At 35.8% G+C, this 144,179-nt stretch overlaps 2 protein-coding genes and 2 long non-coding RNA genes across 4 annotated transcripts in view; 2 read left to right on the plus strand and 2 right to left on the minus strand.

Annotated features, from left to right (window-relative positions):
- The first annotated feature begins 4,887 nt into the window (after nt 1-4,887).
- Nucleotides 4,888-9,488, plus strand: LOC141394420 (uncharacterized). Its single transcript, XM_073968711.1, has 3 exons — nt 4,888-5,249; nt 8,600-8,770; nt 8,846-9,488. The coding sequence occupies exons 1-3, from the start codon at nt 5,046-5,048 to the stop codon at nt 9,062-9,064; spliced, it is 594 nt and encodes a 197-aa protein (XP_073824812.1). The 5' UTR covers nt 4,888-5,045; the 3' UTR covers nt 9,065-9,488.
- Nucleotides 9,489-13,508: 4,020 nt separating this feature from the next.
- Nup154 (nuclear pore complex protein Nup154) lies at nt 13,509-98,469 on the plus strand. Its single transcript, XM_073968713.1, has 16 exons — nt 13,509-13,794; nt 13,849-14,008; nt 14,068-14,144; nt 14,623-14,779; nt 55,079-55,383; nt 55,439-55,611; nt 63,404-64,106; nt 64,165-64,504; nt 64,563-64,811; nt 64,871-65,026; nt 65,130-65,530; nt 65,601-65,746; nt 65,820-66,327; nt 75,370-75,839; nt 98,082-98,204; nt 98,269-98,469. Exons 1-16 carry the CDS (start codon nt 13,699-13,701, stop codon nt 98,399-98,401), a joined length of 4,197 nt encoding a protein of 1,398 aa, XP_073824814.1. The 5' UTR covers nt 13,509-13,698; the 3' UTR covers nt 98,402-98,469.
- A 37,363-nt stretch (nt 98,470-135,832) lies between these two features.
- Nucleotides 135,833-136,826, minus strand: LOC141393007 (uncharacterized). Its single transcript, XR_012409958.1, has 3 exons — nt 136,546-136,826; nt 136,296-136,468; nt 135,833-136,204 (listed from the first exon to the last, which is right to left on the minus strand). It is a non-coding gene; the product is annotated as an uncharacterized lncRNA (long non-coding RNA).
- Nucleotides 136,827-140,516: 3,690 nt separating this feature from the next.
- LOC141394423 (uncharacterized) overlaps nt 140,517-144,179 on the minus strand; it is a 6,278-nt gene continuing 2,615 nt past the window's right edge. The window contains exons 2-4 of the long non-coding RNA XR_012410408.1: nt 141,230-141,382; nt 140,980-141,152; nt 140,517-140,888 (exon numbers count right to left, since the gene is read on the minus strand). This is a non-coding gene — a long non-coding RNA (uncharacterized lncRNA). The remainder of the gene's footprint in view (nt 140,889-140,979; nt 141,153-141,229; nt 141,383-144,179) is intronic.

The raw sequence follows: 144,179 nt of genomic DNA on the forward strand, positions 1-144,179 counted from the left end.
GCTATTTTTCTTTAAAGCATGGTCGCCCTAGAATTTCCATCAATGTTTTAGTATGTGTGAAGAAAACAACAACCACATGATATATATCGTGTGTTTTAATTCACGTACACTGTAAGTGAGAGAGAAGCAAATGCAAAAACAACTCAGTGGGCGCCCTCACTATACTTCTTTGCAAAGAAGCTCTTCTCTGCTTTAAAGAGAGTGCAAGTCTTGCTAGATTTCGAAGTACGGGAACGCATTTTTAGCACTAAACGGGAAAACTACTGCAAGTACTAATATTGTGCAGGTTCTGAGCACAACTTTTATCTATCAACATTTATTATTATGATGACTCAACGATAAAGCTATTTTTTATTTTTTCATTTGTTAGTACTATACACAATTAATACGATATATAGATAATTTTAAGATTATTTTCCAAATAAGGTTGTAAAGTTCTATATTGTCGTATATTTTTGATGATTAATTTAATTTACAACAACTTGTTTTGAAAATTCATGTTCGATCAGCTGCGCATATGCATCTACCTTGATCATTGTGATATGTTCGAAATCAACAAAAAATAAGTGTAAACACCGGGGTGTATTTCAGGATTTCGTGAAATCCAGTGGATTTTAGAGCGCAAGTGTAAACTTGGCATAGGACTCTCAAAAAGTAAATAGTATGAATCAGCAATACGAACACATCAGGAGATACCTTAATACCCCGGTTACACTATTGAAGGTTAACCCACTGGGTTTAATAGATCCAGTGGGTTAATCTTTGCTGGTTACACTTAGCTTTTCGAGGATATAAACTGTCAGCTGATGTTTGTTTACGTATACATACAAAATAACTAATAAAGTCGTGTGTTACACTTTTACAATTTCTCGTGTGAGATATCGTCCCCTCTTTGCTCATAATGGTATATTTTACACCTAGGGATACATTTTTGTTTCGTGGTATCAATCGTACTTTTTGTTAAAAAAGTGTCTAATGAAAAAAAATTAATAATTTTATGATTTCCAAATAACTTAGTTTTATTAACTCCATAAAATCTCATGCGACCAATCATAAACGTGTAAAACACGACAAACTCTGTTGCAAAAACAGTATCAACTTTTGGTAATTTTGAGAAGAGTTGGATTTTTTTTAAAAAATACCGAATACAACACTGTATTTTTGATGGATTTGTGCCGGATTTAAAATAAACCCAGCCGTGAGAGGATTTAATTTTTGTATGGCAAATCTGGTCAGATTTGACCAGATTAAGCAATAAATCCTCATGAAGTGGGTTAACCCGGCAAAAAGCTGTGGTGTAACTGTAACATAACATATAAAAAGAAAAAAATTCAAACCTATTCAGATGATCGCTAGTGTATATTAGGGATATAACTTTTTGCACTTTTTTGCAAATATCAAAAATACCACCACATAGCCGTGTAGAGCATGGAAAACTATTATGAAATACGGTGTAAATTTTTCTCTATCGCAAAAAAAGTTTCCGCATCAAATGCATTGAAATTCAGTAATGCATTTTTTTAATTTTAGCTTTTATGACAACATATAGCTTTTAATTAAAATTTTTATTTTTTTGTAATCTAATTTAAAATCATTATCAAAGCGTTCTGGACCAATTTGTTCTCAAATCGCGCCATTTCGGAGCATTTTAGGAATTTTTCACACTATTGCAATTTTTGTTTTTTCTTTATAAACTCGTGAATTTTATGTTTATATTTATTGTACCTATTGGACAAGAGAATATGGTGTCATTTGCAACAAATTCGCGAAAGTTACAGACCGTTTTTAATGACTTTGCCTGTGAGAATTGTATTTTTTCTATGAATATTTATTCAAACAAAGCAAATTTAAAATTATAAGTAGAAAAAATATCAAAAGGGTTTTAGTAATTACAATCGGCGCGGAAACTTTTTTCACCGAATCGATCTTATAGTGCGGTTACACTACAGTTTTTTGCCGGGTTAACCCACTTCATGAGGATTTATTGCTTAATCTGGTCAAATCTGACCAGATTTGCCATACAAAAATTAAATCCTCTCATGACTGGGTTTATTTTAAATCCGGCACAAATCCACCAAAAATACAGTGTTGTATTCGGTATTTGTGCAAAAAAATACAACTCTACTCAAAAAGTACCAAAAGTTGCAACTGTTTTTGCAACAGAGTTTGTCGTGTTTTACACGTTTACGATTGGTCGCATAAGATTTTATGGAGTTAATAAATCTAAAGTTATTTGGAAATCATCAAATTATTTATTTTTTTCATTAGACACTTTTTTAACAAAAAGTAAGATTGATACCATGATACAAAAATGTATCCCTGTGTGTAAAATATACCAATATGAGCAAAGAGGGAGAAATTGTAAAAGTGTAACACACGACTTTATTATGCTTGGTTTACATTTGGCGTCGTTTCGTGATTTCGAAGGCGTTTCGTGATTTCGCGCGGAATCAAGCAAAATTTATCATGATTTCGCATACAAAAATGAAATCATCTCATTTCGTGATTTCAGCGAAATCAACATCGAAATCACAGTACACATGATATACAACCTTGCTTTTGCCTAAAAAAGTACCAAAAGTTGCAACACTTTTCACGTATCACAATAAACAAGGTAGATGTGCGAATTGCTGGAACAAAAAATGTTAATATCGAAATTTGTAAACAATGTGAAAAAATATTAAATTACATTGTTACAATGCTATTTTTCATTGTGCTCCCGTACTTTTTTAATGGTAATGTTAGAAAATAGACCGAATTGTCAAAAATTGCTTACCCCTACAAATTTCGTAAAAAATACGGGGACGGAAAAATGACGGAAATTGCAAAAACTCCAGCAGAAATGTCAAAATCAACGTATCAGCTATAATATTAGATACTATTGAACATATGAACATGCTTGCTGCTAGTTTCTACAAGGCCAAAATTTTATGGCAGAAAACAGGAGAAGAGGGTGTTAAGGCCTGCGTACATAAGCTGCTCTGCCTGATTGCCTTGCTTTCCTGCTTCATTTTTGACATAATAAAAATAAAAGAATAAAAAGGCCTAGGAAATTTCGAACTGCGTTGCCCTTTCCTTTTTTATTCTTTTATCAGAAGTAAGCAAGGTAAGCAGGCAAGGCAGCTTATGTACGCAGGCCTTTATTCGGCGTTATTTTTGTTTAAGGAGAAGTGCAAGTCTTGCTAGATTTCGGAGTACGGGAACGCATTTTTAGCACTAAATGGAAAAACTACTGCAAGTACTAATATTTTGCAGGTTCTGAGCAAAACTTTTATCTATCAAAATTTATTATTATGATGTCTCAACGATAAACATTTTTTTTATTTTATCATTTGTTAGTACTATACACAATTAATAGGATATATAGATAATTTTACGATAATTTTCCAAATAAAGTTGTAAAGTTCTATATTGTCGTATATTTTTAACGATTAAATCAATTTACAATAAATTGTTTTTGAAAATTCATGTTCGATCAGCTGTGCATATGCATCTACCTTTATCATTGTGATATGTTTGAAATCAACAAAAAATAAGTGTAAACACCGGGGTGTATTTCAGGATTTCGTGAAATCCAGTGGATTTTGGAGCGCAAGTGTAAACTTGGCATTAGTTATTTTGTATGTATACGTAAACAAACATCAGCTGACAGTTTATACCCTCGAAAAGCTAAGTGTAACCAGCAAAGATTAACCCACTGGATCTATTAAACCCAGTGGGTTAACCTTCAATAGTGTAACCGGGGTATTAGAAACGCGTTTTCATTATTAGGACAAAATTCTCCACGTGGTACTGGTGTTGTATTTTTGTAAAAAACATGTACGATTCTAACAGGCAAAGTCATTAAAAACTGTCTGTAACTTTCGCGAATTTGTTGCAAATGACACCATATTCTCTTGTCCAATAGGTACAATAAATATAAACATAAAATCCACGAGTTTATAAAGAAAAAACAAAAATTGCAATAGTGTGAAAAATTCCTAAAATGCTCCGAAATGGCGCGATTTGAGAACAAATTGGTCCAGAACGCTTTGATAATGATTTTAAATTAGATTACAAAAAAATAAAAAATTTTAATTAAAAGCTATATGTTGTCATAAAAGCTAAAATTAAAAAAATGCATTACTGAATTTCAATGCATTTGGTGCGGAAACTGTTTTCGCGATAGAGAAAAATTGACACCGTGTTTCATAATAGTTTTCCGTGCTCTACACGGCTATGTGGTGGTATTTTTTTGGTTATAGCCCTAGTGTATATATCATTTTATACCATATATAGCTTTATTCCATGTATCACATAAATTGAAAGTGCTTTGTGCGGGACCTTTTTCAATATTTAAATGGAATAAAAATTATTTTAGTCATTAATAGGCAAAATGTCACTTATTCGTGCAACAGGAAAAACACTTTGAAACAAATTTTTAATAGGCAAAAGTTCATTCACTCCCGCTAAAGGAAATCATTTTTGAGAAAAAAGGTCAAAAAGTCATAACCCTAGTAAATAAATGACACATGAACACAGTTGCCAATATTGGTACAGACTGCAATAGTTGCATTTTTAGGAGCAAAAAGCAGTGTTGTATATCAAAATATTTCGATTTAACATTTGATTTAAAACAAATCCAAGTTTTGAGTTGATTTAATTTTGTATGGTAAAGGGTGAATTTGGGTGGATTAAGCACTTAAATCGAGATAATGCCCTTAAGGGTGTTCTACACGGTATGTATTTTACATATTTGTGCATACCAACTGTCAGTTTTTACAAATCTGATTTTTGTACACATGGTGTGAACCATACGAAAATTTCAATGCATCAAAGTGTTATGTGCATACATATGTATTTTATACGATTAGAGCGCGCTCTATTTCTTTCTGCATCTCATAAATCAAACAGCTGTTTTGTTTGTTTGGCTAATGTCAACAAATAGTTACCAAAAAGCAAAAAACGAAAATAAATGAATAAATTGGCATATATATATTTAAAAAAGTAGAGAATATGCATAAAGAGAACACAAAAGAAAGTATTTGCATATTCTAAACCTGAAAATGAGTATAAAATGTATTTTATTCCAGCTTGAATGGACGATAGAAGCCATTCTTGAAATGGTTAATTTGTGGCAAAACTATGAATGCCTGTACAACTCAAAAAACCCATTATACCACAACAAACATTCCCGGTACAATGCTTTTAATGAAATTGCTGAAAAGTTAAAGATATTTAACGAGTGCATTGGACCAAATGATGTCAAGGTTAGTATGTATAAACATAGCATTACCATGGAGATTTCATCCCGTCGCTTCTGTTGGGAAATTGGGTCTCACTTCGGATCGTCTCTTCTGCTACCTGAACATCTTCTGAAGTTGGACAGATCACACAAGGCCAATTACCTTTCCTGCGATATGTAAAACAGCGACGTTTAGATGTGATGAAAACAATTATGAGGTGATGGTCTGACCAATGAGAACCGGCAGGTTGCCAGGTGATGTAATTTGTCAGACCAGGCGACACGATGATTATGTTTGGCGAACTGTTACACTTTCCGCTAATTCTGGTAGGGATGTCCTCATTAACCGTGCAAACCGTAGATCTATCAATCTGCTTAGCCATGAATAGAACGACTTGCCATATTACATTGAGTCAGCAGACAACCACCAAAATTAATCTCCCTCAAATGTGATGTATAACTAAAAGCATCAGCCAAATGTGACCTTACTGGTCACTGTTTTATCATTCAAATTTAATATTTTCAAATTTGGATTCTGTTTAAAACCCTCAGCCAGTGCAGCGATACCATCATGATACATGGAATTTTGAATGTCTTGACTGTGGAAAATATTTTTGCAATAGCCTTGGCACCATCATTCTCCAAACGATTACGTCCTGTGATAAAAACCTTTAGCTTAAGTGGTGTTCCAGCTGCTATACTAGTGCGATGACAATCCGAGAGAGCTTTTGACAACATTTGACAACCACCAATACCTTGTTATGGCTGTTCCATGAGACGACTCTCCAGTAGCTTTTTCCACATTAGCCATTGATTCTCCAGCAATTGCTACAATTGTTTCCTTGTTGCTTTCTTCCATACTGGTATCATTCTCAGATTCCGAAAGCTCATCATGTGGCGGAATAGAGGTGGTGGTGGTCGACGATTCTAGTGGTCCGGGTTCGGAAGGTGGTGGTGCTGTCTTTTCACAGGAGCTTGTTGTTTCACCTCCACTTTTTGTTGCCGGTTTTGCAAAGCAAATCGTTGTGGTGGACATCGTTGTGGTGGTCGCTGTGCCGAGCAATTCTTGTTCTCATCTAGTTTCATAACATTTTTTGCCTTCCCGATACATTCTGGTCATTGCCGAGGATCTAATGCCATAACTCATGAAGAACCTTAAAGTGCATGGATATCATACGGTTATGACCACAAAAATGATACAAAATACAACCATGAAATGAGGTGGCAGCCCGTTCAATTCGGTTGAGAGAGCGCGCATCTGTGAGATTAAATAAAACCAGTTGGTCCCTTGTACAAAACTGATTGATCTTATATTGAAAGACTCTATAAAGTATTCTTGCAGAAAGCCGGTTGGTCCTCTTCTAGAAGACCAGGTGGACCTCTTAAAGAAGTTAGTTAGTCTTTCTATAGAAGTCCGGTTGGTCTTTTGTCTGTTTAGACACGTTAGTCTTTCGATAAAACACAAAATGCTTTTCTCGTAGAAGACCACTTTGACTTCTTGTAAAAGGCCAATTTGTCCTCTACGGTGCTCTTGAACCAACATTAAATGAAAGGAGCTTACACCTGGAAAGTTTTTCCGGATTTTGAAACTACAATGTTCATAGATGAGAAAAATCCAAAAACAGAAAAAATTGATGAAGGGATTCTTAGATAAGTCGCGGTCAAAATTCACATTTTTAGGTTTATTTTAGGTTTTCGCGATTTTGCTTGGAAACCGCAAGTCCTATCGAAGTGGGGCTAAAGAAAATGTTGTATCAGCGAAAATTCTCTAGAGGACTTACCGTTATGATTTGTTCCTAGTTTTTGCCATTTTCGAGATATAGCAGTTCGGGGTCACCATTTTTAGGTTTTGAATTTTTTATTGTTTTTGGATTTTTCTCATCTATCAACATTGCTGTTGCAGAATCCGCAAAAATTAATCAGATGTATGCGGTTTTATTTATTTGTTTTCTTATAAGGCACTTGTTGTAGAAGACCGGATGTTCTTCTATTGGAAGACCCTTTAAATTATTCTTATAGACGACTAGTTGGTCCTCTTATGAATTACCTGTTCTCCTGACCAGAGGAGAGGAGACCGGTTGGTCACCTTGACCACGCATATTGGTCTATGGATATTTGAAAAAATTGTTTAAAAAATTCGGGCTGTTTTCGAGGAATTTTACCTATAGCAGATCTCTAAGTCCACTCTATAGTGATTTCATTGAAAAAAATCAATGAAATTATGCGTCCCTTGATTTAAGAACACCTAATTTCATGAAATTTTTTCAATGAAATCACACTATTGTGGAACGGTCTACAGAAGACAAAAATTAATACCATTGAAGACCAAAAGATCTTAAACGCGAATATTGCAATATTATTGAATGCTGCTACGAAATCTTTCTTTAAATACACCCACACGATAACTCTCGAACGGATCAACCGATTCGGTCCAAAATTTGGCTTTCGTAATATTTTGTCCAAACTTAGTTTAATTTTGAAGAAGGGCAATACCGGTCGACAACTTCCGGTACTTCCCACCAATATTATAAAAAATTACTTAAATGGTCATTGGGGGCTGGCGACATTTCCTGAGTATTTAAGCCATGAAAAACTTCTCTACAAGTGGTGTCGTAAGACACGCCGTTCGGTCTCGGCAATAAAAAGTAGGTCCCATATCACTGAGCTAATATGAATCGGCGTGCACTCATTGATATGAGGGAAGTCTCCCTTGTCCCTTCGGGGATGTTGTGGGAACATATGTATGTACGTAAATGGTATGCATGATATTTCTTAAAAGGGGCAACCAATTAGGACCAAACTTGGATCTCCTAATATTTTTTTCCAATTTTCGTTTAACTTCCAAAATGTCCCAAAATGGTCCTCTCCCTAGGGTACCCCCCCCACAAAAATTCAACATTTGTGTCTAAGTGTATTTTAGGGTCTGTTCGAAGATCCTTTGGAAATGTATACTGATGCTGTTTTTTTTTTTGTCCTATTTACAGAGATATTTGGTCTGTTCCAGTACTGCAAAAATCTACTAATTTTTAATTTTTTTTCGATAACATAAAGGAAAAATTGTTATCGTAGTAAAAAATAGTACCTTCTTGCAGGTTCTGGAACAGAGCAATTATGTTATCCATGGACAAGTCCATGCTTCCTGTCATACTGTTCCTAAATTTATACGATTAGCCAATGAAATAACTAGAGGGCGCGATATCTATCGAAAAGATATGACTTCCAAAATAAGATCTACTTCCATTATGGACTATGTCGATCCATTCCTTTAAGTACCTCCTCCACAATATTTTGATGTAGGCCCAATATACCATTACCTCTCGGCGAAGCCGAATGACTCGTTTTTACTTGTTCTTACTTTTAGTTTTTTTTTTATAGAATAAAATGCAATACCAACGTGGCCAGTATAGCCGAGAACTTTCAAAAAGTAAAGAGATTAGAAGTGGCTCAGGCGCTGACGATGTTTATGTCCCCAGTGCTTATTGGTTTCCTGAACTTAGTTTTTTGCAGGACCATATTAAAATAAGGAAAGGAAAGAGCAATTTATTTGTAAGTAGCAATTTAAAATGTATAAAAAAATTTCGTGGCAATGATACATATAAACAAATTTATTATCATTCACAGGAACAAAACAATTCATCATTTGAGGACTCTGCTGAGTCAACTCAATTAATGGAAGACCATTTATCTCCTGCACAGCCATCTAAAAGGATAAAAAAAGAAAACGTCACGCCGTTGTCGAGCAACAGACCAAACAAGGAAGATGCTGTTCTCGAAGCAGCTGTTAATGTCTTAGAACATTTAACTAGTTCAAATAACAATAATGATAAAAGTAAAAAATGAGTCACTTTGTAATTTTTTGAAAGAAGAGCTGGACTCGATAATTTCCGAGAGCATAAGAGATGAGTTTATAGAAAAAATAACTGCAGCACTTTTTGATGCAAAAAAAAGGCAAAGGCTGCTATGCAGTGATAGTGAAAACTATTATGAGTATAGTTATCTTATAGATGAATAACAACTCTATACTTTTCACAATAAACTATGACCTCATAAATTTATGTATTTAATAACACTATGTTCACATGTATCTTTGAAGTGACCTGATAAATTTATGTATTTTATTTTTATTTAAAACACTTGAAGTGTTATAAGAGTATTATAAAACACAAAAAATGAATTCCCAATCTAAGTTCCTATGTATTTTTGCATGACCTGATACAATAAAATTGAATTAAATACGTTATCTTTTAAATATTTTATCGAAAAATGTCTGTTGGTTTTTTTTTTTTTTGTATTTCATATAGTCTCAAAGCATACTTCTCATATTTTCACTGGACAGGACACTAAATTCCAAAAGTTTCCTCGTATCATATCAGATCAGTGGGCAAGTGTATCTACGGATTTCACATCTCTATGCAGGAAGAAATATCCTTTCAACATTTTTTTTAAATCTTGCACTTTACTTTTTAATTGAAAGTAATTTTTTGCAGCAATCTTTCAAAATTCGCTCTTATAGAAATCAAAGGTATTCATCCCCAAATGTTATGAACTATGTTGACAATACCTTTCCCGACAATTACACATTAAAAACCACTACAACATTAAGGGGTCGATTATGGATAGCAACTCAACTCTAGTTGCGGTGCCCCCAATATTTTATATTTCCTCATTAAGATATAGATGAGGGTTCAAAACGCTGATTTTGATTAAATTTAAAATTTTTCGTCTTTTTACTTATTTTAATAGTATGATTTTCTCTTCAGGCCACGTAACTACAGTTGAGTTTCCATCCGTAATTGACCACTATTGACCACAAAACTATTGTAAGGAAAATTCATAATTACATATTTAATATTGCAAAGCGCAAATTATTCAGCATATTTATTATTTAAAACATTAAAAGTTAAATCTTTTTATAGCGTCCTCTTGCCAAGGAACTGCACCAACAGTATTAAAATATTCGCAATATGTATCCCGTATCTTTCGACTTTCTTCTCCAGTGCGATTGGCTTGGCACCTTTGAAGATTTGTAATACAGACTTCATTTCGCCAAGATCCATTATTAATACTCAATGTTTTGGTATTTTCCGAATCCACCAAATTTGAGTCCAATCCTTCCCGACTCCTAATGAAATTGTGCAAAGCACATGCTGCCAATGTCAGTTTTTCAACTTTCTCTACGCTGAGGTCTATATCCCTCTGGAACACTTGGAATTTACTGGCTAAAAATCCAAAAGCGTTTTCGGATACTCTTCGAGCCCGGCTTAGCCTGTAGTTGAAAATCCTATTTGTATTAGCAGACCTTTCCCCATAGGGTCTCATCATTCTCGGCGTGAGTCGAAAAGCCTCATCTGCAACAAATACGTTAGGCACAATCTTATCTGTACCAGGCAAAAGATCGTCGGCAGGGAAGTCTAGTTGATTTTTAGACATAGCCTGGCAAAACGACGACTCATTAAAAACTGCGGCATCATTTGCTCGCCCGTTGGAACCAACATCTACGTATAAGAACTTGTAATTGGCGTCCACTACGGCCATCATTATTACGCTGTGGAACCCTTTATAATTATAGTAGTATGATCCATAGCATTCTTTGCTCTTTATTGCAATGTGCTTACCATCTAGAAAAAGAGAGATGTTTAAAATGTCTTTGAGATATTTTTTGCGTTATTACCGATTGCACCTAAACAAAAGGGGAAATTCCATTTTCGATTAAATTCTTCGGCAATCTTTTTCCATTCTTCAGCTTTGCTTGGGACCTTAAATATATTACTTTTCTTAGTTTTGCTCTTTGTTTAAGATTCTTTAAATTCGTACTACCTTGAAGAATTCATCTTTTAAAACAGCGTAAATTGCATCCAGCGTTTCTGGTACAATTTTGGAAATAGCTGCGACGGAAATTCGGAATCCGTATGCTAATTGTAAAAACCTCTCCCCTGTGGCCAAAAACCTTAAGGTCAACAGTAATCTTACAACAAATTTAAGATTATGAGTAATGTTAAGATAACCTTAAGTTCCCTATATTTACCTTGCAGAACACGAAATAGCCTCCCGCATTACAGTGTTTTGCTTTGAAATTATTGGGGACACTTTTTCCAATAATTCGGAGAAGCACTCATACGACATTCTAGCGAAATTTTTGAATGACTTTGGGTCCTCTAACCGGAATTCATTGATGGCCATTGCTGAGAACCCTAATCCAGAGTCCCTTCGCAACAACCACTTATGACTCCATAAAGCCCGAACCGTTGTTAATTTGTTTCTACGTTTTTTCTTTTTTGCTTTTATTGCAGAAACAATTGCAACAATACTGGACACTAGCTTTACTTTTCTCGCCGCACTTATTTTGCTTGTTTGTTTCAACATTTTAAAAATTTCGGTAGTATTTATTTTTTTAATATTTTTAAACAACAGCTGATTGAAATAGTTTGTTTACATTTTTAGGTTATGTCATACAAAAAAAACATAAGCAGGTGTGAAAGTAAATATTATAAATGCTATGTAAATGGCAAAATTTGACGTACAAAATGAATTACATAAAGATGAAAAAAATGACAGTTGGTATGTACAAATATGTAAAATACATACCGTGTAGAACACCCTTTAATCATCGTATAAGGGTACAGTCTAAACGGGCTATTAGTGTCCAACTTATAAACTGTGGTTTACCCTGCGTTTACACATGACAGGACAGTTGATTACATGTATTGATTGTCAAAAACCCAAAACTTGTCTGTGTGACGTAGGTGTCCAGACAACTGCAAAACTAGTTGTAAAATTATGAGTGAAAATCATCGATTTCTTTTTGTTTTCCGTTCACATATTTTGTTTTTGTTTTGTTGCATCGAAGTCCTGTTGTCTTTTTTGTTATTTGAAATAGTTTTGTTTTCATTTGTTCAAAAATGTCCATGTTTACTGTCTACGAAAATTACCAGACAGTGCCGAGGCAACTCGCCAAATGTTTGTATGTATTAGTAAATCAGAGTTGTATTTGCAGATTATTTATTACATTTGGTCTGTTCCAGTACTGCAGGAATCTACTAATTTTTAATATTTTTTCGATAACATAAAGGAAAAAATTTTATCGTAGTAAAAAATAGTAGCTTCTTGCAGGTTCTGGAACAGAGCAATTATTATTTTATTACATTATAGCTTTGTTCCAGAACTATAAAGTTTTTACAATTTTTACACATTTTAACCGAAAAACCGCTCCCGTACACAAAAAAATGTCAATCCCACGGCAGCGGGTTCTATTCGGGTCAATCCGGTTCTACCGGATTGACCCGAAACCGTAGTGTTTCGGCCAGCGGCTGCCAACCCAGCATCAAACCTATGCTTCTACGTAGGTTTGTATGCTGCTGCAACAACAAAATTGTAAAATGTTCACTTCTCTTTAAACAAAAATGGAGCTGAATTACGCTCTCTCTAAAAACTTTTTACTCTACAAATTTGAGCGTGTAATGCTTGGTTTACATTTACGAAATCCACTCGATTTCAACTGTCAAATCCATAGGATAAACGTCAAATGAAATCAAGATGTGATTTCATTTGACGTTTGATCTATGGAATTGACAGTTGAAATCGAGTGGATTTCGTAAATGTAAACTTATGGGTACTTTACACGATATGTATTTTACATATGGGTTGTCACTTTTTATATACAAAATGTATACGCAAAGTGACAACCCATATGTAAAATACATATCGTGTAAAGTACCCATTAGCATAAAAAATAGTAACATGGTTGCCGGCGTCTGATTGGCTGTTACGCCGACTTTGAGGTATTTTCCATTTTTCCGTTCTCGAACTATTTCAAAAAACTTTTGTGTGAGAACAAGTTTTTTACAGTTCTCTCTTTTACGAGTTTTACTATTAAAAAATACAGGAAAGAAGCTTATTTTAAACCCATGATGTACATTAAATAACTCTAAAGCAACACGCTGAAACTTTTATACGAAACTTTCCCATTATTTTGGCGTTCATAGATCGAGTTCCATATTAAAGTAATTTTATGAAATTACTGTATTGGGGAACCCGACCTAAGAACGCCAAAATAATGGGAAAGTTTCGAATGAAAGTTTCAGCGTGTGGCTTTAGAGTAATTGTAACATACCATTTAATGAATCATGAAATCGTACATTTCATACATGTCGTACATTACCTTTCCTTTCTTTTTTGCAACACCGCTAAAAAAGTGGTGATGCATGCATCAAAAGATGCAGCGTGTGTACTCACAGAATGTCAGTTGTGTTTTAAAACATATTTACGTTCACGCAGTAAATTAGGAAGGACACCCTGAAATGAATACCGGTTACTAAGGTATTCGATCGTAACCATCTGTCAAAAACGCGCGAGGCTTTACCGGACAAATGTACTTGTTGTGTTCTTTATAAATAAATCAACAGTGGAAAAGCTTCACATATATTTGAAATTTGCAATTTTTGTAGTTATTTGTTACTGTTCTTTCTGTTTATACGATGAGTACGCTTATACAGCTGGAAATGCTCGACGTAGCTGGCAATATGTTCGAAAGATATGACTCCATTGACCTGTCTACTCCTGGACTTTTAGAGGTATTAATATCCGAAGACATGTTTGGGCTTTATTAAATTTTAGACTTTCTATAGATGACGGGAATAAATCAACATGTAATGGCTACAGCTAGCGGTTTAAATGATTACGACTACCAAAATCTTTCGAATCTTACTATGGGACACAAACAATTGAATCAATTACAAACTATAAGCAAAATTCCAATACCGCCAGAAATTTTGGAACATTTTAAACGTGAGTAAACAGATTCTAAATACGAATAAATATAGATTACCTTTGGCTTTAATTTTCAGATATAAAGTGTCACTGTATGATGGGTCTGTTTCCGGAGATTGGAAGGGCATGGCTAACAATTGATTCGGAGATATACGTATGTATATATGCTCGTTTACACGTCAAAGGGTGTCCTAACTCAAAAAAATAAATATGTAAATAAAACACACTCTCAATATGAAATTTTGGAACAAATTGAATACTCTACCAGCTGGCGGAAAAAATCTGATTTTTTTTAAATTGTAAGTTTTTTTCTTAGTAGCCGGCCTTTGGCCGGGGATTTGAGACTTTCTCCTATGGACAGGAGCCAATTTATGGCACGGGAACAACATTTTTTTTAATTTAAATTTTTTTCTTACTTTAACAAGTCTAGATCTACCTGTGGTAAACATTTCAGATTTTTCCGCCAGCTGGTAGAGTATTCAATTTATGCCGAAATTTTGTCACAATTTAAAGAGACATGAGGAAATACATATATCAGTTGAATTTTTTGATTCAGGACACTCTGAGTAAATGAGCGATTATAAATAAGTTGCGGCCCTGAGCTCAAATATTCATCTGATCAATACTTTTAGATTTGGACATACGAACAAACTCGAGATGTTGCATATTACGATGGACTCAGTCATTTAATTGTTAGTGTTGGTTTAGTAAAGCCAAAAGCAGGAGTTTTTATCAGTGATGTAAAATATCTTCTGATTTTAACGACACCTATTGAAATAATAGTACTTGGTAAGTATTAAATTTATTTTGTTAGTCACAACAATGAACCGGTAAAATTTTTAATGGATTGGAATATAGAGTTGTGCCAATTGAAATATGTATATTGAACGACGTAGTTCACTGTCTAGTTCAATAGATACCGGTTGTTTGTATGAACAAAGTGCGTATACTTAATATCACACGTTGGTTTGTATGACGTTACTCATACGGTTTTGAACTAGGACAGTGAACTATGTCGTTCAATTGCCCAACTATATTGAAAAATAATAGTGGCCTGTGAAGTGATTTACTGAAAATTCTCCTTTGGATACAAAGTTTTATGGAAATAAATATCGTTCTGGGGCGGCATGGGTTATCTTTAACCGATCATCAGAAATGTTTATAGAAATAGGTTTTTTAGTCACAACAATGAACTGGTAAAGTTTTGTTCATCAATTGGACACGCGGGAGTCAGGGAGGATTATCGTGATCTAGAAAGGGAGGTTCAGAGATATAAAAGAGAACCTCTAGATCACCTTTCTAACCAGGCAGGTTTGATATTCACACTGATGCGGTCGCTGAGGCTCCGGAAGCCTATAGTGAGAAAATCGTCCTCGAAGATCACCCATCACCCGTGGCAGCGGAAGAGCAAGAGCTGCCAGGGCAAACGAGAGTCGTGTTGGCACAACTAAGATCTGGTTGGTGCAGCCGCCTCAATTCTTATTGGGCCAAGATTGATGGCACGCGGAATATCTGCCCAGCATGCAGCACCGGCCCGCATACTACCCAGCACCTTTTTAACTGCCCAGCCAACCCGACTAGGTTAGGTTAGGTTTAAGGATGCGCAGCCATCTAGTGGTATAGGCGACTGACTCGGAGACCGTCCATTGTGTTCATCCTGTGTGGGCTATTGTTGAAGATTTAGAGTGTTGATGTAGTTTATGAGATGAGGATGATAGGGTAGAGGTGATGAGATGATGGTGAGTGTAGGAGATGTTGAGTTGATGGTGCAGCACAGATAGGATGGAGATGTAGAGAGTGATGCCAATTTATAGATGAGAGCGTTCTGAAAGAGTGAATAGAGTCTGATTACTATTGGTTTTTATGGACCTTTGCCAAGCCATGATAGATGTTTGGCAAAACTGAGTATGACGATGGGATCTATGTTAGACAAGAAGGTCAGAGTGTCTATCTCATATCTACCTAGTGTTCGGTATCTCCTCCGCATCTTCACATAGTCTGCAGTAGTCAATGCCACTGTCGTCCCATTTTGAAGTTAGAGATCTCACTCTGCAGTGACCTGTTATAAGTCCCACCGCGATTTTCATCCCTAACTTATCAAGTGAAAGGAGGGAAGCCGTTCTTCGACGAGAAACCACAGGCCAGATTGCCTTGGATACCCTACAACCAGGTTCCAATAGCCTTCTTTGGTTTGCTCTCTCATTGAAGATCTCCCGAAGTTTGCCGATGTAGTGACACATCGGTGGCCGAACGGTTTCATGAACTGATAAGTCGATAGACCTGGAGCCAACTCGAGCCAGTTCATCTGCTACTTCGTTTCCCATAATGTTGCTGTGACCCGGAACCCAACATAGCTTTACGATATGTTGTATATGCTGCAGCCAACCCGACTAACCTGACTCCACTCTCACTTTGGACTAATCCTATTCAGGTGGCGTCCTTTCTGAACTTGGAGCAGGAGGCAGCGCCGAATCAATAAAATGGAGACACACATACTTGTAGAAGCTGCCACAACAACACCATAATTGTCTCCTTTAGAGAATTTTCGTGAAAGTTCATCTTCAGCCCCATTAAAATTACTATGAAAACAAAGATCGCTCGGTTGGCACGATTTAACGTTAACCGATCGCCATAAAATTTCATATATCAAGCTTTTTGTAGAAAATTAACTTATGTTGAAACTGAGGTATGAGGTATTGTAACTCGCGATCAGTTTTACTATACCATAACTTTTGACCACATTTCGGTAAAATAAACTGTTTTAGCCCGATTCACCGAGGGGTTTCTTAAAATAATATTTTGAGCGGAAGCTGTGGTCGTACTAATGTAAAAAAATCGGAAAAAAACGAGTTTGATTATGTTATTTTCCAATTAGTGGTTTTACAACACAATGTAGAGCTTAAAGCTCAAAGGAGAAGTTAAAGAGTACACTTCAGAGTTGAAGTTTCTAAAGTATGATTTTTTAATATATCCACTGTATCTACCTCCAACGGATGCTGACATTTTGAAACCAGAAAAATGGGGTTTCTTGAATTTTTGTTCTAATCGGGACGCGCAGCTGGATTTCACTAAGGGCTTATTATTTGATTATAGTACTCACGATTTCGCATTTTTTAATGTATAACATGAGGGTGTAGCCCTCACAGGATCACAGTAATCTGCGCCCAAACACGAAATTTTTGTGCGTAAATTTTTCTCAAAAACTTTTTTTTTTTGGTTTAAAATTTACAAACGTCAATCGATTTCCGTGGAAACCCGCGTAAATTTAGTTTTTTTGCGTTCTGAATCTAACAAGCCACGACGCGTAAAAATCCACCCACTAGATCGGCGGATATGATACCCCTCAAATTTTGAAAATTTGCAAAAAATTATTTTGAAAATATCGCATATTAAAACGCGTTTTGGATGTGTCAGTTATACTCAAATAAATAGATCGATACGCGTGTTTAAACTGCGCGAAAACAGATATTTAAAAACTCTCGTAAATCCAGAGATATAATAGATTTTTTCTAAAAATTGAGTGCGATGCTACATCCACGGTTCTTGATGGATCGCATTGAAACGGCATAGAATGATGTATTTTTTAATGGTGATTATTGAAATCGGATGCGCATAAAATGTAAATGAACTTCGCGGAAATTATGACCATTTTACTGTGTTTTGCACACTAATATGCAGCAGATGCTACATCGTGGTCGCCAAATAGAATTTGACAAACTGTACATCAAATAAGAGGGATTGATTCGCTGTGTTGGAAAATCGGATGCGCATCATGTCATTTTCACAATTGCGCGGTTTATATGCATCTCAAATGTTGTAATATTCAATATAACATTATTTTAACGTTATGCCACCATTGGAATTCCTTGTGATTTGATATAAGGTTCTAATAATATTATCCAATAGGAAAACTATAAGCGAAAAATTTTTTACAACGAAATATCATCATTATTGCGTGAAATTTTGACGAAAATGCCGAAGAACTCAAACATTTTTTCTCCAACTTTTCCTAGAAAAGCATACAAAAATAAAATTAGAATAATATGATTTTAATTTTTTCGTAATATTTTCTTCGTATTTTTGCAAATAACTTGAATACTATAGCTCCAACCTTCACAACTTAGGTTTCATTTTACTCCTCAAAATGTCTGGATGCTGTTATAAATTTTTTATATATTTTTCGTAAGTATGAGCGCTATTGTTTCAAAAATATGTTTGTAAATACGTGAAATTATTTAACAAATTTGATTTTTCGCGAATCCATTGAGACTTTGCGATTATTTTTTTGCGTCATCGCAAAGGTTACGAATTCAGTACACGATAATAGGATATAACAGCTAACAATATTAAGCCGCGATTTTTTTAGAATTTTTTCTAATTATCATAATTAAAACAGTCATATCTTTTGCGCGCAACGATCAAAGTTAGTAACGAAAACAGATTTGGAATGCTGATTTTTTTCTTAATCTATGTGCCAAAAATCATTGATGTAGTATCAAAATTTTTTTTTGATTTTTTTGAAATGAAAAAGACAATTTTAGACATTTTTCCTGATATATGGTTTTTCGATCAAGTAGAAAAAATTTCCAAAAACAACAAATTTTTGTATATATTTCGAAGCATGGGCCCGATTTTTACTTGAAATGTATTAATTAAATTCTCCAAGGGATGCAGAACCTACAGCCGGGATATGCTACTTTCTGCTAAAGACAAATCGATATATTCTCAGAACTTTGAAAACAATTTCCTCGAAAATATTGAATTTAATCCACACACACAGTTATATATATATATATATATATATATATATATATATATATTTATATTTATTCCACAAACATCCCATAAGGGACAAGGGAGACTTCTCTCATATCAATGAGTGCACCCCGATTCATATTAGCTCAATGATATGGGACCGCCGAGTCCGAACGGGCTAAGACACCACTTTTGTAGAGAAGTTTTACATGGCTGAAATACTAAGGAAATGGCCAACATCACTGAGGTTTTTTTGCCACCGTTGACATTTTTTATGTTGCGTGGCCGGGGAATCAAACCCACGACTTTCAGCGTGCAAAGCCATTGCACCACGGTGGCACGCAATTAGGAAATATAAATTATTAAAAAAATGACGTTAGGAAATATAAATTATTTAAAAAAATGACGTTGGGTTTTGACGCCTTATAACCCGGAAAGTACTTCCGGATGAATTTCGAGAGTATGCCGCAAAATATTTGAAGTCAATCGGAGAAAAATTGGCTGAGATATGACCGTTCTAAGTGATGTTCCCATTGTGTTTTGCGTGTAAAGGAGCAACATAAAACGCGTTTTTCTCGAAATGGCGTTTTTGAAATCGGTATCAATGATAGCTCGATAACGAGTGGACCAATCTTTGGAGAGCTTGTCAAATACATACAAATCTTTTCTGTAAGCGATACAGATTTTTTGCCCAATTTTTTGACAAAAAACCGTAAATTTTTTTCTTTAAGATCGAAATTTCTGAGTTTGACAGCATACATTTTTTAATAGGTTTTTTAAAATTTCAGTTTCGCTTCAAATTCAAAAATGCTCACAAAAATATTTGAAGATCGGCCGATTCGTTTTCGAGATATCGTTGGCACCGCAGAACGCTTTTACTAAAAAGGGTTTCGCAGGTAGCCATTTCAGTTGAAATAAAGCTCTACTTAAAAATATTGGTAGTTTCTGATGAAAAATCTTCAAATATTTATATCAGATTTTTTCTACTTAGAGCATTAAGAGTAAGGTGCGACCAATGGGGCACGCACGGAAAGACTCAGAACTTTTTAATTTTATATTAGATACCCCGTGGTAACTACTCCAAAATTTCATCTGCCTATATTTGCCTTTCTAATGTAATCACCAATTTTATAAACCCGATTATTTTCAAAGTACGTAATTTAAAGTAGGACATTTGTACCATAAATGTTTACCAAAACGTGAACCGAGGTAATAATTATGTGTTCTGCCTATTAAAAACCCAGAAATCAAATTTACAGCCATTTCCTTTGAACAATGTTCCTAAAACCTTCCTAATACTGGAAATAGGAGCTTTTCTGCGTACTTAGAACCCTATGTCACTGCGTAGAGACATTGTAATGTGTAGGCCTTTGCGTAACCCTCAATAACCCGATTTTGTGAAAGATCGTTTGTTTTTCGGAACTAGTTTCCTTCAATCCTTTGATACCTTTTTGATTTGCCACTAACTATAGAGCAAGATGTTTTTATTACTTGCGGAATTACTCTTTATGATTTTGTTAGTTGCCTTTTGATCTAATTATGGGTTATATTTTTTTGCCATATTTGCATTGTTTGATTAGCTTTAGATTTATTTATACCCTCCACCATAGTATGGAGGGTATATTAAGTTTGTTTTTCCGTTTGTAACGCATTGAAATACTCATTTGCGACCCTATAAAGTATATATATTCTTGATCAGGGTAAAATTCTAAGTCGATCTGAGCACGTCCGTCCGTCCGTCCGTCCGTCCGTCCGTCCGTCTGTGGTAATCACTCTAGCATCCACAAAAATGGAGATAGGACGCTGAAATTTTGGGAAAATGCGTCTTTTGTTTGCAGGCAGGTCAAGTTCGATGATGGGCTATATCGGTCCACGTTTTGGTATAGCCCCCATATAACGGTACCCCCCGATTTACGGTATTTTGACGTTTTTAGCTACATTTTCACACCGATTTGGCTATAATTTGACATTTAGGGTTCTCAAGTGTCAATAAACATATATAACAAAACTTGTGGACATAGGTCCACGTTTTGGTATAGCCCCCATATAACGGTACCCCCCGATTTGCGGTATTTTGACGTTTTTAGCTACATTTTTAGACCGATTTAGCTATAATTTGACATTTACGGTTCTTAAGTATCAATAAACTTATATAATAAAAGTTGTGGACCTAGGTCCACGTTTTGGTATAGCCCCCATATAACGGTACCCCCCGATATACGGTATTTTGACGTTTTTAGCTACATTATCAGACCGATGTAGCTATAATTTGACATTTAGGGTTCTTAAGTGTTAATAAACTTATATATTAGAAGTTGTGGACATAGGTCCACCCCTTGGTATAGCCCCCATATAACGGTACCCCCCGATTTGCGGTATTTTGACGTTTTAAGCTACATTTTCAGACCGATGTAGCTATAATTTGACATTTAGGGTTCTTAAATGTCAATAAACTTATATAACAAAAGTTAAAGACATAGGTCCACGTTTTGGTATAGCCCCCATATAACGGTACCCCCCGATTTACGGTATTTTGACGGTTTTAGCTACATTTTCAGACCGATTTAGCTATAATTTGACATTTAGAGTTCTTAAGTATCAATAAACTTATATAACAAAAGTTGTGGACATAGGTCCACGTTTTGGTATAGCCCCCATATAACGGTACCCCCCGATTTACGGTATTTTGACGTTTTTAGCTACATTTTCAGACCGATATAGCTATAATTTGACATTTAGGGTTCTTAAGTGTAACTAAACTTATATAACAAAAGTTGTGGACCTAGGTCCACGTTTTGGTATAGCCCCCATTTAATGGTACCCCCGATTTACGGCATTTTGACGTTTTTAGCTACATTTTCAGACCGATATAGCTATAATTTAACATTTGGGGTTCTTAAGTGTTAATAAACTTATATATTAGAAGTTGTGGACATAGGTCCACGTTTTGGTATAGCCCCCATATAACGGTATCCCCCGATTTACGGTATTTCGACGTTTTTAGCTACATTTTCAGACTGATATAGCTATAATTTGACATTTAGGGTTCTTAAGTGTAACTAAACTTATATAACAAAAGTTGTGGACCTAGGTCCACGTTTTGGTATAGCCCCCATATAACGGTACACCCGATATACGGCATTTTGACGTTTTTATCTACATTCAGACCGATTTAGCTATCAATTGACATTTAGGGTTCTTAAATGTCAATAAACCTTTATAACTATTGGACATAGGTCCATGTTTTGGAATAGCCCCCATATAACGTTACCGTTATTTTGAAAATTTTACCTACAAGTTTTAACCGAATTATCTGTAATTTGAACATTTGACATTTTTTAACAGATTTAACAGAACTAACTGTAATTTGACATTTGAAGGTTGTAGTGGTCACCACACATCTGCATCAACAATTTTCAACATAGGCCCAATATAACGATACTTCCCGATTTTCGGTACTTTGAGGATTTTACTTAAAATGTTTAATCGAACGTAGGTCCATGTTTTTGTATAGCCACAAAACAAACCTCCCCATTTTCCGTACCTTAGCTTTATTTTTTGGACGAACTTTCTGTAATTTGTTCATTTAAGTTCATATTTTCATATAGCCCAGATACCTCCGAACTAGCTGTTAATGACATTTGAAGTTCCCACGTTATGTACCGATTTTCGATATTTTGAGGATTCTAGCTAAATTTTTAACCGAATTAGGAGCTATTTGACATTAAAGGCTCCCATCAAAAACTGTCAACATAGGCCCATGTTTTATTATAACCCCTATATAACAGTACCTCCCAATTTCTAGCCCACCAAAAATTGTCAACAGTTAGATATAGGCACCATAAAAAAGGACCTCCCGAATGAAGCATTTTATGTACATTATCTGACATTTTAACGTACTCACTTAAAGTTGGGGACAGGAATTAATATTTTATGGTGGAGGGTATGAAAAGTTCGGCCTGGCCGAACTTAATGCTTTTTTACTTGTTTTTACATTTACTTAGTTTTGTAGTGCTATACTTGCTCTATGTTTGTGGAGCGACTTATAATAATAACTTCTCTATTTTTCCAAGTATTCGCTTAGAAAGGTACAGTGTCTGTTGGGATAATGTCAGGATTTCTGTTTTGTGGAATAAATGCATTTTTGTATATAATAGGTATTGACTTTAGTTCTGAATTGATATTTTTGGTTGTTAACTTTATTTGAATTTGTATATTGTTAGCATAAGATATTGGCCATATTGGCATGTTTATATACTTAGTAAATAAATTAAATGAAATACCAAAGTAAAATGTGACGAACACCTTCAAAATTCCTCAAATCTGTGGACTAGACCAAAAAATAGACCTATAACCGCCATGCTTGGAAATAATGATTTCGACCCCTGAAGACCTTAAATACAAAACTACAGCAAAATTTACAGTGAAACTGAAACTGAAATGCACAAAATATGTTATATAGATAGGTACAGTTATGAGTAGGATGTGATGTAACGGTGAGCTATATATTCGCCATATTCAGGGTAATAATACATATACATATGACTAAAATCTGTACAAAATTATAGCTGGAAGTTAATTATTTTCCCACCCAAAATGAGACGGTGGGAAGTTTGGGAACTAGGAATATTTGGGTATTATTGTTGGTATGGTATTACTAAGAAAAAGGGTATTTTTGTGTGTAATTGTAATTTCACAGAGTGACAAATAGAACAAACACCGCCAAAGTTAATATTGGAAATAGGAACGAACTCTTATGATTTCTGTTAAAGGGCTCTGACTTTGAAAAAATAAACTACAAAAAAAGTAGAAAACAATAAATTCAAAATAAGCAGCACTGCCAGCAAATCGACGATAAAGTTATTCAGGTATGTGATGAAAACCTAATCGACTCGATTTGCACAATCGATATGGTATACATATATTGGGGAAGGCATTTATGATATATCTATAGGGGCAAAACTCCTTTTTGAATAATATTTTTAAAATCTATTTTCAATTTCAATAAAATATTCACCAAAATTCGAAATTTACGATTTCGTTTTGTGGGAAAACGATTCGAATCGTGTTCCATCACATACCTGATTGCGTTTTCTATTAAAGGAATTAATCTTTGAAAATTGAACAAAACAAAGAAACAACAACATATTCGAATAAGCAGGACTGTTGGTAATGGTAGCTATAATCGATGCAACACTAACGCCGGAAATACATCCAACGTTTGAGCAAAGTTTTGTGTCATTTCTGATAAAAGGATAAAGTAAAATTTGAAATATGTTTCCTTTTCCTTGGTCTTTTATTCTTCTACCAGAAATCACTCACAACTTCACTAAAATGTTGGATGTGTTTTCGGCTTAAGTGGATGGATAACACTGACGAAAGGACATTAAAAAGGAGAAGTAGTGAACTATTTTAAATATGCTGATTACATTGCAATAATAGTGTGGCATCAATTAATTCAATTCAATTCCAAGCTTCAGGAATTAAAAGAAGTCACATCAATGCAGCAGCAATTTAATACTATAGAGTTAAAGGAGCCAAGCCGAACAAAACAAAGATTATTCCCATCAAACCAGACAATGTTGCCAAAAATAACAAATCAAATCCTATTCCACGACAGCGATTATCATCACGAACAGCCAACGCAAAGAAAAAATGTATGACGTATTTGGAAGTAGTTGAAAATTACAAATGCCTATGCATTTACCTAGATAACAACTTGAAAGGGAAAACCACATAGAATTTTTACAAAATAAATTACGTAAATAGACTTTTGCCCTCTACCACCCAAGCAACTGTGCACAATACAATACATACTGTTCAACTAGAGCGGTGGAGGAGAATAAAAGATAAAAATAAAAACACACGGTATCAGTTCTTTTTGTTATAAAATAGGTTTGGTGGTTTATTTAAGTTTTTGTGTTCTTTTAACAATCAGATTACCTTTTTTCTTGTTGGTGATGGCGTCAGAGGCCTTTGTGCTTATTGTTTAATTGCTAAACAACAAGTGATCGCAGAGGGTCTAAGTGATCGCCGAGGATCCCTTGTCTATTCAAATACATTTACATACTATTACCGTGAGAGGGATAAAATACAGATGTAACAAGGTGAGCAAACCCACAACAACCACTGCCCAGCGGCGATCCGCACACTACAGTATCCGCTAAGGGAATTGTAGAGGAAATGCCAGTGCGTCAATCAGCATCCGTGATTGAACGAGCAGGGAAGTTGCGGGACAATGTATCCAACTTCTTCATTGCCGCCCACCTTGATACATATAGGTGTGTATCAACAAATGCTAAGAATAATGATAATAAATACATGTGCATATATACATTAGAAACTACTAGTTTAGGACGTAAGTTCAGTTCATTTTGTGAGCATTTTATTCAATTCATTGTAATTCAAACAACAACAGTATTCAGATACGTTATAAACTACAATTATAAATTCAAAGGACCCGAAATTACCCATCCGAATGATGTGTATTGGGCTGTAGGAAGACCAGGTTGACTGATCATGCGGGGGCACAAAATTTTATAATAAATTTCTGGACTTAGTACCATAGCTATTGGGCCCGAGCAAATCTGACTGACGAGACAGCAAGGATCTAATAATGCCCGCACCGGAATAGCTGAGTCTGGCAGACAGAGCCGTACCAGCAACGTTGGGGTCAAAGATAACACGCGACCTATCAGTAAGACAGACGTCGGTAAGATGTGGGGTGGTGGTGCCAGGTAGAAACCTTGGGGAACAACCGATCGCGAAGGAGTCGGGGTCAATTCGGTACGCTTATCTTCGTGCAATGAAGTGTGGTGCTTTTTAGCTCAATATTTGCATCGTTGGGGAACCGGACAAAATTTAGAAAGGTGATCCGAACGCAAACAATTGTAACAGTAGCGATGGTAAGCTACAGCGCGCACACGTTTTTCTATGGACATTCTTTTAAAAACCGTACATCTGGTCAAAGGGTGAAGCTGGGTACACAACCGACAGGGTACCGGCGCATTAGCCGACGACAACGCTACGCGTAGAGGTGCGCTACCATCAGTTACACGTTATGGAGTAGCGATTGGAGGAGGTGCAAGAGCAGGCGTCTTATCGATTTTGGTATAAGTGGAGGGAACAACGTCAACAGCTGTGTTGACTTAACGACTGGTCGCCTAATAATACCCTGATCAGTTCGGACATCTTCTACGTGAACCTTGCCATCATTCCCGGGATGAGTTTCCACTACACGCCCTAGCTTCCAAGAGGTAGGTGGCAATTTTTCATTTCGAATTACAACCATGTCATCGACCTCAACATTCCTCTGGGGATAGTTCCTCTTATAACGATTATTCAAAGTAAATAAATAGCGGTATTCACTCATGTTGGTAAAGTGGCATTGTAGATCTTGTACATCTTGTTAATATTGTAGATCTACAAGTGTTTACAGTACCACAACAACAAAATACATGAAAGTTTAATTTACCACAGGGTTTGGTTATTTACTCGACCTAAAAGTATTGTAAACATTCCATTGTACTTTTACAAGGGTTAGAACAGCTGATTGTTGTGATGTCACTTTGTTGTGAGTTTTATTTTATGTCGGAGTTTTGTTTTTTTGGTAGAAAAATGGGAAAAAATAAAAAGAATAAAAGAATGGAGGCCAAGAAAAAAAAAAACATTTTTATGTGAAAAAAGAGTAATAAAACTGAAACTAAAAGATAGACCTACGACGACGTTAAGATGCTTTGATTTGTTTACGATATTCACAAAAAAGACATCCACACTTCGTTGTAAAAAACCCTGGTACATGTAGTACATTAACAATAGTTGTAAATCTACCACAATGAGTGAATACCGCTAGTATTTTTCTTTCCACCGAATGCAAAATTGATGCGTTACAGCTTTCAATTTCCTGAATAGATTAACTAAACTCAACGGTGATTCTTCAACAAGAGGTTCCGGTGGAGAAAGGAGGGGTGCACCAATGAGGAAGTGACCAGGAGTGAGCGCTACTAGTTCCTCAGGATTATCCGACATAGGACAAAGGGGTCGAGAGTTTAAGCATGCCTCAATGCGAATTAGAATGGTGGTGAATTCTTCGAATGTGTATGAAAACGATTTTACGTGCTTTTTAAAACTTTTTACAGCTGCCTCCCACAGACCACCCATGTGGGGAGCGCCAGCTGGTATGAACTGCCACGTAAGTTCCTGATAACCTAAAGCAGAACAAACAGTATCACGACTTTCACGAATAAAAGTTCTAAAATCTTTTTCAAGTTCGTGCGAAGCACCAACAAAATTAGTCCCGTTGTCCGAGAATATGGACTTAGGACAGCCCCGACGATCTATGAAACGATATAAGGTAGCCAGAAAGGAAGCCGACGATAGATCAGATGCTGCCTCTAAATGTACAGCTTTGGTTGAAAAACAAACAAAGGCGCACACGTATCCTTTAGTGATACGACAAGCACGACCCGTAAAGGACTTTATATCAAAGTGGCAGCAAAGTCTACCCCAGTTGTGGTGAAAGGCCTGTTAATCGAAGTTCGTTCGGGAGGGAGTGCAGCCATAATCTGCGAACATGACCGATTTTTCTCAAGCCAGCACATCTTGCAACGATTAATTACAGTGCTGATAAGAATTTTGACACGAGGAATCCAAAACTCCACGCAGCATAAGTTGATTTCCGCCGTGAACTGTTTTTGAATTAGTGTATTTAACAAGAAGACGTGCAAATCTACAACCATATGGCACAACAATGGGCCGCTTTTCACTTTCAGATAAGGAGGGAGAGTTCACTAAGCGTCCATTTAAACGCATAAAACACCAAACTCATCTAAACTGGGGTTCAAAGACAGAAGGGAACTAGATGTCGGTAAAGGTCTTTTATCCAACATATGCTTATACTCCTCTGTATAATGAAACTTTTGTGCCAGGATTGCTAAACGAACTTTACTCATTTTAATTTCTTCACATGTTGGAATCTTACTGGTAATACAATATGCAGGCCGACTACGGGGGAGAGTTTTATGTATGAAGCGATACATGTACGCCAAAACTCGCAACGCTCTATCAAGCGATGAAAACCTATCTAAAATGTCCTCATATTTCCACTGGAGTGATATCTGGAATTTTCCAAGGGAGTTATCTAAACTCATCCAACGAGGACCCTTCCACCAAATGGAACTATTAGCAAGTTCTAAAGGCGAGGTACCACGGCTTCCCAAATCCGCCGGGTTGTCCTCAGACCTGACATGAAACCAATGACCATTTACTACGTTCTGTTGTATTCGACAAACCCTATTTGCACAAAAATAGTCCAGGTAGTGGGAGTTTTTCGCAACCACGCCAGCACAATTGTCGAATCAGTCCAACAGTATATCTTATCAATAGGAATTTCAAAATCGCTCAAAATAGATTTTAGAAGCTCCGACGCTAGTGTACTAGCCCCACACAACTCCAAACTAGGTAATGAGACCGATTTAATGGGCGTTACTCTCGTTTTAGAAGCTAACAAATGTACTTTAATATTACCATGAGGATTTTTTATTCGAATATAAACTACCCCCGCATATGCTTTCTCTGAAGCATCAGAAAATACATGTAATTCTGACAAAGAGTTTGGTTCATAATGAACACAACGCGGAATTTTGATGGAGTTCACTTGAGGATAATTGTCAACGGATGTTTGCCAGGAGTTTTTCGTAGTAAGAAGAAGCGAATCGTCCCATCCAATATTATCAAGCCACACTTTTTGCATAATATATTTCGCTACTACAATAACGGGAGACAACCAACCCACGGGGTCAAATAACTTGGCTATATATGAAAGAACTTCCCTCTTCGTATAGTTAATTTGGTTGGGAATGGGATTTACACAAAAGTAGATCGTATCTAAACTTGCGTTCAATCTTATAACCAACGGCTTCGAACTACTTGCCTCGACAAAGGATAGAACCTGGGCGTCAACTAGATGGCTTGGGGGCAAACTATTAAGCACCGATTTCTCATTTGAGGTCCACTTCCTCAGCTCAAATTTAGCAGTGGATAAGGAAGCGATAAGTTGGTCACGAGCAAACAAAGTGGAGTCTAGATCATGTCCGCCAGCAAGAACGTCATCAACGTACATGCATCTACGGAGAATATTTGAGGCCAAAGGATATTCTGCTACACAATCTTCCGCTAGTTCGAGCAAAGTACGAATTGCCAAGTAGGGAGCACAGTTTACCCCAAAAGTGACAGTCTGCAATTCGTAATTTATAATGGGGTCGTTGGGGGATTCTCTAAACAAGATTCTTTGAAGAGGTGTATCTTGTGGGTGAACTCGTATTTGACGATACATTTGCGTAATGTCACAATTAAAAACAAACCGGAATAACCGCCATCTTAAGATTAATAAGACTAAGTCCGCTTGGAGAGTAGGTCCCACATGTAGAATGTTGTTTAGACTTATGCCCTTAGAAGTTTTGTTAGATGCATTAAAGACTACACGTACTTTAAATGTTTGCTTTTCAAGATTAACAACTGGGTGGTGGGGTAAGTAACAAATAAATGGCGCTTGGGAGGGGGAAATAGAACGCATGTGACCTAAGTCAAGATACTCGCGAACAACTGAATCATACATTTCCTTAAGGGAGGGTTTGCGTAAAAGCGAATTTTCATTGCGAATAAACTGACGGAAGACATTCTGGCGCGAATCACCAATATGCAGGTGTTGAGGAAATTCAGAACGAAGGGGGAGGGTGACAACATAGCGGCCTTCCGAATTCCTCGTAGTTGTGGACCGATAGTTCTCCTCGCAGAACTTATCAGATGGCGTAAGTAATTTACGTTTGGGAACCTCCTCAAGTTCCCAAAACCGCAAAAGAATTTTATTAGGATTGTCTTCTTCACTAAAACTAAGGGTGGTTGTAAAGACCTGCAAAGGGGAGCAGGGAAGTGGACCAGATAGGATCCAACCGAAGACAGTATTTTGCGCCAACAAAGATACTAAAACATTTTGTTGTACCCCATGCAACAAAATGCGAGGATATAAATCCGCACCCAACAACATATCCACCGGGCGACAATCAAACAGGTGTGGATCAGCTAAGCGCAAGTTAGGCAAAGAACGAGCAGGGTCAACCGAGAAAGAGGGCAGATTACCAGAGATCTTTGGAAGAACACAGGCGTCGGTTTGCAATAATGTGGAGGAATCTAAGCGAGAACTAATTGTTAGGCGACAATTTTGTCTAGAAGTAACAGAGGTGGAACCATTTACTCCAGAAATGTTCGCAAGGACGGTTCGAGAGGACAATCTTAATCTGTGTTGGAGGTGTTCAGTTATAAAGGTAGCTTCCGACGCAGGGTCAATCAAAGCTCGAACAGGATAACAACTACCTTCATGAACAATATTAACAATGGCGGTGCTAAGAAGAACTTTTGAATTGTGGGAAGTATAATAAACTTGACGGTTAACTACCGTCGGATTAGCGCCAGTAGAAGTGGAGGCAACATTATCTAAATCACCATTTGATTGAGTTCTGGGGACTGGAGGAGATCTATTTGATTTATGCATAAGGGTGTGATGCCTTCCATGGCAGACGTTGCAATTATGGCTGCTAGGGCACTTATTAACCGAATGACCTCTAAATAGACAATTAAAACACAAATCATGCTTTTTACAGCAGCTAGTTTTTGATCAAATTTTAACTTTTTAAACCGAGGACAAAGTACAAGGTATGATTTTCATTGGAGCAGTAAACATAACGATGTTTAGAATAGGATTTTACTGTATCGGAAGAAGTTTTCGCCAAGTGTGCCTTAACGTTGCGCTGATTGGTAGATTACAGATAAACACTAAGATGGGATCCCACTGATCCGTAGCCACTTCATAAACTGACATGGCAGATAAACAAAATCATCAATATCGCACGGCGGCAAATTCAGATTGTGCATTGTATCGGAGACATAGCGGGGCAAACTCCAGTTAGAAATAGAAGTGTCTGTCGGATTCTGAATATCTTGCGGGACAGTATTGTTCAAAGGTGGGGGATTCAAACTATTCAGAGATGTATTTCTCGCATTTGAGGTACCTGGTATACCATGATTTGACCTGTTGGACTCCCGAGCAAAAGAGTCGTGGTTTTGAACTTTCTGCAACGGAGTATTTTTAGGGGTGCTAACGTTTATTGCAGTGGGGGTGGCTGGTGGAGATTTATCCGACTTTAACTGTTGCAGCTTTTCGTTAATTTCTGATAAACACTCCACAAAGTTTTCACAGGTGCTCTGGTATTTTGCATCAGCAGATGCAATGTCTTCGGAACTAGTACCCTCTACCGTTAATAAATGATTAAGATACTTATCATAAGTATCTTTTACTTTTCCCCACAAGTCTTGCAGTTCGGTGTTTCGAATCTTAAGATTGAAAACCGTATGATTTTTGGGTTTAATCAGCCTAAAAGCTGCAATAAATTTGACAACATTGTAAGAAGCGCGAACAAATCGAGTTACCGGGGTGACTGACATTGTGCAAACTATACTTGTACTACAATATCAAGAAGCCTCACAAAAATGGAAGTATGAGACGTGAACGTCAACGATTTATTGAGCAAACTGTGGCTAAAAGTTACGAATTGAACCAAATTGCAAAGATAAACCCACAGAAATTGTAGCAAAATCCAAGAAAATTCACGAATTTGGTGGAAAGAACAATAACAATTTTCTAAAAATTTGTCAAAAAAATCACAAAAACCCAGAAAAAACCAATCGACAGGACCTTTTCTTTTAAGGAACGAAGGTAGGATGCAAATTTTTTTATATAATTTTAGAAAGGGTTAAATATAAAATACAAATATTTTTATATTGATATAAATATTGGATAAATTAAAAAAAAAATATATTTAAAAAAATCGCAAAAATTTCAAAAGTTTTTTTTTTCGGTACGTACTGGATGTAGGATGCACGATTTTCTATGTTCTACTAATTATTCATATAAATCTAAGTAATGTATGTATACAAACGCACTTTAAATTTCCCACAAATCAATATAAAAATGTCTAAAAAAGTGATTATTTTACTCTAAAATGATGCGTTAAAATGTGCTTTGAATATGCCAAACGTAGGGGTGACTTTGGCTAAAAATGTTCAAACGTTTCACCGATTGACACTACTTGTTCAAAAAAAAAATCACTTTTGGCAGTTTTGTTGTTGAGATGTGTATTATTTTTTTATTGTTGTAAAATAATTCAGCTAAATCTCGGGTTTTGTTGTTTTTAAATTTTAAAACAACAAGTTTTATTTAAAGTGGGATGTAGTTAAAATTGATTTAATTTCGGGAAAGTAGTATTCATTGCCTTTCCCGAAATTAAATCAATTTTAACTACATATATCCCACTTTAAATAAAACTTGTTGTTTTAAAATTTAAAAACAACAAAACCCGAGATTTAGCTGAATTATTTTACAACAAAAAAATCGAAAAATATTTAAAATTTTTTATTTCTAAAAATTAAAAAAGAAAAAAATTTACTCTCGGACCCACTGTGCCGTGGTGAATAACGAATACAGCAGAAAAAGAAATAAAAGCAGCGCTGACACAGCGATCGATCAATGTATGTGCGTGTGTAACTACCACGCTACGAACCGACCAACGACAACGACTCAACAATATGAGTTGGGGAGAAAATAAATTGTTGGTAAATATGGTTGTCGATAAACAGATGCTAGAAAAACGGCGGTTGAATATTAAGGAATTATTCTGTGAGTACACACGCTGCGACTTTTGATGCATGCATCACCATTTTTTTTAGCGGTGTTGCATAAAATAGTAGTGATGGAGGGAATGAAAATGTACGAAATGTAAAATTTCATGACGCATCATTGAATTCATTAATACCATTTAGTATGTTACAATTATTTTATTATTTTTTTATTTTATTTTTTATTTTATTATTTATAATGTAATAAAAATAAAAGGACTAAACTTCCTCTTTTATTTGATAAGTATGTTGTTAGTTTTTTATTGCCTTCATAGTTGAAACTGAATTGCTTGTGTTCCAAATGTGTTTTAAAACATGAAAAAAAAACAAAGATTAAAGGCCAAGTACTACCTAATTCAAATGATGCCTAATTTATTTGAATTGGGTAGTACTTGTCTTTTACATGAAACTGAGCGTGATAAAGCGGCGTATTCCATTGTGTTTCTACCTTAACTGTAAAACACACATATTTTTAAAAAGTTAACAATGTGTGTATGCTTTACTCTTTACTCTAAAGAAAAGTATCTCGTAGAATGGAATAACCCGAATGTTGGAAAATACATTTTTACCTAACAATTTTTTTTCCAATAATTTTGAAAAACATGGTTGTTATTTACATTTGTCGAGAAATATTAACAAATATTTGTACCTGTTTCAATAATTTTGGTTTAACAATTTATACCTACATGTATTCAACAATCATAACCTGTATGTAAAATCGTACATGTTTGTTACAAAAATTACGCTTCTTACAATATTACGAAAATATGCAACCCTACAAGTACGAAAATGGTGATGCATGCATCAAAAGCATAGCCGACCAAGAAAAGCCAGCGCGTAAATTGTTTATGCGTGGGTAAAATTACACTGACAGAACAGGGTGATGATTTTCATATTGAGTTTGAAATGAAAAAATATATTGTTGGCGTGTTCGCTTTGTATGACTTAAATTAAAAATAATATAAATAACTTCATAATTTGAAGAGTGTTTTTCTTCATACGTTAATTTTTTTGAGAGAAAAAAAAAATTGTATATTAAAATGATTTTTAAGACTTTCTAAGCATAAAAAAACATTTTTTCTATGAATTTCCCTATTGACTCGGTGCGGCGGACTATTGTGGACCGAGATAAAGGCACCTCCTTGAAAATGTCTTCAATTTTTCTACCAGTATCTCCAAAAAAAGGAATACTGGCATAAAAACTTCTTTAAAAACCCCCCATCTTCAAAATGTATACATTTCTTGGCAAATTACAAAGCAATCTTATATGAGGCCTTGATTGTGGCATTATCATAATTGCCTTTGTCTTTTATAATATTAAGACTCCAATTATTATTTGTTAAATTATCTTTAAGCTGTCATATTATTTTTTTCGCTCATTTTCCGTCATTAAATGATATTTTGTATGCGTATTATAATGACGCCTAAGGTAAGATGGATATACATACATTTTTTATTGTTGCATTGCAGACGAGGCATCCTGCGTCATTAAAAATATTAATACAAAACAAAAAATCATTATCAAATTCTTCCCTCCACATATTTGCTGTACAACTGCAAAATCTTTTCTGTGTTCCCAAAAAAAAAAAAAAACAAATAAAGCGGCATCAACCTGCTTGCCTGACATTCAGTACAAGACTGAAGTAAAAAATCAAAACATTTGCTCTCTTAGTTTGCGTTCGGATCGCGTGTGTGTGATTTGCCGAAAAACTTCGTAAGGGGTAGTTTACACTATATGTAAATGTCATATGACATGAGAATTTCCATCGTTATATATTCGCTAATATGTGCAATATTGGAGATTTTCCTTACGCCATTTACTCTGTGGGCCCACACCAGCAAAAATGTAAAAAAAAACTACGTCTCCACATTGCCTCCGTGGGTAGATATGGAATGGTTTTTTTTTCGTGTCATATGACATTGATAGATAGTGTAAACCAGAGGTGCTCACTAGGGTTATGACTTTTTTACAACCTCATATCCCTGTATCATAGCGTGATGAGTTTTGCCATAAGATTACATAAAATCTTAATTATAAGGTGATTCGGTGAAAAAACCTCACGCACAAAATGATTTTAAAATTTGAATTTATCAAAATTATGGACAATTTTTTGAAGTCACTGAAAACAGATATATAATTGAAAATAAACTTTAGAGCCACATGAGATAATTAAAATGACATAAAATTTATTTCTCACTATTTTTCTTCAATTCTGAGAATCGTAAAAATGTCGTAAACGCTTTTATTCAAAAATATAATTTTTTTAACAAAAAACAAAAAATTTAAAATTTTTTCAAAGTGACTTTTTTCGCGACTTTTTTAATATTTGAATGAAATAAACGTTATTATAGTTATTAGTAGGCTTATATTTATTCATTCGTGCAACAAAAAATAATTTTTTGAAATTTTTTTTTTTCATTTCATATATTTTTTCAAAAAAATATTTTTTTAAAATCGATTTGTGCGTGAACTTTTTTTATATTTCAATGGAATAAACGATAGCATAGTGATTAATAGGCAAAAGTTCATTCATCCCTGCTACAGGAAATCATTTTTGAGGAAAAATGTCAAAAAGTCATAACCCTAGTGCTCACATTGAAGATGTGTTTCACCGGTGAAGGCCAAATAACGACTGATGTTTACTCTCAATTTACGCTACCGTGAAGAAATGAGCAGCCCTGGTGTAAACTACATCTAACCTTAACAATATTAACAAAAGGGTTTGATCAAAAGTCGCAGCGTGTGTACTCACAGATTGTTGTTAGAATTGCAATACAAACAGACCAACGACAATGATACAACGAGAGCGGAAGAGAGTAAGAAATCGTTGGTATGTTTGGGTATGACTTTAAAACAAACCCGTTCGTGGGTATTGATTTGGTTACGAAGTTTTTCGGCAAATCAAACAAGCGACCCGAACGCAAAGTAAGAGAGCAAATGTTTTGATTTTTTTACTTCAGTCTTGTACTAAATTTCATGCAAGCAGGTTGATGCCGCTTTATTTGTTTATTTTTGGGTACACAGAAAAGATTTTGCAGTTGTACAGCAAATATGTGGAGGGAAGAATTTGAAAATGATTTTTGTTTTGTATTAATATTTTTAATGACGCAGAATGCCTCGTCTGCAATGCAACAATAAAAAATGTATGTATGCTTATAAAGTCTTAAAAAATCATTTTTATATACAATTTGTTTTTCTCTCAAAAAAATTAACATATGAAGAAAAATACTTTTCAAATTATGAAGTTATTTATATTATTTTTAATTTATGTCATACAAAGCGAACGCGCCAACAATATATTTTTCATTTCACACTCAATATGAAAATCATCACCCTGTTCTGTCAGTGTAATTTACCCACACATAAACAATTTAAGCGCTCGCTCTTCTTGGTCGGCTATGCTTTAAAACGGGCACTTGAACGATTGTGGTGTTATTCGAATTGAGAGTAAGTAAGAGAGTAAGTGGTGTTTTACATTTATACGATTTCTCGTACGAGATTTTGTCTCCTCTTTGATCATATTCGTAAATTTCACACACAGGGTTGCATTTTTTTGTAACATGGTACCAAGTGTACATTTTGTTAAAAATACTAAATGTAAAAAGAAGGTATTTTATAAAAATATGTTATAAAATTTTAAAATGCTTATAAAAAATAATCATTTTATGCTTTAAATGATTTTTATGCACAAAATTTATTGCAAAACTAAATTTTAGGAGGGTTGGCGTTTTTTGTTTGGGATGACGACTTCTATTTGGTTTTTCAAAATAGTCAGGCTTAATCCCATAGTCGTTGTTTTAATATTTTATTAAAACAACTTGAATTTATTAGTGGGAAAAAATTGGCGGTGTTTACCAGGGGGTAAGGCAGGGAATACTATAGTTTCAGATCTCGCCACAGATCTTCATCAGTTCCCTTATTTCTTGTTTTTCAACAAGAAACTTTTTATACCCAAGTGTCAATTGCTAGCTCAAATAGATACGTGCGCAAAGAAACACTCTGATCGAGAATTTCTTTGGCACTACCTAAACTCTAGCAACTTCACTTGCAAACAAAACCAAATTTTTCCCACTGCTATGCATTCGTCGATTCTCGACGAAAAAACTAATTTGTTGGTATTGCATACTACAGCAATAAACAACATTTTGACGGTGCCCGGTCTCACAATTAGGAGGGTTGGCGTTTTTTGTTTGGGATGACGACTTCTATTTTGTTTTTCAAAATAGTCAGGCTTAATCCCATAGTCGTTGTTTTAATATTTTATTAAAACAACTTTAATTTATTAGTGGGAAAAAATTTTGTTTCAATTTCTCTTACTATGTTTTGCAACTCTGCTTAACAAGAATAACCACCACAAAGAGGAGACAAAATCTCGTACGAGCAATCGTATAAATGTAAAACACCACTAATACAAAAGCAAACACAAATGAATGCACACTACAACGGCAGACGAGTTCAACAAATGAAATAAAATTTTTGTGGGAAATGCAAACAAAATAATGCAAATTAATTTGGTAAATCAAAGTGAAAAATAATTAAAACACAGTTTCAAACCGATAGTTAACTTTACGACCAATAATGAATTTCAGTGGACTGTATACGAAACTACAACGCGAAAAAGGGTAAAAGAAAGGCGACCAGTACCGCGAAAATTTTTAAATACTGCACATTTTCTTTTTTATTTTATTTTTTTTTTTGCTCACAACAACAAATTTCACTGAACTTAGGTACCTTTTGTTTGAAGTTGATGCGTTTATGAGGTGATGGTGATTATGTGGAGATGCGGTGTATGAGGGGGGATGTGTTGATTCATTTTACAAAAGAGAAAAAAACAGCAATTAATCCATGTAAACTTCACAAATCCGGCTCGATGCGACCAAATGTTCAATTAGAGCGGTGGAGGAGAATAAAAGATAAAAATAAAAACACACGGTATCAGTTCTTTTTGGTATAAAATAGGTTTGGTGGTTTATTTAAGTTTTTGTGTTCTTTTCAACAATCAGATTACCTTTTTTCTTGGTGGTGATGACGTCAGAGGCCTTTGTGCTTATTTTTTAATTGCTAAACGACAAGTGATCGCCGAGGATCCCTTGTCTATTCAAATACATTTACATACTACTACCGTGAGAGGGATAAAATACAGATGTAACAAGGTGAGCAAACCCACAACAACCACTGCCCAGCGGCGGTCCGCACACTACAGTATCCGCTAAGGGAACTGTAGAGGAGATGCCAGTGCGTCAATCAGCATCCGTGATTGAACGTTGCGGGACAATGTATCCAACTTCTTCACATACATTGAAACAAACGTACTACTCACTAGTAGAATCACACCTGAGACGCGGTATCACGCCAGGTGTTGTGAAATCCTTCAGGAAACTCGGGACTGAATCGAGAAGTAATTATACAAAAAATCAATTTTTGCATTAACAATTATTGGTGAATTCGCAGATGATCCCAATCTATCAAAGAGAATAAACTACCAGGGTTCAAAATGCTAACGCCATATTAGCAAAAGCACCGAATATTTGCAGCTTTGCCTGCTAAAATTTCTTCGAAATATGTTTAGCAACAATGAACAACCGCAACATGTAGCAACAAATTTCACAAAAATATTGCTACCGATGCTGATGCTATTTGATATTGTTGCTTTAATAAAAAAACATCAGACTCGCATAATCATTAGGGTTATGACTTTTTGACATTTTTCCTCAAAAATGATTTCCTGTAGCAGGGATGAATGAACTTTTGCCTATTAATCACTATGCTATCGTTTATTCCATTGAAATATAAAAAAAGTTCACGCACAAATCGATTTTAAAAAAATATTTTTTTGAAAAAATATATGAAATGAAAAAAAAAAATTTCAAAAAATTATTTTTTGTTGCACGAATGAATAAATATAAGCCTACTAATAACTATAATAACGTTTATTTCATTCAAATATTAAAAAAGTCGCGAAAAAAGTCACTTTGAAAAAATTTTAAATTTTTTGTTTTTTGTTAAAAAAATTATATTTTTGAATAAAAGCGTTTACGACATTTTTACGATTCTCAGAATTGAAGAAAAATAGTGAGAAATAAATTTTATGTCATTTTAATTATCTCATGTGGCTCTAAAGTTTATTTTCAATTATATATCTGTTTTCAGTGACTTCAAAAAATTGTCCATAATTTTGATAAATTCAAATTTTAAAATCATTTTGTGCGTGAGGTTTTTTCACCGAATCACCTTATAATTAAGATTTTATGTAATCTTATGGCAAAACTCATCACGCTATGATACAGGGATATGAGGTTGTAAAAAAGTCATAACCCTAATGGTCAGCCGACTGCTAAATATGTAGCGTGGTTGTCGATTATGCCTAACGAAAAAAAGATTAGGCGTAAAAAACGAAATAAGCAAAAATGTACAAAAATAAATATGCGTTCGGTTGCTTATTTAGCCGTGTGTGATAATATTGTGTAGCAGTAGAAGTGTACAGCTATTGCTAATGTTTTTAGATGCTGGCTTTTAAACCCTGTAAACTACCAATTGACAGCCAGACAAAGAAGGACGTTACATAAAAACGAAATTTTAAAATGAATACGAAAATTTCGCTCTTGATGTCGCTCTTTATAGCATTCTAAATGAACTTCAAAAGGAGAAATTAGAAATAAATTTTGAAGATTAAACATATTACAAATATTTTATTAGAAACAAATTAATTACAGTAATAAGTTATCAAATGAAGCTCAATATTTTGTATTTTACAAACAAGTTTGCCTTCCTAAAATTATGTAAATGTATGATATTTAAACTAATTAAATAGATAATTATTATATTCAAATTTTTTGTATTATCGCAACGCTAAAATGAATCGCCTCTAAAAATTGTTTGCACTTGGAAAATTCATTGAAATATAAATAAATTAACGTTAAAAAAGTAGTGTAATTTTGTGAGTATTGCCTGGAGTTTATCAATTTTATGGAGCATACTGGATTACGTCGTAATTAATTGAAGAATTGCATTAATAAACTTGCCCTTAGCGTATATGACTGTCATAGTGAGAATAATAAGAAGAAAAAACCTTTTTGCCGCTTTTGTTTGCCTTTCGGATGCCAAAAGAGTACTGAGCTGCAGTTCCCATTTGATGATATTTGCTGCTGTTTGATTTGCTTTCGATCATCTGGTTATCTCCGAATCTTAATTTCTGTTCCGTAATGTTATACATACATATATGTATGTTAGGGTTATGACTTTTTTACAACCTCATATCCCTGTATCATAGCGTGATGAGTTTTGCCATAAGATTACATAAAATCTTAATTATAAGGTGATTCGGTGAAAAAACCTCACGCACAAAATGATTTTAAAATTTGAATTTATCAAAATTATGGACAATTTTTTGAAGTCACTGAAAACAGATATATAATTGAAAATAAACTTTAGAGCCACATGAGATAATTAAAATGACATAAAATTTATTTCTCACTATTTTTCTTCAATTCTGAGAATCGTAAAAATGTCGTAAACGCTTTTATTCAAAAATATAATTTTTTTAACAAAAAACAAAAAATTTAAAATTTTTTCAAAGTGACTTTTTTCGCGACTTTTTTAATATTTGAATGAAATAAACGTTATTATAGTTATTATTTATTATTTATTTTTTTTTTCATTACTTTGCAATCGAAGCCATATGGATAACTCAATGGCCAATTCAGATATAATTACAAAGATTCCACCTTACTTCATAGCTACTCTATAAATAAAATATTAAACATTATTGTTCTTACAAACTATACATAAAAATTAAAAAATAATGATTGCATTGATTATAATTTGCCTCCTTTACATCATAACTACTCATATGTATATTATCAACTCATAAAATAGGTAAGAATTAATATAGAATTTTCAAAAATATCATCGGTACAACCAATATTTTCTTCTTTATGTCATAGCTACTCGAATAAAAGTTATGTTTTTGTATTTTTTTTTTTTGTTTTGTTTTGTGAGGTTTAATAACAATGAGTATATGAGGAAAAGTCAAAATTTTTTAGTTTCCATGAAGCCAAGGTTTGCACTATTATAATACGCGAACTATTGTAGTTTACCAGTAACTATGACAATTGCTGGATTATTTTAGATGTTTTTGTACAAAGCTCAAAAATTTAGCAAAAAAAAAATTAATTTACGTGGTAGTTACGACCGCGTAAAGGAAAAAACATAGGTAAAAACACGTTGAAGCTAAACAGGTTTTTTACATTGCTATTCGATTTCTGATTAAACCATTCAAATGACGGACATCTGTCCAAAGTAAAAGTAGGAGAATACAAAATGAAGATTACACTTCTAATGTATCACTTTCCAAAATTTCCACTGCATCCACCTTTTATGGATGCTGACATTTTGAAGCCGGATTTCAGGTGTTTTTTGTATTTTTTATGTAACTGGGACGCGCATTCGGATATTTCGAAAAACCAATTATAGGATTAAAGAACTCGAGATTTCGCATAATCTGATATGTATATTGAGTATGTAGCCCACACAGCAGCAGAGTAATCTACTGCCAAAGGCCAAAATTTAGTGTGATATTTTTTCTAAAAAACCTATTTTTTGGGTACAGTATTTACAATATCGTTTTGAGTGTGCTGGTACCCCGCGATATTTTAGTTTTTCGACGATCCGGATCATATGAATCACAGATCATAAAAATCCATCTACTAGAACGACGGAAATGGCTACTGCAAAAATTGAAAAATTTGCGAAAAATGTTTTTCAAAATATCGCTGACTAATTCGCGTTTTATGTGGATCGTTTCCATTTCAATGAAGAAAGTGAATCATCACTCGCGTTTGTGCGAAAACAGCGGTTTGAAAAATTTAGTGGCGTGGGAGCTGTATCCGATTTATCCAAAAAATACTGTGTGATGCTACATCCACGGTTCTTGATGGATTTTATTGAAATATGTTTAGATCGATGTATTTTTTCACGGTTGATAGTGAAATCGGATGCGCATAAAAAGTGTATGCACTTTGTGCAAAATATAAGCGTTATACAGTCTGTTGCACACTAAACTGCAGACGATGCTACATCTTAGCGGCCAAAGTAAATCCTGGCAAATGTGTACAAATTAAAAGAGAAGAATTCGCTGTATTGGTAAACCGCATGCGCATCAAGTGATTTTGAGGATTTAGCGATTTACACGCATTTCAAAATGAACATTACCCGATACAATTTTATTTCAAGATTATACCCCATTTAAAGGAACCCAACATTTATTTGAAAGATATCCATATCTTCTGCTAGATGTTAGCGTGTTTTCGAGAAGTGATTAGAATAAAAAATGTGATTTATTGCGTGAAATTTAACTAAAATAGAAGAAAAACTCCGACGTATTTTTCTTACATTTTGTTCAACTAACTCACAAAATAAATTTTAATAAATATTTTCTCTTACAAAAATTTTATAAATTTCCTCAATATATTTTTTTGTTTTCGCTATAATATGAAAACCACTAAACGGATTTGTATAGTTTTGGTTTCATTTGAATCTTCGCGATGTATAGATTACGTACATATTTTTTATATATTTTTCAGAGGCATAAGCAGGTTGAATTTTATTAAAACAAGTTGCAAACTACCAATTGTTTGGAATTCTTTCCTAATTTCCGCGAAAATGCACAACTTTTTCACTAAAGTTATGGGACCTCAGTAAACATATAGTATGTAGGGAGCCCCTAATTAAGAGAGTTTCTCAATATAATGATTAGAGTCTTTTAAAGATTTTTTTCTTTTTATCAGAATTGAAACCGCCATAACTTTTGAGCGCAACAACCAAAATTTGTATCACGAACAGATTTAAGAATGGCATTTATTTCCCAATCTATGTACCAAAAATCTTTCATGTAGCTTAAAAAAAATTTTTAATTTTTTTTTTTTTTTATGGAAAACTAAAAAATTTTGTCTTTTCTTCATATATGCTATAAAATTTTAAGAATTAAATTTAATGATAACCTGTTTTTTGAAAGGCGAAATAGATAAAAATTAATATAGAATTTTCAAAAATATCATCGGTACAACCAATATTTTCTTCTTTATGCCATAGCTACTCGAATAAAAATTATGTTTTTTTGTATTTTTTGTTCTGTGAAGATTAATAACAATAAATATATATGCTATTAAATTTTAACTATTTAATTTAAAAATAACCAGTTTTTTGACAAGAAACTCCAAACAGCTTACGGAGCCATAAAATCAAAGAGAATATCAATCCATTGTGATTCCTGAAAAGTGAGTAAAGAGCTTTTTTTTATATAGACCATTGGAATAGCAGAAAACTTTAAGGTCATCAGGAAGCACATTAAATAGCCTTGCTACTCTAACAGTGAATGATTCATTCATATGGGTTCCAACTCTAGGCAATATTATTTGGTTTAGGCGAACTGAATGCATGAATGAGAAGAACTTTGTTAAAAACAGAGGTGATTGTTGTTTGAAAACTTTGTAAAATAACAATAGCAGTCTAAAACTTATAAATGAAGAAAAAGAAAAACCAAGAAAGCGTTGTACGTATGAGGATATATGCTCAAAAAGCCGAAGAGAATAAAGGTAACGAACAACTCTATTAAACGCAAGTTCTAGCTTTGACAAGTATCTTGCATGTGTTCCTGAATATACCTCTAAGCAATACAAAATATTAGGCATAATGAGAGCATGAATAAGTTTTTTCTTTATAGGCTGAGGCAAAGCTGAGTCAGTGTTAAAGAATTGTCTAAGAGCATAATTTGTATGAGCGACAACTGTATCAATATGTGGTTCAAATGTCAGTTCGTCATCTAATATAACACCCAGGCATTTCATGCTGTGAACCATACGTATATCTACTCCACGATACTTTAGTTGCAAATCTGGAATAGCCCTATTAGAAAACATCATCGCCTTAGTTTTCGACGGATTCACAGAAAGACGGTTTACTAACATCCAGTCGCTAAGATTTTTCAACACCAGATCTATTTTTGATTGCAATACTGCAACATGTTGATAATCACCGGCAAACAACAGTTGCACGTCGTCTGCATAGGCATATGGAACACACCAGTTCTCTACAGCAGCATAAAGGTCATTTAAAAACATGATAAATAAAAGGGGTCCCAAGACAGAGCCTTGAGGAACTCCGCTTTTTACAGGGAGAATATCAGAAGATAGCCTTTTGAAATAAACAAATTGCTTCCTACCATGTACGTAAGAATATAACAATTTACATGCACTTTGGTTGAACTTATATATGTTGCAGAGCTTTTGTATCAGGCAGAAATAATCGAGCTGGTCAAAGGCTTTTTCTAAATCAAGAGATATTAATACACATAATTTGTTATTGGAGAGATAACTTCTTACCGTATCAGTTAAACCTGTCATCAACATAGAGGTACTCCTACCATTACGGAAACCACATTGACAGTCATTCAGCATGGAATTGCTATGGATGTGTAGAATTATTTGCCGTCGCAAAATATATTCAACCATTTTGGATAAAACTGGCAACAATGCAATCGGACGGAATTCGCACAAAGAAATATCACCATTGGATTTCTTTTTAATAGGATTGATTTTTGCTGTTTTCCAATTACTTGGGAATGTTGATGTACTGATAACAGTATTGATTATGTGCAAGAGGAAAATCGATGTATGGGGGAGAACCAACTTTAAAAACTTTTTTGTAAAACAATCACTACCGGCAACATTAGATTTGACACTTGCAAATGCCTCCAACACATCATTTTGTGTAACACATGAAAAAGAAAACCCACCCTCATGATCTGGGAAATTTAAAAGTTCCTCTATTTGACCTTGAGGGTCTAATTGATTATTAATAAATTGCAGATTCATTTCGTTTACATTAACCTCATTTTCTTCATCATAGGGACTGCCCTTGTTGATTAAACCGAAATTTCTGATGGTATTCCACATATGTTTCGGACTATTGCACGCATTGAACATTTCAAAATGTGCCTTTCTTTTTAGCTTCCTCTTGAGTTTTTTAGTTCGATTTCTTAGTTTGCAATACGTTAGCCATCTGGCATCAGATCTATCCTCAAGGAATGCTTTGTAAGCCAAATCCGTCAAGGACTGACTGTTACGGATGGTAGGGCTATTTATCCAATTTTCGGAATTGTAATCAACTTTCCTTTTTTTCACGGGAAACATGGCGTGAATATAATTTAGACATTCCATAAAAACGTTCAATTGATCATCCACAGCGTACTCAGAAAACACTCTGTTTAATCCTGACTGATTTACCCTTTCTTCTAATTCCTCAGAAGAAAAGTCACTGTAATCAATGAATTCGAAAAAATTTTCGGTTCGTCTAGGAAAATACCTGAGAGAAACAAAAATAAGAGCATGTTTCGATATATTTGGATTCATGACTTGGCCTGATAGCTGCACAGAGTCCCGGAATGGTACAAGGAAATAATCAATGAGAGAAGTAGACTGGTGAAAAGTGTCAAAATGGGTCGGACAGTTATTATGAACGATTGACATATTCATTCTTGAACATGCCTGCCGTATAGAAGAGGCCAAGAAAACATTGAAAAGATTGTTATTAAAATCACCCATAATGACAAAGTTATTATAACGTACGAGAAGATCAGAAATTTCATCTTCAAAGGCGTGGAAATTTCCATTAGGCAAATATACCACTCCAACCAATAGTGGGCCACTGTTCACAAAGACTTCAGCAAACAAACATTCTACGCAACCAAAATTATTGCCAATATAGACCACTTTGTATTTAATTTTCTTTGATATGAGAAGACCCACTCCACCACCTCTACAGTTGGGCCTGTCGCTCCTACATAACGAATAACCACAAATGTTCACCATGGCGGAGGGTATAGTTGGTTTCAACCAAGTCTCGGATATACCAATGATGTCTAAGCAACTACCTTCAACAATATTTTTTATTTCTGAAAGCTTTGACGAATTTGGATTGATGTTCAAGCTTTGGGAATTAAAATGCATTACATTTAAATTGTGCTTCAAATTGAAAAAACGGGAATGAAAAAACTGGTTATCATGAACAATTTCACCTATGTTGTTTAAATCCATAATGCAAAAAAAAAATATATATATATATAATTTGGCATGGTGCTCAGAAAAATATTAAAGAATTACGAATAATATTTGCATTTGTAAAAACTACTCCCACATTAAGACGTAATTAAACATCTGCTGAACGAGGCACGATTGTGACAGAACCAGACTGATCTAGTAAATCAGCGCATTGAACCATATCGAGCGTACTATTAGTACCATTAGGATAGGTAACAAAAACTTTCGGAATATCTGCATTATTAAGTTTATACTTGACTATCTTATTTTCTCTCCTAAGTTTGCGGCACAAAAACAACAACTTTGAGGCAGCTTGATGCAAGTGATCGTTAAGATACACTTTATTCCTTACTTCGCCACCGATAATATCAGACAGAATTAAGTGGTTACCGCTGTGATAATTGGCCATGATTGTGTCCCTCATATACACGGAATTGAATTTGACCAAAACAGATTTGCCCTTTGCCATATAGCAACAATGCTGAATGTCTGTTGGTCCGATGACTACATTGCACAGATTGCCAATCTTCATAATTGGCTCTCGAAGATCGGGAATGGCATCAGGAAGTCCATTAATAACAATATCCGCCCTATTTAACCGTCTACGCTGTATGTCATGTTGCAACTCAAGGTCTTGTATTTTCCTCGCATACATGGCTTCAAACTGTTTCGTAACGGCAAAACAATTTCGAATGTCTTCCTCCATTTTAGTCATTTTTGTATTAAATTCAGATTTAACAGTTTCGAAAAGGTCATCCATTTTCGTTTTTAAATGAATCATCTTCTCTTGGATGTCATTTGTTAACGCAGAATGCTGCTTTTCCAAAGACGATGAAAATTCTGAAAAACGAATGCGCAATTCCTCACGCAGGTCGACAGTGCTGGATCCAGCTTGGGAACTATTAAGACTGGAGTTAAGGACAACTTTATTGTTCGCGCACTTGGTACATCTATATAAAAACATTTTACTTTTGTGCAAAAACGTGTGCTGTTCTTTAGTTATCTTTGCACAAGCAATGTGGACATATTCATCACATAAGAAGCAGCCAATACTATTTTCGTTTTCCTTAACCCGTTTATGACATTTGGGGCATGTGTATATTTTGGCTGGCATTATTATCAATAAATGTATACTATTTTAATGGGTGTATAAAATCAGTACCAACGGTTAAAAGCCAATAATTAAAGCAAGATGTAAAATGTTTGCAACAACAATATCAGAAAACAAAACAGCAGCACACCACAGTGCTAAGTATAAATTGTAAGATACTTCTCCAATAACAGCAACAACAGCAAATGCACCAAAGCCGAATAAGTATTCAGTATAGATGGATGTTGGCTTACTACAACAACAAGTGTTCCTCAGTAAACAAACAAGCTGATGGGCAATCCAGTAGAGTAAGCAACAAACGTATGACCATATGTTCTGTATAAATGCAGCGCAACAATAATTTCTAGCTTCAGTTGTTATTTACACTCCTTATAGTGTTCAGCAAAACAGATGGCGGTGAATAATTCTTTTGTAGTTTCTTTCTCTTCTTTCTTCTTCTATTTTCACGCAGACAGCATAGCAGAAAAGTTCTCCTCAAAAATTTAATGCCATAAAAGCAATAAACAACTCGGATTTCAGTTTATTTTGACAACAATTTACTTAATTATTCGACTTTACTGTACTTTTAGACAGTAAGTGCTACTTTTAATTAATATTTTTCGAATTTTCTTTAATATTTTACGGAGCGCGAGATTTTTACTTGTTGCTCATTTCAGTGTTGCCAACTTTTTAGTAGGCTTATATTTATTCATTCGTGCAACAAAAAATAATTTTTTGAAATTTTTTTTTTTTCATTTCATATATTTTTTCAAAAAAATATTTTTTTAAAATCGATTTGTGCGTGAACTTTTTTTATATTTCAATGGAATAAACGATAGCATAGTGATTAATAGGCAAAAGTTCATTCATCCCTGCTACAGGAAATCATTTTTGAGGAAAAATGTCAAAAAGTCATAACCCTAATGTATGTATGCCTTCGTAAACTGTTGCTGCTGGTCAAACTGTTGTGTTGTTCTATGCCAGCCAGTGGGGTAGTTGGATAAACGAAGCTGCTGTTGTGAATTTTATCTCGCCTGTTGTTGCTGCTTTACTGTTTGTTTCAATCTTATTCGTCATAACGCCGAAAGCCAAGTCGTACACCTGTCCTATGTGTAAAAGCCTTGTTAAGGCTAACCAAAATAGTATTGGCTGTTGTGAATGTGGGGAATACTACCATATTGGTTGTGTTAATGTAACCAAGGATCAGCACAACTTTTTTTATAGGAACAGGCAAAACTCAATGTTTTTATTTAAATGCCCGAATCGCTTGAGCAATCGAGATGTTGCTGATACCCCAGTTAACGATGTTTTGAGTGATGGTGATGATGGTAATTCTGCTGATTGTGCAGAAATTGGGAATCAATTTGTTTCTTCTTTGCAAAAGGAATTTGAAAATTATAAGCTTGGTATGGAGAAGCAGTATCAATCTCTTACTCAAAAGATGGAGTATGTTGTTAAATCTTTGAGTGTTGATATGGAGAAGAGGCTTAAGCAGATGGAGAATAAGATGATTGATTTCCACTCTGTGCTTAAGCAGTATGAAAAAACATATGACGGTGCAATTCAAGAGCTTACGATACAGAATGATATTCTAAGGAGAAGGCTTAATAGGTCTAATATTATAATTAATGGTTTGCCTGATGGTATTACTAATTTGAGAGAGCCTGTTTCGAGAGTAGCTGAAATGTGTGGAATTCACATTCAGCCGTATGATATTCAACACTGCTGTTATATTTCCAGTGGGAAATCAGTTCTTATAAAATTCAATTCTGTGTATTTGAGAGATCGTATTATGATTAACTACCATAAGCGGCGAGATCATATTATGTTATGTGATGTTATTAGTGGAGCTGGACGTAGCAGGCTATATCTAAATGATCATCACAATCAGGCTTCATCAAAGCTTATGTATGCTTGTAGGAGGCTTTGGAATTTGGGGAAAATACGAAGATATAAACTGTTCAGTGCCGATACACCGGAAGCTACAATAACATTCCCTGATGATATTCCAGTTGCTATATGTATACTTATGGATTTTGCGAATTTAGGAACTGTTATGAGTGATAATAGTATTTTGTCGAACCAGTTACGCAATTGTGCAGGAAATCTTAACGTCGGTCATCTTAATGTTCGTAGCTTTAGTTTGGGTAGAAGTACATTTAAAATCCATGAGCTGAGCTGTATTTTGGAAGGAAGTAACCTTGACGTTTTTGGGGTTAGTGAATCTTGGCTGAAACCTATGGTTTCAACAAAATAGATTCAAATTCCAAATTATTTATGCTACAGAAGTGATCGGCCTAATGTCAGAGGAGGAGGTGTTGTAATTTATATTTCTCATGGCATTCAGCATAGAGTTGTTTGTAAAGGTGCTTCTTATGGTGTAGTTGAATATATTTTTTGTGAAGTGTTTATGAATGGAAGTGTAATTTTAGTTGGAGTAGTGTATTTGCCTCATGGCGATATTGCAAGAATGGAAGAGGAGATTTCAGATATTATTGTAAGGTACCCTAATGTTATTAATAATAATATGTTTGACATGTCGCGAAGTTCAGGTTTGAGAAGTGTTTGTGATAGACTAAATTTGTCAGCTGTGCATAATTCATTGCCGACACATTTTGATGTTGCCCATCGGTCTACGTCGTTGCTAGATTGTTTTTTGGTGTCGCATTTATTGGCATGTTCGAATCAGTTTTGGTGCCCATTTGCTTGTCCCTTAAGGTGTCTAGTCGTCGTGTAAGGTCATTCTACGAATTTGCGGATTATAATTCTGTTGATCCTGTGACACTTGTTGATGCTATTTCGCAGTATAATTTTGATGGTGTGTATACGTTGGTGGAAGTTGATTCTCAAGTTGATTTCCTCAACTGTGGTCTGCAATTTGTGCACAATGTTGTCCCTGTCAAGATGCGGTATTGCAAGATTGATAATGATGACTGGTTCAAGTCTCCTGAGGTACTCTATCATTTGTCGCTCAGAGACTTAGCTTACAAAACGTATCTTCGTGACAGAAATGTGGAGAATTGGAAGATATTTTGCCGATGTCGCAACAAAGCGAAAAAAATAATTAGAAGGAAAAAAGCTATTGTGCACAAGGAGATGTTTACTAATAAATCCACCAAGGAGATTTGGTCGATTTTAAATAAGAACGGATTGACTGATAATGATAGTGAAGTCGAAGATATTAATGTTGAGAGGATAAATTGTGATTTTGTTTCTAATCAATCTGTTGATGAGTTTGATGTGTCTTGCGTTGCTTTGGGTATTGATGATGGGTTCTCATTTCGTGCTGTTGGATATGCTGAGGTGGTGGATGCATTTAGTAAAATTAAATCCAATGCTGTTGGATATGATGGTTTCTGTCTGAAGTATTTAAAACTCGTTTTTCCTTATATTGGTCATTATCAGTTGCATGTTTTTAATACGTTACTGACAACGTCTGTGTATCCTGATGTTTGGACGATCGCGAGAAAAGTTCCCATTCATAAAGGCGGTGATTCCAGAGAATATCGACCCATCTCTATAATGCCCATATTGTCCAAGATGGTGGAACATTTAATGAAGGATCAAATGCTTGATCATATTGATAGTCTATCTTTATTGCATAATAGTCAATATGGGTTTAGGAGAAATCGTAGCACAACATCACTTCTAGTTGGGTTAACTGATAGTGTTCGGAAGACTGTTGGTGGAGGTGGTTGTTGTGTACTGTTGTCCTTGGATATGCAAAAAGCCTTTGACAGGATCAACCATGCAATTTTGATAGGTAAATTGCATCGTTATTTTAACTTTCCGACATCGGCTTGCAGATTAATTTTTTCATATCTGTTTAAACGGAAGCAGTATGTTAGTTGTAAGAACCGTATCTCCACTATGCTTCCTGTGAGTAGCGGAGTTCCTCTAGGCTCAGTGCTTGGTCCTCTTCTGTTTGTTATGTATGTTAATGATTTGTTCAGTGTTATTAATAGCAGTAATTGTATGTCATTTGCTTTTGCAGACGATATCCAAATTTTTAATACTTTACCATCGAGCTTAAAGTTGTTCAATACATCTCTAAAATGTTATAAGGAGCATTTATTTCAATATGTCAATGATCATGGATTTTAAAGCTTGTTTTTTTCTTAATTTTTTTGTTTGCTTGTTTAAGTGTTGATAATGTCATTGCATAGCTGGTTCGGATAAATTGTGTTCAATTAATTAAATTTGTATTTATTTCTACTTTTTTCAATTATATTTTTTCTAGTGTGATATAAAATTAAATTTTGCCTATCTTAAATTTATATACACTATTATATTAGTTTTAAGTTTTTGGAGTAGTAACTTTATTGTTGTATTTGCAACCGTTTTGGCCCTGTGGGCTAGGTACTGTGTTTTTAATAAATAAATTGAAAATTGAAATTAAATTGAGTAATCATTCAAGCTCGAGGTCATGTTTAATTTTTAAAATTTTCTTTATTAATCGATATTTCGCAATTTCGTGAATTGCATCTTCAGGATGATCTACAATAGATATGTATAAACACACAATAAATTAGTAACACAAAGGGTTTTTTTAGGCACTAAGAATTAACTTACAAAAATCGCAAAAAGCACGTCAAAAGAAAACTTAAATATTTACTTACTTATAAAGGTAGCATCACTACCATCGTCAGCTGATGTAAATATTGCACTAATGTTTCTTATCGTATTGCGTTTTCTTCATATTCTTAGCTTTGCCTATTAAGCCTCTGTAACTCAATGCGCTGTTGTCGACGTCTGTTTTAAAATTCATTCGTTGTGTTGTTGGTACATTTAGAATACACAACTTCTCCATCGTATACCGTTTACTGTGATTAGACTCATTCTCAAGTACTCACACATCCTCAAAGTTTGGGTAATGTGAGTTATTAGCACAGTGGCTCACAAGCGCTGTTTTTGGTTTTTCATTGAAATGCCTTTGTTTTAAATCAGACTTGTGAGCTGAAAGTCTTGTTTTTAGTTTATTTTTAGTTGTTCCAACATATAATTGTTGACATTGTTCTTTGTCATTGCCTGTGCATGGTATTTGGTATACAATATTGTATAGCTTTAATAAAGACACTCAACTCACCATCGAGGAGGAAATTGACAACAAACTACCATACTTGGATACAATGGTCATGAGGAATAATGGAAGAATTCTGCTAAATTGGTATCAAAAACTATCATCTTCTGGTAGGATAATTAACTTTTTTTCAAAACATCCAAAGAATATTATCATCAACACAGCCAGGAATCTCATTAATAGAGTATTATCTATAAGTGACGAGGATTTCCAACATGAAAATAAGAAACGAATTAGACAAATTTTATATAATAATGATTTTCCAACAAATCTAATAAACACGCTAATTAATGATCGCATTAAAAATCAGCAAAAAACTGGAAAAAGATGTAAAAAGCAACGCTGAGAAAATATATAAATCCATGATATATGTACCCAATATATCAGAGAGGATTCAAAAATCTAATATATTTGACAGAGAAAATGTACTATAGCTCACAAATGCAATAACACTTTAAATAAACTATTCACAGACACAAAAACAAAGATAGAAAAAACAGAAGAAACAATATTATATAACAAAAACCATGCGCCGGCAATGAAAAAGAACAATGTCAACAATTATATGTTGATTTAAAGCAAAGGCATTACAATGAAAAACCAAAAACAGCGCTTGTGAGCCACCGTGCTAATAACCCAGCAAACACAATGTCGGACGTCTGACGCGTCTGCTCAAAGTCGGAAGTTTTTTCCGACGCGTCTGACCGACTTCGGTCCGAACTCTGTCCGACTAGTCTGAAGAACACTTTCCCGTCCTCTCTCTCCCTCTCTCTCTGAAGGGAATTTTTCTATTTTCTCTTGAGCTGCTTTGGCAAAATTAAGCGTAAATAAGCAGAGAGAAGAGAATTGTACATGTTTCGCTCGCACATTGTAAATGTGTAATTGTTGATGTGCCGACGTTGATGCAGTACGAACAAAAATTGAGTGCTCGGGTATTAATTTCTGTATCGGAGAACAAATTTGGTTTATTTTTGTTATGCGTGTTGATTCATGATAGTGTTTAAACGTTATTCGTAGTGATCGGTTGCATACATATTTCTTTTATTTATGAAGTTAATGAAAGTAAAGATTTTCTTCGTCAAACTTCAACACTAGTTCGTGGAAAGGCATATGTTTTATATTTGTATATGGCCAAAGTTAAGTTTCTTAATACTTTTATGTATATCAACATTTTTTGAATGTGAAGACATGTATTTTTTATATATTAATAACAATTGTTTTACATATTTCACAGATCGTCTTGACGAATTTGTTGTTCTCCACAGTTTGTTTTTCCACCAAGTCCAGCATTTAACACAGCATAAGATGATATTTGGATAATTCATGAATTAACTGTGTATTTTCAAAATCTTTTAAAAATAAAAATAAATTCTGTTCGAATGCTGGTAAACAAATCAGAAGTTCATACGATAGTTCATCTGACTTCGGACCAAATTCTGTCCGAAAGTTGGCAAACACTTTCGAATTTCATAAGATTTTTCTTCCGAATTCGGACCGATATCTGTCCGAAAGTCGGTAAATAAATCAGAAATTTATACGAAAGTTCATCAGAGTTCGGACCGAATTCGGTCCGAAAGTCGGCTAAAACATCCGATTTTCATCCGAATTTCGGCCAGAGAACACGTCAACCACGCCATATGACTTTCGGTCAGAGTTCGGACCGAATTCGGATCCGAACTCGGACGTCTCATCCGACTTTCGGACCGAATTCGGTTCGAATTCTGATGTTTCTTCCAATTTTGGTTTGCTGGGAACTCACATTACCCAAACTTTGAGAATGTGAGAGTACTTGAGAATGAGTCTAATCATAGTAAACGGTAAACGATGGAGATGTTGTGTATTCTAAATTAGTTTTGTCCAAAATAAATGAGAGAGAATTGTTGGGAGAGTAATATCCCTTTGTTAAACAACGGCTGACATGGCTCTCATTTGGATTTGTTATTCTCTGTTGTTACGACAACGTGCAGGCGTGTACATCAACGTTCTAAATGTACCAACAACACAACGAATGAATTTTAAAACAGACGTCGTCAACAGCGCATTGAGTTATAGAGCTCATTTACACAAGGAAACAATGTTTCCTCTAAATCGTGTGCTCCGTTTTGATTCTCATTCGTTATTGCATTTTCAGGGTTGCGCTGTTTAACAAGCGTACCTTTTGAACGGTAGACGTACGTTTTTACATAAAGTTACAATTCTATGGAAAACTACAAAAACAGGTAAAATGAATGGGTTAATAATATAAATAACCATTCATGAAAAATTCCGTAAAAAGTATAGACACATGTGGGTAAAATATACCTGTATTACCTGCCTTTTGTACAATCACTTCTACATTTGTTCCCAACACTGACCAATTTTGCGAATGAGAATCAAAACGGAACACACGTTTTAGAGGAAACAAGCGAACATTGTTTCCTCGTGTAAATGAGCTCATAGAGGCTTAATAGGCAAAGCTAAGAATACGAAGAAAACGCAATACGATAAGAAACATTAGTGCCTTACCTTAGTTTATAAGTAAAAATTTAAGTTTTGTTTTGACGTGTTTTTGCGATTTTTGTAAGTTAATTCTTAGTGCCTAAAAAACCCCTCTGTGATACTAATTTATTGTGTATTTATACATATCTATGTAGATCATCCTGACCATCCATGACCTCGAGCTTGAATAATTACTCAATTTGATAATTATTATAATTAAAATTTTTGCACAGAAACTGATTAGGTAGCTGTGTTGATATTAATGATGATCATGAATGGATAACCATGCAAAATGATTATTTCCATCACAACGATTGTTCTAATCCAATTCCATTGCGCTTTCTGTTTTTAAATATTGAGGTGTGTAAAAAAAGCTAAACTGATCTCGTCGATTATGACTAATTTTATGAGATTACACAGGCATTGAATTCCAGAAAAAATAAGAATTATGGAGGGGATCAAAGCCATAGGTGTAAGTATTTACGGAATATCACGATTTTTCAAGTGAACGGCAGTATGTTACAAATTATCGATGATGACGAATAATCGGGGTACGAATTATTCTGATTCCAGTATATAACAAAAAAAAAAAAAAAAAAACAACAAAATTTAATTGCAGATTCGATCGATGCAAATCACAAATACATTTAGCACAAAGAAGTTTAATTTTACTTCACTAATTAGTAAGATAAAGAGATGGGATGTACAACATTATATACTTTGATTTAATAAAGAAATTTTGTATTTTTTAAACGGCGGTGCAACACAAATGTTTATCGCATGGCTCCAATTTTTAGTATTAAGAAACAATTTTTTTATTTTCTTCAAAAAAAGCTAATTCCTAAAATTAAATTATTTCCAGGGGTTACATTTGGAGACACAACAAAAACAATTTCGTCACCAATACGAAATATACAAAATACCACAACTTTCGAGGAAATGCAATTAATGAGCAAGCCGATATTTGTACTAAGCACAGACAACGTTTCAATTAACATCGTTTTGGGTACGGAAAATGGTCGTGTGTTTCTTGGAGGAAGAGATGGATGTTTGTACGAAATATTTTACCAAGCTGAATCAAGCTGGTTTGGGAAACGTTGTAAAAAGATTAATCACTCGCAGGGCATTGTTTCATACATTGTACCAAGTTTTCTTAAGGTGTTTTCGGTATGTTAATAACATATTTCAAATTGTTTATGAATTTGATTTTATATTTTTAAAGGAAAATGATCCCATTGTTCGCCTAGCTACAGACAAAAGCCGAAATCTTCTGTATGTTTTAACAGAAAAGGGATGTATTGAAGTTTGGGATATGGGGCAAGATTTTAATTCAATGCGTCGTTTGACAAAGGTGACTCAAAATGAAATTGCTCAAAGTGCCAGCAATATAATAAAGTAAGTATTATCTTTCTATATTTTACATTACATTACATGAATTTTTGATGAAGATAAATATTTCTTGGAATATCAAGGAAAGCACTTTAAACAATTATGAGGGATTCATTATATCCAAGCAAAACTGAATTTGCTTCTTTCGTAGTTCAGATTTCGACGTCGACCCCAACAACACTCCATTAACCCTTTGAACTACATTTTTTCCGTCGAGAAAAAAAATATTTTTTATACTTATTACGATTAGTTGCCACAATAATAAGTTGGGGAGTTATAAAATATTGTCTATGCTCAACATACAAATAATATGCCTGTTCCAGAACCTGCAAGAATCTACAAATTATTTACTACGATAACAATTTACTTTCTCTTTGAAAAAGTTGCTCCGTGCGGCATTTTTATACGCATCTCGCCGCCGTGTTATATTTTTCTATATTGCGTTTAAAAAAATAAATGTTATAAATCGGTGACATATATTCCCGGCATTTCCGAACGCTTCACTAACTCAAAATGTTATGAAGACATAAACTATGCAATAGCACCAAAAACTTCTAACACCTTGCAAAAATTATTCACACGTTTAAAATCAAAAGTAGATATTAGGTACAAATCGAATATAATATAGAAAATTAAATACAATGGCAATGAAAAAGAAAACTGTAAAAAAATTATATCGGGACCACAAAAAACAAACTAAAAACGAGGTTATCAGGACAGAAATCTGATATTAAAAATCGATCATCTATCACAACAACCAAAATCGCATTTCAACCCACTGTGCCACTGAACAACACCATCCAGAACTGGAGAGAGTGAGAGTGCTGCAGTGCGAAAACAATTACCAAAAGAGACTTATGTTGGAAACTCTACACTCCAACATCACAAAGAATGAACTACAAAACAGATACGGAGAATTTGGCGCACAGCTACAGACATCTGATTAGAAAAATAAATAGAATACAATAAGAATAAAATAATGCAGTGACGAAACAGATGGCAGCAGCAACAGGTCGACGTTTGTGCTTGGCGAAATTATTGTTATTGTTGTAATAGTTATAATCACTATTTGTAAGTGTAACAACAATATGATAATGTATGCAAACAATAAAATGTAAATGTTTTTAGGAGGGTTGGCGTTTTTTGTTTGGGATGACGACTTCTATTTTGTTTTTCAAAATAGTCAGGCTTAATCCCATAGTCGTTGTTTTAATATTTTATTAAAACAACTTTAATTTATAAGTGGGAAAAAATTGGCGATGTTTACCAAGGGGTAAGGCAGGGAATACTATAGTTTCAGATCTCGCCACAGATCTTCATCAGTTCCCTTATTTCTTGTTTTTCAACAAGAAACTTTTTATACCCAAGTGTCAATTGCTAGCTCAAATAGATACGTGTGCAAAGAAAAACTGATCGAGAATTTCTTTGGCACTACCTAAACTCTAGCAACTTCACTTGCAAACAAATCCAAATTTTTCCCACTGCTATGCGTTCGTCGATTCTCGACGAAAAAGCACATAACTAATTTGTTGGTATTGCATACTACAGCAATAAACAACATTTTGACGGTGCCCGGTCTCACAATTAGGAGGGTTGGCGGTTTTTGTTTTTGATGACGACTTCTATTTTGTTTTTCAAAATAGTCAGGCTTAATCCCATAGTCGTTGTTTTAATATTTTATTAAAACAACTTTAATTTATTAGTGGGAAAAAATTGGCGATGTTTACCAAGGGGTAAGGCAGGGAATACTATAGTTTCAGATCTCGCCACAGATCTTCATCAGTTCCCTTATTTCTTGTTTTTCAACAAGAAACTTTTTATACCCAAGTGTCAATTGCTAGCTCAAATAGATACGTGCGCAAAGAAAAACTCTGATCGAGAATTTCTTTGGCACTACCTAAACTCTAGCAACTTCACTTGCAAACAAATCCAAATTTTTCCCACTGCTATGCGTTCGTCGATTCTCGACGAAAAAGCACATAACTAATTTGTTGGTATTGCATACTACAGCAATAAACAACATTTTGACGGTGCCCGGTCTCACAATTAGGAGGGTTGGCGTTTTTTGTTTGGGATGACGACTTCTATTTTGTTTTTCAAAATAGTCAGGCTTAATCCCATAGTCGTTGTTTTAATATTTTATTAAAACAACTTTAATTTATTAGTGGGAAAAAATTGGCGATGTTTACCAAGGGGTAAGGCAGGGAATACTATAGTTTCAGATCTCGCCACAGATCTTCATCAGTTCCCTTATTTCTTGTTTTTCAGTTTCTTGTTGAAAAACAAGAAATAAGGGAACTGATGAAGATCTGTGGCGAGATCTGAAACTATAGTATTCCCTGCCTTACCCCTTGGTAAACATCGCCAATTTTTTCCCACTAATAAATTAAAGTTGTTTTAATAAAATATTAAAACAACGACTATGGGATTAAGCCTGACTATTTTGAAAAACAAAATAGAAGTCGTCATCCCAAACAAAAAACGCCAACCCTCCTAATTGTGAGACCGGGCACCGTCAAAATGTTGTTTATTGCTGTAGTATGCAATACCAACAAATTAGTTATGTGCTTTTTCGTCGAGAATCGACGAACGCATAGCAGTGGGAAAAATTTGGATTTGTTTGCAAGTGAAGTTGCTAGAGTTTAGGTAGTGCCAAAGAAATTCTCGATCAGAGTTTTTCTTTGCGCACGTATCTATTTGAGCTAGCAATTGACACTTGGGTATAAAAAGTTTCTTGTTGAAAAACAAGAAATAAGGGAACTGATGGAGATCTGTGGCGAGATCTGAAACTATAGTATTCCCTGCCTTACCCCTTGGTAAACATCGCCAATTTTTTCCCACTAATAAATTAAAGTTGTTTTAATAAAATATTAAAAAAATGACTATGGGATTAAGCCTGACTATTTTGAAAAACAAAATAGAAGTCGTCATCCCAAACAAAAAACGCCAACCCTCCTAATTGTGAGACCGGGCACCGTCAAAATGTTGTTTATTGCTGTAGTATGCAATACCAACAAATTAGTTATGTGCTTTTTCGTCGAGAATCGACGAACGCATAGCAGTGGGAAAAATTTGGATTTGTTTGCAAGTGAAGTTGCTAGAGTTTAGGTAGTGCCAAAGAAATTCTCGATCAGAGTTTTTCTTTGCGCACGTATCTATTTGAGCTAGCAATTGACACTTGGGTATAAAAAGTTTCTTGTTGAAAAACAAGAAATAAGGGAACTGATGAAGATCTGTGGCGAGATCTGAAACTATAGTATTCCCTGCCTTACCCCTTGGTAAACATCGCCAATTTTTTCCCACTAATAAATTAAAGTTGTTTTAATAAAATATTAAAACAACGCCTATGGGATTAAGCCTGACTATTTTGAAAAACAAAATAGAAGTCGTCATCCCAAACAAAAAACGCCAACCCTCCTAATTGTGAGACCGGGCACCGTCAAAATGTTGTTTATTGCTGTAGTATGCAATACCAACAAATTAGTTATGTGCTTTTTCGTCGAGAATCGACGAACGCATAGCAGTGGGAAGAATTTGGATTTGTTTGCAAGTGAAGTTGCTAGAGTTTAGGTAGTGCCAAAGAAATTCTCGATCAGAGTTTTTCTTTGCGCACGTATCTATTTGAGCTAGCAATTGACACTTGGGTATAAAAAGTTTCTTGTTGAAAAACAAGAAATAAGGAAACTGATGAAGATCTGTGGCGAGATCTGAAACTATAGTATTCCCAGCCTTACCCCTTGGTAAACATCGCCAATTTTTTCCCACTAATAAATTAAAGTTGTTTTAATAAAATATTAAAACAACGACTATGGGATTAAGCCTGACTATTTTGAAAAACAAAAAAAAGTAAATGTTTTTCTATAGATCCTGATGATGTCTTTAGAAGAATGACGAAATATCGAATAAAATAATGAATAAATAAAAACAACAACCATCCAAGACCTCGAGCTCGATTTATTTACTACATTTAAAATAATTTTTGAATAACCACATCAATAAACGCATCAACTTCGAACGTAATCGTAGGTGGTCTAATCTGTTAGAAAACATGATGCCAGGAGATGAAAGATTCTGGAAAATGAGTAGAAGTTTAAGAGGGAAACAGAAAAGTATTTTGCCAGCTTTAGAAATGTGTAACTCAAAACTGGTTTCAAACTTTGAAATAAAGCTGAAAATCTAGCAAACAGTTTTTCACAATCGCATTATCTAACTTTAAATTACCACCACCCAAATGAAGCAAATATTAGTAGAAATGTCGAGAAGCTTAAACTCGAGTCACCCGATGTGGAAAACGCCGAGTTTATAAATGAGTAAGAAACTCAAAGCATTCTATCGAAACTCAGTGTATCAAAATCTCCAGGATTTGATGGGATTTCAAACATTCTACTTAAAAATCTACCAGAAAATGGAATAAAACTTATTGTGTCCTTATTTAACAGCTGTATACGATTGAACTATTTCCTTCGACGTCCAAAAAAGCTAAAGTAATACCAGTTCTCAAACAAACAAGCCGATCAATAGCCCAAGCGGCTATAGACTAATAAGTCTCCTAACCAATTTGGGAAAAATTTATGAAAAATGTCTTCACTTCAGATTGAATGAATATGTTCATAACAACAATTTAATAGCCAGAGAACAGTTTGGATTCAAAAAGGAACACAGTACTGCTCATCAAATAAGAAGAATTCAAAATCAAATTATTTCTAATAAATTTCGCCGTAAATCAACTGGTGTAATACTACTCGATATCGAAAAAGCATTTGACACAGTATGGCATTATGGTTTAATCCATAAATTACCCAGCAAAATGTTCGATGCCAAAGATGCCATTCAATAATGGGTGCAAGTGATCTGGCATGTCATCTTTTTATCATCTCATCGATGAATTTTGCTGGGTTAGCTACAAAAAATGTCGTGTTATATTTTTCTATATTGCGTTTAAAAAAATAAATGTTATAAATCGGTGACATATATTCCCGGCATTTCCGAACGCTTCACTAACTCAAAATATTATGAAGACATAAACTATGCAATAGCACCAAAAACTTCTAACACCTTGCAAAAATTATTCACACGTTTAAAATCAAAAGTAGATATTAGGTACAAATCGATTATAATATAGAAAATTAAATACAATGGCAATGAAAAAGAAAACTGTAAAAAAATTATATCGGGACCACAAAAAACAAACTAAAAACGAGGTTATCAGGACAGAAATCTGATATTAAAAATCGATCATCTATCACAACAACCAAAATCGCATTTCAACCCACTGTGCCACTGAACAACACCATCCAGAACTGGAGAGAGTGAGAGTGCTGCAGTGCGAAAACAATTACCAAAAGAGACTTATGTTGGAAACTCTACACTCCAACATCACAAAGAATGAACTACAAAACAGATACGGAGAATTTGGCGCACAGCTACAGACATCTGATTAGAAAAATAAATAGAATACAATAAGAATAAAATAATGCAGTGACGAAACAGATGGCAGCAGCAACAGGTCGACGTTTGTGCTTGGCGAAATTATTGTTATTGTTGTAATAGTTATAATCACTATTTGTAAGTGTAACAACAATATGATAATGTATGCAAACAATAAAATGTAAATGTTTTTCTATAGATCCTGATGATGTCTTTAGAAGAATGACGAAATATCGAATAAAATAATTAATAAATAAAAACAACAACCATCCAAGACCTCGAGCTCGATTTATTTACTACATTTAAAATAATTTTTGAATAACCACATCAATAAACGCATCAACTTCGAACGTAATCGTAGGTGGTCTAATCTGTTAGAAAACATGATGCCAGGAGATGAAAGATTCTGGAAAATGAGTAGAAGTTTAAGAGGGAAACAGAAAAGTATTTTGCCAGCTTTAGAAATGTGTAACTCAAAACTGGTTTCAAACTTTGAAATAAAGCTGAAAATCTAGCAAACAGTTTTTCACAATCGCATTATCTAACTTTAAATTACCACCACCCAAATGAAGCAAATATTAGTAGAAATGTCGAGAAGCTTAAACTCGAGTCACCCGATGTGGAAAACGCCGAGTTTATAAATGAGTAAGAAACTCAAAGCATTCTATCGAAACTCAGTGTATCAAAATCTCCAGGATTTGATGGGATTTCAAACATTCTACTTAAAAATCTACCAGAAAATGGAATAAAACTTATTGTGTCCTTATTTAACAGCTGTATACGATTGAACTATTTCCTTCGACGTCCAAAAAATTTCTCAAACCAAACAAGCCGATCAATAGCCCAAGCGGCTATAGACTAATAAGTCTCCTAACCAATTTGGGAAAAATTTATGAAAAATGTCTTCACTTCAGATTGAATGAATATGTTCATAACAACAATTTAATAGCCAGAGAACAGTTTGGATTCAAAAAGGAACACAGTACTGTTCATCAAATAAGAAGAATTCAAAATCAAATTATTTCTAATAAATTTCGCCGTAAATCAACTGGTGTAATACTACTCGATATCGAAAAAGCATTTGACACAGTATGGCACTATGGTTTAATCCATAAATTACCCAGCAAAATGTTCGATGCCAAAGATGCCATTCAATAATGGGTGCAAGTGATCTGGCATGTCATCTTTTTATCATCTCATCGATGAATTTTGCTGGGTTAGCTACAAAAAATGTCCCTAAATACTTGTGTAAGATCATTGTCGACTTTTTAGTTAATAGAAAATTTTCTGTATCTGTAAATGAAAATAATTCTTCTACCAAGAACATACCTGCCGGCCTACCTCAGGGATCCATCTTTTATACAATCTCTACACTTCTGATTTCAAAACTAATCATTTCGAAATAGCTTCACTAATCACCAGTAGTAAATTAACAAGCGCGCTATTAAAGAAAATGGAACACAGCTTGGACTCATGTAACAAATATCTTTCAAAATGGAAAATTAAGATCAATGGTGAAAAAAACTCAGTCCATTATCTTTCCATTAACAACTCACCAAAACGTTTAGCAAGTCGTTCACTCTCTTTTAATGGTAACACAATAAGTATAAATAATGAAGTCAAATATCTGGGGGTCATACTTGACCGGAAACTTTTATTTAGAGCTCATTGAGACCGCATGCGGAAAAGCCTTGAAATCATTTAGAGCGTTATGGCCTCTCTTAAACAGAAGATCAAAACTCAGTTTTAAAAACAAAAATTTAATATATAAATGCGTAATAAAGCCAATCATGAGCTACGCATCTCCTGTATGGCATACAGATGCGAAAAGTCATCTAAATAAAATGCAAATCATTCAAAATAAATACTTGAAAATGATTAATAATAAGCCTTGGAGGTATCCTACTATACTACTACATAATGAAACTGGTTACGAATTATATGCTGAATACTTTGAAAGACAAAATTTAAATTTTACTGAAAACGTCAGAATCTCTCCTTATGCAGTAATTAGAGACTGTTTAGACTCATTATGAATATTACAACACCGCTTGAAATTGCCAAACTAAAAATTAGGTAAAATATAGAAGAATATTTTATAGGCTAAAATTTTCAATAATGTTTGAAGGATATTTTGCTTCTTAAATATGAATAAGGTTTTTCCCCTTTTCACCTTTTACACCAACATTCATATTATTTTATATTTAAATCCTCAATTATATGTAAAGATTTATATGCTGTATTATCATTATTTAGATAAATCTCATTATATGTATGTAAATTATTATTGTAATATATGACTTTTTGGATGAATAAACGAAATTGAAATTGAAAAAATGATATACCGACATTATATTTATTTATTTTTTAGAACGGTGGATCCAGCAGTGTTGAAACCAATTAAATCTATTTGTCCATTATCTATGGATGATGATTCCAGCCTAAATTTACTAGCGGTGACTCAATGTGGCGTTCGATTGTTTTTTGCCACTACGCCCTTAAACTATTTACATAATCAGAATGTTAATCAAACATTACAATGTAATCAAGCTCCAGTACAAAATTTGTCCCCAACCAGAAATTCAACCGATTCGACTATTAAGTCAGGATCGCCTACAAATACAACAACTACAGAACAAAGGCAGCAAGGTTTGTATTTATTACATGTGCGCCTTCCTCCTGGCTATACACCAAACACAACAATTAACAAGCCTAAACAAGTGCACTCAGCTCATTACAACGAGGGCACTTTACTTTTGGTGTCAACTCCTCAGCAAGATCAAGACATTTTGTGGTCCATAAGTTCTGCGCCATTTCCAAACCGCAGTCACCTCACAGAGTCTACAACTGTTATACCTTTAGATGGAATTGTTTGGAGCTTAGCAGAGATTCCAAACCGCTGTAACGCAAATCTCCAATCTATACTTCGCAAAGCACAAAAACCAAATAAAGTAGTGCTATTGACAAATCAAGGGGCACATATAATAGCATTACTAAAACCGATCGATATTCTACAACAATTACTGATTGCTTGTCATGGGCCACATCATGATGCCGTTAAGGCGTTTTTTAAGGTATGCACTTAAACATGTTGAATTTGAAAATTTTGTTCAAATTTTAATACGCCTGCAGGTTCAGGGAGACAGGGAGGCATGTTTAACTGCTTTGCTCTTAACTTGTTCTGACCAATACCGAGGTACAGATTTGGCTATGTGGGCAGCCCAAGCTTTTTTATTGTACGGTGGAGAGCCAATATTATCTAGTCAAATGCAGGCGGTGAATCGAGGTACGATAGACTCACAAGGAAATCGTTCCTATATGGGAAGTGCATGTGCTCAGGAAAATCATCAAATGCCCCAAATGTTCATGTCTACCCCTATGCCAAACACCGCAGGACATGGAGCAAATCGATTAATAGAGAACAACAGTATTCAAAGACCATTTCATGCCACAAAATATCCCCTAAGTCCGAGTAAGAACCCAATATCATATGTAATTTGTTACTTCTGTTTCATACAAGTTTTACGCAGTTTACAATCCATCCCACCACACTGGATCCGGCATCACACCTTTAAATGATATGAATGTAATTGTTTATTCCTCAAAACACGACAGTCTCTACATATATGTAGCCCGACTATTACGCCCGATTTGGAAAACGCGCTGCGTAAATGATAAACTTAATAGCAATTTAAGTCAAGTCGATTGCACTATTATATTAGAAGATCTATATGCTATCAGACAATTTTTGGAATCAAACTCTGTTAACGACCTATCGTGTAAGAAAATATTGAATTATGTATGAGATATAGTACAAATTTTCGTATATTGTTTTAAGGTACGGTTCGGTCTATGAATAACCAACGCAGCATGGCTGGTGATTATAGTACTTTGCCCAACATAATTTCACAAACAAATGATATACAAGTGAATGCAAACGAACAAGCACAAGCAGAAGAAAAGAGATCGCTTACCGCTTTGATATATTTTATAAGTGGGTATTAATCGAACAAACATAATTTATGAAAAAACCTTATATTACAATTTATTAATAATTTTCTTCAACGTATTTATTTTTAAAAATAATACCTGTATAGAACATACATGTGAAGTGTTAGCCTTGTGGAAAATTCTGTGCGAGCATCAATTTCACATATTAGCATCTCAATTACTAAAGGATCAACAGTCTTCATTGATTACATGTTTGTTCCGTGATTTGGTATTATCACGCTCTGAGCTATGTGCCCTCTTAATTGTTGCACTAATTAACAGTTATTTGAAGGATAATGCATCTGTTAGCACTATATCATCAAAACTGCGGGATGTCTGTCCGAATCTTTACCGACACGAGGATGCAGTATCGTTTAAAGCAACTGAGATTTTAATGAATTCGAAAACTTGTTCCGTATTAGAAGAAAAACAAGAGAAATTGAGAACGGCTCTTCAATTATGTAAAGACGCTGCACCCAATTTACCATTGCAAAATATATGCCAACAGGTATCCTTACAACATGTTAATATATCGATATATAGATATTTTCTACATATGTGGTATCCTATTATTCCAGTTTACGCTTAGTGGCTTTTATGAGGGAGTCATAGAATTGACATCAACATGTGCTTCTAAAATTGATCCAGAAGAATATGGTATGCATTTTTATTTAAATGGAGAACCTGAGGATGACAGAGAAGGATACGCTTCATATGCGTCACGGTAAGTTAATATTCTTATAAAATAAATTAAGTTACACGTTAAATTCTTCTTTATTGTTATTAACACTCTTTAGCATTAACTGTTATAAAGAAGTAGGACTTATGCTGGATCACGTTTTCCAATCAGTTTGCAATAACAATGCTAACCAGGATCTTTTACATAATCCATGCGGAAAATCGAGTGGGAACTCAAATGCGCAAATAATGGAGATTGTTGGTATGGCTGTGCAAGTCAAAGATCCGCTTTTACATGTCTGTGTCTATGAATGGCTTATGGTTCATGATATGCTATCCGAGTTGTTGTCTTTAACGGAACAGTCATTAGGAGAATTTTTGCGAAGGAATGTTGTTCGAAATCCTGACAATATAAATTTAATAGATCTTCTTTGGAAATATTATGAAAAGAATGGATATCATGCCCAAGCCGCTCGCATTTTAGATAATCTGGCATCAACAATAAGTGACGGAATACCCCTACAACAGAGAATTGAGTATTTGGCCCGAGCGGTTATGTGTATGCGAAACGATGGCGTTGGATATTCAATTTCAAATGGTGTTCTACTTAAAGAGTTGGAAGACAAGGTAATAATTTTTGCTAATAATTAAAAAGTAAGGGATAACATAAACATTATCGTATGTTCTGATAATAACATGTTAGTAGAACATAAATACTTCAAATTAAATTACAGCCTGTTTTTGTAAAAAATATGTTTTTCAATACGAATTTTTCGTATTCAAACATATTTGTTTTAAGGGGTTATGGCCACTTATTGAGCACGAAAAATTACATTTTTCATTAATTTTTTACAAGAAATCTACCAATTTTTTTTCAGGAAATTTTGTTTTGTTTTGTGGCTACGATCCTCCTGGGTATCTCATCAACAGGGACAGCAGCCAGCCTGCAGCCGTCCCAGAGGTAACCAGCACCCTCTATTAACTGAATGAGGAAGTCTCTCGACTCCTCATCCTGACAATAGAGGATTCTGATTCCCCTTTGGACAACCGCCCTGCCGAAGCCAGTCTTTCTGGCGTCTACCTCATCGGAGGCGATGGCCTTCCTAAGAAGGCGTTCCACTGCGATCCAGTGCGTGTCGCTGATCCTCCCATCTACATCAGCCTTATCGATGACCGCCACTCGGAGATTCTCCGGGGCGATCACCCCTTCTAAGCTCGCTGGCTTCGGTGTCCTGTCATTTGAAGACCGTAGGGGTATCAGACCTGGCTCAGCTTTACTGGCCTTCCGCGGTTGAGCCCCTACTGTCTTCCACCACCCTCTTGGCAAAAGGATGCGGATCCTCAGAAGACCTGACCCTCTTAACGCATTCCTGTGCAGATGTCCTCGAGTATCCGCTCTGTTTGGGGGTCGATGGTCCATCTCCCGTCACCGCACCGCTCTTGACATCAAAAGAGTGAGGTCCAGTAGGTGACGATGGCTTTACAGTGGTCTGTTGCCCAGTCCTCTGCACAGTCGCTCCTACTAGATTTGCACCTTTCTTTACCTCGGCAGGTTCGATGACAGCCACAGACGAGACAGTCGACATAGGCGGTACCTTTGGCGGCTGTCTATCTTGTGACTGCAACTTTCCCTGCGCCAACTTCGAAACGGATCACACCAGTGTTTCCCTTACGTTCCGTCGTCTTCGGGGCCAGTGGAGCCAACCTGTTCGATCCTACCGCGGTCGTCAAAGACGTCCGCAAAGGACTCGAGCAGTTTGACAGCACCGGATTTGCATTTTTCCCTGTAGAGGTTGCCCTTGTCTCAGCCGCTGGGCTGGAGACTGCAGCCTCAACAGGGGTTGGAATTTTGTCAATTGGCAGGAAGATCTTTTCAATATGAAGGTATTTCCGCTCAAAGCGCCTCACAAATCGGATCTTCAGGCCAATTTCTCTAAATTCCGACTGGGTAACCTCGGAAGGGTCTTTGCCAATAAACCTCTGATAGTAGAAAATAGCTCTACGGTAGTTGTATCTATCCTTCTTCTGCCGAGATTTATTAGCTTTGGTTGAGGGAGACATGGGGGAGGCCGTCGTCGTTTCCTCCTCCACAGCATCCTTCACCAAGGCATCCTGCCTGTTTAGGGGAGGTTTGTCGGAACCGACCGACACTTCAGCCCCTGAGGGAGCAGGATCCCCGACCGTAAGGTTGGACCTCTCCAGGGCACAAGAGAGAGTAGCGGTGGATGATTGAGATGGGATAATTGTAATATCCATCTCATCATCCTCCCAACTCTCCCAGTCCAATGGAGGGGGGCTCTCCTGACTTAGTCGGAGACTCTCGTTATCCCTCAGGAGCTCGAGCAATTCCCTGATCTGCTTATTAATGGCGTCGCTAACACTGTCCAGTGTCGTTCTCTAGACGTCCCCGCCCAGGGATTGGGTATTCACACTAGGTGCAAAATTGTCCGGGTACATAGCAATGGTCGATGATGAGGGTGAATCGAAATTGGTTTTTTTGTTTATTTATTTGATTATCCATAAGAAAATGAGTTTATGGGGGAACTGAGGGCAGCCATGGCATAGCCCTCCACTACCATGACTAGGGCGCTAACTACTCGCGGAGGGGCCAGGTATCAAGCGAGGCTCCGTTCGAATACAGTTGGTACACTAACTGCAAACCTTGGAACACCGATATGCACGAGGTCGCATAACACCCCGGTGTTAGGGGATCTCACCATTACTTTGGTAGGAGATCGCTACCAAATATGTGTCACTCAGTCCAAAGATGCACTATAAGTTTCGAGTGCACTGTGTTGGTGCGTGACAGAGAGTGGGTAACCTTTGGTCGATCACAGCCTCCCAGTTCAACACTACAAGAAGTTAAATGAGAGGATTGTGACGTCTAGCCCCCGCATCGCGCCAAGAATGTTATCCCCGGCGGGGGAGCTACTTTTGGAATTTTTTTGTTTAAAAATATTGCACATTGTTCTGACAAATAGCGGCCTACGAAACACTGTTTTTACTAAAGCAGTTTTGCGGTGCCCACTCAAGCTCGAAAAAGGAAGAACCGATCAGCATATGCTTCTGTGGGATCATTAAGAACCTAATAATCTTGTACTTAAGCGAAAAGGAATTCAAAAATATCACTTTTTAAAAAAATTGTGAACTCTCAAAGTCGAAATTCCGATTTTAACTAAAAATATTGATAGTTTTTTTTCGCCATAAATCTGTCAATTTTTTTAAGTCTTTCGCTTTGGTGCAGGCTTTTTATATGTATAAACAATCCCACAAAAACATACGAACATCGGATCATCCCTTTTCGAGTTACAGTGGGCACCGCATTCCAAAATGCAATTTTGAGAAAACCACGTTTCAAACTTCGATGTTGCATACAAAATGAGCCAATAAAAAGTTTTCGATTTTGTAAAATTTGTATGTGGCCATAACCCCTTAAATTTGTTTTTGTTTATATATATAAAAAATGAAAAGCATTTGTCTTTTTCCGAAAAGCTGTTATATAACAGTATTCCCATAACATTTATTCCATTGGGGTTATATGGGATTGTCAAAGAAAAACTTCTCATGGTAATTATTTCTTTGGTCTTTCTTATATTTCGAGCCGACGATTAATGTTTGAGTGCACATTTTTTGTTGAAGTTTTTTAAAAGCAAAAAACAAGGGAACTGATGGGATCCTGTGGCGAGGATATAAACTATAGTCTTCCCTGCCTTAGACCTTGGCGAATAATGCACAATTTTCTCCACAAATAAATTCGTTGTTTTTTAAATATTAACAAACAGTCTGTTTTTGTAACAAAAATTCCACAAAAGTCCGATTCGTTCGAGTATTTCACAAACAAAAGCACATTTTGGTTTTTGTATCAAAGGTTGTGTATTTGTGAGAAACAAGATAATTAATTGATATAAGATAAATCTACATTTTCTTAAATATTTGACGCATTATGAATGGAAATATATATTGTTAGTGTAAAAGTTGTTTACTTGTTAGATATAAATAACCATTTTTATCAAATATACTCGTAGGACTAGTGGCCGACTATAGGAACATGCCATGGAAAATGTGGCCGAAAATTAATATAAAGGTACTTTTTTTAAATTTTGCAAATATCACAAATATTAGTAAGAATAAAAACGTGCATATTAAATCTAAAACTATACAAAATTTCGAATCATATCAACCTTACTTCAGTATATGTAGTTGGACATTTTCAAAATAAGAAAATTCTTAAAAGGCCGACTATTGGTGGGCTTACCCTATAAGGTTTTTGGATCAAACCGAAAAAAATTTGGGTTAGGAGATCAAAAAAAAAAAAAAAAGAAATAAATAAATAAATAATAACAAAAATAGTTACCCAACAAATCAAAAAAAAAAAAAAAAAAAAAAAAACATTTTGGGAAGATGATGAATGACATGGTGCGAACAATTTCTGTGAACCATTTTCCCAACATAAGCTTTCCTTTTTAGCGAAATACTTATTATAAATAAATGGTCTGGTCCAGAACTGCAAGAATCTACTAATTTTCTACTTTTTCGATGACATAAAGGTAAAATTTTTATCGTAGTAAAAGATGTAGATTCTTGCAGGTTCTGGAACAGTAATAAAAATGAGGAGTAGAGTTGTACAAGCTAGTTCATTTGAAAGATCTGGTTTACATAGCTTAGCTCTTTTAACTGAACTAGTTTATAGTTCACTATCTACTTCAGTCATTCGGATCAGAATCGCTCACCGGCTCTTTTTTCGCTCACAATTTCTTTCGGTTGATGAAAACGTATACAATAGAGCCAACAATAGAACAACACAATTAAACTACTCCGGAACAAAAATATTACTTTTACATATTTTTATTCAATTTGTTCACGTAGTAAACAGACATAGTTTACAATGAAGATAGTGAATTTCTTGCTGAGGGATGCGTGTGTAGATTAAAGAGATCATTTTGTTAAATAGGGATCTAGTTTAAATACAGTCCACTTGAAAAGGGTAAACATGTGGCAAGCAGACCTCCTTATCGTGGGAGGTCGTTAGAAGAAAGGAGATAAGAATTTCATTGCCACATGTGGTATGTCTAAAATAGATTGTTCTATGCAATCTATGAGCAGTCTAATAACCATGTGGTTGCTTGCTACATGTATGCGCATGTAAGATAAGAGTATTTTACGACCCCTCCAGAAGATTGTATGGCAGATGCGTTCGTACACATATGTGCACTCTCACTTTCTCTTTTCTACACACTAGTTAAGTCGGTTAAGTAATATTTTACTATTTAGTTCTTAAGAATAATTTTACTTTTAATAAACAGTGCATATTAAGCATTCAAAAAGGAACATCGGATCCTTATTTACACAATTCAAAAAAATTATTATGTTGCAATATGTTAAGAAACACGTCATTCGGAACAAAATTGTAATTATAAGTGGAATTTCATTTAATTTCATGTACCTTGATCCGAAACATAAACAAAACTCATATTACGAAGTCATCACTTATCACAGACGGCAGCGTCACTTTATGCATATGTGAATGACATGCTGAACTAGATTGGGAATCGTTCGGTCGTTGACCGACCGTTGACGGATCCTAGTTCAGTGAACTATAAAGAACTATATCAAAAGTTCTAGTTCATACGCTCTTTTCACTGAGTTGTTCAATTGAACTAGTTCGTTCATGAACTATACAACGCTAATGAGGAAGCTCAAAGATCGTTTCTGTATAACAATTCAAGTTCTTTGTTGAAGTAAAAGTAATAAACAAATAAAACTATACGTTACAAAATGAGTTATGTATTATGAGTACCCAGCACAATGTTCGATGACAAATCATGAGTTGAATCATGGGTGCAAGTGTCTTGTCATCGGTGAAAATTCAGGTGAATCAGCAATAACATTTACAAGAGTGTGGCACAGGCTTTAACCAATTCATTGTCATGGCATTTTGCACCAGTTCATTGTCATTGCATTTTGCACCAGCTTTGTCATGGCATTTTGCACCAATGCTTTGGATCCAGATTTTCACCAATCAGGAATAAAATTGTCAGTCCAATTGTATAATTTGATGGACTAATAAAAATACAATTCACAGCACTTTGGTAACAACAAGCACGGCGTTAATTTCGGCCGAGACGAACTTTTACACCCCTCCACTATTAATTATATTGAAAGAAGATTTCAGCCATTTCGGAGATAATGTGGCTAAAACTTTCAAACTTCCAAAAATAGTGGAATGTCGTTCTATTACGGCTATATCAAAACGTGGACCCACTTCCAAGGAAAACTAAATACCAAATATAGCCGTTTCTGTTGAATTTTCAGTGTTATGTACAATGTAACCGTTAACATATTTTTTTGTACCTCACCAAATTTTTGTATGCTCTTTAATAATAGCGGTATTCACTCATGGTGGTAGATTTACAACTCTTGTCAATGTACTATATGTACCAGGGTTTTTTACAACGAAGAGTGAATGTCTTTTTTGTGTATATCGCAAATAAATCAAAACATCTTAATGTCGTCGTAAGTCTATCTTTTAGTTTCAGTTTTATTATACTTTTTCATAAAAAATGTTTTTTCTTGGCCTCCATTCATTTATTATTATTTTATTCTTTTTACTTTTCCAATTTTTCTACCAAAAAACAAAACTCCGACATAAAATAAAACTCACAGCAAAGTGATGGCACAACAATCAGCTGTTCTACACCCTTGTAAAAGTACAAGGGAATGTTTACAATACTTTTTTTTAATTTTTTTAATTTAATTTTTATTTGACAAACACAGTAACCTAGCCCATAGGGCCATGAGCGGTTCCAAAAACAGCTATACAATAACTACTCTCAGATACTTATATCTAACAATATTTCTTAGCATATCATGAATGGAATTAAACATAAATAAAAGCAAAAGCATGTAAATTAAGAAATGAAAATATATAACAAAATAATCATTAATAGAATCAGCTATGCAACAATATATCATTACAAACTAAGACAACATTTATGAACGCTGTATTTGATTACGATTAAAATGAGCACATAATTTATTCTTGTAACATTTTAAGGAGGAATTAAATGTCTTGAGACATGGTGGCAAATTGTTATAAACACGCGAAATTCTAACATAAAACGATTTTTCCAAAAAAGGAGTCAACTGCGGAACAATTATCTGTTTGTTCCTCTCAGAACGAGAAAACGTGAACTGACTCAACACACATAAAGGGGTCTTCAACTTAAAAACCTTATAGAAGAATAACATAGACCGCAAACTCAAAAAATTTTCAAACGTGCAGCCAAGAAACTCTTTCACATAAGGAGAAATATGATCACGACGTTTAACACAGAACATATATCGCATAACACTATGGAACAAAAGTTTCAACTTACGCAAAACACAACCCGGACTACCCCCAAAAATCTCAACACAATACAAAAAGTGAGGCATAATCAGTGCATGGACCAACTGAATTCTAATGCTCTTAGGCAGAGCTAAGTCCAAACAGTACAACTTCCTTAGAATAAAGTTCACCTTGGACACCAAAGAATTCACATGCACATCAAACACCAAACCACTATCAAGAAACAAACCAAGACATTTCATAGAGCTTACAACATTTATAGGAGTAATATAGATGGAAACACTTATTGAATCCTCTTGCATGTTTCCGAAAAACATAACTTTAGTTTTCTGAGTATTGATGGAAAGTCCATTGCAAGACAACCAAGTAACAAGCATATTCACAGTAAAATCAATCGACGACTGCAAAACATCCAAAAACACAAATTCTCCTTTAAACAAAATTTGCACATCATCAGCAAAAGCAAACGACATACAATTCCTACTATTAATACAACTCAACAAATCATTGACATACATTACAAACAACAGCGGGCCAAGAACAGACCCCTGAGGAACACCACTACTCACTGGAAGCATACGAGAAACATTATTTTTACAACAAACGTACTGACGTCTATTGAACAAATAAGAAAAAATTAACTTGCAAGCCGAGGACGAAAAGTTATACAAACTATGCAGTTTGCTAACCAATTTGGCATGATTTAGTTTGTCAAAGGCCTTTTCCAAATCCAGTGACAGTAAAACACAACACCCTCCAGCACTAACTATATTCCTTATATTGTCAGTCAAACCAACAAGGAGTGATGTCGTGCTACGATTACTCCTAAATCCATATTGACTCTCATGTAACAACGAATTCTGATTAATGAAGCCAAGCATTTGATCTTTCATAATATATTCAACCATTTTTGAAAGAATTGGCATTATTGATATAGGCCTGTATTCACCAGTATCGCCACTTTTGTGAATAGGCACTATCTTGGCTATTTTCCACACCTCTGGAAAAACAGACACTGTCAACATTGTATTGACAACATGTAACAAAAATTGACCAACAACGGGAGACACAAGCTTAAGAAACTTAAGCTGAAAGCCATCATAACCTACAGCTTTCGACTTTATTTTATTAAAAGCTATTACCAATTCAGCACAATCAATGCAACGAAACGAAAAACCACCATAAGCATCCACAGGAATACAAGAAACATCAAAGATATCCATAGACTGGTTAGAAACAAAGTCCGCATTCAATCTCTCAACATCCACACCCCCAACTTCACTCTCCGAATCACACAAACCATTCTTACTTAATATGGACCACACTTCCTTTGTGGTTTTATTTACAAATATATCCTTATGTGCAACAAATTTCAGCCTCCTACTTTTAGGTCGAGTAAATTAACAACCCTGTGGTAAATTAAACTTTCATGTATTTTGTTGTTGTGGTATTGTAAACACTTGTAGATCTACACTATTAATAAGATCTACAATGCCACTTTACCAACATGAGTGAATACGGCTAATATTAATATAGGATTATTTGTCCCGATTTTGGAGTAATGAATTTGTTAATGTTATGTATAATGTAATCGTTATTTTTGGCCTTAAGGCTTTGTTTACATGAAAGAATTTTGAATAAATAAAAAATAAAACTTTGATAACCGATAATCGGGAAATGTTTTATGCCTCCAAGACTTAATACCAAATTTTGGTCTAATAATGCGGCTAAAAACCTTGAAATTACCAAAAATCGGGAGATTCCGTCTAATGAAGCTAATAAAACCTGGACCTATACCGACCAATCTATGTGGGATTGTCTCTTACCCTTAAACTAATACTAAACACCAACGTTGAAATACCGGAAATAGGGAGGTGCAGTTCTATGAAGGACATCGTTATATCGACTTATTTTTATGTTGTTAAGAATATATACTTTATAGAGCACCCACCGAAAATGTCAATGTGCCACAAACGGAATCACAATGTTAGTTATACCCTCCATATTATGGTAGAGGAATTTTCTATTTTAAATCTAGAGATACCATTACATGAGCGTTACGCCAAACCATCGATTTATTTTATGTTATTATCATCAAGTCGGTTTGAAAATCTAGAGTTATCAATACTAGATATATAAACATTTAGATAGATTACTAAGGATTACACGGAAAACCCAAAGAATGTGCCAGCAACGCGGACCCGATTCAGCTAGTACTATATATATAAGCTCTCTTCCTTCTCTTAAACGCAATTTATAATAAACATATTGTTAGCTTATATATAAAGCGATTATATTTTTTTAAACGCTTTCTATTTCAGTTAGAAATTGCTCGAGTTCAAAAAAGTGTATTGGATGCCGTTTCAGAACATGCTGCTAATAAAAACCCTGAAGCAGTTAAAGCAGTAGATGAACTTAACAAACGATTGTTTGATATTACACAACTATATGAAAATTATGCAGATCGGTTCAACTTATGGGAATGTAAACTTACAATTTTAAATTGTTCCCATCATAACGATCCTTTACTGATTGAATCTGTGTGGAGTCAAATAATCGAGAATGTCATCAGAAGTACCAATTCAATACAGGAGAAAGCAACGCGTTTGTTCTCTAAAATTGAAACCCTTTTTAAGGAATTTGGAGAGTCTGGTCACTGTTTTCCACTTGCTTTTATAATACGTGAATTAGAAATAAAGGCATGCCAGTTAAAGCTCACTGAGGGTATCGTGCCAGAGAAACTAGCAGCACTAAATATTGACGTCGAACTCTTAATGGAATACTATTCGAGGTAAGAATGTTGTTTGTGTATCCAGGTATTGTCTTTGCACATACCCAGGTAGATTAATTTTGCAATCAGGTAGCTGAAGCTCACTTTGATTGTGTATAAGATAAAAATAACTTGTATAAATAATGTATCTTGTGATGGAGTTAAGAAAAATTGAGGCAATTGCATTTTTATCGTTAATGCGACTTCACTTTCTCCTGGGAGGGGCTAGCGAATTTAACAACTCCTGGCAACTAACGATTTGGATAGGCTTCATTTGTTAACTCGCTTTTATTTTTATTAGTAATAAAAGATATTTGAACAAAATTAACACAATAGCTTCTTATGGCAGTGTATATTCCTCACGAACTAAATACTGCAAAAAAGAGCGACCGTGCAAGACATCTGTCCAGTATGCGGCACGACACAAAGCACCTTTTTAACTGCCCCGCCAAACCTACTCATCTAACTCCAGTGGATCTGTGGCTACATCCCATCGAAGCAGCTATTTTCCTGGAACTGGTGCTAGACCCAGAGCCAGATTGAACAGAAGAACGAACATATAATAATGAACACTGTTATAACAACAACAGAGGGTTTATTGTTTAACGCGCGTTTTTTCTATTAATAGTAAAAAAATTGAACAAAATTAACACAAGAGTTTCTTCAAGTGAGAACACAATGAGAAATTCAATTTCAATTTATTTTATAAATGAGAACCTAGCCCTAACACAAACACCTCTAACACAGAGGAAGGGGCTTGTACCTTAAATATCTTAAAGAAAATAATAATACTAATAAAAACATCAAACGAGCTACCAAGAAATTCTTCTACATATGGAGAAACATGGTCACGGCGCTTAAGCACAAACACATAGCGCATAACACTATTAAACATCAGCTTAAGTTTACGTAGAAGGTTAGGTTTTAGCATGCGTAGCTGCTGTGATGGCAGCCACTCCACTCGGAGACTTTAGGGTCCATTGTGATTATCCTGAATGTTGAAACGGATTATAGATGTGGTTATGATATAAAGGAGATGGTAGTTGTGGATAGATGAAGAATGTGAGTGATGTGGTTGTAGATGCGTATAATCCAATGGTTCAGGTGTGGTGGTGATGTGAAGGTGATGGCGGGTGTGAGGTGATGGCGGGTGAGATGTAATGATGTATAGGTGATGTCTGTAGAGTGGATGTAATTTTCCGATGGAACTGTAAGAGTAGAAAGAGGTTGTAGATGAGAGTGTGGTGAAGATTGTAGTTGTAGTGGTTGACAATGCTACTGTGTAGAGATGGTGTTTGTCCTGTTCTCAGCACGTTGGAGCCATTTCAGGCCTTTTGCCATGTGTAGTAGATCCGACGGCTCTGTTTGACAAAATGCTGTTAAAGATTGGATGGTGTGCACACCCATGGTGCGCTGTCTTGTAGAAAGGAGCATAGGACAACGACATAATAGGTGCTCGATCGTCTCTATTTCTTCCTCATCCTTGCACAGCCTGCAATTGTGGCATTATTAGTGCATGTACTACCTGTCCTAATTTTCTTAGGTAGGACACTATCCAGACAGTATAGCTTTCTTAAAATAAAGTTTATCTTGGAAACCAAAAAATTAACATGCACATCAAACACCAAACCACTATCGAGCAACAGACCAAGGCACTTTATTGAGCTTACAACATCTATAGGCTCACTATAGATGAAAACAAATGACATAAAATTCCTATTAATACTACTAAACAAATCATTAATATACATTACAAACAGTAAAGGGCCAAGGACAGACCCCTGGGGCACACCACTACTCACTGGTAGCATATTCGAAACACAATTTTTACAACTCACATACTGCAACCTACGGAACAGAAAAACCCGTATACATGTCGAAGACGAAAAATTAAAAAAACGATGTAACTTCTTTATTAAAATGGAGTGATTAATTTTGTTAAAGACCTTTTCCAGGTCCAAAGACAACAAAACCCAACAACCACCCCCACCAACATTTTTTCTCACATTGTCACTCAATCCAATAAGGGACGTCGTACTACGGTTGCACCTAAATCCATACTGACTATCATGCAACAACGATAGACCATTAATGTAACCCAACATTTGATCCTTCAATATATGCTCAACCATCTTTGAGATTGTTGACATAATTGATATATTTCTGTAATCTTACTATTTGTATGTAAGTCAAGCTTAATCTAATATTTTTTGTTGTTTTTAAATTTGAAAACAACAAATATGAGATTAAGCTTGACTTACATATAAATAGTAAGTAAAACACACATCTCAACAAAACTGTCAAAAAAGTGAATCTATGTCTGTAATCACTAGAATCATACCTTTCCGTATAGGCACTACTTTAGAAATTTTCCAATATCTGGGAAACACAGACACAGTTAACACTGTTTTAACAATATGCATCAGATGACGCCCAATTAAAGGTAATACAAGTCTCAAAAATTAGATTAGATTTAATCTTCTTAAAAGCATATACAACTTCAGCCAAACCAACACCCCGAAACGAAAAGCCATCATACACACCCTCAGGAATACAAGAAACCACAAAATTATAATTCAATCGCTCAACATCTACACTATCAAATTCACTATCTTCACATACCAAACCATTCTTATTCTGGATGGACCATATATCTTTTGTCGTTTTATTTGCAAACATGTCACGATGCGCAATGAGTTTAATCCTCCTAATAACTTTCCCACGGCAGCGGGTTCTTACGTACCGGATTGACCCGAAACCAAGTGTTTCGGCCAGCGACTGCCAACCAGTTAACAATATTCTTGTCACGAAGATACGTACTGTAGGCTATATCCCTAGTTGAAATATGGTAACGTATGTCTGGAGACTTAAACCAATCGTCATGATTTACTCTACAGAAACGTCTTTTAACCGGGACAACAGTATGCATATAAGGCATACCACGTTTATATCAACTTGAACATCAACCACACCACACACCATCTAACCACATAAAGCAAAGGCATCGGAAAGGGACACCAAATCGTAGTCTGCAGATACTCGACGACAAGGCACATTAAACGACAAAAATATAAACGAATAATGCGAAATACCAGTAGTGCGATTCTGTAACTCGTTAACGACAGAATTAACGACGAATGTCGTTAGTTAACGATAATTTTCGGTAAGTGCTATTCTGTATACAAATTTTAACGATTTTTGTCGGTAAATTATGTCGTTAATTACCGAAAATTATTGTTAAGTTAACAACCAAAAAAAGTAGTCGTTAAGACTTAACGACAGTACTTTATTGCAATATTTAGCTGATTTCCTTTAAGAAAGGCGATTTTATATGCACATATGTTAATAAGGCGGGTGTATATAAGGTAAATTCCGCATTATTGACCTATGTTGACAATTTTTGGTGGATTAGTTTCGTGACCACTGGGAACATCAAATGTCAAATATCCCCAAAATATAGAAAGTCGGGAGGTACCGTTATATGGGGGCTCTACCAAAACGTGGACATATAGTGAAAGTTTTTGGTGGATATTTTTAGTGACCGCTGGGAACCTCAAATGAAAAATTAGAGGTAGTTAGGTCAAAAAGAAGTAAAATTTTCAAAAAACCTAAAATCGGTAGGTACAGTTATATGGGGGCTATAACAAAACATGGACCTATATGGACAATTTTAAGTGGAGAGATGTTGTTCGGTTAAAAAATTGTAGCTAAAATCCTCAAAATATCCTCATTTTGATTAAGAAGTTGCATCGTTTTTTCAATTTTTCGTCTTCAGCATGTAAGCTTATCTTTTCGTATTTGTTCCGGAGGTTGCAATATGTGAGTTGTAAAAATTGTGTTTCGAGCATGTTACCTGTGAGTAGTGGTGTGCCCCAAGGTTCTGTCCTTGGGCCTTTGTTGTTTATAATGTATATTAATAGCGGTATTCACTCATTGTGGTAGATTTACAACTCTTGTTAATGTACTATATGTACCAGGGTTTTTTACAACGAAGTGTGAATGTCTTCTTTGTGAATATCGTAAAAAAATCAAAGCATCTTAACGTCGTCGTAAGTCTATCTTTTAGTTTCAGTTTTATTACACTTTTTTCATAAAAAATTGTTTTTTCTTGGCCTCCATTCTTTTATTCTTTTTATTTTTCCCATTTTTCTACCAAAAAAAAAACAAAACTCCGACATAAATAAAACTCACAACAAAGTGACGACACAGCAATCAGCTGTTCTAACCCTTGTAAAAGTACAATGGAATGTTTACAATACTTTTAGGTCGAGTAAATTAACAACCCTGTGGTAAATTAAACTTTCATGTGTTTTGTTGTTGTGGTGTTGTAAACACTTGTAGATCTACAATGTTAACAACATGTACAAGATCTACAATGACACTTTACAACGATGAGTGAATACCGCTAATGATTTGTTTGGTTGTATTAATAGTAGAAATTGTATGTCATTTGCCTTTGCTGATGATATACAGGTTTTGTTTAAAGGGGAATATGTTTTTATGGATGTTTTGCAGTCTTCTATTGATTTTAATATTAATATGTTAGTCACGTGGTTGTCCAACAATGGGCTCTCAATAAATACTAGTAAGACTAAGGCTATGTTTTTTGGCAACTTCCAAGAGAGTTCTATAAATGTTTCCATCTATAGGGAGTCTATAGATGTTGTAAGCTCGATGAAGTGTCTTGGTTTGTTGCTTGATAGTGGTTTGGAGTTTGATCTGCATGTTAATTGTTTAGTTTCCAAGGTAAACTTTATTTTAAGAAAGTTGTACTGTTTGGATATTGTCCTACCTAAGAAAATTAGGATACAGGTAGTACATGCATTGATAATGCCGCATTTTTTGTATTGTATTGAGGTTGTTGGTGGAAGTTGTGGCTATGTTTTGCGTAAGCTTAAGCTATTGTTTAATAGGGTCATGCGCTATGTTTTTGTGCTTAAACGTCGTGATCATATTTCTTCGTATGTAGAAGAATTTCTTGGTAGTTCGTTTGATGTTTTTCTGAATATTAGGTGCATGTTGTTTTTCTTTAAGGTGATACAAATCCAAGCCCCTTCCTCTGTTTTAGAGTTATTTGTTTTTAGTAGATCGGAGAGGAATAAACAAATTCATATACCGCGTTTGACCCCTTTTTTGGAAAAATCCTTTTTGGTACGGGTTGCCCGTGTGTTCAATGGTTTACCGCAAGATCTTAAGACATTCAGTGGCTCCTTAATCCGTTATAAAATGAAGTTATTTGAACATTTCAATCGGAGTGAATTTGAAGATTAATAATTTTTCGACTAGTGCAAATTTTTGTTATGATTGTTTATGTTCCTTATTTCTAATATTGCTTAGCTGATTTACTAAACAGAAATTCATATTTTCTTTAATTACATCCTGTTAATGAATTTTAATGAATTTTAAGACTATTAAATTTAATGTATTGTTAGATTTAAGCTTTTGGAGTAGTGTATGTTTTGTAGCTTTTGGAACCGCTCTTGGCCCTATGGGCTAGGTTCCCATTTATGAAAATAAATTGAATTGAATTGAAATTGCGAGATATCGTTGATCCACGAAAATCTTTGAAGAGGATTCACTTATGTCAAATTTTAAACCTCTATCTTACCCCCTGTTTTTGTAACTATTTTTTGTTCGTTCGTCTATATTCGTAATAATTTGGGCATCCATAGCTCAGCCCCTAGACGACATACAGATCTTATTCTTCGTAGACACCTTCTATATATAGTTAAGAATTCCTCATTAAAAAATCAGCGTTCCACATTTGTGCTAAAGCGAGTAAATCGATCTACATAATTTGACAATTCGTGTGAGAACATAAAAGTTTTTTACAAAAACAGGGGGTTAGTCTAGTTCTTTTAATTGCGCTATTCATAATTTTCTTACAAAGCGCCACAACGCAAAATATGATCCTACCTTTGTAAATAGACAGAATAAAACAGCGCTTTAAATACATACGCATAGGATTCTACCACTTTAATATTTTTATATCAGACACACGAGGGATGTGTACAATAAGAAATGACCTTCTGACCAATGATTATGATTACATACATCTATTGAACATAAATAATTCAGCTTATGTTGCTACACCACGGAGATGTTTGTATGCACCTTTCCTTAGATTGCCTTGCCGAGCTATTGCATTGGTGCTAATGACATGTTTAATAGCCTGGAATAAAACCACCAAAATCGATGACAAGAATTGTTATTTACCTCGTAGAAATACATACATGCATACACACTTGATGCTTTAGAAGTTTTAAGTATCCTTGTATTACGCATTGTTTGGGTCCTTCCAGCCACTTATTTTCGGCATATTCCACTTATTTTCGGCATATTGAAATATAATATTTGACAATTTGTCTTTCCATCGATATTCGTCGTTATGAGTTAACGATTTCTACAATCGGTAACATAAAGTTACAGAATAACACAATCGTTAATTCAACCGAATATTTTTGTTAACTACCGATGTCGATTCGTTACTTAAAAAAGTTACAGAATCGCACTACAGGTCACGAAAATTTATTTGAGCAAGCAATTAAATTTGGACGAGAAACAAAAAAAAAAACAACCCAATAACGATGTAGAACCATGCCAAAAATCAATATGCGTTGTCATAGAATTGTGAACAACAGTTAAATTCATCCTGCTAGAAATATCCCTTACAACAAAACTCCGTGACACATCAAACATGTTATTGTTAAAGGCACCCATAATAATAACGTTAGGGCACCTAACAACTATATCTGAAATTTCTTCTTCCATCGACACTATATCACCATGTGGTAAATAAACTACACCAAAAAGCACTACCTTGTTGTTCACATACACCTCACAAAATACATATCCAACCACACCATAAGAACTACACTTGCACAGCAATTTATGTCTCATACATTGAGACACATGAAGTACAACACCCCCTCCTCTACTATCAGGGCGATCACTTCTGTAACATTCATAACCAGATATGCGTATTGACTCCGTGGAAACAACGGGTTTTAACCAAGACTCAGTGACCCCGAAAACAGCAAGATTATCTCCTTCTAAGATATTTCTTAACTCTTTAATTTTAAACGAGTTTTTACTTAAATTTTAACTTCTAAGATTAATATGACCAATATTAAGATTATTTTTAAAATTACGTAGCTGATTTACCAAAAAACTGTTATCGCTTATTACATCACCTAAATTCGTAGAAAAATTCATTTTTTAAACTAATTTGAAATTATTAAATATTATCCAAGTCTCAATTTCTGTAAAAGGATAGATAAGTATAAGATAGCATTTGTATTAGGTAGTACCTGGCCTTTATTTATTTACATGAAATTAAGTGTGAAGCAAGCAACAAAAGTCATTCAGCCCTATTCTGAACATTCCCATGGGAACTGTTTCCCATGGGAACTGTTTCCCATGGGAGCGAAATTTCCCATTCCCACGTTTTCCATATTCTCAACAACGTGGGAACATCAAAAGATGGGAGCTGAAATTTCGAAATCAGTTACACCAAATTATTATAGCATACTTTTGGGGCTGTAATTTTGTTTTGTAATACAAAATGCCTATTTGCATTGAATTCGCGGTTTTTGAATTAGATTAGCAAAGCACAACTCACTTAATTCAACAACCGTGCATTGATTTATGGATTTTTTTAAGTGAATGGAGTCAACGATGTGTGGTGTTGTTCTAATAAGCACATTTTCTTCAGAATTTGCGAATTGGTGTAAGCATTTTTTTAATTAGTAGGCAAACATAAGTTTTGTGTATAAAGTAATAGGAACTTTTTAAGTTTGCAACGAATTTAAAAATTGTATGTTGATTCTAAATAATTTTAGTTAGGGGTTTAACGCGTATATCGCTAGTTTTACTTATTCCTAATGATCGCCAGAACTCGTATTTTGCATATTTTTAAAAAAATTCAAAAAGATAAATTCGATTATTTTTCTCGATTATTACATATTTCAGAAGACGTATCTTAAAAAAAATAAATAAAATACGTTTTTGATTGAATCTAAAACTAAAACACATGCCCTTGCAAAATTTAAAGCTTCTACGTTCAAAAATAACGATCCTATTCTAGAAAAGGCACTCCGGAAAATGGATTAGCATTGCAATAATTTAGCATATATGTATGTATGCACGTTTGTGTGATCGTTGTCGCGTCGTTGAGGAGACTAACACGTTTTCAATAGAACGTTAGTCGTCTGATTTAAAAAACCCGAAGGTTATATTACGAAAATGAATAAAAGTTGTAAAGATTGTATATATTATGGTTATTTTCCAATATATTATAATAATTATTGCCAAAAATTTTGAAATTGATTTGTTTTTACTTGCTGTGCTGCGTTAATAGAATCAACCACGACTCTTTTTCTCGTATTTCAATACACATGGTCTGTTCCAGAACTGCAAAAATCTAGTAATTTTTACAACTTTTATTTGTTTTGTTCGATAACATAAAGGAACATTTTGTTATCGGTGTAAAACATGTTAGATTCTTGCAGGTTTTTGTATCATATAAGAATATGCAAAATCCGAAGTCGTCTAATGACATATTTTACAGTACATTTTGTATGCTTTTATTAAGCAAACACATGGCGATTATAAATATTTGCAATAATTTTGTCGTGTAGATGTCTTAAAGTATGAAATTACATAAAAATATGAAATTTCTTGAAATCTTTTTTTCAAACTCCCACACTGTTTGCTGGGGAGATTTTTCCCACAAAAAGACACAAAATTCTCCCAAAATTCAAGATAGAGAATGTATACTTTTTCCCCATGGGAACAAATTCCCAATTCGAACTTCATTCAGAATGAGGGGAGATGGGAAATGGGAAAAAAAAACTCCCACAAAATTCTATTCAGAATACGAAAATGTGGGAATGGGAAAAAATTCCCAACTCCCATGCGTTCAGAATAGGGCTGATTGTGTTTCTACCTTTATGGCAGTATTTATTCCTCACGAACTAATTATTACAAAGAAAGAGCTACAAAAACCTTCAAATTCTATTGCATTACAATTTGACTGACATCTGCACACTTGCAAAATCTACTTGATGCATTAGTATTCTAGATTATGTTTATTTTGTGTGTAAATGCGCACGTCGTTTTGAAGTGCAATACTTCGAATTAATTCTGTATCGATGCGATATGGAATAGGTTGCTTAAAACCAGCGTACGTAAAAATACTTTATGAAACATTTCCAATGCACAATGGTCCCAAATCCAAATTTTCTGGCCAAAACTCTTTCAACGTCCATTTTGTATTGAAATTAATTGTTATTTATAATAAATGTGCACAAACAGCAATTCTTACGTTTTATCGACCAAAATGACCAAAAACTGCCAAAATTTGTAGAACAGGGTGGTCCCGTTGTGTGGGGTCAAAACCAAAACATTGACCTATGTTAATAATTTTTGGTACGAAGGATTCATATCTTCCAAGAGGTCAAAATACCAAATTTCAGCCGAATCGGTCATAAAGTGTCGCTAAAATCCACAAAATATCTAAAATCGGACAGTACTTTTATGTGGGGGCTATGACAAAAAATTTACCTATTTTCAAAAAAATTATATATACTTGTTTTCTACACTCTGAAACCCTTAAATATGAATTTTAAGGGAAATCGGTTGATAGATGTGCGTATTACCGTTCTATTTCAATTGGATACTACGTACAGTCGCAACAGGTATTTACAAAAAAATTCTCCCATCTTAAAATAGAAAAATCCACTTTATTTTAACTGTGGCAAATTTGAGCACGATTTGACTTCTGAATTTATTAGTACAGACCCCCTGATATCTTTCAAATTCGATTTGGAGGTGGACAAATTTGGATATTTTTTTAAAACTTTAAATATATTTAAAAAATATTTGTAAAAATTATTTTCAATATATATAAAAACATTGATTTTATTACGCTAATTTTACAAATTTCATCGTTCTTTTTGTAAATATTATGAAAGTACTTCCCGATTCATAATAACTTTGGTCTCACTTCTGTATATTTATGCAGCGACGCAATACAACAAAAATTGTATATTTTACAGCACAAAGTCTGTTTTATTTTTACATAAAAAAGTGTTAACTTTGGTACTGCACCAATCAACGAATACTAACGTTATTAAAAAAAAAGTAATTATTTTCAGATGACTTGATGTGTTTTTTATTATTCTGTGCAAAAAACAATTAAAATTTCGAAACTTCAAAAATAGGGTTTTGGCTAAAAATTTCCTGATTGAAACCTATGTGCAATGGTTTCGTTTCGTATTTTCCATAGAAACAATACAAAATGAAACATTACCCATGTTGGAACTCGCTGTTTTGTTTCGTTTTGTTTACATTCGTGTGTGCGAACAAAATGAATAGCGAAAAGTTCTCAATTCCACACAGAGGTGGAAGAGACTTGATTTTGGGCTCAAATCGGCTAAAAATCGCCGCTTTCAATTCTAACGGAAAAGGCACGCGCTCCGAATTTTTAAATCAATTAATTGATATTTTTGTTGGCTGTAGACTAATAATCTTTGAAAAATTTCTGTGAGTCTAGTAGTTGTTGAAAAAATACACTTTAAACAATCCATACTTGTAGAAATAGTCTGAAATAGTCTTCTACTTAAAACATTGTAAAGGTCATTATTTTTGATCAGTATTGTGAAATATAAAACAAAAAATTTAAAAAGGATGAAATATATTTTTTCATGTGGCATAAGTGTTTATACCCTGCACCACACTGTGGTTCAAACAGGTACATTATGTATTTTTGCATTTGTATGTATGTAACATGCATAGGGAAACGAGATAGACCCATAAGGCCTGGGTACATAAGCTACCTCGTCTGGTTGCCTTGCTTTCCTTCTTCATTTCTGACATTATAAAAATAAAATAATAAAGAAGGCCGAGCAAATTTCGAACTGGGTTGCCCTTTTCTTTTTTATTCTTTTATCAAAAGAAAGCAAGGCAAACTGGCAAGGCAGCTTATGTACCTAGGCCTATAGTTTCTTTTAGGCATATACATAGCACCACTTTCTGAGTCGATTTAGGCATGTCCGTCCGTTCGCAATGTACAAGTCGCATTCATTGTCAGATTCTGCTAAAAATTGGGAAATATTTTTTATGTGGAGGACCGCTATGAATTTGGCTTGTGGGTCTTGTAGTTGAAAAAGTCGACAACCACATAAAACTTCAAGAACAAATTTGACATCACTTACAAAAAAAAAAACAACTTTTAATAGTCGCCCACTTCGAAATAAAACACTTTGAAAATAAATATTCACATAAAATGTTTATTAATAACAAAAGGTTTATGGCGCTTAAAAAACAATTTGTTCACTGCGTATTCAAATTCGAACTAATTATTGTCATCTCTTCGTTGCCCTTTGAAGCTACTTATTACTTTATGCATGTATGTATGTACACATAGGCAAAGGGCCACATAAATAAAGGGCAACAAAGAGATAAATAGAGATCAAAGCAAATAAGAAGAAAGGTAAATAAACAGTGGTGGTGGTAACATTCCCCCCTTCGTAAGCGAACTAGGGCTTCGTGAGCTTACTGTCATCCTTCCTTATACCGACGTCTAGGACTGATATTTTAGTTACTGGCCTCTCGTACTCGCTGGAACAGGTTCTAACTTTGACGCTTCGAACTTGACCATCTTTTGCTGCAAATAACTCGGTTACCATACCTTTGGGCCATTTGCTGCGAGGTAGCGTATCGTCGACTATAATTACGACATCTCCAACGCCGGGTGGTGGAACTTTTTCAAACCACTCGCTTCTTCGCACCAACATTGGACCATATTCACGTACCCATCTTCTCCAGAAGTTATTTCCAAATTGCTGGGTTTGATGCCATCGTTGTCGCAGATCATAGTTGTATTCGCAAAGAGGTTTTTGTCCCGATGCTGATCCCAATAACAAATGATTAGGTGTCAGTGCGTCAACTTCAACAGTATCCAGGGCGACAAATGTTAACGGACGAGAATTGATGATAAACTCAACTTCATATAGGGCACATCGTAGGGTCTCACCATTGAATTTGAAGGCTGGACACATTGAGTACAGAACGGATTTAACTGAACGTATCAAACGTTCCCATGCACCGTCCATATGCGGGGCAGCTGGAGGGTTGAATCGCCACTTGATAAAATCATATTTGGAACACATTTTTATGAACTCTAAAATTAGTACCGTTATCGGTGTATATTTCTTTAGGAGAGCCACGACGACTTATGAAATTTTGAATGCACATTATGCAGGAACTGGTGTCAAGACTATGAGCCACTTCAATGTGAATAGCACGTACCGTTAAACATGTAAACAGAACACCCCATCACTTTTCTTTGTGCCCGCCGATTGTGACATATAATGGGCCAAAGAAATCAATTCCGACGTAAGTAAATGGACGTTCAAAACTGGATACTCGGGTAGACGGTAACGCTGACATTTGTTTCAATTTACTGCCTTTTTCTATCGGCATGTTATTCTTGAGGCACGCCTAATGCTAAGAGCAATATTTATTATAAAATTGTTACGTGGTCAAATAGACTCTATTTTTTTAACAGGTGAAATAAATTTTAATATTCCCTCCCGCAGAACGCGTAATTACATACCGCTAAAACTGTATTTTGCTAGATCTAACTATGAATTAAGTAATCTACTTCGCGCTTTATGTGAAATTTATAATGATTTGTATAACCGTATATCATTTTCTGATCCTATACATGTAATAAAGAATTCTATTCTTGGTTTAGATATCTAATCTTAATAGTTGCCAGAGTTTAAATTATGTGTATTTGTTATTGTTTGACTGTGTTATTATATGTTATATGTTAACTTTTATTGAACTTTAATATGACTGATGTAGTTACTGTAGCCAGTTCTCCCAGTATTACTAACCCTCGATAGTCCGGGCTATGGGGTGTACGCTCTCCCTACGTTATGGGGAGGTGGCGCTCTCGGTCGGCTGGGGCGGGTGTGAGTGGCGTGGGAACGTTCAAAAAAAAAAAATCGTCGCTAAATCAGCTGGATTCAATTTTGAGGGCACCCAATTCCATTGGGAAATATTTGTAGACTCCAGGATTTCTCCAACTCTGTACATGACGAACGGCTTAAAATTCTTCGGATCCATGGACAAAAAGCTTAGCACAGTTTTTGAATCCGACCAGAAGAAACTTTGTGTACATTGAAGTCTCGTCGCTTTGACTATTTTGTCTGCAAGGCGCACTCCAGTTTAGGCTGCTTGGAGTTCCAATCTCGGAATGGAAATAGGTCTGAGGGGAGCCACTTTGGATTTTGCTGCTACAAGATTGATATTGACTTCTTCGAGATACTTAATGCGAAAGTAGCATAACGCTGCGTATCCGACTTCTCCAGCATTGACAAAGGTATGAATTTGAACGTCTTGAGTGAACTTTAACTGCTTGGAGTAACATATCGGAACTTGTACTTGCGAAATCTTCTCCAAATTGGACAATCATGAGGACCACTTGTTGTATAGATCATCGTTTAATTCATCGTCCCATTTAATTGCTGATCGCCAAATTTGTTGCATAAGTATCTTCAACCCAATCGTGTAATGGGAGATGAACCCAAGCGGATCAAATATAGACATCAGAACTTGGAAAACCTCCCTCTTGGTAGGGTTCACATTCGACTCGAATACGTTTCTCGAGAGCCGTGAAAATCTGCAATTGTACTGAAACACATCATTATTGGATTCCCAATACATACCAAGAATTTTTTCAACAGCTCCAAACGTATTCTTTGTCTGCTCTGCATCGCCTAATTTTTCTTGCACCAATTTTGGATTTGACACCCAATTCCTCATGTGTAAGCCACCAGCAGCATGAATTATTTTAACTTGCAATGCTAACTCTAGGGCTTCTACTTCACTTTGCACACTGACGATAAAATCATCCATGTAGTGATACGACTCCACTGCCTTGACTGCTCTGGGATAATTTTGACGAAAGTCGTCTGCGTTCTTGTTGCGCACAAAATGAGCAATACATGGGGCACAGCTAATTCCAAACGTTAACGCTTTCAGCAATATCACCACAGACTGCAATTTGGCCAACTCGAAATTCAATTAAAACACTGAAGAGAGACGTAAGCAAATCAGGACCACTTAGCAAATAATCGTTGAGTGATTTGTTTTTGGATTTGGCTGCTGCATCCCAAACTAGGCGAACTTTACCAGGCTTATTCGGATTAGGAGCCACAAAAATTGGAAGATCCCAGGTGCGACCAGGATAATTATTAATTTCGGAGCCCAAAACTTTTCTTGTGGATCCTTTTGAGAGAAGCTTGTCGATTTCCATCTGCATAGTCTGCTTTAATTCAGGATTTTTCTTAAAGTTCCTCATGAGATACTTTAGTCGATGAACTGCGACATTGTAGCTATCAGGTAATGGAGGATAGATTTCCATCTGCATAGTCTGCTTTAATTCAGGATTTTTCTTAAACTTCCTCATGAGACACTTTAGTCGATGAACTGCGTATTGTAGCTATCAGGTAATTGAGAATCACTATCTTTCCACAGTAGACTCACTTCAAATTGTCGGTTCTTCTTTACACAGCTGTTCTCCAAAATCTGCATGGCTTTTTGATTTTCGGTTGAAAGTATATTTTTAGGTTGGGACACATCCAGAGAAAAATATACTTTTACTTCATCATGTAATATTTGATAACGGCGTTCACATTCACAAGTGTGTATATTCAGCGAAGCTCTTTCACCTTTCAAAAGGTTTATGGCGCGTTAAAAAAATTTGTTCACTGCGTATTCAGATGTATTGTATGGTCTGATACAATCCTTGGGCATCAATTGACTCAGAAATTAACAATTATACGAAACTTTTCGCCCCTATAGTGACGGTAATGATCATAATACGAAAACGACGTTGTTCACGGTACAAATTTCATGCTTTTTTAGTACTGCTTATATTTTGATGCTTTGGAAGCTTTGGGAGCAGGTTTGTAAGAGAATATTTTATATTTCTGATTTAATTGATGCCCAAGGATTGTATCAGACCATATTACAAGACAATTCAAAACCTTCTGTATGTAACTTGCGCCTAGAATTCCGCTGAATCTATTAACTTCCTGAGAAATCTGGGGAAAAACGTACATTTATCGACGTCCAGGAAGGAATATTTTGCACAAGAACAACTACAAAGCTTTCTAGGGTCTCAAGATTTAGAATCTGACAGTTATTCTGTGCTTTTTATATAGTACAATACCTAAAAACGCAAAGAATTTAGCAAGGGCCAGCTTTTTAATGAGCTATACAAGAAGTCCGATCTTATATAACGGTATTAAGCCCCCAAAAATTATTTTTTTTCTGTAAAATATATCTCAGACACCCATACACATTCGCCAAAACGATAAAATGTATAAATTTTGCTGCTAATTCTATTAATTGTACGTTAATACTCATATTTCCTTTGGGCGTACGTATACGTTTGTAAGTATCATTTTTTCGTTTTTGTAAAATTGACCGTTACTTATATTATGGAATTTACTTTTGTTGTATTAAACATTGTTTATTAGTAAGAAGAAATATAACTGTGTACTTGGAATTTCATAAATATCATTATTTATCCTAAAACCCGACATTTATGGGGCATACGTATACTTATGTAAGCCTGTGTATCTTCAACCCAATCGTGTAATGGGCGATGAACCCAAGCGGATCAAATATAGACATCAGAACTTGGAGAACCTCCCTCTTGGTAGGGATCACATTCGACTCGAATACGTTTCTCGAGAGCCGTGAAAATCTGCAATTGTACTGAAACACATCATTATTGGATTCCCAATACATACCAAGAATTTTTTCAACAGCTCCAAACGTATTCTTTGGTGCTCTGCATCGCCTAATTTTTCTTGCACCAATTTTGAATTTGACACCCAATTCCTCATGTGGAAGCCACCAGCAGCATGAATTATTTTAACTTGCAATGCTAACTCTAGGGCTTCTACTTCGCTTTGCACAACAACAAAACATTGTTCCACAACATCCCATACGGGACAAGGGAGACTTCTCTCATATCAATGAGTGCACACCCCGATTCATATTTAGCTCAATGATATGCGACCTACTGTTTATCGCCGAGTCCGAACGGCGTGTCTTAAGACACTACTTGTGGAGAAGTTTTTCAAGGCTGAAATACTCAGGAAATGTCGCCAACATCACTGCACACTGTCGATAAAATCATCCATGTAGTGATACGACTCCACTGCCTTGACTGCTCTGGGATAATTTTGACGAAAGTCGTCTGCGTTCTTGTTGCGCACAAAATGAGCAATACATGGGGCACAGCTAATTCCAAACGTTAACGCTTTCATCACATAAACACTGATTTTGTTTACGTCACCATTTTCGAACCACAAAAATCGTTGGGCATGCATGTCTTCGTATTTGGCGTTTATTCTATGAAACATCTCAGCAATATCACCACAGACTGCAATTTGGCCAACTCGAAATTCAATTAAAACACTGAAGAGAGACGTAAGCAAATCAGGACCACTTAGCAAATAATCGTTGAGTGATTTGTTTTTGGATTTGGCTGCTGCATCCCAAACTAGACGAACTTTACCAGGCTTATTCGGGTTAAGAGCCACAAAAATTGGAAGATCCCAGGTGCGACCAGGATAATTATTAATTTCGGAGCCCAAAACTTTTCTTGTGGATCCTTTTGAGAGAAGCTTGTCGATTTCCATCTGCATAGTCTGCTTTAATTCAGGATTTTTCTTAAAGTTCCTCATGAGACACTTTAGTAGATGAACTGCGACATTGTAGCTATCAGGTAATGGAGGATAGATTTCCATCTGCATAGTCTGCTTTAATTCAGGATTTTTCTTAAACTTCCTCATGAGACACTTTAGTCGATGAACTGCGTATTGTAGCTATCAGGTAATTGAGAATCACTATCTTTCCACAGTAGACTCACTTCAAATTGTCGGTTCTTCTTTACACAGCTGTTCTTCAAAATCTGCATGGCTTTTTGATTTTCGGTTGAAAGTATATTTTCAGGTTGGGACCCATCCAGAGAAAAATACACTTTTACTCCATCATGTAATATTTGATAACGGCGTTCACATTCACAAGTGTGTATATTCAGCGAAGCTCTTTCACATTTCAAAAGGTTTATGGCGCTTTAAAAACAATTTGTTCACTGCGTATTCAGATGTATTTTATGGTCTGATACAATCCTTGGGCATCAATTGACTCAGAAATTAACAATTATACGAAACTTTTCGCCCCTATAGTGACGGTAGTGATCATAATACGAAAACGACGTTGTTCACGGTACAAATTTCATGCTTTTTTAGTACTGCTTATATTTTGATGCTTTGGAAGCTTTGGGAGCAGGTTTGTAAGAGAATATTTTATATTTCCGATTTAATTGATGCCCAAGGATTGTATCAGACCATATTACAAGACAATTCAAAACCTTCTGTATGTAACTTGCGCCTAGAATTCCGCTGAATCTATTATCTTCCTGAGAAATCTGGGGAAAAACGTACATTTATCGACGTCCAGGAAGGAATATTTTGCACAAGAACAACTACAAAGCTTTCTAGGGTCTCAAGATTTAGAATCTGACAGTTATTCTGTGCTTTTTATAAAGTACAATACCTAAAAACGCAAAGAATTTAGCAAGGGCCAGCTTTTTAATGAGCTATACAAGAAGTCCGATCTTATATAACGGTATTAAGCCCCCAAAAATTATTTTTTTCTGTAAAATATATCTCTGACACCCATACACATTCGCCAAAACAATAAAATGTATAAATTTTGCTGCTAATTCTATTAATTGTACGTTAATACTCATATTTCCTTTGGGCGTACGTATACGTTTGTAAGTATCATTTTTTCGTTTTTGTAAAATTGACCGTTACTTATATTATGGAATTTACTTTTGTTGTATTAAACATTGTTTATTAGTAAGAAGAAATATAACTGTGTACTTGGAATTGCATAAATATCATTATTTATCCTAAAACCCGACATTTATGGGGCATACGTATACTTATGTAAGCCTGTGTATCTTCAACCCAATCGTGTAATGGGCGATGAACCCAAGCGGATCAAATATAGACATCAGAACTTGGAGAACCTCCCTCTTGGTAGGGATCACATTCGACTCGAATACGTTTCTCGAGAGCCGTGAAAATCTGCAATTGTACTGAAACACATCATTATTGGATTCCCAATACATACCAAGAATTTTTTCAACAGCTCCAAACGTATTCTTTGTCTGCTCTGCATCGCCTAATTTTTCTTGCACCAATTTTGAATTTGACACCCAATTCCACATGTGGAAGCCACCAGCAGCATGAATTATTTTAACTTGCAATGCTAACTCTAGGGCTTCTACTTCACTTTGCACAACAACAAAACATTGTTCCACAACATCCCATACGGGACAAGGGAGACTTCTCGCATATCAATGAGTGCACACCCCGATTTATATTTAGCTCAATGATATGCGACCTACTGTTTATCGCCGAGTCCGAGCGGCGTGTCTTAAGACACCACTTGTGGAGAAGTTTTAAGGCTGAAATACTCAGGAAATGTCGCCAACATCACTGCACACTGTCGATAAAATCATCCATGTAGTGATACGACTCCACTGCCTTGACTGCTCTAGGATAATTTTGACGAAAGTCGTCTGCGTTCTTGTTGCGCACAAAATGAGCAATACATGGGGCACAGCTAATTCCAAACGTTAACGCTTTCATCACATAAACACTGATTTTGTTTACGTCACTACCACAAATATCGTTGGGCATCTTTGAATTTTATTCTATGAAACATCTCAGCAATATCTCCACAGACTGCAATTTGGCCAACTCGGAATTCAATTAAAACATTGAAGAGACACAAGATTTTGCAAAAATAAATAATTGCGTACATTTTCGTAGCACGACCTCATTCCGAAATTATTGTTCAATGTATTATTCAAACAATTCAACAGATATTCAATACTTTTCATTCATAATTTTGTTTTTTTAATTTTCGTTTAAAGATAAATATTTATTTTTGGTGTCTACCTATATGAGTGCTATTGATAAAATATGGTAGATTACCGGTTATTTTTCGAAATTATCGATAACAACGATTTTTCCTTCTCGATCGAGTTCCATCATACCAATATTTTTCCGTGTCGACATTTTATTCACGAGTAAATTCTCGATCGAATCGAATCTCATAAATAGGCCCTAGGTGCGATTAGGATAATTATTAATTTCGGAGCCCAAAACTTTTCTTGCGTATCCTTTTGAGAGAAGCTTGTCGATTTCCATCATGAGACACTTTAGTCGATGAACTGCGACAATGTAGCTATCAGGTATTTGAGGATCACTATCTTTCCACAGTAGACTCACTTCAAATTGTCGGTTCTTCTTTACACAGTTTTTCTCCAAAATCTGCATGGCTTTTTGATTCTCGGTTGAAAGTATATTTTTATGTTGGGACACATCCAGAGAAAAATACACTTTTACTTCATCATGTAATATTTGATAACTGCGTTCACATTCACAAGTGTGTATATTCAGCGAAGCTCTTTCAAAGGGTTAATGGCGCTTTAAAAACAATTTGTTCACTGCGTATTCAAATTCGAACTAATTATTGTTATCTCTTCTTTGCCCTTTTAATCCACTTATTACTTTATGCATGTATGTATATACACATAGGCAAAGGGCCACATAAATAAAGGGCAACAAAGAGATAAATAGAGATCAATGTAAAAGTGTATTGACTACATAAAAATGCAAGGTTGCGATCGTATTTAATAAAACGACATAAATAAGAAGAAAGGTAAATAAACAGTGGCGGCGGTAACATTCCCCCTTTCGTAAGCGAACTAGAGCTTCGTGAGCTTACTGTCATCCTTCTTAATACCATTCTTTCAACAGATTTAAAATTAGTACCGTTATCTGTGTATATTTCTTTGGGAGAGCCACGACCACTTATGAAATTTTGAATGCTCATTATGCAGGAACTGGTGTCAAGACTATGAGCCACTTCAAAGTGAATAGCACGTACCGTTAAACATGTAAATAGAACACCCCATCTCATTTCTTTGTGCCTTCCGACTGTGACATATAATGGGCCAAAGAAATCAATTCCGACGTAAGTAAATGGACGTTCAAAACTGGATACTCGGGATGACGGTAACGCTGACATTTGAGGTGGACATGGTACTGCTGCTAAATTTTTGCATTCTTGACACTTTCTTCGTACGCTCTTATAAAGTGCTCTCAATCTGGGGATGTAGAATTCGGATTTTATATTTGACATCACTGCTTCATGCATACAATGATGAAATTTTTGATGGTAAAATTGAACCACCAAAAATGTTACGCATTGACCATTGGGTAGAATTATTGCATTGTTGCAACTTAACATCTCAGCTCTTCCTGAGACACGTAAAACTTCGTTTTCGTCTAGATAGATATTCATTTGTTTCAATTTACTGCCTTTTTCTATCGGCTTGTTATTCTTGAGGCACCATATTTCGTCAGGAAAAGTGCTTTTTTGGGCATACTTGTACAAAACAAGTTTGGCTTTCTGGACACATTCGAATCTCCCATTTTCTGGTAATTTGCAGTTACGGACCACGGACATCAACTTCTCCATATAAAGTAGAAATAGCGACAGCGCTTTATAAAGTCGTCTCCAGCATGAAAAATACTCAACATTTATGGTGAACGCATGTGATTTCGAAATATGCAACAGACAATTACGTACCTCTTCATTGGTTTGTTCTAATACGGGATTTTTGGCCAAAACTTTCATCTTCTTCAAGGAACTTAGGACCACGGAACCACATATCGTCATTACAGGATCCAAATTTCGTCGCTAAATCAGCTGGATTCAATTTTGAGGGCACCCAATTCCATTGGGAAGTATTTGTAGACTCCAGGATTTCTCCAACTCTGTACGTGACGAACGCCTTAAAATTCTTCGGATCCATGGACAAAAAGCTCAGCACAGTTTTTGAATCCGACCAGACTGATATTGACTTCTTCGAGATACTTAATGCGAAAGTAGCATAACGCTGCGTATCCGTCTTCTCCAGCATCGACAAAGGTATGAATTTGGACAGCCATGAGGACCACTTGTTGTATAGATCATCGTTTAATTCATCGTCCCATTTAATTGCTGATCGCCAAATTTGTTGCATAAGTATCTTCAACCCAATCGCGTAATGGGAGATGAACCCAAGCGGATCAAATATAGAACTTGGAGAACCTCCCTCTTGGTAGGGATCACATTCGACTCGAATACGTTTCTCGAGAGCCGTGAAAATCTGCAATTGTACTGAAACACATCATTATTGGATTCCCAATACATACCAAGAATTTTTTCAACAGCTCCAAACGTATTCTTTGTCTGCTCTGCATCGCCTAATTTTTCTTGCACCAATTTTGAATTTGACACCCAATTCCTCATGTGGAAGCCACCAGCAGCATGAATTATTTTAACTTGCAATGCTAACTCTAGGGCTTCTACTTCACTTTGCACACTGTCGATAAAATCATCCATGTAGTGATACGACTCCACTGCCTTGACTGCAATTTGGCCAACTCGGAATTCAATTAAAACATTGAAGGGAGACATAAGCAAATCAGGACCACTTAGCAAATAATCGTTGAGTGATTTGTTGTTGGATTTGGTTGCTGCATCCCAAACTAGACGAACTTTACCAGGCTTGTAACAAATTTCATATTAATTGTTCATTTATGGTAACAAATTATGTAAAAACTATAGTTTTTTTGAAAATCGCTTGCTATTGATCCTCAATACAATATTCCGTCAAAACATACAAATTGATTTGCTTTGCCATAAGTGAATAATCAGTATCCAATGTGTTACAATTTTTTTTTTTTTTTTTTGGTTTTTGTTATACATTAGTTGACTAACTGTATAAGGTTTTTGGATCAAATGAAAAGAAACTATGGTGTAGGAGTTTTTTTTGTCAGTCTAATATACATATATCAATTGTTGTTGTAAATAGATTCTTATGGGTACTTTACACGATATGTTTTTTGCATATGAGTTTTCACTTCTCCCATACAAAATGTATATGCAAAGTGACAACTCATATGTAAAAGACATATCGTGTAAAGTACCCATAAGTGATGTAATTAGCCATTCGAATTTTCGTTTCAGTGCAAATATTTTAATTAACAAAAATTACCTTTGAACCAATAAAAATGTATAACAATATAAATTTATTTACAGGATGATCTCGATTAATGAAAGGATTTGGGCTAACGAAGGTAATGAATGGCATTTGGTGCAATCTTCAATCCGTGTAATATCATTATTATCAAATAACGCGCATGCTCTATGGTCCAGATCAAGGTATTAATATTGAAATTAAAGCATTGTTTTGGTTTCATACGTTTTATTTTATTATTTTAAACAGAAGACGCATAATTGGCAAAGCACAGGATATGGTGTCGGTTTGCTTGAATATTTGCTATCAAAAACCAGGCACTGAACGAATGCAGCAAACTTTAAAAGAACTTCAATGTAATCTTCAAAGAAATTTACCTTAAAATGTTCTAAATTTATATGAAAATAAAATTATTTTATAAAAAATGGGATAGAATGAGTCCCCTTAAAATAATGGGTTATTTTAAATAAGTTGTAAGTAAAATTCTAAATTTCATTGGGTCCTTATTACCACATTCCCTGTCGCGTTTTTGTTCGAAAGCAAATGAATATAAATAATGCCTTGTTCATACAGACTGCAATTCCCTCTATGTTCGTTGTTCGAGCCCAAATTATGTGTTAATTACTTCATTTTCCATACAAAATTCTGAGATCGTTTTTTGTACGTTGTTCAATTTAGATTACTCTCCGAATGACGATAAAATATGTCCCATCTCTAACAAATGAGAGTATTTATCAAAATAAATTAATTTTGACAAACGGTGGAACGATTAGTATACATTCAAATCATCGTAAATTTTGTCTTCTCTTCCATTGCAGTTGCATTTTTTGTCTATTAATTTAAATTCGCGCACAAATCTAGAAACTAAAATTAAATTTGGCAGGTCTCTCTCTCGTTAATTTTGAAAATAGAACATTTTAAAAATGTGTTGAAAATACCACAATTTTAAGAAGAAAATAGAAAACATGTTTGAAAAAAAATAGAATTTAAAATAAAATAGATGTTTGAAAAAAAGTTTGGTTGAAATTTCCTTTAAAATCAGGAAACAAAACGAAAAGCGTTCCTTTACTTCTGAGACCATACAATTCATATGGGAGCAGTTTCCAACTTTTACTACTTTTGCCGGTTTTACCATTTTCAAAAGTAAAGGAACAGACCAAAAATGTATGAAAACATGAATTATGCTAGTATGAAGTATGCGCCATGTCGTATGGACGGGTTAATTCCAAAGACATAAATACAACTAATGCCAAGTTTACACTTGCGCTCCAAAATCCACTGGATTTCACGAAATCCTGAAATACACCCCGGTGTTTACACTTATTTTTTGTTGATTTCAAACATATCACAATGATAAAGGTAGATGCATATTTGCAGCTGATCGAACATGAATTTTCAAAACAATTTATTGTAAATTGATTTAATCGTCAAAAATATGCGACAATATAGAACTTTACAACTTTATTTCGAAAATTATCGTAAAATTATCTATATATCGTATTAATTGTGTATAGTACTAACAAATGAAAAAATAAAAATTATTTTATCGTTGAGACATAATAATAATAAATTTTGATAGATAAAAGTTTTGCTCAGAACCCGCAAAATATTATTACTTGCAGTAGTTTTTCCATTTAGTGCTAAAAATGCTTTCCCGTACTCCGAAATCTAGCAAGACTTGCGCTTCTCTTTAAACAAAAATAGCGCCAATAACACCCTCTTCTCCTGTTTTCTGCCATAAAATTTTTGCCTAGTAGAAACTAGCAGCAAGCATGTTCATATGTTCATTGGTATCTAATATTATAGCTGATACGTTGATTTTGACATTTCTGCTGGAGTTTTTGCAATTTCTGTCATTTTTCCGTTCCCGTATTTTTTACGAAATTTGTATGGGGAAGCAATTTTTGACAATTCGGTCTATTTTCTAACATTACCATTAAAAAAAGTACGGCAACACAATGAAAAATAGCATTGTAACAATGTAATTTAATATTTTTCACATTGTTTACAAATGTTTATATTAACATTTTTTGTTCCAGCAATTCGCACATCTACCTTGTTTATTGTGATACGTGAAAAGTGTTGCAACTTTTGGTACTTTTTTAGGCAAAAGCAAGGTTGTATATCATGTGTACTGTGATTTCGATGTTGATTTCGCTGAAATCACGAAATGAGATGATTTCATTTTTGTATGCGAAATCATGATAAATTTTGCTTGATTCCGCGCGAAATCACGAAACGCCTTCGAAATCACGAAACGACGCCGAATGTAAACCAAGCATTAGACTAGACAAAATGCATACAACAAAAAAATGTTTACGAAACTTTGTATAGAAACATTACCCTTAACAGGGGCCTAATTATGTGATTCGATATCGGGTTGTTTCGACCTGAGTACTCAAAGTTGGGATGACAACATTCGTTATCGAGTAAAATTATCGAGAAATTGAGCATAAATTTGCGAGTAATTTCTCGAGGCCAAATTACCTATCGTAAACAAATAAAATGAAAGATTTCCTTATTGTCTTTTTGTTTAAAATGTAAAAATTGTTGTTTGTTGTCGTTTTATAGAAGAAAAACGATGTTAGTAAATAATTGGCAGCATTTTTTAGACAATATAACAAGAGAAATTTGGAAAAGTCCTTTGCAGTCGTTTTGAGAAATTGTGATAAATTTAGAATTAAAATGCATGCAATCATTAACAAAAATTACTTTTGCAGTCGTTAAAAAATAAGTTGAAAAATAAGCATTTCTGGAAAAAAGAAAAAAAAATATTTAATATTAATAGCCTTTATTGTATAAGGGAAGTACATTTTAAACATTTCATCCCCCGTTGTTTACCAAAGGAAATATTCTCTCAGAGAGGCTAATGCAAAACATCCACCAAACTCTCTCTCATTTATTTTGAGAGAGGATTATTAAGGTAGATGTATCAGCAATCCGTTACAACAATGTCAAAAAGATTTTGCAAGAATTAATAATTTTCTTATTTCCATAGCACAACTTCATTCCGAAATTATTATTGAATGTATTGTTCAACAAATTCCAAAAATATTTACATTTTTCATTCATAATTCAGTTTTTTTTTGGTTCTTGCTTTCAAAAAGCACCTTTTTTACATCTACCTTCATAATATTCCCTATTGTACACGTAGGTTTTCATAGTTCGATTACCGGTTACTCTCGAAACATTCGATCAACGATTTCGATCGAATCTCGTCATGCCGCTTTTTAATCGTGTCGAAATCTTTTTCACGAGCAAATACTCGATCGAATCGAATCACGTAATTAGGCCCCAGGTTTCAGTTAATTCAAAATCGCAACCAAGGAGGAACATTTCATGTAATGGTATCAGAAACGAAATTTATGAATTCAAGGACCTATTTAAGAATAATTCTATGTCAATTGGATCGGTAAATTCGGTTAAATACGTAAAAATGTATAAAAGAAAAAAATGTTATATCACTATATCGTAATATAACATTATGTTAAATTCAAAAGCCATTCACTGAAGAATGATAGCAAAAAAATGTATTATCTTGTTGTATTTATGTCTTTGTTAATTCGTATACGTAATTGTGAGAGCGAAAAATGGAATTAAAATATGAACATGACATAAGACGATAGAAATTATTTTTTATCCATCCTATATCGATAATCTTAGAAAGGCTTATCGATTACTCACAAAAGCGGGGTAGACACTAGAGCTGGCAAATTATCGATAGCTATCGATACTATCACCATTAATTTGGAAATAAAAATGACGGAAATGTCTATACTTTTGTGGACATTTTGCACAAGTACTTCACAGAAATATAAAGTAGAATGGGTAGATTCCGTATTGCGACAATAACAATATGACACTCAGCACTTACCGCAGTTTTGCACCCCCTTCTTCAAAATCAAAATTAAAATGAATAAATTGCGATCAGCGCAAACAAAGAAAATAATAAGAATGGTGGAAAATGTAAAACGGGATAAACGTCAAATTACGGCAATTTATTTATTTATTAATCAACGCATTCCTTCGCTAAAAAGGCATCATTTCAAAAAATGAGAAGCCAATTGATAATTCCCTTCGCCGGGATGAAATCATGATATTGGTAGCGATCAGTAAAAATTTTGCAACACTGTCAGTTCGTTTTGGAAAACATTACTCTCTGTAATAGAGGGTAATAAATGAAGTTGAGACAATGGGGGAAAACTCCACTCAAGCAATCGAAAAAAAATATTAATCAACTTTCCAACAATTCTAAGCCATCGGGCCAATTAAAATGAATTACATTTATTCATTATTATACACTAATATATGTTAACATGTGAATTGAACACATGAAAATAAACATAAATAATAACGCAAGTAAAAAATGATGACACATGGTCACTTGTCGTTCTGGAACACCCCCGCCCCCGTGGAGCGATCGGCTTCAACATCATCCAAGTCCAGAACGGCTAACTTTGAGAGAGCACGCTGGAGAACTCCTGGGGATGTTTTCACATCAGCTCTGCGAACAACACCATCTGTTCCAGTATGCAGATGAGGATCATACCTCGCCGCCATTGATTACGTGGAAGATTTGGATCAAACACAAATACATCTCCTACTTCCATCGGCTTTGTCCGCTCACACCACTTTACTCGTTTGGCTAACTTTGGCAAGTATTCAACAACCCACCATCTGTCTCGCAAACTTCTAACAATTCGGCACTGCTTCTTCAGGCGGAAGATTTGTTCATCTGGGGGGTTACTCTGTATTGCGATGCGTAAGAAAAATTGTACCGAATCAAGTAATTGGTACTCTCTTATGTGTTTTCGCATCTAATTTTCGCAAATCTGGTATCACCGCACTCTGTAATACGAAAGCGTATGTCAAACTCGTGCGATAAGCGCAAATATATTGCGTTAACAAAATATCAAACGCAAAGGTAACGAATATGTAAGTTAGCACAATTAAATGCTTGTATTTATAGCAGAATTGTTTATTCTTTTATAAAATAATAAATTATTATTAAAAAAAATCATCATTATGTGCGGCACTGGAAAGTACTCTTCGTCGGGTCTCATATTTCATAGGTTTTAGTAATAATGGTGATACAAGTAAAAAAGTTAAGACCCATATCTCGGGAAGTATAGACTTAGCTCAGGAAAATTAAATATCGTTATAATCAGGGTACCAAGGGCTACTTATGGTAAAAATTTCCCATCCGAGAGGTGCTTCTAAACGACACTTGTTCCAAATTCTTTGTCACTCAAAGTAGTAGGCAATGCTTATTTTTCACTGTATTTTTTATAAATCGTAAGAACACTTTGTATAGTTAAATGGAATATTGTTTTGAGGACCAATAGCAAGAGATTTGCACAAGAAACCGTATAGCTTTTACATAATTTGTTGCTATAAACGAACAATTAAAATGAAAAATTTCAAATTTTGGTTTTTGCAATACATTAGTTGTCTAATGGGTCTATCTTGTATTGCCACTAAACTTGAGTTGCGTTGTCAGTTGTCTGCGCGACTGAGACAAAATGTTGTACCATTAATGTCAACTCAACTGGGTGGTCGATAAACATGTTATCGATCAGTGTTTTTTCAAACTTGTGACCTCTATACGCGCAACAAAAAAAAAAAAATTTAAAAATAATTGCGCTTTGGATAACTTTTTTGTGTATTCTGGACAATATTTTAATATTTTGGCTGAGTTTTCGAGCAAATTTGGAAAACAACCCAAGATTGGAATACAACCTGCCCATTGAATCTTCGGATCGATCAGAAAATGTAAAGGACATTGCATCAATTAGAAGAAATTTGAGGGACAAGACGAATCCATTGGAATTGCCATCTGCACTGTAAGCTGATGATCATGTGGAAAGATCTGTATAATCAGTAAATTATTTCAGGTTTAAGGCGTATTTTGGATTGCCAAAGGATGCCGTAGTTTACGTTGTGGAAACGTTAAAGGATGACTTCAAAGAAAGTTACAGATCAACAGGAATACCCCCACTTTTAAAAGTGTGCGCAGCGTTGCGATTCTTGGAGGACGGAAGTTTCCAAAAGTCCCATGGCAATGATTACAAAAATTGCATGGCTCAATCTACATTGTCGAGAGTATTGAAGGAAGTTGTCCACTTGATAGAGCACAAATTGTGCCAAAATTGGATCGTTTCGAAGTTGACAGAGGAGGAAAAAAGGCAAAATAAAAACCATTTTTTATTGAAAAACGAAATTCCCTGGTGTAGTTAGCTATATAGATGGAGGATGTTCGTCATTTGTACTTAAACTGAACCTACTGTATTTGTCACCAAGGGGTCGATCATCGATAACAATTATCGTTGAGTGGCGTTGCCAGTTGTAAAAATTGATCCACGTATGGCAACTCTCAACTGAAGTTGCGAATCTCAGTTGACGAAGCGGCTGTTTTTCAGCAACCACCAATTTTCAGTTGCAGTGAACATATTTGAAGAAACAAGAAATAAAATAGAAGAAAAATAAACATTTTGTTAAAAATTATTGATTCTTTGCATCATTAATTAATTTTGTGTATCAATATGGTGAAAATAACGACAAAGAAACAGTTCGAAATATTAATTGATAAACTGAGTGAAAATCCAAACGTATCCCGAGGAGTACGGGTTTTTGGTGAAAGCCACAGCGGATGAAGCGTGGAGGTCCATTTCGGACAGTTTAAACAGCCATGGACCTCCAACACGAACACCTGAAGAGTAGCAGAGAGACTGGATTCACTTTAAAGCAAAGTTGAAAAAGAAAATGGCTCAAAATAAAAGAAACTTCAACGCCACTGGTAATGGTCCATCACAAGAAGTGAATTTATCGCCATATTAAAATATTGTCCAGAATAGACAAAAGAGTTACCCAAAGCGCAAATTATTTTTAAAATAGTTTTTTTTTTTGCGAATAGAGGTCACAAGTTTGAAAAAACACTGATCGATAACATGTTTATCGACCACCCAGTTGAGTTGACATTAATGGTACAACATTTCATCTCAGTCGCGCAGACAACTGACAACGCAACTCAAGTTTAGTGGCAATGCAAGATAGACCCACAAATTCATTTGCAAAAGATTTGCTGCTGTCCGCTCCAAAGGCGATAAATTCACTTATTGTGATGGACCACCACCAGTGTCGTTGAAGTTTATTTTATTTTGAGGCATTTTCTTTTTCAACTTTGCTTTAAAGTGAATCCAGACTCTGCCACTCTTCAGGTGTTCGTGTTGGAGGTTCATGGCCGTTTAAACTGTCCGAAATGTACCTCCACGCTTCTTCGAAAATGTTCACTGCAACTGAAAATTGGTGGTTGCTGAAAAACAGCCGCTTCGTCAACTGAGATTCGCAACTTCAGTTGAGAGTTGCCATACGTGGATCAATTTTGACAACTGGCAACGCCACTCAACGATAATTGTTATCGATGATCGACCCCTAAATGTACATAACCGCATCTTTATTGAGACGAAAAAATTTTTCTCCCTATAATTCGTTCCGCCACCGAATCCATAATTATTTTTTTTAATTAATTCTCTTTGCAGTTGAGCTTATTAGACCTATTATATACATTGACAAATTAGGAGTCTACCGAAGTCCCACGCATTCAACCATTACGCTACGTTTCACGGGTGGTTAAGCCGATCTTCAGGCGTATTGAATGTTGTTTTTGTGGCAGACGAAGGCAAATCTTGGGAACTAGTATATATATCGCACTTCATTAGATAAATGCATATGCGAAATTATGTCAGTTAATTGAAACTCCAAACTTCTCCTATACTCCTGCTTGGTAATCCCATTTTTCAATGTTCACAAATACTGTGGTAAGTTTTATTCCTACGTCATTAGTAATTGCTCTCCTATATCAGAAGATTTTTTAACTGACATAATTTCGCATATGCATTTATCTAATGAAGTGCGATATATATACTAGTTCCCAAGCTTTGCCTTCATCTGCCACAAAAACAACGTTCAATACGCCTGAAGATCGGCTTAACCACCCGTGAAACGTAGCGTAATGGTTGAATGCGTGGGACTTCGGTAGACTCCTAATTTTTCAATGTATACAATAGGTCTAATAAGCTCAACTCGAAAGAGAATTAATTAAATATCACTATAAATGACCTTCGCCTTAATAAGGCAAAAATAATTTTTTTTGTTACAAATGATTAGCAAGTTTTAAAAACGCACGTACCGAACAAAAATTTTTTTATTTAAAATTTTTGGACATTTCTTTTTCTCGTCCTTCGTTACTGTTTACATTGTGCAGCCAGCGTTGCCGTATTTTCGGTTTGTGATACAGAGTACCAAATTGTACTCTTAACGCATTTAACTTTCGCATCGCAATACAGAGTAACCCCCAGTACTACAGGCAAAGGGTCCCGATAAATCTTTGAAATTTAGTAAACGTTGGCAACCCTAAAAAAGCACTTTCCAAACCGATCAATAATTTTGGCTCAATGTTTGGATATGGCTTCACTGGTGGATTTCGGTTGCACTTAAACGCGTCTTCAATCTCCCTTTGACTCAAACTTTGCATTGGAAGATTTAAATTTGATACTGCATAGACATTTTTCATCTGGTGGCAACTCTTATTGTTCACTTCCACTTACCTTCACATTGAATGACGTCACAGGTTCCCTGGCAAACCCTCCAAACCACGGAATATTTAATGAACAACTTTTTCCTCGCACTACTATTTTCTCAGCAATGTCCTTGTCCATCATGGTTATAGATGATCTATCATCAAAGAGAGCATATACATCCATACGACAATTGTTTCCATATAGTGTAACAGACAATACACGAAAAAGTAGATTTTTGTTAACTTCAGAAGAACAGCGGAGAACATTTTGTTGAGGTTCCACCTCAGGATTTGGCAAATTAGGTTGTGGAACACAGGGGGTGCCATCATGAAGCAACTTGTCATGCTTACGCTGGCATACTTCTACAAGGCATTTTCGTTTACGACCACAGTCTCGAGTTGTGTGACCCACATTCAAACAGGAAAAACAAGCACGAATCTTCTTAACATCTTTCCATTTACACCGTCCGACAATTTTCAAAAAATTTTGTTACACTTCAACCGGACAATATACGCTTGAAAGTATAGGCAAAATGGAGTATAATGGTATTTTTAATTTTTCGTTTTCTCATCGTTTTGACCTTTTAGAGGCCAAACAAAATTCAAAGGTCAACGTTTTTCAAAAAAATATTTTAAATACTTGTACTCGTCGCACGATGCTGGTATTGGTGTCATATTAAAGAGGAGAGTATAGGCTTTATATAATAATTATAAATATTGCATTCCAGGATAAAAAGGACATCAAAAATATCCTTGAAAAATTAACTTAGAAGTGAGCATTTTGGCAGGCGCATATCTCCTAAACCGCGAAGAATTTTAATTTGTTCATGGAGGGAAAGTTGTAGCTCTTGTCATAAAGAACATGAGTTCTGGACAAATGAAAGCCACCAAACCTCATTTTCAAGGTCAAAATCGCCAAGGTCAAACCCCTAGAAAAAGTTATAGAAGATGATGAAGATGAGGTTTGGTGGATTTCATGTGTCCAGAATTTACATTCTTTATGACAAGAGCTACAACTTTGCCTCCATGAACAAATTGAAATTCTTCGCGGTTTAGGAGATATGCGCCTGCCAAAATGCTCATTTTTGAGTTAATTTTTCAAGGATATTTTTGATGTCCTTTTAATCCTAGAATGCAATAATTTATAATTATTATATAAAGCCTATACTCTCCTCTTTAATATGACACCAATACCAGCATCGTACGACGAGTACAAGTATTTAAAATATTTTTTTGAAAAATGTAGACCTTTGAAATTTGTTTGACATCTAAAAGGTCAAAACGATGAGAAAACGAAAAAATAAAAATGATATTTTACTCCATTTTGCCTATATTTTCAATAGTATATAGTATATATATATATATATATACACTACCGCTCACTTGAATAGAACCCCCCTGCAAAATTTTTTTCAACCTCCATTTTTTCCGAATTATACAAGATATGCGATTTTTAGGTTTTATTATATTTTGCTTCATGTGTTTGGAGTAAACATAGTCATTCATTTGCATTCAAATCCAATTTTTATAAGAATTATGGAAGGAAAACAAAATAAAGTAAAAAATTGAAGTAAAAAAATTGGCTCATTTGAATAGAACCCCCCTTTAAAACTTGGGAATACAGAAAGATTGTAGTAGAATATCGATGCATATTTACTCTATATTGAAAACGAAGTACTTTCAGTAATATTCAGTAAAAGTATATCCCTCCTGATTAACGATACACCCGTATATCCTGCTTTGGCAAGGATTCTTTAAATAATCGGGTGTAATGCTCAACAAAGCTTGTTTTTTTCATTCAACAAGTTGCTGTCTCCTTTAGTCGCATATTTTACGCATAAATCATTCCCATACATTTTAGAGAATATTTACCACTGTAGAATATGGCGGTCCCGCAAGGACATCCGCATTTCTTTTCAAAATTTTAAGTTTTTATGACTCGAAGTGTACAAACGTTTATAAAATCGTGATGAAATTTCCACACGGGATATCCAAAAATGTTACTCACTACTGGATATGTGTGTTTCAGAATTCCTTTGTAAATTGTCGTGTGCATTTAGGGCGAAAGGAATTGACGCCCACGTCCTAAAGGAGACAGCACCCTTTCAAAAAATAAACTTGTTGAATGAAAAAAGCAAGCTTTGTTGAGCATTACACCCGATTATTTAAAGTATCCTTGCCAAAGCAGGATGTACGGGTGTATCCTTAATCAGGAGGGATATACTTTTACTGAATATTACTGAAAGTACTTCGTTTTCAATATAGAGTAAATATGCATCGATATTCTACTACAATCTTTCTGTATTCCCAAGTTTTAAAGGGGGGTTCTATTCAAATGAGCCAATTTTTTTACTTCAATTTTTTACTTTATTTTGTTTTCCTTGCATAATTCTTATAAAAATTGGATTTGAATGCAAGTGAATGACTAAGTTTACTCTAAACACAAGAAGCAAAATATAATAAAACTTAATAATTTTATATCTTGTATAATTCGGAAAAAATGGAGGTTGAAAAAAATGTTGCAGGGGGGTTCTATTCAAGTGAGCGGTAGTGTATATATATATATATTTGTTGCTGCGTAGAATGTAATAACACACGGCGCTTTTGATCACTACTTTCGACATCCTGCACTATGCAAATCAGATTGGCCGTCTCACAAAGCCAGTCGCTAAAATTTATTATCGTAGGATATGGTTGAATGGTAGTGGCAACCCTGGCCCATTCCAATTTTTTGCTCATGGGGAGCTTTGACACTAACTCTTCCAGTAGTGTAGGGTTATGTCCATTCACCGAGTGTAAGAAGACTGCTAAATTTTTCGCACTAATTTTGTTAAATTGTTCTCCGAAATATAGGGCAACTCTCTGGCTTGGCGTAACGGGCTATGTATAAGTTGCTCCGGTCTACCGAATCTTAAACGGAGTTGGTTAATTATGTCGTCGACGTTCTTAGGATGAGATGAATCAATATTGATTTGACTACTTCTCTGGCTTAACCTTTGAGGCATTTATGTAAACGTTGATTATTTTCCAAATTTGAGTACCCATATGCTGCGGTAGACTGACTAAAGGCAGTATAAAATAATGGCCAGTCTTCCGGATCACCACTAAATTCTGGCAAACCTTGATTTTTTCTTGTATAGTAATGGTTGAAACACTTGAATTTGGAAAATCACTTAATTGTTGAATATTTTGTAATGGCTCTCAGGTTGGCAGTGAAGAGGTTGAAGCAGGGCCGTTGCTGCTGGCTGCAGTTGACGCTGCTTGTAATTGTGACATCGCACAGGATGCACTCGTAGATGGAGATATTGACAAGTTTTCAAAAGCTGCGGCTGCGAACGTCGACGGCACGGCGACGATGCTGGTCACAGGTTGAGACATGGCGGCGGTTGTATATGTGTGTGTAGTTGGCATATTTGTATAACGGGACGAAAATGTGGTTGGCGGGATGGAATCAATGGCGTTTGCGAGGCGAGAAGGTAATCAAGGTGTAAACAAGGACGGCAAACATAAAGCCAGGGGTGATAAGGGCCCAGCATATGCGCCAATGTAAACCGGTTTTAACTCCCAACATAAATTCATGTCTTGGCACAAGCGTTTGACAACTGGAAAGATAAAAACAATAGTAAGAAAGATATTGAAAGAATTGTTCTTGTATCTTACCATAGATCCAGACAATTGTCAATAGCTCCGCAGCAAAAATAATATTTTTTTAAAAATATTTTTAAAAATCAAAAAAATTTTGTGTCCTTTAAAAAGTTTTAAAAAAATAACTGGAAATATTTAAAAACGAGGTCCACAAAAATTTTTTCAACAAAATTAAGAAGAGTCCGTAAAAAATTTTAAAAATACATTTACTCCTTGACTTTTTTTACTAATTCCACTGGTCCTTAAAAAGTATTTGCAAAAATTCACGTGTCCACAAAGAACAATCAAACATTCCTTTGCTCCTTGGTTTTTTTAATTCTTCGGGTCCATGAAGAGTATTTTCAAAAACCTACGCGTGCATGTGTTTTAAAAAATATTTTCAGAAATCCACTTGTCTTCAAAACAACCATTATATTGTTTGGGTCCTTACAAATATTTATAAATTGTTTGGGTTCTCAAAAACAGATTTTAACAATTTTTGTCGTTAAAATTACTTAAAAATTTCCATGAGTCCTTTTTAAAAAATATAACAAAAAAATATTACAAAAAAAACAAGACCTTATAACAAATTTAGGAAAATCTACAAGTCCTTAAAATATTTAAAACAATTTTAAAAATATTTAAAAACATCCACATCCAATACTAGTCCACGAGTCCTTGAAAAATATTTAAAAACATCCACATCCAAAAAGAGTCTTTAAAAAATATTAAGAAATCCTAATAAAAAAAAATGTATTTCCACGTGTCTTTAAAAATATTTAACACAAATCCGCGGGTCCCTATAAATAATTTCAATGATTCTCTAGTCCTTTATAATTTAAAAATGCATGGGTCCGTGAAAAAATTATTATAAATCCACGAGTTGTGCTATATTTTGAATAATCTTATGACTCAAAAAATATGAAAAACAAATATTTTTAAAATCCAAGAGTCCTTCAAAATATTTTTAAAAATCCACAGGTCCGTAAAAAATATTTTGAAAAATCCACAGGTCCATAAACGTTTTTTGAAAAATCCACGAGTCCTTAAAAATATTTAACAAAATCTAAGAGTCCTTAAAAGTATTTTTAAAAATCCACGTTTCCTTAAAAAGAATTAAAAAAATCCCCTGCCTTTAAAAAATGTTTTGAAACATCCAAGAGTACTTAAAAAAATTCACTAGTCCTTAAAAGGTGGTAAAAAAATTACCAAGTCCTTAAAAATCCATGTTTCTTTAAAAAATATTTTTCAAAATCCACGGGTCCTTAAAAATATTTTGAAAAAAATCTACGAGTCCTTAAAATATTTACAAAATTCATGTTTCATTAAAAAATATTTTACCAAATCCACGGGTATACGGACGTATATTTGTATATATTATATATTAAATATGACTCCCTGAATAAAAACATGGAACAACTCTAGTTTAGTAAAATCTCTCCGATTTTTTTTGTAATTTTTTCCGGAGGTAGATATTGTTGCGCTGATCAATGGAATGTATAATTTACTTGGGGACGGATCCGGTTACCCGGTTATTGGACCCGACAGTTCGGGGTTGGAAAACTTATGGAAATACCTATCCAAAAAGTGCTCATGAGATATGGCCCTTGGAATCTTGAGAACTCGGTTCTTCTTCTTTACATTATAGGCTTCTATGGAAATATTTAAAGTCTTAATTGAACAAAATTTTCTTTTATGTGTGATAGCTCTTTTAACATTTTAATACAGAGCTTTCTCTGCTGTTATAACGCATCGATTGTGCAAAATCGTTCGGAAAAGCTGTGTTCGCTTCACTTAGGACCAAAATACAACTAAATGGATCAGTTAGAAGTAGTTCCTTAGACATTAGTAGTACATTAGACAATAGGGACACGAGAAGCATGTCCGATACTGCTAAAAGGCCGGTAGGTCAATATAACTGTAGGGCTTACAACGGACCTTGAGGTTCTCCTACTATTTATTTTTGGTGGGAATATGAAAAGGGACACAATTTGTGAGAAAATTAACTCAAAGGAAAGTCCTTATGTGTAAGGATTAAGGATTATTACATGTTTCAAAAGGACAATGGCCTCAAAAGTATGGGTTTCCTTCAAGAAATTCCCGTTTTTTCAAACAGGACAAGTCGAAACTCGATCAAGATCACCCCATATTGAAACTTTAGAGCTTTTTTGAGCATTTCATGACTTTATGTACGTTGGACTTGTCACTATAAGTACTATAACTGCCGTTAAAACCAATTAATATACTCTTTATGATCTTAAGTTCAGATTTAGTTTCATTTTGTTCAAATATATCAAGAATTTTTTACAAAATTCCACGAGGATTCTCCGTTGTATACTAACTTTTGCGACATAAATTTTAGTCTTTTTGGGATTCGAACCGTACATTTGCTAATGTCTGCAAACATTGCTCACTTTTAATTGTTATTACGGAAGACAACCTTCTTGTCTATCAAATAAAACTAATTGTTTGTTGTTTTCAATAAGTTATAGTGATATTTATCTCTAATACATTTTGGTTTCAACGGTGTATACTAACTTTTGCGACAGACTGTAGAATACATCAGCCGTTGTTTACCAACGGAAAGATTCTCTCAGAGAGCCTAAGCAAAAAAACTCTCCAAATTCCCTCTCATTTATTTTGAGAGAGAACTATTAAGGTAGATGTATAAGCAATCTTTTACAACAATGTCAAAAAGGTTTTGTAAACATAAATAATTTTCTTATTTTCTAAACACTACTTCATTCCGAAATTATTATTCAATGTATTGTTCAACAAATTCCACAAATATTTACATTTTCTCATTCATAATTTTGTTTTTTTAGTTTTTGTTTTAAAATAAAAACATTTTTGGCGTCTACCTTCATAACGTTGCTTGCTATAGTTCGATTACCGGTTACTATCGAAAAAATCGATAACATTGCTTGAACGCTTTCGATCGAGACTTGTCATGCCATTTTTATCGTGTCGAAAACTTATTCACGAGCAAATTATCGATCCCCCCACCGGGGATAACAATCTTGAAGCGATGTGGGGTCTTTAGTGCGATTTTTCTCTTTTTTTTTAGGCAACGTACTTCTAGTGCATATTCTGCTTTCAAGTACATTGTCCTGACTTATAGGAAGCTGTGTACGACCAAAGGTTATTCCAGGTCACTGATCTTCCACCTCAAGGAAGATCCCCTAACACCGGGGTGTTAAGCGACCTCGTGCCCATCGGTGCTCCAAGGTTTGCAGTTAGGGTACCAACTGTATTAGAACGGAGCCTCGCTTGATACCTGGGCGCCTCAGCGAGTATTTCAGCCCTAGTCATGGTAGTGGAGGGCTATACCATGATTGTCCTCAGATCCCCCATAAACTCTTTTTCTTATGGATGAAAATTCTGAAACATTTAAACCCCCAATTCTGACTTACCCTCGTTATCGACCACTGCAATGAAAATGGACAATGATGCACCATGTGCTAGTACGACCCAATCCTCGGGCGGGGACGACACTGGACAAAGTTAAAGACGCCATTAACCAGCAGAGCAGGGAGTTGCTCGACCTCCTGAGGAATAGTGAGACCCTCCGACTCAGTCAGGAGGGCCCCCCTCTATGGGACTGGGAGAGCTGGGAGGACGATGAGATGGATATTACAATTATCCCATCTCACTCGTACAAAAAAGTTCTCTAATGTGCCCTGGAGAGCTCCAATCTTGCGGTCGAGGATCCTGCTCCCTCAGGGGCTGAAGTGTCGGTCGGATCCGACAAGCCTTCCTTGTGCTGGCAAGATTCCTTGGTGGAAGGCGCCATAGAGGAGGAAACGACTACGGCCTCCCCCATATCCCCTTCAGCCAAGACAAAAAGAGCCAGGCTAAGGAAGAAAAAGAATAATTACAGGAGAGACGTGTTTTACTGCACAAAATTTATTGGCAGAAAACCAACTGAGGTAACTCAGGTGGAGTTCAGGGAAATTGGATTGAGGATTAAATTTGTGAGACGTTTCGAACGGAAATATCGTCACATCGAGAAGCTCTTCCTTCCAATTGACCGGATTCCGACACCTGTAAAGGATGCTGTTTCCAGATCAGCGCCTGTGAAAAAAAGCATCCTCTACAGGGAAAACAGCAAAACCGATGTTGTCGAGTCCTTTGCGGACTGCGGTAGGACCAAGTAGCTCGACCTCATCGGCCCCTAACACGTCGGAACGCTCGGGAATCTCTGGTGTGAATCCTGTCGTTTCGAAGCTGGCGCACGGAAGGACGCAGCCGCAATCTCGACTGCTTTGTCGGTGGCTGCTGCCGGACCTGTAGGGGAAAAGAAGGATGGAGAGCGATAAGGGGCGACGATTGTGCAAAGGACTGGTCAACAGACCATGGCAAAATCTTCTGCAATTGATCGATCCCACTCTTCTGGAGGCAAGAAGTATGGAGCGTGAAACAGGACTGACACTGCGAAGAGCCATGTGGCTGGTTCGAGTGATGGCCCATCGATCTCAAAACAGAGCGGATTTTCGAGGACATCTGCGCAGGAATGCGTTTAGAGGGTTAGGTCCTCTGAAGATCCGCATGCTGTTGCTAAGAGGGTGGTGGAACATCGGTCTAACAACCATATGGAGCGGGGTTTAAAATGCTAACCGACCGAATATTTGCAGCTTTGCCTGCTAAAATTTCTTCGAAATATGTTTAGCAACAATGAACAACGGCAACATGTAGCAACAAATTTCACAAAAATATTGCTAGCGATGCTGATGCTATTTGATATTGTTACTATAATAAAAAAGCGTCGAACACGCATACTCATATTTTGCAGCACACATGATCAACGCATATCAGAAAAGAGAATAAGCAAAAAAGTTTCAACGGCTTAGCCATGTTTTCAGCAAACAATTGTTTTTGAGATCAGGGTTACCAGTGTAATGCATTAAAAATCACGATATAATTTGCTCTGTTCCAGAACCTGCAAGAAGCTACTATTTTTTACTACGATAACATTTTTTCCTTTATGTTATCGGAAAAAATAGTAAAAATTAGTAGATTCGCAGTACTGGAACAGAGCAATTAATTCCACTTTTTCGTTCAAAGGACATGTGAATTTTTGGTGAAGCCGTTCAAAATATATACTTTTTAATTTTTAAAAAATAATAATTAGTATTCTTTAGGTTATACCATATGATGGGGGCATTTTGACATTAAATGATACCTTTTTTATTACTGCGTTGGCAACCCTAGTCATAAAAACCAACATTTCTGGCTAATTCGCTGCGACGACGAATGGTCAGCCGACTGCTATTTCCGAAAAATCGACAGTAAAAACTGATCGTGTGTACCTTTATAAAGTGGTAAAAGTCGTAAACGATTTTCATATAAATTTTGTAAAAATTTTTTTTACTGCAACAGAGCTGCTAATAACGGCTAATGGGACTTTATTTTGTATGGGAGAACTGACAACTCATATGTAAAAAAATGTGGTATAAATTAATTTGACGTGGAAGGATTTCGTCTCGTAATGTAAACGTGGAAGGATTTCGATGTTACTTTCTGTTACATGTAGTATAAAGCACCCATATACCATGGCCAATCTACCCTTGGCCATGAGCAAAAAAATTTTTTTATAATGTAGTTTTGGCCTGGAATGGTTTTTGGCCATGGTATGGTATATGGGTACTTTATACTACATGTAACAGAAAGTAACATTTTAAACAGTAGTTGGTTTACATTACGAGACGAAATCCTTCCACGTCAAATTAAATCTCAGATTCAATAACACTTTGTGTAGCGAAGCCAAACCACGATAGTTTCGAAATTCCAACCACAATCCCCAGCAAAATTAAATGGAAGTGATTCCATGTGAAATCATGATTCCACTGGTTCTTTTGCATGAGTGCGAATTTTCATGAGTGAAATTGAAGTGGTGAAAGATCCGATCGTTGTAACTCGATACCATTCAACTGTTTCAATATCGCTACAGGCCGTGGTTCACCGTCCCGTAGCTCTATAAAAGAATTTGTTTCTAAAACACACCAAGTACAGTCTTAGGCGTAAAAAACGAAATAAGCAAAAATGTACAAAAATAAATATGAGTTCGGTTGCTTATTTAGCCGTGTGTGTAAATATTGTGTAGCAGTTGAAGTGTACAGCTAATGCTAATGTTGTTAGATGCTGGCTTTTAAACCCTGATATGGGGTCTTTCGCAAAGGTGACCGTTCAAAAGAAGGTAGAGGAGGCTCAACCGGGGAATCCGACCAAGGGATGAAACCCCCTCAAACTTCTGTTGAACGGACACCGCTCTCAGCGGGTTCCGATGAGATGATCGCTCCGGATGATCTCCAAGTGGCGATCATCGACAGTGCTGCAGGCTGGCCGCGGTTCCTGTATATACCTCGAAGGATCGTAGCCACAACATGGGTGCCTACTCCAGACTCCGACGTAGAGGAGGTGATGAAGATGATCAGGAAATAAAATAGAGGTCTCTTCATCGCCGACTGGAGGTTGCTGAAATTCTTTAGAGAAGGAGAGGGTATGGTGATGAGATTCACCATAGATAGTGAGAGCGCAAACTGTATTAGAGACTGTGGGGGAATGCTATAATTCGGTACTGGTGGACTTCGGTTCCGGATCCCGAAGTCGCAGTAACGTTGTTCGGCAGCATGACCTGCGGGTAGTGCAGATTAATTTGAATCATTGCAAGGCTGCGGCTGCCTCTCCCTCACAGACACTGAAATAGATACGCTTTGGTCCAGGAACCCTATTTGTATAAAAATAGGGTTTCTGGACGATAAGCGTTTCTCACTATTCTTCGCAAATAATGGTCAGAAAGTAAGAACCTGGATTTTAGCCAAGAAAATCTAAATCCTATTCAACTCTACAATTACAGCGATAGTGATACGACCGTAGTGAGGCTGGACGAAGATACCTGTAGGGCTTTGGTACTAGCCTCGGTCTACATTTCATATGAAGCACCCGACCCGCAAACTAGTGGAGGAGACGACGGGCAATTGCAGATTAGTGATGGGCTGTGATGCGAATGCTCACCACTTCCACTGGGGAAGCAGTGACACCAATGCGAGAGGTGAGTCCATATTCGATTTTATTTTAGCTAATAATCTTCGAGTATGTAATAGGGGTAATACTGCCACCTTCCACAATAGGGTAAGGGAGGAAGTCATTGACTTAACCCTTACAAATATGGAAGATACATCCATAGTAGACTGGAGAGTATCGGAGGAGTGTTCCTTTTGGGGCAACAGAGCGATACACTTTCGAGTCATCGGAATCCAAGGAGGACAAATTGGGGGAACTACAACTTTTTAGTTTCCTCGAGGTTGTTCGAACTCTATGAGCCACGTACAACGGGGGAAATTGATGGACAAGTTGAAGATCTCACTCACGTCCGGGGTTGCCGTGAGAAGTCTTGCCCATTTTCGTATCCTGGTAGGAGAACTCAACCAGATTGGTGGAACAAAGAGTTAGCCAAACTTAGGAAGAATAGCCGGAAAGCTTATAATAAAGCTAATAACAATAAAGTTGATGCCGATTGGGATCTCTATAGAGAGAGATTCAACAGGTATAAAAGTGAAATCAGGAAGGCTAAGAGAATTTCGTGAATTAGCTTTAGTGAGTCTATAAAGGGTGTTAATGCAGCAGCTAGATTCCGTAGGGTGATTTCAAAGAATCCCAAACCATTGGGAGCATCAAGCGGGATAACGGTACCTGGACTAACTCCGCTCTAGAGGCTTTATATCTGCTGACAGGAACCCCCTTTCCCACAGAGGTGGTGCTTTTTTCCAGAAAAAGAAAAACCGCGGAGTTCGTACCGCCAACACTGGATGGAGTGCAACTAAATCTCTCTATTGAGGCGAAATACCTGGGAGTGGTTCTTGACTATCGTCTAAGATGGAAAGGGAACACAGAGGAGGGTGTGATACACTGGTTGTATATGAAAGTGGTCTGTCCAATTTTGACCTATGGATGTCTCGTTTGGTGGCAGGCCCTGAACAGCATGTCAAATTTGTCTAGGTTAGCTACTGTGCAAAGATCTGCTTCACTTTTTATTACAGGAGCAGTGAGGAGCACCCCTCAGGTAGCACTGAATGCGGTACTGAACATCCATCCGTAGTTCCTTGAGGCTCAAGGAGCTTAACCTGTGGCGCTCTTCAGGGTCTGGGCATGCTAGCATTCTACAGCAGTTAAGCAGTCAGATCGGACAAATAGAGTTGTATAGTTCATGAACGAACTAGTTCAATTGAACGATTCATTAAAAAGAGCGCATGAACTAGATCAGTCGATATAGTTCATTATAGTTCAATAGCTCACTGAGCTCAGAACGAAAGATCCACAAAGAACGATCAACAATCTAGTTCAGCATGTCATTCACATATGAATAAAGTGACGCCGTTTTCTCTGCTAAGCAATGCCTTCGTAATGTAATGAGTTTTATTTATGTTTTGTATCAATGTGAAGTGTCAACCCCCATTGTAATAAAGACATCCCAATATATCGAATCCATTATCATTCAATGTGCCTTGTTTTGGATGGAAAAAAGGAAAAAAAGAAACACATACAGAACGCTGTTTCTCTGTTTTAATTTGTGCAAACACACAACAAAAAAATTTTTGCCAGCCACTTAAATGAAATTTTAATTACAATTTTTTCCGAAGGACGTGTCTATTGTACACAAAATTAATTAATCGTGCAAATAATCAACAATTGTTAAGAAAATGTTTTTTCCTTTCAATTTTACTTCTAGTTTCTTCGAAAATATTCAGTACAACTGAAAATAACTGGTTGCTGAAAAATAGCCGGTTCGTCAACTGAGATTCGCAACTTCAGTTGAAGGTTGCCATACATAAAGTAATTTTGACACTCAACGATAATTGCTATCGATAATCGACCCCATAATTTATTCAATAGAATCTCCATAGGTTGTATAGCTCGATTAATTATATTAATTAAAAAGTACAATAATCCCCCATACCAGTTGCTGATATTATTCGAATGTTCGGCACAACTTTCGAAAACGAATATCACTGTCGAATGTTTGGCAAATGTCTTTCGTGTGTACACAAGCACGTTGTTCTTTTGTTCGTCAAAACTTCGAAAACGTTTGGTCTGTTCCTTTACTTCAAAAAATGGCAAACCCGGCAAAAGTAGTAAAAGTTGTAAACTGATCCCATATGAATTATATTGTATCCGAGGTAAAGGAACGCCTTTCGAGTAAAAAGTGGTAAAACTTGAAGATTCTTGAACGTAAAGGAACAGAGCTGTTATCATTTTCGAACATATGGTGAATGTTTTTTCTTCACAAAAAATTATTTCGAGTAACATTTTTAAATTTTATTAAAACAGGCTTTAGGCCTAAAGCTCAACAACAAATACAACTGTTTTAATAAAACCGAAAAGGTCGAATAAACAACAACAAATTTTTCAATTTTATTTAACTTTTAATTCAAAGCCAACCGGCCCATCCGTTTAAATTACAAAATGCATAAGAATTGCTTAACCAAATAAAAGGAAAAACTACTCGAAAATATAATGTAGGACCAAGAAACTAAAAACTAATATAAAAATATGCATACCAATAAAAGGTGTGTACAATAACTTTCCCAGCAAAAATTACTCAGTCAGTTCCAGCAACCTCTCTCAGTGAATTTTACTCTCTCAAGCAAGAAAAATTGCAGAAAGTTATCGAACAGCATTTTGCAAAAACTTGCAAGAAAGTCAGCTGTTTCCGAAAATAGGTCTGTACGATAACCCAAAAATTTGTACAAATTCGTACAAATTTGTACTGAATGCTGTTCGATAACAAAATTATCCAGCAAAAGAGAGCGAGTTTGGAGAGATTTTTGGAGAGTTTTGTGACTGAGAACTTGCAAATTTTTGCTGGGAAAATTTGTCCCGCAAAAATTTGCAAGTCTGATCAGCTGACTTTTAATCACCTGTTCAATGTAAACAAATCGAAATGCTAACATTTTTGACCAAGAAAATTTCACAAATGCATATTGTTTTAGATTCTAAAGCCTTGTGGATAGGATTAAAGCATTAAATAAGTAAACTGCAATTTTAAAATTTATGTTTTTGTTCTGTTTGGTTTAAAATATCAAAAGAAACAAAAATAAATTTCATACATTTTCGGAAACAGCTGACTTTCTTGCAAGTTTTTGCGAAATGCTGTTCGATAACTTTCTGCAATTTTTGTTGCTTGAGAGAGTAAAATTCACTGAGAGAGGTTGCTGGAACTGACTGAGTAATTATTGCTCTGAAAGTTATCGTACACACCTAATGTATGAAATTTGTTTTTGTATATTTTGATATTTTAAAGCAAACGGAACAAAAACAAAAATTTTAAAATTGCAGTTTACTTATTTAATGCTTTAATCCTATTCACAACGCTTTAGAATCTAAAAAAATGTGCAATTGTGAAATTTTCTTGGTCAAAAATGTTAACATTTCGAGTTGTTTACATTGAACAGGTGATTAAAAGTCAGCTGATTAGACTTGCGAATTTTTGCGGGACAAATTTTCTCGGCAAAAATTTGCAAAAAGTCAGTCACAAAATTCTCCAAACATCTCTCCAAACTCGCTCTCTTTTGCTGGATAATTTTGTTATCGAACAGCATTCAGTAAAAATTTGTACGAATTTGTACAAATTATTGGGTTATCGTACACACCCAATATATACAGATGTACATTGAAAATTTTTTTGTTTCAAAAAATAATTTTATGTTGTTTGTATAAAATTCCCATTTGCTTTTTTCAAATAATTTCAATATAAATGCTACGTATAATATGAACAATAAGGGGTCGAATATGCATTTCCACTAAACTTGAGTTGCGTTGTCCATTGCCAGCACAACTGAGATAAAATGTTGTATTATTTATGTGAAGCCCAACTAGGGCTTTAGAAACAATTTTGTTTGTACACCCAATAGATAGATATTCAGGTAAGGTATGAGGCAGCCATCGCCGCTGCAAGGCTAAAGTCGATGAGCGAGTGGATCGAAAAGAGCCACCAAACATACCACCAAAACATATTAAAGGTCACAACGGGTGAATCTATAAATCAGGTAGTATCGGACCGTATACCTGAAACTAGTGAAGTAGCCTTGTGTGAAGTGTCAATACCTGACAGAGACATGTGGATCGGGGGAGCTCTAGCACAGATTCCCGCTGGAAGCTGTGGGTTTACGGATGGGGCTGTGCTAGGGGGGAGAACCGGACTGGGTCTTTATATAATGGAACCGGAAACGGAAATCTCCCTCCGTCTGCCGGATCATGACACGATCCTGCAGGCGGAACTCCGGGCGATAACAGAGTGTCTGCTTTGGTTTGATACTCACACAAGGCCTACCACTGTAAATATCCTTACGGATAGCAAAGCAGCCATTAGAGCTACATCAACCAAGACAGTGAAGTCTAGAACTGTCTTGGAATGTATTAAATCTATAAATAATTACTCTCAACACGGTAAGGTAAGCATTATATGGGTACCAGAGCATACCGGGATTAGGGGTAATGATATAACAAACTCCTTGGCAAAACAAGCCAAGGAGCAACCCACGGTAAGACTAGAAAATGCTAAGCCGTTTAAAGCTACGCGACTAGAACTAAAGACATGGGTAAAAAATGCACATATATCCCTCTGGAGTGGGTGCCACCGTGGTGCAATGGTATGCGCACCCGCCTTGCACGCTGAAGGTCGTGGGTTCGGTTCCCCGGTCAGTCAACATCAAACACTTTTCAACGGTGGCAAAATACCCCTCAGTAATTTTGGCGACATTTCCTGAGTATTTCAGCCTTGTACAACTTCTCTACAAGTGGTGTCTTAGACACGCCGTTCGGACTCGGCGATAAACAGTAGGTCCCATATAATTGAGCTAATATGAATCGGGGTGCACTCATTTATATGAGAGAAGTCTCCCCTGTCCCGCCTGGGATGTTTGTGGAACAATTATTATTATCCCTCTGGAGTAGTGAAGAGAAGGGAAAAACACAAAAATCCTATGGGGAAATCCAGACGAGGACAAAACAAAAGAATTACTTTTATTAAGTAAAAAAGATATGAGTAGACTGACAGGAATCCTTACAGGTCACCTAGGTCTAAAAGCGCACCTGCACAAAATAGGTTGTGCAGAAAACAGTGAATGCAGAGCATGCACAGAGGACGACGAAACGTTGGAACATTACCTCTGAGAACCCAGTTACTATGGAATGACATTATACCAGGACTCGACCAAATTAGGACAATCGAGTTCAAAAAGATCAGAGACTATGTAAATAGGACAGAGATCCTAGACAAAGTAAAAAAAATAAAGGAACTTAACGAATAATTCCAAAAATATAAAATAAAATTAGAGCGTACAACAGGCCTACTTATGGCTTAAGTGTATGTCCACATGGGCATGTGGTAATCTAGTATCACCCCTCTTTTCAACCTAACCTATGTGAACCCAACAGGGTTGTCGATAAACGTGTTATCGATCAGTGTTTTTTTTTCAAACTTGTGAACTCTATTAAATCCAAATGGCACAATTCGCCAAAAAGACTATTTTAAAATGATAAGTTCAGTGCAATTATTTTTTGATGGTGGAGTAAATGGAGTAGTGTAAACATAAATCTATATAATATGATTTAATACAATCTTTTTTGGCCAGATGGCTTTGAATTAATGTAACACAGCGTTTATATTATAGACTTTTCCAGGGTTAACCTTCTTTATGAGGATTTATTTGAAATATAAGCAATGGAATTGACATTTAAAATCTAGTCGGTTTGTTAAATCCGGTTATATATAAACGGGGTATAAAGTTGTTTCTAAATAAATAAATGTACAGGACATGACATCTATTAGAAGAAATTTGAGGAACAAGTCGAATCCATTGGAATTGACATCTGCGCTGTAAGTTGATGCTCATGTTGGAAAGATCTGTATAATCAGCAAAGGATCAAAGTCCTGGTCCATACTAGCGTGAGTTTCATTACAAAATTTCACGAAATTAGGCGTTTAAATCGAATTCCTCACTGCAGCAATTTTATGATTTTTCACTACTATGGAAGTCGATCTAGAGACGCATAATTTCATGAAATTTTTTAATGAAATTCACGCTAGTGTGGACCGGAACAAAGGATGCCGCAGTTTACATTGTAGAAACGTTAAAGGATGACTTCAAAGTATGTTACAGATCAACCGCAAAACCCCCACAAAACAAAAATCGTTTTTATTCAAAAACGAAATTCCCTGATGTAGTCTATTTATTTCAGTCTTTAGAATATACATTCCTTACAGACTATGATATTATATAATATACAAAGTAATATTTCAATTAAAAACAACAGAAAAATACAGTTTGAAATTATCTTTTGAATTGGAGAACTCTATATGTTGTTGAAATTTCGTTTGATAACTCAGGTTAACATCATTTATATAATAATAAGCACGGGTTAAGGGAGTGTGACAAGCATAACTTGCTCGATGTAGCGGGACATTAAAAACATCTGTAAATCTCGTCTGTCTTGGTGGAACATACAGCGGTATCAATGATAATAATTCCGCTGAATCAATTCCATTATTAAGCAAATCATAAATGAAAAGAACCGATTGAATTTTTCGTCGATGCTCAAGGGATTGCAATCAAAATAAAAGACATTTTGATGTATAGGTGGTAGCACCCACAAACGGAAAAGATCTTAAAGCAAATTTAACAAACACCCGTTGGACTCTCTCAACGCGAAAAAAATATTATTTTTACCTTGAGGAATAATTGAAGCATATTCAATCTTTGATCTTACATATGCTGTAAAAATGACTTTCAGAGTATGAGGATCCGAAAAATCACCACAGTTTCTTTTTATAAAAGCAAGAATTCTATAAGTTTCAGGAAGAATGTAGTCAATGTGAGGTACAAATGTCATGGCTCAATCAAAGATAACGCCAAGATCTCGAATTGAAGTGACATTTTCAAGCGTATTTTCACCTAATTTAAAGCAGCACTGAATAGGATAATGTAGTTTATTATAAGACATAAGACAACATTTTGAAATATTTAATGGTAATTTATTTAGAAGGCACCATTTGTAGAAATTGTCTAAATCTGACTGAAAATGTACAGCATCTAGCAAAGTATCTACTTTAGAGAAAATCTTTAGATCATCAGCATAAAGTAGATATTTAGAAGTTTAATAACATGAAGAAACGTCATTAATGAATATGTTGAAAAATAAAGGGCCCAGAACACTACCTTGAGGAGCTCCTGAAGTTTGTAAGTATGGGTACGAAAAATAGTCCCCTACATTAACACGACAAAGTCTGTTAGACAAGTAGGACTCAATCCATTTTAAAAAAGTTGAATGAAAACCAATCCTTTTTAATTTATATAATAATAGTGTATGTGAAACTTTGTCAGTTTCTAACTGACTTCTTTGCTCCAACGTTGATATACAGCATTCGTTAAATGTTACTATATTGGAGATTGTAGATCTACCTTAAAAAAAATCATGTTGATGTGGGTTAATTATTGACTTGGTAAAGAAAACTAATTTATTAAATATGATATGCTAAAATGTTTTTAAAACACAAGATAATTTTGAAATAGGTCTATACGACGTAACATCATGTTTATTGCAATTTTTAAAGACCGGCGTAATTGATGCCAATGATCAATAAATATACCTTCTTTGAGGCATACATTAAAAATAAGAGAAAGGGCATAGCTAATTCCATCATTACACTTTTTAAGAAAGTGAGCACAGATAGGGTGACTTAGGGGGTGCAAGATACCAAGGAACGGTCCTGACCGGTTTTAACATGGGAAAGCCCAGGATTTATATTGGTCCCTCTTTCATCTCAAATGGACACTGACCTCCCCGTGGTGTCACCTGGGGAACTGTCCTTAACACCCGTTAAAGGTAGTGAGCTAACATGTGCCGCGCGTTCACCCATAAGAACGTTAAAACGTAAGAACGTTACTATGAAAAAACGAAAGAAAAGAAAAACAAACCCCTCTAAAGTTGACGAACCCCGCAAACGTTTTAAGGACCATGATCTGCGAATCTGCACCTGGAATGTTCGCACTCTTTATAGAGAAGGTGCAGTCTTCGCATTGGCAGACGTACTTGAAAAGTACAAGGCCGATATTACTGCCATACAGGGAATACGATGGATTGGGAAAGGCGTCACAACAACACCTAAAGGTGACGCACTGTATTATAGCTGCCATGACGTAAAGCATGAGTTTGGTTGCGGATTCGTAGTTAGTCGGAGACTAAAACATCTGGTATCCAGCTTCACCCCAGTGAATGAAAGACTTGCTGCAATTCGAATAAAAGCTAAATTCTTCAACATCAGCTTTATTTGCGCTCATGCTCCCACTGAAGAAAAGGACGAACAGACCAAAGATATATTTTACGAGCGCTTAGAAGAAACATATGACCGTTGCCCTGCCCATGACATTAAAATCATTCTAGGCGATTTTAATGCCAAAATTGGAAAGGAGAATATCTTTGGCCCAACAGTCGGGAAATTCAGTCTCCACAGTGAAACATCTGACAATGGTATGAGGCTGATAGACTTTGCAGCTGCAAAAACATGGTAGTTAGCAGTACCAGATTTAATCATCTCGATATTCATAAGGGCACCTGGCTGTCTCCAGATCAAAGGACAAGTAATCAAATTGATCATGTTGTGATAGATGGAAGACATTCATCCAGCGTGTTGGATGTACGATCGTTCCGAGGCGCAAACATTGATTCGGACCACTACCTTGTTGCAGCAAAGATACGTACCCGTCTAAACGTTGCAAATAAAGCACGAACAGACACAACGCGGAAGTTGGACATCGATAGGCTGCAAACACAACAGATAGCCACAGCATATTCCACACAACTAGTCCAATTGCTTAACGCGAGCACTCCTTGTCCCGATAACATAACAACACAATGGCACAATATTGCCCACTCCATGCAAACAGCCGCAAAATCCATACTTGGATTCCAGAGACCTCCACAAAGGAATTCATGGTATGACCAGGAGTGTCGTGCTGCTACCGAAGAGAAAAATGCGGCATATAGAGCTACTTTACAATCAGTAGCAACGCGTAGCGCACGAGAGAGATACCGGGAGATGTTGCGGGAACGGCAACAAGCAGAGTTTCTTAAATTATACACCACCCTCGTAGAACAGGTTGAGGCTATTGCCGCTTGCACCAAGCAAAAACACAATGGTAGCATCCACAATAGAGGCTTAAACCCATGTACAAATCTAAGGATTCGACCAACTCCATGAGGTGTCCGAACGGACAGGACGTTTTCCGTGTGACTGATAAGGCAAAAGTATGATTAGTCTGGAAATAAACAATGCAGCCGGCTGCCGCATGTCCTCATGCAAAATGTATTCTCCAAATACCCATATACGTCAGCTATTGTTTGATTTGGTAGGTGTTGTGGCCAACGAGCATCGCGAGGCTTTTGTGAGGCGTGATAATGTGCTGTGCATTCGCAATTTTTATTATTTTTTTTTTGCAAATTTTGTTAGTTGTATGGCCCTTCGATGTAAAGTAACAAAATGTGTTTTCTTTTATGTCAAGAGAATCAAATGTCAAAACTCATTTCGAATGAGTGGAACGGGTGGGATGAAACAGATCAGCTGTCCGATTTGCAATAGATTAAAGAAGGAAAGAAAACGCAGAAATGGTAACACCTTATAGTAAAGGGTAATAAAAAAAGGAAAAAGAAAGTTCATTCATGGGTATGTAACCGCCATGATTAATGTTGAAATAACGTTTTATATTGAGTTTGCGCGAATATCATGGTTTTAGCGCGATCACTCAAGAGAGATTTGGAAAAAAATGGCTGGTATCATTGGAAGGGTATATGGGGGTATAAAAGGAGAAGGAAAATAACCAAACTTAGCTTTTGTGAAAATTAGTTGCATAGTGATTACATGTGTTGCCAGAAACAAAATTCTATTAAGTAATAGAGTAAAAAGAACAATTTTTTAAATTATTTAAAATAAAAATCAAATTTTCTAACTTACGGAGTGCTTGTGAGTGGTTACAAATGATGATGTATGAAATAAAGCATTAAATCAAATATCGTTTTTAGAAGAAGCCGTCAGTCGTGCTTATTGTTGTGCGGATGTTTGTGCTAACAGAAAGATCCATATCAGTAAGTGTAGACATAAGAAGGAGAAGTGAAATTGTATACTTAAGATGTGTTTTAGATAAATTCTGGTCTTATTGGCAAGAACCAAGGTTCCAAGGAGCAGAAACAGTGGCTCAGTAAGGTCGAAACAAGCACTTATCCAAACAAAAAACGAGGATAATCCAGGGCACAGATGCTGACGCAAAACACTCCAATAATAGTATTATTTTCCTGGGCTAGTGCCGTTCAGAGTTTAATCCCTGGGTGGATAAAATCAAGCGAGATTTCGCACAAAGCCGGCAAAACAGGAAAGTGTGTGAAAACTTGTGGTTCGGGTAAAGTACTGTAAACCCTGTAAAGAATAAGGAGAACGTTAGAAAGAAGTTGAATAGTAATAATTATACAAGGATAAGACAGCGGGTATCAAAAGGGATAGAAAATTTATATAGATAAAGAAAAATCGAATCGTAGGTTAAGTTAGATTTAAGGTTTTTTTATTTAAAATTTTTTTCTTTATTTATTTTATGTAAATTCTCATTTTTTAATTTCAGTTATCATTAAGTAAATTGCATGTTTGTTAGATAGGATATACAAAGTTGTTGTTCTGGTCAGGGTGAATAATATTTTGAAAGTAAAAGAAGAAAACCAACCTAAGTGAGCTCCTTTAGGTAGGGTAACTAGGAATTGCGGCCGGTTAATGGGCCGAACTTCGATAACTTTGTGGGTCCTTGAACCATTTTTTTTATCAGTGAATTATTTACAGCTTGATTTTGCTTTTATGTTTATGTGAGATTAATCAAAATATATAAAGATTGTATCAGTATGTTCTGCTTGGCGTTTGTGATTACTGGGGATGATACTACGAAGGTAAGCTTATAGGCCGTTTACATATAACCGGGTTAACCCAGTGGGTCTGGGTTTCAAATGCCATTTCCATTGTGTATACTTCAAATAAATCCTCATAAAGAAGGTTAACCCTGCAAAAAACTATAATATAAACGCCGTATTAGTCAGGTAAGTGTGTGTGCGTGTGGAATAGGGGCTTTTCAAGATGCTGGACGGATGTTAAAGCCTAGGATGGGAGGGCTAGTGTGAGACGTAGTCATCAAGTCTCTGATGTGTGGTGAGGTGAACAGTGGGATATTAGTTTTTTTTGTTGGTTACTTACCGATTTCGTGTTCGGGATCTGGACTGGTAAGAGCGGGTTGGGATTCCACCTGAGAGAGCTTGAGCAGCCGGAGAGCTTGTCCCAGTGCCAAAAGGATGCCCGTAACAGAATGGCGCCCAAATTAATGTGTTAAGAACATACATACTTACATAGCTATATGTTGTTTTCACACTTTTTAGTTGAATTGTCCAAATTGCCATTAAAGCATTATTCAGTCATTAATTAAAGTAAGTCAATAGTTTAATTAAAGTAAGTCAATAGTTTTTATCGTTAATATGACCTATATTTAAATTCACTTACTTTGTAATATTTATAAATTTCATTTCTTTACGTTTTTGTTTGTATGCATAATATTTGGCTTAGTCATAAGAAACTTTGGATACGTCGCATCCCTCGTGCTAGCCACACGCATTTTGAAGCAAGCAGAAGCGTACCTTATTTCAAAAAGGATGCAAACCGAATCATCGGTAAGGTAACCAGACGTGACACGACACGTATCCTGGAATTTATTTAAAAAAGGGCAGTTGCTCAACGTTCAAGTGGAGACGAACCAATAACCCCACAAGTGGTTTCGGAAACTTTTACAAAATATAAATCCATTAAAACCCCACAAGTGTTTTTGAAAAAAAAATTAATTATCAATGGCGACAGTACAAAAACTCATAGCCCTGCAGGAAGTAAGGGGCAGTAATTTTGATAAATTCGTGGCGACAATTAAAAAGGCTCCGCTTGAAAGAAGAACGGAAGAGTTCTACGTAGGAAAGCGTAATGAGCTAGTGGGAGTCTGGCAGACGTTTGAAAAGGCAGAAAACCAGATCCGCAATGATCCGTCTTTGCCAGAGGACGACCCATACATAGCGGAGAATTTACACAAGAACATTGGAGAAAAGTTTAGTTCAACGATGGACTATATCGAGGCGGAATTAGACAAATTGAAGTCTGCAAAGAGCAGGCCAGGTCCAACGGAAAAGGCCCAAAAACTAGTTCAGAAGTCCAAACATCGGTCCAGGTAGAGGAACCTGCATCTGCCCAAGTTGAGGGGCTGGCCCGAAGGATAATAGCTAGAATGGCTGCCCTTATGCGCTATCTGCAGAGCTTGGACAATATCGAAACCGGACAATCAAATCAATTTTATGGAATCAAAGAAGAGACGATCAGAAAGTTGTGGAGTCAAATCACAGATTTGTACGACGAAGTTTGGCAGCAGATTGAGGACACTTCCAGAATCGGGCTAGATCAAGATAGCTACGATAGCCTAGAAGATACAGTTCAACATGACCTGATTCGGCTAGCGGTCCTGACAGACAAATGCTCTGACAATGCAACAAACGCACCTCTACTGGGAAGTAACTTGGCAACATACAGCGCACTTCCGCTACCGAAGGTAACAATTCCTCAATTCAATGGGGATATCTTGAAGTGGCGACAGTTCTATGAACTGTTTTTGGAGATGGTTGACAAACAGCCACTCCCCAACGTCAAAAAAATGTGGTATCTCAAAACGAATTTGTCGGGCGAGGCTGACAATCTCATAAGCCATCTAGCCTTGACAGAGGAAAACTACAAAACAGCATGGATGTTGTTTCAAGATCGTTACAACAATAAACGAATTCTTGTTTCAACATTGGTAGAAAAGATTATCAACCAGCCAACAGGAATCTCATCTACCGCTTCAATAAAGGCTCTGCATGACACCACGAGGGAATGCATGCTAGCCCTGAAAAATTTGGATATCGACACTTCGTCGTGGGACGCTCCACTGATCCAATTGATCACGAAAAAATTGGATCAGACGCTGTACATACGTCCATAGCATCAGTGGAGGATAACAGCAAATGCAGCCTATGCAAAAACAGCCACCATCCCATCTATCGTTGTAAACAATTTTTGGCAATGAGGGAATCTGAGAGGCTCAAATGGGTACAACAACATAAAATGTGTACGAACTGCTTTAAATACGATCATGTATCGAAAGCATGTACTTCTAGTAACTGCAAAATATGTAGTAATAAGCACAATACTTTACTACATTTGCCAAGCAAATCGAAGACATCTTCAATAGCTTCGAATCAATCACCAACCACAAGGAATGATGCCGCACCAGTCAACACAGCTGCAATCTCGTCAGCATCAGTCGAAGATCAGAAGAACGTAATTCTAGCTACTGCTAAGGTTATCATCAAGGCTGCAAACGGTATGTCAGGCGAATTTAGAGCGGTACTCGACTCGGGCTCACAAGTGAACCTTGTGACTGAAAGGTTGATAAAAAAGTTATCACTTAGAACCAGGGATGCCTCATTGGCTATTGAGGGAGTTGGAAAGACTCAAAGGAAGGCTTATCATCGGGTGAATGTGCAGATGTTATCTAATAATTCTGAATTTTCAACTGATTTGGAGGCGTTTGTTTTGCCAACAATTATACCAGCGCAACCGAATCACGATCTGGACATATCTAAATGGCAGATCCCACAGAATATTAAATTAGCGGATCCCAACTTTAACACGCAAGGAAAGGTTGATATTCTACTTGGAGCAGAGTTCTACTTTAGCCTAATGCAGCCAGGTACAATAAAACTCAGTGGCAATCAACCCATACTACAAAATAATGCGCTCGGCTGGATTGTTGGCGGCTTAATAGAACAAACCTCAACGGACGTCACACCGGCAGCGTTGATATGTGCAATTTTCGATAGTGAAACGTCACTAGAACAAGCAATCGAAAAACTATGGAAGCTCGAGGAAGTAGAAGCGAGTGAGAAAGTAATGTCTCCGCTAGAGAAGCTGTGTGAATCTCACTACAATCAACATGTTCAGACGGATGAATACGGTCGTTTCATTGTCAGGCTCCCTTTCCGAGAATCTCCAACTGCATTGGGGAAATCACATGCAATGGCGTATAACCGATTTATGAGCCTGGAACGCCGGCTTCTACAGAAGGAAGACATCCGAAGTCAATACATTAAGTTTATGCAAGAATACGAACAATTGGGACACATGCAAAAGATTGACGTGGGGACGGTATCAAACCCAAAATATTTTATCCCGCATCATTGTGTTCTTAAACCGGATAGTACCACAACAAAACTAAGGGTCGTATTTGATGCATCCGCAAAAGCCTCATCAGGTTGTTCGTTAAATGATTTGAAGTACACTGGGCCAACTGTCCAAAGTGAACTTTTTTCTATATTGCTGCGTTTTCGATTGCCAAAATTTGTCTTCACCACAGACATTGAAAAGATGTATAGGCAAATATTACTACATCCTGATGATCAAAAATATCAACTGATTATATGGAGAGAAGATACGACGCATCCTGTTAGTTATTACAAGCTGAATACTGTCACATATGGCACTCGTACAGCCTTATCTTGCTACAAAATGTTTGCAGAAAATTGCAGACGACAACATGGATCGTTATCCACTTGGATCAAAGATGCTCAAGGAAAACTTTTATATGGATGATGGGCTCAGTGGTGCCGACAGCTTAAGTACAGCCCTTGAAACTCAAATGGAATTGATAGCTATTTTGAAGCAACATGGTTTCAATTTAAGAAAATGGTCTTCGAATTCTCTAGATTGCTGAAAGATATACCACATAGCGACCGAGAAGTCAACTTAGATTTGGATGAAAATATAAACAAAACAATAAAAACATTGGGGTTATATTGGATGCCTCAAGCAGACCAATTTTGCGTGAAGACAAATATCGACCATCATCAAGCAATATCAAAGCGCTCAGTTACGTCTGAACTTGCAAAACTGTTCGACCCTCTTGGTCTACTGGCTCCAGTTGTTGTGAAAGCAAAGATATTTATTCAACAGCTGTGGCAGTTTACATTAGATTGGGATGAACCATTACCAGAGAAACTTTGTGCTACTTGGAAAACATTTCGATGTGAATTAGAAGGTCTCAACAACTTCAAAATACCTCGACATGTATTTTGTGGGGAAATTCCGACAAAAACACAATTACATGTGTTTGCCGATGCATCTGAAAGAGCTTTTGGCGCAGCAGTATACATCCGATTTCTTACGAATGATGGGCGCGTAACGGTGCGTCTTATCTGTGCTAAATCCAGGGTGGCTCCTTTGAAGCAACAAACATTGCCTCGACTGGAACTATGTGCCGCAGTAGTAGCAGCTCAGCTAGCTAACAGAGTAAAGGTTGATTTAAGGCTTCAAGACCATCCTATGTTTCTTTGGACCGATTCGGAAATTGTACTGGCCTGGATAAAATCACAGTCAACTTTATATAAGACTTTTGTTGCTAATAGGGTATCGATTATCCAAACATTAACATTACCAGAACAATGGAAACACGTACAATCGAAAGAAAGCCGACATTCTATCGCGTGGACTTCAACCATCAGATCTGGCTAAATGTCGATTATGGTTCCATGGACCAGTTTTTCTTCATGGAAAAGAGAAGCTATGGCCGGCAAAACTTTGTTCTCAAAATGCTATTACTAATAACATGGAGTTAAAGGGAGCAGCTACTGCAGGAATAGTAACTGCTGACATCAATTTCATTTATGGAATCGAACACAAAAATTCCTTCAGGAAATTGCAAAGAATCGTGGCGTACGTGCTTAGATTTACAAGAAACTCTCGGATACCAAGGACGGAACGGCCTGAAAATATAGCACTTAAACCCAAAGAGTTGGATCAATCCCTTCGCTTAATTACTCACGCTATACAATCTACCGAGTTCGCAGTCGAAATAAAAGATTTGAAGGCTGAAAAGCAACCGAGCAAGCATAGTTCTTTATGCAGTCTATCACCGTTTTTGGATGATGAAGGTATCATTCGCGTCGGAGGAAGATTGGAACATTCCATGCTACAACCAGATGCAAAACATCCGATAATATTACCATATAACGATTCTTTGGTGAAATTGCTCTTCAAGATGACTCATGAAGAGAATAAGCACTGTGGGCCCCAAGCGCTGTTAAACACAATAAGGCAGCGATTTTGGTCAATCAAAGGCAAAATAACAGCAGGATCAACTGTTCAAAAATGCGTACGATGTACTAGAGCGCGACCGCAGCTTTATCAACAAGTAATGGGTAATCTGCCAGCAACGAGGATAGTTCCTGCTCGACCGTTCATAAACACTGGAGTAGACTATTGTGGACCATTTTGGGTTCATTACAAGGTGAGGGGCAAACGGCCAACCAAGGCCTACGTAGCTGTATTCTGCTGCTTTGCAACAAAAGCGGTTCATTTAGAACTGGTATCCGATTTGTCCACTGAAGCATTCATTGGTGCTCTAAAGCGGTTTATTGCACGACGTGGGCACTGCCAGAACATATATTGTGACAATGCTACAAACTTTGTCGGAGCCAAAAATAGTTTAGCGGAATTATCTGAAAGCATATATGCTACTAAAGCGAAAGAAGAAATAATATCAGCTTCCAGTGCTAAGGGCATACAATTTCATTTTATTCCACCGAGAGCTCCTCATTTCGGTGGTTTGTGGGAAGCTGCAGTAAAGTCTGCAAAACGTCTCTTAGTACGCAGTGTTTCAACAGAAACACTAACATTTGAAGAACTAGAGACAATTATCGTAGAAATCGAAGCTATTTTAAATTCCCGTCCTCTCACGCCACTATCAAACGACCCAGATAGCCTTGAAGCATTGACACCGGGACATTTTCTAATAGGAGAAGCTCTAACTTCACAAGTAGACAGCAGAGCAGATACTGTGAAGACATCCAGTACGTCACATTGGAAATTGATTTCTCATATCAAGCAGCAGTTCTGGAAAAGGTGGTCAGAAGAATACCTACAGGAACTTCAACAGCGAAACAAATGGAGGAAAAAAAAGGACAATCTTAAAGAAGGAGATATGGTCATTATCAAGGAAGACAATATACCCCCAATGAAGTGGCCATTAGGAAGAATTCTTAAGGTGTTTACCGGTGAGGACGGAGCTGTAAGAGTTGCAGAAGTAAAAACGCAGTCGGGAATATTCAAGCGGGCCATTCACAGACTGGCTCCCTTATTTCCAGAAGGTCAAGATGAAGTGTCTAAAGACAGCCATTCAGCGCAAGACGGTTCAATTTAGGCAACGGGTCAATCCCTAGAAGACGAGGATGAAAGAGATGTCATTCCGGCAAAAAGAGTGAAGATGGCGTATAGCCCGGCAATACTATCAGTATTGTTAGCACTGCTCCTGATGCCTATGGTCCTATGCAACCACCTGCAGGTTACGCAATTTCAGAACGATCCGGGATTGGGAACAGTGAAACAGAATACGGCAGAATGGAAAATGTTGGTGTACTATGATTTGACGCCTTTTATATCGGAAATAAAATCATTGTCATCCGGTTTACAGACGCTGCAGCAAATGTGCCCTGTACAATCTTAAACAGATGAAGAATGAATTACTACAAGAGAAGGAGTTATTTATCAATAGGCGCCTTAGAAGATCTCCATTTAACATAGTTGGCAATATTGCCCGTTCTCTTTTTGGCGTTCTTGATGCAGATTACGCTGAAGAAATGTCGAAAACTATCAACAGAGCAAGGAACGAGCAGGATCACATGACAATATTACTTAAAAATCAAACGTCGATAATTGACTCAACCATTAATATCATCAAACAGGATGAGATCAGCAATCAGCGAAAAATACAAGAGATCTCAGAAATGGTTGACAGGATCAAGAATGATGTCGCTAAGGAATCTTCCCAATTAAGCAACTCACAGCTTGTTGGACTCTTGTTAACGTTCCTGACATTATCCGCCATAAACCTTCAGCGAGTAGATTTCGAAATCATCAGTGTGCTTACCGATACACATAATGGCAAAATAAGCCCACTGTTACTGTCTCCTCATCAATTGAAGGAAGAAATTAGCGTTATCAAAGCTAATCTTCCAATTTCGCATGCTTTGCCAACTGCCGGTGATAACTTGATTGAACTATATAAGCTTATGAGGTTAAGGTTAAACAAAACGGCTCAAGTTACACCTACTCCAGCTGTAAGAACTCACCCATCAACAATACGTGTCCCAGCTGATTTATCCACTCATACAACCAATTCAGCTACACTTACTGCTTGACACTGTCAACGCGGCGGAGAATGTTAAGAACATACATACTTACATAGCTATATTTATTTATTATTTCTATTTATTATTTTTATTTTTGTTTTCATACTTTTTAGTTGAATTGTCCAAATTGCCAATAAAGCATTATTCAGTCATTAATTAAAGTAAGTCAATAGTTTAATTAAAGTAAGTCAATAGTTTTTATCGTTAATGTGACCTATATTTAAATTCACTTACTTTGTAATATTTATAAATTTCATTTCTTTACGTTTTTGTTTGTATGCATAATATTTGGCTTAGTCATAAGAAAGTATTGTTATAAAAGAGTGAAATCAATAAAGATAAACAGTCGTCTTTTAGTACTACAATCCGCCACCTCTTTTAATTATTAGTCGACGGTTTCCTTCAAGTTCATGTGCTTGTAAGGAACAACCCGAAAGAGAATCTTAAGTGTCAATTCAAGTTTACGTGCTTGAATGGAGTAACACCAGATTCTAATTAGATTAACATAATGATTACTTCGTCAGCTATCTGTTAGAAGGTAAATGACAAAGGAAAGCAGGTGTGTGAGTACATCCAGACACACATCAATAGTCAACTAAATAGCAGCAATAGTCCAATGGGAATACACTGGAATTTATCGAAGATCTAGAAAATGTTGCAACCAAAGGACTGTGTTAGTACTTTGATAATGTGTAATACTAGTATATGATACTTTAAATTAACGATTTATTCTCACCATTTATACACGGGTCCAGTTCAATATCCGTTGGGTCACCATGTGGCGACGTTAGTATTGTTCGTGACCGGTCAATATGTGTAGAATTTAGAAGTAGAAATATGTATAAAGGTTCCAAAAGACAGGAATGTAGAACCCCTCCTGACGCCAGTGGGGAAGTGAGTATTCATTACCTGTAATGTAAAAATTATGAGATCTTTTCGTAGAAAAAGGAAAGAAGACGAAATGCCATAGTTATAGAACCAATTACCTGTTTGATGTAGTAGATTGTTTATGTTGACTGTTTCCACACAAATCTCGTTAGAGAACACTATGATAAATGCAATTGCATATAAAAACACACAGCACACACACTGCATAGTTTGACTTGAAAATCGTAGGAGGATTCCCCGTACAACTATTTCTGGAAATTTTTGTAAAGAGAAGTTTTAATAATAGAAAAAAATAAGTAACATAATTACTGTTAAACCAGTTAAATATTTTTAAACCAAATTTTTATTGAGAAACGTTGTGAATGAGTGCGGTCAGAAGAAGTACTCGTATAAAGAGGGCTCGACCGAGTACTTTTGATCAATACAAAGCTCCACAGAATTTGCTAGAAAAATACCGTAAACATGACCTACTACTTGAAGCCGTGGCTGTATTTCCCGAAGGCGCATTATTACCTGTGTTTTGGTCTACATTGCTTTTAGAGGTATCAATAGTGGCTGACAAATCCACCATCGTAAATCCTGTAACTGGCTGTGTTGCCATTCTCGCGCCTGACAAGAAAAAAGCAATGTAGACCAAAACACAGGTAATAATGCGCCTTCGGGAAATACAGCCACGGCTTCAAGTAGTAGGTCAGTCCCCATTGTGACAGGAGTACCACAAAATATAAATACTATAGTCCAAGAGGCAGTGGCCAAAGAAATGGGTAGGGTATATGCGATGATTTCGCAGCTAAATGAAAGTGTAAGGCCTGTTACCACAAATCGTTCTTCAAGTTCAAACGAACCAAGACCACATTGTGCAACCAACAGTGTATCAGATAGAGGCGCACGGACAGGCTCAATACAGACTAATACCAGCAACACTACGATACCCCCGATACCTCAGACAGGGCAACCCCTAATGAATTGGCCAGTAATGGAACGTAGGGGATGTAGGGTGGAAAATTTTGGGTTAAATTTTGATGGGAATCAAAATAAGTTGTCTGTTGATGATTTTGTCTTTAGAGTTGAACACCTCCAATGGAGTAATCAACTATCTTGGGATGAAGTCTTGCGCGACTTTCATTTATTAGTCTCGGGTGAAGCCCAAGAATGGTACTGGTTACAGTTGAAAAGTTTACATATAGATTGCTGGGAAGCATTAAATCAAGCCCTGTACAGCAGATACAGAACTCCCAAATCATATTTAGAGGCTACCAGGAACCAATATTACTTAAAAATCAAACGTCGATAATTGACTCAACCATTAATATCATCAAACAGGATGAGATCAGCAATCAGCGAAAAATACAAGAGATCTCAGAAATGGTTGACAGGATCAAGAATGATGTCGCTAAGGAATCTTCCCAATTAAGCAACTCACAGCTTGTTGGACTCTTGTCAACGTTCCTGACATTATCCGCCATAAACCTTCAGCGAGTAGATTCCGAAATCATCAGTGTGCTTACCGATACACATAATGGCAAAATAAGCCCACTGTTACTGTCTCCTCATCAATTGAAGGAAGAAATTAGCGTTATCAAAGCTAATCTTCCAATTTCGCATGCTTTGCCAACTGCCGGTGATAACTTGATTGAACTATATAAGCTTATGAGCGTCAAGGGAGCAGTAACAAAATATGAAGTCATCTTTGAAGTCAAGGTACCCTTAGTCAATCAACAGTTTTTTGAACTATTCAAGGTAGTACCTGTTCCAACCATAAAAAATGACACTTTAATCGCTATTCAGCCAGTTACAGGATTTACGATGGTGGATTTGTCAGCCACTATTGATACCTCTAAAAGCAATGTAGACCAAAACACAGGTAATAATGCGCCTTCGGGAAATACAGCCACGGCTTCAAGTAGTAGGTCAGTCCCCATTGTGACAGGAGTACCACAAAATATAAATACTATAGTCCAAGAGGCAGTGGCCAAAGAAATGGGTAGGGTATATGCGATGATTTCGCAGCTAAATGAAAGTGTAAGGCCTGTTACCACAAATCGTTCTTCAAGTTCAAACGAACCAAGACCACATTGTGCAACCAACAGTGTATCAGATAGAGGCGCACGGACAGGGTCAATACAGACTAATACCAGCAACACTACGATACCCCCGATACCTCAGACAGGGCAACCCCTAATGAATTGGCCAGTAATGGAACGTAGGGGATGTAGGGTGGAAAATTTTGGGTTAAATTTTGATGGGAATCAAAATAAGTTGTCTGTTGATGATTTTGTCTTTAGAGTTGAACACCTCCAATGGAGTAATCAACTATCTTGGGATGAAGTCTTGCGCGACTTTCATTTATTAGTCTCAGGTGAAGCCCAAGAATGGTACTGGTTACAGTTGAAAAGTTTACATATAGATTGCTGGGAAGCATTAAAGCAAGCCCTGTACAGCAGATACAGAACTCCCAAATCATATTTAGAGGCTACCAGGAACCAATATTACTTAAAAATCAAACGTCGATAATTGACTCAACCATTAATATCATCAAACAGGATGAGATCAGCAATCAGCGAAAAATACAAGAGATCTCAGAAATGGTTGACAGGATCAAGAATGATGTCGCTAAGGAATCTTCCCAATTAAGCAACTCACAGCTTGTTGGACTCTTGTTAACGTTCCTGACATTATCCGCCATAAACCTTCAGCGAGTAGATTCCGAAATCATCAGTGTGCTTACCGATACACATAATGGCAAAATAAGCCCACTGTTACTGTCTCCTCATCAATTGAAGGAAGAAATTAGCGTTATCAAAGCTAATCTTCCAATTTCGCATGCTTTGCCAACTGCCGGTGATAACTTGATTGAACTATATAAGCTTATGAGCGTCAAGGGAGCAGTAACAAAATATGAAGTCATCTTTGAAGTCAAGGTACCCTTAGTCAATCAACAGTTTTTTGAACTATTCAAGGTAGTACCTGTTCCAACCATAAAAAATGACACTTTAATCGCTATTCAGCCAGAAACATCGTACATGGCTACAGATGCCCACAGATACTTTTCCAGTCAGAGGACATATCAAGATGCCTCAAACCAAAGGATGGGGAATATATCTGCAAAAATCAGCAGTCCAAACTCCGGAGGAACGCCGCCGCCAACCCATGCGAGATCAATATCTTTAACAATCATTCAACTACCAATTGCAAACTCAACAGAATTATTGGAACGGTGGTTTGGAGCCAATTGCACCATCAAAATATGTGGATTTTTGCTACTACTGCCGATATTGAATCTTCCATTGTATGCGGAATGGAGACTAGTCTTATCACCATTAAGAATGCCGGTATAATGGAAATTGGTACCAACTGTGTTATGAAGAACAATTTTGTTACCATACACGGACATTTTGAAGCCTCCAATAGCCTACGTGCTTCTTATGTGAGATTGAAAGACATTCATTCCATAAGTTCACCACAGGAGGTAGAACGGGTTTTAACACGCACTAACACTACTTCTTACAAGGTTCATCTAGAAGTATTGGAGAACATCCAAAGACAGCTGAATGAATCAACTCTAAGACATTTGCCACAACTAATTCACTCCAAAAGTCTTCATCATCATCATGCAGTTAGCTACACTTCATTGTTTTGCTGCGTTGTTATTCTGCTTGGTCTGCTGAGTTGGAAAATCCATTCAAGGTTAAACAAAACGGCTCAAGTTACACCTACTCCAGCTGTAAGAACTCACCCATCAACAATACGTGTCCCAGCTGATTTATCCACTCATACAACCAATTCAGCTACACTTACTGCTTGACACTGTCAACGCGGCGGAGAATGTTAAGAACATACATACTTACATAGCTATATTTATTTATTATTTCTATTTATTATTTTTATTTTTGTTTTCATACTTTTTAGTTGAATTGTCCAAATTGCCAATAAAGCATTATTCAGTCATTAATTAAAGTAAGTCAATAGTTTAATTAAAGTAAGTCAATAGTTTTTATCGTTAATGTGACCTATATTTAAATTCACTTACTTTGTAATATTTATAAATTTCATTTCTTTACGTTTTTGTTTGTATGCATAATATTTGGCTTAGTCATAAGAAAGTATTGTTATAAAAGAGTGAAATCAATAAAGATAAACAGTCGTCTTTTAGTACTACAATCCGCCACCTCTTTTAATTATTAGTCGACGGTTTCCTTCAAGTTCATGTGCTTGTAAGGAACAACCCGAAAGAGAATCTTAAGTGTCAATTCAAGTTTACGTGCTTGAATGGAGTAACACCAGATTCTAATTAGATTAACATAATGATTACTTCGTCAGCTATCTGTTAGAAGGTAAATGACAAAGGAAAGCAGGTGTGTGAGTACATCCAGACACACATCAATAGTCAACTAAATAGCAGCAATAGTCCAATGGGAATACACTGGAATTTATCGAAGATCTAGAAAATGTTGCAACCAAAGGACTGTGTTAGTACTTTGATAATGTGTAATACTAGTATATGATACTTTAAATTAACGATTTATTCTCACCATTTATACACGGGTCCAGTTCAATATCCGTTGGGTCACCATGTGGCGACGTTAGTATTGTTCGTGACCGGTCAATATGTGTAGAATTTAGAAGTAGAAATATGTATAAAGGTTCCAAAAGACAGGAATGTAGAACCCCTCCTGACGCCAGTGGGGAAGTGAGTATTCATTACCTGTAATGTAAAAATTATGAGATCTTTTCGTAGAAAAAGGAAAGAAGACGAAATGCCATAGTTATAGAACCAATTACCTGTTTGATGTAGTAGATTGTTTATGTTGACTGTTTCCACACAAATCTCGTTAGAGAACACTATGATAAATGCAATTGCATATAAAAACACACAGCACACACACTGCATAGTTTGACTTGAAAATCGTAGGAGGATTCCCCGTACAACTATTTCTGGAAATTTTTGTAAAGAGAAGTTTTAATAATAGAAAAAAATAAGTAACATAATTACTGTTAAACCAGTTAAATATTTTTAAACCAAATTTTTATTGAGAAACGTTGTGAATGAGTGCGGTCAGAAGAAGTACTCGTATAAAGAGGGCTCGACCGAGTACTTTTGATCAATACAAAGCTCCACAGAATTTGCTAGAAAAATACCGTAAACATGACCTACTACTTGAAGCCGTGGCTGTATTTCCCGAAGGCGCATTATTACCTGTGTTTTGGTCTACATTGCTTTTAGAGGTATCAATAGTGGCTGACAAATCCACCATCGTAAATCCTGTAACTGGCTGTGTTGCCATTCTCGCGCCTGACAAGAAAAAAGCAATGTAGACCAAAACACAGGTAATAATGCGCCTTCGGGAAATACAGCCACGGCTTCAAGTAGTAGGTCAGTCCCCATTGTGACAGGAGTACCACAAAATATAAATACTATAGTCCAAGAGGCAGTGGCCAAAGAAATGGGTAGGGTATATGCGATGATTTCGCAGCTAAATGAAAGTGTAAGGCCTGTTACCACAAATCGTTCTTCAAGTTCAAACGAACCAAGACCACATTGTGCAACCAACAGTGTATCAGATAGAGGCGCACGGACAGGCTCAATACAGACTAATACCAGCAACACTACGATACCCCCGATACCTCAGACAGGGCAACCCCTAATGAATTGGCCAGTAATGGAACGTAGGGGATGTAGGGTGGAAAATTTTGGGTTAAATTTTGATGGGAATCAAAATAAGTTGTCTGTTGATGATTTTGTCTTTAGAGTTGAACACCTCCAATGGAGTAATCAACTATCTTGTGATGAAGTCTTGCGCGACTTTCATTTATTAGTCTCAGGTGAAGCCCAAGAATGGTACTGGTTACAGTTGAAAAGTTTACATATAGATTGCTGGGAAGCATTAAAGCAAGCCCTGTACAGCAGATACAGAACTCCCAAATCATATTTAGAGGCTACCAGGAACCTATTGGATAGGAAACAACAGCCAGGAGAATCAGTGGACAGCTTCTTTCACTCGTTCAATATATTGGTATCAAAATTAGAACACGGAATAACTGAGTTGGTAAAAATTGCAAAGAGTAACCTGAAGGAAAACCTTGGGAGATTAGTATTCCCAATGTTCGTTTCATCCCTAGAGCAACTACGTATTGCTTGTGTGGAAGCAGAAAGAAACTATCTAAAAACGGAAAATAGATATATGAATCCCCATCCAGCAAGACCATACAAACATGTCAATGAGGCAACTATGGACAATTATAGTGATGGTGGAGAGGAGGATGGAGAAGAAATAGCTGCCTTTGGGGTTATTGTGACATGCTAGAACTGTAGGCAGACAGGCCATGTTTTTAAGGATTGCATGTCGACCGAAAGGCATGTGTTTTGTTATAGGTGTGGGAAGTCAGATACAATAACTCCATTTTGTCCAAATTGTAAGTCGGGAAACGGCAAGAGGCACGTGGCAAAGGCAGTGAGCCATCGTCCAGCCGAAAATCCTGCCGCCCCAAACCAACAACGACAAACGTAGAACCGAAGCCAAACTTCAAACACATTCGTCATTATCTCCCATTAGAAATAAGAAAACTTAACTTCGATATCATAAAGGAAAGAATATTTGGCGAAGATTTTAAGAGTGCGAAAGGAACAAACGTGGAGAAGGAAGATACGGGTGACAGCAAGGAGTTGACACGGAAATCTCCATCTAAAAAGATATTGAAACTAAGAAAACGATGCAAGGAAAGAAGGCAGTTATGAAAAGTTATAGCAGAGGCCATGGACAAATTCGGAACAGGGCATGATCCAAGGCCTTACGCTGAAGTCAAAATAGGGAATATTATATGTAGAGGATTATTGGATTCGGGAGCGACTGTAAGTATTCTGGGGAAAGGCTGCCGAGAACTAATTGACGAACTGGGGATAGAAATAAAAAAAATGTTATCCGATGTTCGTACCGCCTCAGGCCAGAAGTTCAGAGTACTAGGAAAAATCGATATAGATATTGAATACAGAAACAAGGTTCAAAAGATCTCCTTTTATTTGTGTCCTGATCTGGACCAACCCGTCTATTTAGGTATAGATTTTTGGAGGATGTTTGGGTTGGCCCCTGATGTGGTAGAGGCAAATGAGTTGGATGTCGTTAAAATACAAAAACAGTTTGAAAACACTGAAAATGATCATAGGAGAAACATGCATGAGTTATCCAAAGAACAGGAAGAGAAGTTACGAAACGTTGTAGAGAAATTCCCATCATTCGAACAAAGAGGGTTAGGGAAAACCCACCTTGAAAAGCATGTTATCAAGTTGGTTGATGGTGCGGTGCCGGTAAAGGATAAGCACTATCCGATTTCCCCAGCCGTACAAGAAATAGTCTTTGCCGAGGTAGACAAAATGCTAGAGTTAAATGTTATAGAAGAGAGCGAGAGTGCATGGAGCAACAGAACAACAATCGTCCGTAAACCCGGAAAGAATCGATTCTGTTTAGACGCTCGGAAATTAAATGCACTGACGATTAAAGACGCGTATCCGCTCCAGAATATTGAGGGAATTTTAAGCCGAATTGATGAAACGATATATATTAGCAGTGTCGATTTAAAACACGCATTTTGGCAAATCGAGCTGGATAAGGAATCACGTCCGTATACAGCCTTCACAGTCCCAGGCAGTCCGCTTTACCAGTTCCGAGTGATGCCATTCGGACTGTGTAACGCGGCCCAACGCCTGTGCCGATTAATGGACAAGGTGATTCCAGCT

This window comes from Musca autumnalis, unplaced genomic scaffold (assembly GCF_047663935.1).
Source record: "Musca autumnalis isolate F117 unplaced genomic scaffold, ASM4766393v1 scaffold_2, whole genome shotgun sequence".
In the NCBI taxonomy this organism is placed as follows: domain Eukaryota; kingdom Metazoa; phylum Arthropoda; class Insecta; order Diptera; family Muscidae; genus Musca; species Musca autumnalis.

Bases quoted from the DNA above. Each gene is read 5' to 3' on its own strand.
- LOC141394420 (XM_073968711.1), top strand. From the start codon at position 5,046: ATGAGTATAAAATGTATTTTATTCCAGCTTGAATGGACGATAGAAGCC. The intron at 5,250-8,599 runs GTTAGTATGTAT...TTTTTTTTATAG, and splicing joins TTGGACCAAATGATGTCAAG to AATAAAATGCAATACCAACG. The intron at 8,771-8,845 runs GTAAGTAGCAAT...TATCATTCACAG, and splicing joins AAGGAAAGAGCAATTTATTT to GAACAAAACAATTCATCATT.
- Nup154 (XM_073968713.1), top strand. From the start codon at position 13,699: ATGAGTACGCTTATACAGCTGGAAATGCTCGACGTAGCTGGCAATATG. The intron at 65,027-65,129 runs GTGGGTATTAAT...ATACCTGTATAG, and splicing joins CGCTTTGATATATTTTATAA to AACATACATGTGAAGTGTTA. The intron at 65,531-65,600 runs GTATCCTTACAA...CTATTATTCCAG, and splicing joins TGCAAAATATATGCCAACAG to TTTACGCTTAGTGGCTTTTA.